This window comes from Pithys albifrons, chromosome 14 (genome assembly GCF_047495875.1).
Source record: "Pithys albifrons albifrons isolate INPA30051 chromosome 14, PitAlb_v1, whole genome shotgun sequence".
In the NCBI taxonomy this organism is placed as follows: Eukaryota; Metazoa; Chordata; class Aves; order Passeriformes; family Thamnophilidae; genus Pithys; species Pithys albifrons.
In genome coordinates this window covers 18,835,985-18,975,300 of record NC_092471.1, presented here as the reverse complement: position 1 = coordinate 18,975,300, position 139,316 = coordinate 18,835,985, and the positions used below count along the sequence as shown (strand labels likewise).

General features: G+C 52.9%; 5 protein-coding genes across 7 annotated transcripts; 3 read left to right on the top strand and 2 right to left on the bottom strand.

Moving 5' to 3' along the window:
- Positions 1–12,361: 12,361 nt before the first annotated feature.
- On the top strand, positions 12,362–15,041 carry LOC139678536 (uracil phosphoribosyltransferase homolog; the record flags this gene model as incomplete). Its single annotated transcript, XM_071569418.1, is given in 4 exon segments — positions 12,362–12,530; positions 13,273–13,367; positions 13,369–13,540; positions 13,935–15,041. Coding segments are annotated over 3 exon segments (393 nt in total), but the record flags the coding sequence as incomplete, so codon positions are not given.
- Positions 15,042–18,796: 3,755 nt separating this feature from the next.
- Positions 18,797–37,329, top strand: RLIM (ring finger protein, LIM domain interacting). 2 transcript variants are annotated; one of them, XM_071569165.1, is made up of 4 exons: positions 18,797–18,822; positions 29,351–29,539; positions 30,357–30,440; positions 31,229–37,329. In XM_071569165.1, the coding sequence occupies exons 2-4, from the start codon at positions 29,371–29,373 to the stop codon at positions 32,761–32,763; spliced, it is 1,788 nt and encodes a 595-aa protein (XP_071425266.1). In that variant the 5' UTR covers positions 18,797–18,822; positions 29,351–29,370; the 3' UTR covers positions 32,764–37,329. The 2 variants fall into 2 exon arrangements, with proteins under 2 accessions (XP_071425266.1, XP_071425265.1); XM_071569164.1 differs by lacking the exon at positions 18,797–18,822 and adding an exon at positions 18,829–18,989.
- Positions 37,330–47,911: 10,582 nt separating this feature from the next.
- On the bottom strand, positions 47,912–86,735 carry SLC16A2 (solute carrier family 16 member 2). Its single transcript, XM_071569123.1, has 6 exons — positions 86,329–86,735; positions 56,940–57,084; positions 52,578–53,040; positions 52,022–52,165; positions 51,290–51,518; positions 47,912–50,073 (listed from the first exon to the last, which is right to left on the bottom strand). Exons 1-6 carry the CDS (start codon positions 86,720–86,722, stop codon positions 49,853–49,855), a joined length of 1,596 nt encoding a protein of 531 aa, XP_071425224.1. The 5' UTR covers positions 86,723–86,735; the 3' UTR covers positions 47,912–49,852.
- An 8,727-nt stretch (positions 86,736–95,462) lies between these two features.
- Positions 95,463–122,742, top strand: LOC139678508 (actin-binding protein WASF3-like). Of its 2 annotated transcripts, none has more exons than XM_071569383.1 (9): positions 95,463–95,594; positions 107,010–107,168; positions 108,562–108,696; positions 108,813–108,966; positions 109,287–109,404; positions 109,853–109,968; positions 110,430–110,690; positions 111,822–112,204; positions 113,090–122,742. In XM_071569383.1, exons 2-9 carry the CDS (start codon positions 107,036–107,038, stop codon positions 113,245–113,247), a joined length of 1,458 nt encoding a protein of 485 aa, XP_071425484.1. In that variant the 5' UTR covers positions 95,463–95,594; positions 107,010–107,035; the 3' UTR covers positions 113,248–122,742. The 2 variants fall into 2 exon arrangements, with proteins under 2 accessions (XP_071425484.1, XP_071425483.1); XM_071569382.1 differs by having other exon boundaries at positions 109,853–110,028.
- Positions 122,743–128,202: 5,460 nt separating this feature from the next.
- Positions 128,203–130,909, bottom strand: LOC139678486 (G-protein coupled receptor 12-like). Its single transcript, XM_071569351.1, has 2 exons — positions 130,830–130,909; positions 128,203–129,816 (listed from the first exon to the last, which is right to left on the bottom strand). The coding sequence occupies exon 2, from the start codon at positions 129,812–129,814 to the stop codon at positions 128,768–128,770; it is 1,047 nt and encodes a 348-aa protein (XP_071425452.1). The 5' UTR covers positions 129,815–129,816; positions 130,830–130,909; the 3' UTR covers positions 128,203–128,767.
- Positions 130,910–139,316: the final 8,407 nt, after the last annotated feature.

Below are 139,316 nucleotides of genomic sequence, written 5' to 3'. Positions count from 1 at the left end.
GTCAAAACAGGTGCTATGTGGTTTACCTTGATAAACACCCACAGGTTTCCCCCAAAAAATTTTTATGGGATTATTCCTAAAGCAGCAGCTTTTGCTTTGCAAATATACTTTGTGTTGCAGCAAAAGCACTGGTTCAATAAAGCACTTAAACATACACTTTATCTTAAGCATGTTGGAGATTACATCCCTCTTTAGCAAAGCATTTAAGTATGTGCTTAATTTAAGGATTTAATTAAGGATTTTAATTGTAGACTTCAGTATGTGCTTACCTGCCTGGCTGAATATGGGTGAGATTACTACATGCTGAAGATTTCTACATAAAGTAAGTGACTAATTCTGTCTGAATGAAGATGTTACCTTAGTCTCACATAAGGCAGTTAAAATATAAATAGGAAAAAGGCAAGAGGCAGTTAACTCCATTCCTCCAGCAGAAAGGAGCATCCAGGACCAAATCTGAGTTGATTAAAATCTAATATTATTAGTAATAACCTCTAAAGTGGCATCACAGATCAATAGAAAGCAGCACCTTAAAAATGAGTCTCCAGCTCATAAGCTTTAATTATGAGAAAGGAAGGATTCAGCCACCCCTCCCTCTCAGCGGTGACAGCGACCTTGAAATGTAAATGGCCACCAGCTAATGGGCTGTGGTGTCGTTTTCCCAGTCATTAGGGGGCTTAAGCTGATTTCCTAAGGAAAAGAGAGTTTCTGCAGTTGCATTACCAGCCTGTCTTCTGGACCATTTCCATAACTTTTGAACTCTGAGAAATTTCATCTAATTGAGAAAAACAAAAGAATTCCAAAGATACCAAGTTCCAACAAGTTGAATGCAAAACAAGTGACTGCTTTTCTGTTCCTCCAGTAGCATTTGCTGTCACTGGAGAGCTTCCTCCATGCCAGGACTGGGAGAGTGTGCTGGTTTGGGCTGGGATGGAGGTAAAGTTCTTGACAGTTGCTAGTACAGGGATGGGGTTGGATTTTGCTGATAACAGTGTTGATAACAGAGATGTTTTTGTCACTGCTGAGCAGGGATCACACAGCATCAAGACCTTTCCTGCTTCTCCAACCAGCAAGGAGGTGGGACAGGACACAGCCAGCACAGCTGAATCCAAGTGACCCAGGGGATATCCCAGACCATGTGGCATCATGCTCAGCATAAGGTGTGGGAAGTGAGGATTGAAACTTCACTCCTGCATTTCCTACTCTGCTGATGTCTCTGAAGCTCCCAAGCCACCATATGCTCAGAAAACACGTGTCTGCAATCTCATCTGAATTATTGGTTGGGAAGTTTTATTTGATTGCACACCTGGGAAGTGTGTAGGACTTGTGAGGGCACACCTTGAGCCCTGTGTCCAGTTCATGCACCCTTGGTTCAAGGACATTGAGGGGATGGAGTGTATCCAAAGAAGGGAACGGAGCTGGGAAAGGGTGTAGAGAATGAGTCCTATGAGTAATGGCTGAGGGAGCTGGGAGGTCTCAGCCTGGAGAACATGAGGCTCAGGGGGGACTTTCTGGCTCTTTCAATGAAAGGAGGTTGTAGCAGTGTGGGAGTTGCCTCTTCTCCCAGGCAACCAGTGACAGGACATGAGGTCAGAGCCTCAGGCTGTGCCAGCGGAGGTTCAGGTTGGGCATCAAGAAGGATTTCTTCACTGCAAGGGTGGTCAGGCACTGGAAGGGGCTGCCCAGGGAGGTTTGGAGTCCCCACCCCTAGAGGTGTCCAAGGAACGACTGGACGTGGCACTCAGTGCTCTGGGCTGGGGGTGGGAGTTGGTCACAGATTGGACTTGATGGTATTGGAAATCTTTTCCAACCTTAATGATTTAGTGATTTCAATGCACAGCACTGACACCACTCAGAAGTGCAGAAGTCCCTGTGCTTTAGTGCTAAAGGCAGTCAAATGCCCATGTTCTTTCCTGGCAGCAGCCAAGCAAGAGGACACAGCCAACCACAGCTGCTGCCCAGGGGCAGAGGAGGAGGCAGCTCTGGCTGTGTGAAGGCACCTGAGACGAGAGACCAGAAAGACATCTGGTCCTGCTGGGATGGGATGGCAGAGCTCATAGTCAGCAGTGACCAGCATGAGCAGCAGTGACCACCATGAGCTGCAGGGACCACCACGAGCAGTAGGGACCACTACAAGCAGCAGTGACCAGCATGAGCAGCAGTGACCACCACGAGCAGCAGTGACCACCACGAGCTGCAGGGACCACCACGAGCAGCAGTGACCACCATGAGCTGCAGTGACCACCATGAGCAGCAGTGACCACCATGAGCAGCAGTGACCACCATTAGCTGCAGTGACCACCATGAGCAGCAGTGACCACCATGAGCAGCAGTGACCACCATTAGCTGCAGTGACCACCATGACCTGCAGTGACCACCGTGAGCTGCAGTGACATTCAGGGCAGTGGCTGAACATGGCACTTGGAAATGGGTCACAAATTGGAGATCGGACACTGGGGAAGAACTAAGCTCACAAACAATGGTGAGGAAGATGAAGCTTGTGCTCCTTCAGGTTGTAATGGTTTTCCTGAGGGCAACCCTGTGTGTTGGGAAGACAAGCTTAAATCCAGCCCTTTGCTGGAGCTTTGCCTTCACCCTTGGACTCCCTGCCCTGCAGGGAATGAGCCAGCTCGGAGGAGACGCCTGTGTGTGGCCATCCTGCCCGTGCCTCAGCAGCTTTAGCTGTAACCACACTGTGGTGCCCCTTTGAAACTCTGAGGGGCCCTGTGACACTCCTATGTTGGCCCTTGAGCTGCTCAAAGCTGAGGGTGCTAAAATGGAAGTCCTTCTCTCTTTTTGTGTGGTATCTCAAGGTAACACAAGCCCCGACTGGATTTTTCTCTTAAAGTTTATATATTGAGCCACCTTAAAATGCAAAAGGGAAAGCGACTGTCATCTGGAGAGGGAGACCAGCCAGCAGATACACCTGACAGGGCACCCCTTCCAGAGCCCTTCCTGCAGATGAGTCACCCAGGGAGATAACCCAGGCAGCCAAAATGACATCACGGGTGCTTATCCACCCCCGTCACTGGGACAGAAGGATTTAAACAAACACAAGGGAGTTTCTGTGGAATTTTGCACCTTGCATCTCTTTGTTTTCTGCATGTAGAACAAGAGACACTGTTAATTCTCCATCTCCATACCTGCACATTTTTTTCTTTACCCTCAGATTTCATCTTTCAGAGTACATGATTCTGCAAAATTAAGTTTCCATCCTTTTAATGGAAATAACAACAGTGGCAGCTTCAGACAGCAAATCCATTTGCTGAGAGAAAAGTACTTAAAGGATGTGTCCTCTGGAGCACAAGGCATCTCATAGCTTGGATGTATGGCAGGTGTACCACGGGAATGGTGGCTGTAAGGGGGAAGGTTTGGGAAGGGAAGGTTTGGGAAGGGAAGGTTTGGGAAGGGAAGGTTTGGGAAGGGAAGGTTTGGGAAGGTTTGAGAAGGTTTGGGAAGGTTTAGGAAGGGAAGGGAAGGGAAGGGAAGGTTTGGGAAGGGAAGGTTTGGGAAGGGAAGGGAAGGGAAGGGAAGGTTTGGGAAGGGAAGGTTTGGGAAGGGAAGGTTTGGGAAGGGAAGGTTTGGGAAGGGAAGGGAAGGGAAGGGAAGGGAAGGGAAGGGAAGGGAAGGGAAGGGAAGGGAAGGGAAGGGAAGGGAAGGGAAGGGAAGGGAAGGGAAGGGAAGGGAAGGGAAGGGAAGGGAAGGGAAGGGAAGGGAAGGGAAGGGAAGGGAAGGGAAGGGAAGGGAAGGGAAGGGAAGGGAAGGGAAGGGAAGGGAAGGGAAGGGAAGGTTTGGGAAGGGAAGGTTTGGGAAGGGAAGGGAAGGGAAGGGAAGGGAAGGGAAGGGAAGGGAAGGGAAGGGAAGGGAAGGGAAGGGAAGGTTTGGGAAGGTTTGGGAAGGGAAGGTTTGGGAAGGGAAGGGAAGGGAAGGGAAGGGAAGGGAAGGGAAGGGAAGGGAAGGGAAGGGAAGGGAAGGGAAGGGAAGGGAAGGGAAGGGAAGGGAAGGGAAGGGAAGGGAAGGGAAGGGAAGGGAAGGGAAGGGAAGGGAAGGGAAGGGAAGGGAAGGGAAGGTTAGGGAAGGGAAGGTTAGGGAAGGTTAGGGAAGGGAAGGTTAGGGAAGGGAAGGGAAGGTTTGGGAAGGGAAGGTTTGGGAAGGTTTGGGAAGGTTTGGGAAGGTTTGGGAAGGGAAGGTTTGGGAAGGGAAGGTTTGGGAAGGGAAGGGAAGGGAAGGTTTGGGAAGGGAAGGGAAGGGAAGGGAAGGGAAGGGAAGGGAAGGGAAGGGAAGGGAAGGGAAGGGAAGGGAAGGGAAGGGAAGGGAAGGGAAGGGAAGGGAAGGGAAGGGAAGGGAAGGGAAGGGAAGGGAAGGGAAGGGAAGGGAAGGGAAGGGAAGGGAAGGGAAGGGAAGGGAAGGGAAGGGAAAGGGAGGGGAGGGGAGGGGAGGGGAGGGGAGGGGAGGGGAGGGGAGGGGAGGGGAGGGGAGGGGAGGGGAGGGGAAGGGGAAGGGGAAGGGGAAGGGGGAGAAGGAGAAGGGAAAGGAGAAGGAGAAGGAGAAGGAGAAGGAGAAGGAGAAGGAGAAGGAGAAGGGAAAGGGGAAGGGGCAAAGTTGCGTTGACCAGGATCCTCTGTGCCTGACCCTGTACAGTACGGTGTGATCTCAGGAACCTCTGCTGAGTGCAGGGCTGGCACTGACATGCTCCTGTTTCAGTGCACTGCCAGTGCAGAGAGAAGAAAATCTCTGCCAGTTCTGAGCTGTAGAAGGTACATGACCTACAGATGAGTCAATCTAATTTTATCCTGTAGTGAGCACTGGTGCACCTGTATAATGAATAGAACATTATCACATCTTTGCTTGACTATCTCAATATATTAATATAGTCTTCATAGCCTTTGGTTATCATGTTATTTGTTCTTTAATCTAATGTATTTGGAGCAACTGGCTAGCGAAATGCAGCCCTATTTATCCTTCTAAGGACAACAATAGCAGGGATAAATGTTAAACTAAAGGAAGGAATGAAAAAAAAAATAGCAGCTCTATTTGTGCTATGCCGAGATGCATTTCTTGGCAGCCTCAGAGATTCAACAGTCTGGTATTTATCACGATGAAACGCAGAAATGTCTGATGATTACACGAAGGGAAATAGAGAGACTGAGCATAAACTGCAGACTGAGAGATAAGGGCACATTTTCACAGCAGGCAGCTGCTGGAACAGGGCTGTGTCAAGGCAGCCCATGCTGCAGCAGAGGAGGGTGCACAGGCCAGGGCAGAGAGGGGGCAGAGCTGACACCAGGGATAAACAGGACAGTTTAATACTGAGGAGCAGAATTAGCCAGCCTGCTTAATCATGTTATTTAACACCAGGAAGATTATTTTTAAGGAATTTATCCATCCTTCATCTCCCATCAGAGAGAAGCCAAATGCTGGCGTTGGCTGTGGAGACTGTTTCAGATCTTTCATTCTGAAATGAGCCTCTGGTGTGTTCAGACAGGGAATCTTTCCAGTAGTGGCTGGAGCTGTGTCATTGATTTACCATCATTCCAAATCCCCTGAGGACACCATCTGCCTCTGTCTACGTGGTGGCTCCTGGGCTTGAGGCACCACCCTCTGGACTCAGACCTGGCTCTGGTTGCAGGTGGGTGCTTGGCATTACCCCTCTGTGGTGCTTCCAGTCTCTGGCAGAGTTATGATACCAAGATTATTGAAACCAAGAGTTCAAGAGTCAGTTTTCTTACTGAATCCAAAAGGTCCAAGGAACTCCTGGTGAGAGACAGTCATTGTATGACTTTGCTCAAGGTTGTTTAAAGTTAGGGTTGGGATTTGAGAACAGAAAAGTGCAGATCTCTCAGTTATTGCCAAGTCTGTGAAGTCTACTATCCCCCAGGAAACACGCTGAGAGGGAGGCTCACCTTGGTTGTGGAGAGCAGCACCTGTGTTTGTCAGGCAAGGGTGATCACCAGTTTAATTTTAGGGCTAGGGTTATGAACCAGGCTAAGATTACAGTACAGAAAAGGAAACGTGCTGTTGCCTGCACTATCCTGAACATCACACAGGCCCCATTCTTGTGTGATGGATGAAGGATAAAATATGATGGATGAAGGATGAGGGTGAAATTCATTACTCTGTACAGAGGGAGAGAAGCTCCTGATTTTAAGCAGTTTACCCCAGTGGTGGAAGTCCTCCATTTCCCTGACATGAGCACAGAGATAAAGTAACACATGATCCTTGTGTTTTGGCTTCATTCCACTCTCTTGAAGCAGCATATTTGATGCAAGACTCAAGGGAATGATGAATTGCACTCTAGAGCAGGCATTTCCTACAAACAATTCAATAAAAACATATGGACATGATATATGTGATATATCTTGGGATCTCTGTAGGGTTAACGGAGGTAGTACCCCGAGTCTCTGCCTGGCAAACTCTTCTGACAGATGCTTCCCTCATCCTCTTTGCTCCAAGTAAAACCACCAGCCTTTCAGGATCAATAATCTCCTCTCCTGCAGCCTCCGAGGCTGGAGAGCAGATCCCGTCACTCAGCAGTGCCAAGGGCATCAGAAGCAATTAAAGAAAAATTAGAATTGATTTGAAGAATGTAATAATCATTCATCTAGCTGGAGGGAAAAAAGAGTTTTATCATTGAAATATTAGAAAGAGTAGGATTTGCTCTGCTAAGTATTATGGCACCCACAGAAGCAAGTCTGAAACCTCAAGGTAAATTATTTAATTCTAAAGAACAAGGAAACAATAATGTTGCAAATCAATTCAAGAGGCTAAGGCAGCTAGAAATGGGCAGGGAAGGCTTTCTGGCTCCAGTCTGGGCCCACAGGAAGAAGCCAAGTATCTCCCTGTCTGCCACACCTGCCTTCCCATTGCAGTTTTGCTTCCCAGCACATCATGCCCTGCTCATTTTGTAACCATTCTTACCCTGCTGCTGGGTGTACACCCTTCGTGGTTCTCACATCAACAGGGATGGTGAGCTCCAGGTGCAGGAGACAGAAAGCCAAAGATGAGTAACAAAACAAGGTATTTTGGAGGGGGAAGCTGAAAACCCTGGCTGCCCTTGGACAGGCAGTTTTGTCACTCTGTGCTGGGTGTCTCGTTGCTCCAACAAGGGCCAAGGAGCTTTACTGATCTTTGCAAAGCCTTCGGTAAGTGCCACATTTTTCTTTCATCTTCTCATGTCCCTGCTACAGAACACACACATCAAACCCTGTCTGTAAAGGAGCAATTAAACAGCACTGCTAAAGGGATGGCATAGGATGGACCTGATTACAGCTCACCCAGAAATGTCTTCCCAAGTCCCAGGCTCTTTGACGTGATTCTCCCTCCCTTTCTCTGAATTTCTTCCCGCATTAATTTCAGCCAGTGCTGGGATTATTTGAAAAAGGGCCTTGGGGGACTTGTTCAAAGGCACTGCCACCACGGACGACTTTGCTTTCTGAGCTGAAGCATTTCACTCCTATCTGTCTGGACATATGAGCTGCTCAGCACTGCTTCATTAGGCAAGTTATTTTTAAATTCCCAGAAAGAGCAAAACATTGAGAGAGGAATTAGCATTTGCTGTTGAAACAGCTGCAAAAAAGAATAGGCAGAAGGCACAGGGTCCCCCCTGCCAGCAGTGTGATTAACCAGGCAGCAGTGCCCAGGCTGCTCTGGGGATGGCAGAAATCAGGGGCCAAGATTGGTGAGTGACCATCAGAACTGTGTTCTGGAGCTAAGTTAAGAGGGTGACCATCAACACTGAGTGAAGAAACAATCACATCTAATAGACTAGAACAAAATTCTTCCTTTTATTCAGCGCTGGGAACACGGGGGTAATTCCACCAAAGACATGTTCAACGAGACTTTTGGGTTTCCAGGTTTATACACTTAGTTACAACCGATAACCCCTCCCCAGAGTTAAGCAGGATATTTAGGGTGACTTTTAACAGATCTAATGGGCTGCTCTTATCTCTACAGCCCTATATTTCCTTTTAACTAAACAATGTTACAGCTTCAAGCCTCAACCTAGACAGGTTTTCTGATTTATTTCTTACAGCTTAGTCTCTAATCTAAACAAGGTTTTGGTTTATTTCTTAAAGTCCAGTTTACAGCTACAGGGTTAAATTCCTCTTTGTCAGAAATTATGCCTCGTTAAGATAACTGACAAACTTGGCTATGAGATAAAATCAAAAATTAATATAAAATACAAAGTTAATACAGGTCTGATTAAAAATTAGTAAAGATCATTATGATTTTATAGAGAAGGAATAAAATCTATTTTGTTGAGGTGTCCCTGAATCAACACTGATTAACAAAAAATCTTGGAAACATCTCTCTTCTTCATATCTTTTCTTTATATCTCCTTTCCTCCAGTCCCATCTTGTGTTTCCCACTTTTTCTCCCTTGCATTTTTCTCTTAAGGATTTTGACTCTTACAACCTCCATTCTGGCTTCTCCACATAAATGAATGAAGGGATAAAACCTGCCCAGAGTCCTTCCTTCCCTTAAACAACAACCGAGACCCGATGGGCACCTTCAAAATGCCCAGAGACAGCAATAAAGCTGCTGGGACTTCGTTGTATTCTCACTTCGTGGCATGCTTAAGTTTCCCGGTGGCTTATCCTGCTCTTCCAGCAGGGAATTAAAGCAAAAGGCACATAAACCGTCAGAGGCACGTTTTGGTAGCTGTTGTTTTGCAAATGCTGATGTGCCCCGAGGATGCTGCTGCTGAGAGCAGCCATGACTCACACAGATAATGTTAAAAATGCGAAAAAAAGTGTGGAATATGGCCCGGGCCTGAGAAGGGAGAAGGAGGTTGTGCCTGCCTGGTTCTCTGCTCCCTTTGGCCCTGCCTGCAGCCACAGCATTTCTGTATTTATTCAGAACAAATCTAGCAGGAGCTGTTCTAATAAGCTGCTCCCAATTCCTGCCTAATGAAGGCAGCCGGATTCCTCTGAATTAATTCTTGTTCAAACCAGAGCGTCTCCTTTGGAAAAACACTTGCTCATTAAGTATTTCCAGTGATTCTGCAGTGACAGGAACTCTGCCACAGTCGGCCAATTGTGGGTGTTTCAATGGACAGCTTTCCCCACTTCTAAAAATATCCAGCCACCTGGATTGATGTTCAACTACCAAGCACCACCTTGCCAGATAAGTCATAGAATCACAGACTGGTTTGGGTTAGAGCAGATCTTAAAAATTATCTCGTTCCACCCCCTGCCATGGGCAGGGACACCTTCCACCAGCCCAGGTTGCTCCAAGCCCCATCCAGCCTGGCCTTGGACACTTCCAGGGATGGCCCAACCTGTGCCAGGGCCTCACCCCCCTTTAGTGTTAAATGTGCCATGAGCCTTCCTTCAAATGTGCCTCACCTTTTATTTCTTAGCAAACTGTGTTCCTTGGGTGTTTCTCACAGAGGTGTGTTTTCCAGCCCCGAGGGAAGCTTTCCTGGAGCCCATACATACTTAGTCTTCCTTGGTACCCCCCTTTTTGGCTCCTCTTGGCAGAGCACCTCATTAGGAGCTCATCTTCAGCTGATTATTCCTCTTCTGAGTCTCTGTTTTCCATGACTTTGTCACCCACCCCTTGGTCCAGCTGCTGCTCCATTCTTAGGCTAACGACTTTACATCTGGTGGCATTGAAAAACAAGTTGTTTATTTAAGCTCAGCTCATTAAGTGATCCAGATTAGGTTTGGTGTTAGAGACCTGCTCCAACTTCTGTGCAGCTGCAGATCACCAGTAATGATTTGGCATTTTCTTGCAGGTCATTGATCACACATTAACTGTGTGGGGTCAAGATCCGACAGGAAGGGAGCTCTGCCGAGTTCCGTGGTGCTTCTGCTTATAATTACACTTGGAGACCTATCGGTTTGTTTGCAGTCCAATTAATATTTGTCATATTGACTTTCACCATATTTTGACTGAGAAAAAGGAACGAAGTAAGGTAAGATCATGTAAGCCATGACATTAAGGAAAATATCTGGCTACAGGGCAAAGCCTACTTTTTGTAATGTTACAGTATCTCCTTGAAATTATTTATTAGTCCATAATTTTTTGGAATTTATTACTAGTTGTTATTGTTTCTTGGATATCCTTGATCACAGAATGTCCAGGAATATCTTTCATTAACTTTCCAGGCAACAAATGGCTGCAACAGATCTCTGGCCTCTTCTCCCCCGTGTGAGGGGCCACTGCCCTGCCCTGGTTCCCACTGCCCATTCCTGCCCGGAGCCAGGGCCCCACTCCAGCCACACTCCATGGCACAGTTACTGTGCAAACCTTGGGGTCTGTGGTGTCAGATCCATCAGCCCCACAGCCCCTGCCCCACACTCTGCCCCGGGGGGGTCTGTGGGCACATCTCACAGATGGTCCCCAAACCCCACCCGCTGGTTCTGCCACTGCCAGCTCTGCCCTCTGAGAGCCCAGCACGGCTGTGTGGGAGCACCAACCCCCAGGGGCTCAGGAATGCCGAGGGGACTCGGTTTGCTGTCTGAACAGAGCAAAAGGAAGAGCTTCGAGTGGTTTAAACAGTTAGAACTGAGAAAACCAACCCTCTCCTCTCAGAGCTGTCCACCAGCACAGTGGTGGGGCTGTGTCTGTCCCCTGCAGTGGGGCTGTGTCTGTCCCTTCCCCTGCAGTGGGGCTGTGTCTGTCCCCTACCCTGCAGCGGGGCTGTGTCTGTCCCCTGCCCTGCAGAGGGGCTGTGTCTGTCCCTTCCCCTGCAGTGGGGCTGTGTCTGTCCCCTGCCCTGCAGAGGGGCTGTGTCTGTCCCCTGCCCTGCAGAGGGGCTGTGTCTCAGGGCTGGCACTGTCCCCTGCCCTGCAGAGGGGCTGTGACCCCATGGCTGGCACTGTTCCCTGCCCTGCAGAGGGGCTGTGACCCCATGGCTGGCACTGTCCCCTGCCCTGCAGAGGGGCTGTGTCTCAGGGCTGTGTCTGTCCCCTGCCCTGCAGAGGGGCTGTGTCTCAGGGCTGGCACTGTCCCCTGCCCTGCAGAGGGGCTGTGGCCCCGGGGCTGGCACTGTCCCTGCCCTGCAGAGGGGCTGTGGCCCCGTGGCTGGCACTGTCCCTGCCCTGCAGAGGGGCTGTGTCTCAGGGCTGGCACTGTCCCCTGCCCTGCAGAGGGGCTGTGTCTCAGGGCTGTCTGTCCCCTGCCCTGCAGAGGGGCTGTGTCTCAGGGCTGGCACTGTCCCCTGCCCTGCAGAGGGGCTGTGTCTCAGGGCTGTGTCTGTCCCCTGCCCTGCAGAGGGGTTGTGACACAGGGCTGGCACTGTCCCCTGCCCTGCAGAGGGGCTGTGTCTCAGGGCTGGCACTGTCCCCTGCCCTGCAGAGGGGCTGTGTCTCAGGGCTGGCACTGTCCCCTGCCCTGCAGAGGGGCTGTGTCTCAGGGCTGGCACTGTTCCCTGCCCTGCAGAGGGGCTGTGTCTCAGGGCTGGCACTGTCCCCTGCCCTGCAGAGGGGCTGTATCTCAGGGCTGTCTGTCCCCTGCCCTGCAGAGGGGCTGTGTCTCAGGGCTGTGTCTGTCCCCTGCCCTGCAGAGGGGCTGTGTCTCAGGGCTGTCTGTCCCCTGCCCTGCAGAGGGGCTGTGTCTCAGGGCTGTCTGTCCCCTGCCCTGCAGAGGGGCTGTGTCTCAGGGCTGTGTCTGTCCCCTGCCCTGCAGAGGGGCTGTGTCTGAGGGCTGGCACTGACCCCTGCCCTGCAGAGGGGCTGTGTCTCAGGGCTGGCACTGTCCCCTGCCCTGCAGAGGGGCTGTGTCTCAGGGCTGTCTGTCCCCTGCCCTGCAGAGGGGCTGTGTCTCAGGGCTGGCACTGTCCCCTGCCCTGCAGAGGGGCTGTGTCTCAGGGCTGTCTGTCCCCTGCCCTGCAGAGGGGCTGTGTCTCAGGGCTGGCACTGTCCCCTGCCCTGCAGAGGGGCTGTGTCTCAGGGCTGGCACTGTCCCTGCCCTGCAGAGGGGCTGTGTCTCAGGGCTGGCACTGTCCCTGCCCTGCAGAGGGGCTGTGTCTCAGGGCTGGCACTGTCCCTGCCCTGCAGAGGGGCTGTGTCTCAGGGCTGGCACTGTCCCTGCCCTGCAGAGGGGCTGTGGTCCCGTGGCTGGCACTGTCCCTGCCCTGCAGAGGGGCTGTGTCTGTCCCCTGCCCTGCAGAGGGGCTGTGTCTCAGGGCTGGCACTGTCCCCTGCCCTGCAGAGGGGCTGTGTCTCAGGGCTGTGTCTGTCCCCTGCCCTGCAGAGGGGCTGTGTCTCAGGGCTGTCTGTCCCCTGCCCTGCAGAGGGGCTGTGGCCCCGGGGCTGGCACTGTCCCCTGCCCTGCAGAGGGGCTGTGTCTCAGGGCTGGCACTGTCCCCTGCCCTGCAGAGGGGCTGTGACCCCGTGGCTGACACTGTCCCCTGCTCCCTGCAGGAGAGGCCATGGAGCAGGGCCTCCGGGACTGCTGCCGGTCCATCCGCATCGGGAAGATCCTGATCCAGAGCGACGAGGAGACGCAGCGCGCCAAGGTGTACTACGCCAAGTTCCCTCCAGACATCTACAGGAGGAAAGTTCTGCTCATGTACCCCATCCTGAGTGAGTGTCTGGCCCCTGTGTGGGCAGTCAGGCTGCTCTGGGCCAGGAGGGCCTGCACTGAGAGGAAAACTTCCTAATTGCAGGGCCTCTGATGAGGTTTTCTGTTGGTTTGGGTGCCAGAGTAGGGAATTTCTCAGGCTGTGCCAGGACACACCTCAATCAGCTGCACCAGCGGCGATGCAGAGCAAATCCTTTGGGCATGGCTGTGCTGGGGAGAAAGGCTGAAGATTAGGACTTGATATAAATGGAATTTTTTAAATTTTGCCATGAGGAAAGACTCAAACAGAATTTTTCTCTTGGGATTAAAAACAATTTTTGGATTAGTATTATAAAATAGAAATAAATGACTTTAAAATTAAATAATGCAAAAAAAAATTAATCTGGAAACCAGGGTGAAGAGTTTGTCAGGATGATGAGGTAACTTTTCCAGTCTAAGATTTCATTCTCTTGTACCTGTGGAGATTTTGATTTCCATTTGACTATTTTAGATGAGCTTTCTTGCCTCAGGGTTTTAATAAAATCCAACTTCTGTGCTTAAACCCTGGCAGAGTTGGCTTTTTCACAAGAGAGATGAAGCTTGTTCAACAGGAGACAAGTTTTCTACACCTGATGCCTGCAGAGGTGAGAGTTTTCAAAGGAGAAAGGCCAGAATCATCATTCAGTTGCACATGGCTATTCTTGGATGGTCAAGAACACGTTTGCCAGCCAGGGGGGAAAATAAAATCTGTTTTTCCCTCTCTAGGTCCTGGTAACACTGTCACTGAGGATGTCAAAGTGCCTGTAGAACATGATGTACAACCAGGTGTCGTTATCCTGCTCTACACTTATGGCAAGTTGAGACCTTTGGTGTCTCTCCAAAGGTGCCAAATCCATCATTGAGGAGTTCCCAGAAATCACCATTTTAACTACAGAAGTGCATCCTGTTGCACCAACAGACTTCAGACAGAAGTATTTTGGGACAGACTGACAATCTCAGCACAACAAGATATGACTCCATGACATTACAAGAGGTTTTTTCCCTATGTTTTATTACTGTTGAGCCGGTCAAGGGCATGGCTGGGAACCTTTTCGGCCAAAGGGGGAAATACTTGACTTGGTTAGTTTGGCCTGAACGGGGATCAGGTACAAAGCACTCTGGTTACATGGCCAAGCATCTCCATGGTGGGGTTGTATAAACTGCCACACTCTGCTCTAACTGCTTAGTCTTCTAAAGCCTGAATTTTTGAGGTGCAACAGCACCTAATTAAGTAAATATCATGATTGAAATCCTTTGGGCTTTTCCCATTGTGCAGATTCAGATCCATCCTCCAGATCACTCCAGTGAAAGTGGAAATGGATTTTACCCCTCCAAGAGCCGTTTGTGTGTTAAAACCCTGAATATTTTCTCTCCTCTGTTACCTGCAGCAGTGACCACAACAGCCTGAGGAATTTCTGTTTCCCACTGCATTTCCCCAGCATATTCAGCACAACTTTATACATCCTGCATTTATCACACTCTTTGTATGTAACTTCCTTTTAGAAGCTGCAGAAAACCAAAATCAAGTGAAACAGGTAAGAGCAGCCCAGCTTTAACCCTGGGTACTGTGGGGAAAGTCAGAACTCCTGCCCAGCTTGTTCTGGGCTGGTACATCAGTGACAATTGACTTCATCTTTCTGCTCCATTCCTGGCTCTGCCATTATTTGAGTATACAAGGATCTGAGTTTGGCAGGTCTTTAATTTTTTTGCTTCAGGTTTAGAAGCTCCCAAGAGACTCAGATTTCCTCACCTCACTGCATTTGGATTATTACTTATCTATATTGAGAATATGTTATTTTAATATCTTTTTAGAGAAAAAAACCCAACAAACCAGCATTTTCCTCATCTATCACTGCATATCTAACAAGCAGTTTTTAAAACCCTGGGGGATTTAAAGCAAATTTATTTACCCTCGTTGAAGGAAATGACATTAAACTTAGCATGGAAAAGTGTTGTAATTCTCTTTTGCTATACATATGGTAGCAAATTGAAAACACTTAAGTAGGAATTATATCAGGCTTTTGCTATAGATTCTGGATTTTTCCCCTATACTGTGAAGTTCTCTTTGCAAATATATTTTCCCCTACAAGCTTTTTGAAATATGCTGCTATACCAACCTTAATTTTGCCAAAGCTGTTAAGGAGATGTGTGTGCACAGGTCATTAATAGTTATTAATGTCAACTGGATACTGAAATCCACTAAGTGGTTTTGAAAAATCAGAGCTTATTCTGTACCTGATTGACTCCCTGAGGGCGTTTGGGAATAAATGCACCAAATCACACTGAGGGAGGGACTTTTCCTCAGCTGTCTGCCCTGGACCTCAGCTCCAAGTTTTCACACCCAGTGAGGTGTGAACCAGCAGGATCCGCTGCCATCTCTGCACCTTGAGGGGGGTTCATCTCCCACCAAACTGGGAAACATCTGCCTGAAGATTCTGAGCTCACCCACACACACGAAGATTAATGTTTTATTCCTCTCTTGCTTTGCCATTTGATGGTTTTCAAGACTTCTGGTAAGATTAATCAGTTATAAGTATTTTCTTGAGGGGGAAAGAATGAACCAAACAGAATGAGTTGGCAGATGTCGTTGAACACCAGGAGGCTGTTCCAGGAGCACAAAGCATCATTCCCTCCCTCCACTCAAACAGAATGTGCTCCACTCCCATTTGCTCAATAACTAACCCCAAACATTTTGCTACTTGGGCTACTGGTGTAAAACAACCCCACTTTTATCCTTCTCTGACCTTGCCTGGTATCCAGCAAAGGTGGGGAGGAAAGGTGGGATTCAGTTTCCTGCATCCTCCCTCTGTCCCAGCCCCCTCGCCCCGATGTCCCCGGCGCTTTGGGCCGTCCTGCCGCGGTGCCCATGGCCAGCACCCACCCTGGGGCCTGCCCTGGCAACTGCCAGTGCAGGGCTGTGTCCATGACAGACTGTGGGCCATCATCTGCTCCCTGAACCAGCCATGCTGGACAACGGGATGGATCCTTTCCCTGCTTCAAAGGTGCCTGTCAGAAATGAGTGTGCCCACACGCTCAGCCACAGGGTCTTCCTCTCCAGCCACTCAGGGGTAGCTGACTGGGGGGACTTGTGCTTATTAATTGATAATGTTATTAATTGATATACCTATCATAGAATTTGCTTAGTAGTTATTATAAAATTAACTGTAGAACATACAGCAAAACTCACAAGGCACAGACCTGTCCTTGAAGGTGCCACACCAAGAGGCCCCAGAGCCTGTTGGACTAATTAAAACAGCCGGGATACCCCATGAAATGAAGATAAACCAGGAAACATGTCAAAAGAACAAGATAAGGAGAGAAATTGGCCAATTAGACCAGTTGCAGGTGCCAACAAAGCTGGTTTGGGGCAGTTTTGAGCAAAAGGTAAAAAGTTCACAGGAGGAGGACCATCAACTTCATCCCCAAAGCCCAGCAGAGACCCTGCCCCGAATTCCCAGGAGGGAAAACGCAGGCACAGGAAGGGAAATGAGTTCTTGAAACTCATTATAATAACCCTGCCCTCTCTAAGAAAATAATGTTTATGCATGAGAAATAATAAATATGTAGAACTTGCATATAAAGCAGTTGTTCACTCCACCAGGGGTGCATGTTCTTGGAGGAGCTTCCCCCCTGCACCCAGGCCTGGGATAAACGTCCCTCTCTAAAACCTCACTGGATGTGGAGTTTTCTTTCCACAAAACAAGGGGCACTCAAATAAAAAGATCCATCTCTCGTGGCTCAGGCTACTTTTCCCCATGAGGAATGTTTTGGTGCATGGACACTGCAAAATTACTTTGTGACATTCCATTCTCTCTCCTTAGTTTTTCTTCTTGCATTTTACTCCCACTGAACAGTCAAACCAGAGCTGTTGGGTCATGGTTGGACCCTGCAGTAACTCGAACTGTAATTGCACCAACCATGCAAAGGACTGGTCTGATTTAAACTCACCCAACTCCAATTCCCTTTTAAAAACAGAGCAGGTGAACCTTCTGCAGGCAAGTTTTATGCTGGGTTAGGTGTCACCTCTCTGGCACTCCAAGTTATGCTGGATCAGGTACCACCTGTCCTGCTACAGCTGTAATAAACTCCCGTGCTGTAGGTTCTGGTTACTGCAACACAAACACAGTTTGGAACCCTCATCTGCTGCAGGTGAAACTGGGATTGCTTCTGCTCTCCATTGCTAAGGATTTGGGGATCTTCCTTCCTGGTGTGCAAGGAAAACTGGTGAGAAATATGGCCCTTACTCCCCATCCTCTCCAGCACAGACACTGCAGCTGCCTCTGAGTTCTCACGTCTGACAGGAGAAATTGAACTGTCAATATATAAACCCCCTTCATTCTCTTTAGGAGTTGGGCTTGTATCTTTCTATGTAACAGTTTCAACAGCCTTTAAATGCAACACACCCTCAACACCAGAGTGATCTCACTATTATTATAATAATAAACAGCCAAAAGGAGAAACAAAGGTGTCTTGTGGGCCTCCTGAAACTGTGTGAACTCTCAGGAATATGTTTCTCCTCTGTGTATCCTCTACTGCTTGAAAATGAAGATGATTTACTTGCAAGGCCTTTGCAAGATGTTTTTAGGCATTAAAATGGATCTTCCAAGACTCTGTGGGAGTCCCTGTATGGGAGACAAGTCTGCAGAGCCTTCACCTTTCCCTCTCCTTAAACCCCCCCAGCTCCAAACCAGACTGCAGTGCTTTCTCTTCTACTTCTTTTCAGCCACAGGTTTTTCCCCACTTTGTCTCCCTGACTCCTGATTTCACTTCTGTGCCAGAATGCCACGAGGGAGATGAGCTGACCCTGCAGGGAACACACCTGCCCTTGGACAGTGTCTGGGGAGAGGGGGAAAACTGCAGGAAAATTGAGCCCTACAGCACGTGGGAAGTGTGGCAAGCAATTAATTAAGGCTCAGATTGGAAACCAGGAATAACCCAGCTTTTATATGGTGTGCCAGCTGTCTGTGATTCACCACAGGTGAGAGGGAAATCCTGCCATGGTTAGACAGGAGGAATGTCCATGGTTAGAGGGGTGGAATGTCCATGGTTAGAGGGGTGGAATGTCCATGGTTGGAAGGGAATGAATGTCCATGGTTAGAAGGGAGGAATGTCCATGGTTAGAGGGGTGGAATGTCCATGGTTGGAGGGGTGGAATGTCCATGGTTGGAGGGGTGGAAAGTCCATGGTTGGAGGGGTGGAAAGTCCATGGTTGGAGGGGTGGAAAGTCCATGGTTGGAGGGGTGGAAAGTCCATGGTTGGAGGGGTGGAAAGTCCATGGTTGGAGGGGTGGAATGTCCATGGTTAGAGGGGTGGAATGTCCATGGTTGGAAGGGAATGAATGGCCATGGTTAGAAGGGAGGAATGCCCATGGTTAGAGAGGAGGAATGTTCATGGTTGGAGAGGTGGAATGTCCATGGTTGGAGAGGTGGAATGTCCATGGTTAGAGAGGTGGAATGTCCATGGTTAGAGAGGTGGAATTTCCATGGTTGGAAGGGAATGAATGTCTATGGTTAGAAGGGAGGAATGTTGATGGTTAGAAGGGAATGAATGGCCACAGTTGGAGGGGGGGGGGGGGGAACGTCCATGGTTAGCGAGGCAGGGCAGTGAATGTCCTGACAGACAACAGTCCTAGCAATTTGCACTTGTTTTTTGGAACTGTCAGCCTGGATTAGAGTCAGCTCTGTCTAGCACAAACACACCTGAGGTCACACGAAACGCCCCAAAACCACAGGATTGTGGGGGGACAGACCCTCCTGCTGTGCCTCACCACGGGCGAATCCCAATGCCCTGCACGCTCCCGGGGCTCTGTGGGCCGACGGGGGAGGTCCGTGGGCCGGGGGGGGGGACCTTGGGCAGTGGTTCGTGGGCCGAGGGGGGGGATTCCGTGGGCAGGGGATGGGGTGGGGTCCGGAGGCCCAGAAGGGCCCGTGGGCCGAGGGAGGGGTCTGTGTGGTGTCCCTGGGCCGAGGAGGGGTCCGTCGGCCGGGAGAGGCCCGTGGGCCGGATGAGGGCGCCGTCCGTGAGCCGACAGGGGATCCGTGGGCCGAAAAGGGGTCCGTGGGTGGAAGGGAGAGGCCCGTGAGCCGAGGGGGGCTCCGTACCAGCCCCCCCGTCCCGCCCCTCCCTGCGCTCCTGCCCCTCCAAAATGGCGGCCGGCCCTGAGGGCCGCGGCCGCGCGCGCTGGGCGGGGCTGCCCCCCCCGGGCCGCGCCTGCGCGGGGGCGCGCGCGCCCCTCCACTTCCGCGTGTCGGCGGCACTTCCGGCCCCCGTTCCTTGGTAACAATGGGGCAGAAAATGGCGGCCTGAACGGGCAGGGCCTGAGCGGGCAGGGCCGGGCGCGGCGGGGCGGGCGGAGCGCGGCACCGGCACCGGCACCGGCACCGGCACGGGGCGGCGGCGCACCCACAGCGCCGGGGGTGGGCGGCGGCGGCGGGCGGTGAGCGGTGAGCAGCGGGGCCGGGGGCGGGCTCTCAAAATGGCCCGGGGAAGGGAGGGGAGAGGCCCGGGGCAGGCGGGGGCGGCCCAGGGTCCCTCAGCCCGCGCTCGGGGGGCGGCCGCGGGCCCGGCGGGGCGCGGGAGGCTCGGTCGGCGCTGCCGTGAGCGGGCGGGGGGCGGCGATGGCGGAGCGAGCGCGGGTGTGCCCGGATGGGCCGCGCTCCCGGAGGGGCCTCCCGCCGCCTCCGCCGCTCGGGCCGGGCCCGGGGGGTGCGGGGGCTCGGAGGGTGCGGGGCCTCAGCAGGTGCGGGGCTCGAAAAGATGCGGGGCCTCAGCGGGTGCCGGGCCGGGGGCTGCGGGAACCGGGGGGTGCGGGGCCTCGGCCGCCCGTGCCCGGCGGGGCGGGGGCAGGAGCGGCAGCCGGGCCCGTTCGGGGGCAGCGAGGGGCGGTGTCGCCGCTGCTCGGGGCCCGTTTGCGGGGGTGCCCTGTGTGGTTGTGGGGGGCTCCGGGTTGCGGGTGCCCGTGCGGGGTTGGACAGGAGGCCTCGCTGCGGCTCGGGCCGTCCCGCGGCGCCTGGAGCGGTTCGGGGCCTGCTCAGACCTGCGGTGTTCGCTGTTCCTGGGCCGAGTTTCTCCCCAGTCGGTCACGTCATCTTTGCTCTGTCACCGTATAGTTTCCTGTGCGAGCTTTCCCCTGCCCCTTTTAGTGCTGTTTGTGAACGTTTAAGGTTTCTGTGTGTTTTGAAACCATTGCCAAGTCCTGCTGGATGTGCGTGTTTATCTTCAGTGATCTGTTCTAATTGAGGGGCAATAGCAGCTTATATATAATAATATATATGTATATTGTATTTATTATAATATATATGTATATGTATATTGTATTTATTAAGATCTATTATGCATATATATTATTATATATATATATATATTATATATATATTATATATATATATATATATATATATATTTGTGTGTAGTAGGAGCCTGACAAAAGGTTTCATGGCAAAAGACATTGATTTTTTTAATAGTTGTTTTGTTTGTTTTGCCATTTTCCAGGAAGGTGAATACAGAGAAGCTTCTCAACAAGAGTTCAGACTTGATAGTACCCGGTGGTGTCATCACATACCACGTTTATTTCCCCTGACCATATTGGCAGGACTGCCTCATTTCAAGTAGAAAATAGTTGTCCAAATGCTAAAGAAGTTCTGGCACTTATTTGTCCCTGAGTTTTAATTGCAGTGACTTGTCAGATCTTTTAAAAAACCAAACTGTTGGCTGCTTCTTGGGCAGTTAATTATCTTTAACTGAGGGTCAGATGTTTAGTTTTGTTGTAGTGCACTTAAGCTGAGCGTGTTCCCTCTCCAGGTTCACCATTTGGGAATTAAAGGAGTTGCAGCTCAGTCTGGGGAAGGGCAAACACACCACATGTTATAAAATTAAGGGCCTCTTGTTGTGTCAGACCACTAAAGCAGAACCACCTCAGTGTTCTCTTCATCAGCAACTCTGTTTGTCACTGAAATAACCACACCAGCATTTCTCAAGCCTGCAGTGGTTGTCGTGTGTGTCCTGGTTGTTTCCATGTTTGTGGCTTCCCAGACATGCTCAGGGGAGGGACAAGTGTCTGCCCTCCAATATGTGTATTGGAGGTGGGTTTAAGTGGGTGTTTTTGGTGTGCTCCTTAAGTGGAAATACTTTCAAAACACCCCTATATCATATACCTGCCTTCTTGTTTTATCCCTCCTTCCCATGGGAATGTATCTAAATAAATTTGTTGATCTCAGTGGAATTATTCCAGTTGCAGGGAAGATACACTTTGGTTTTTTTCTGTCATATACTTGAGTTTAAACGTTGCATATAAGTCCAGTTAAATGTAACAACACATTGTTGGACTGTTCTTTTTTTTTTTTTTTTGTAGAGGACTTAATTTGCCACATATTGAAACATTTGAATCCAAACGTGATCGTTGGGTGTTTATCCAAGTTTTTGTGGTTCAATCTCAGTCTTAGTGAAAACCTGTCAATTCCTGAGCTTGCAAAATTTAACCTGGAAGGGATGAAAACAAATGTGACCATTTCTCTCTTCAAGATATTTTTATGGCAGTGTTGGCATCTCAGAACCAAAACTTGTGAGCAGTGTAATAACTGAGTCAGGAGCTTTGTGTGGTGGGCAGGGCCAGCCAGGAGCGTCCCAGGGGCTGGGTCTGCTTTGGTAACCCCATGGAAACACCAGCCTGGTCTCCTTCAGGCTGCTCAGGTTGTGTTAATGAGGTTCTTGGTGATAAGTTGTGGCTGCAGAGCAGTGTGGAAGCTCAGCTCTGCCCTCCAGGAGCTCTGCAGGCTGGTGTGATCTCAGCAAACCATCCAGGGAGAGTTGGATGTGGAGGAAAAGTCATCCCACGTTTTATCTCAGTTTGGTAACTGAGAAACGTCTTGCCCAGAGCGCTCTGAGGTTCCATGTGCAGGGGGGGTGTGCACAGTCTGGCTAAAGTGCTGCAGCCTGGGGCTGTCTGCAGAAAGGGAGTTCTCATCCTGCAGATGCTGATGCAAATTCCAGTAGATTTTATTGCATTTATTTTGCTCTGTATTGGTTGGGCACTGGGTGTCAACCAGAACAAGAATGCACTGTCGGAATTCCCGAGTGGGTTGTGGTGATTCTCACAGTTCTGGGGGCCTGTTGCTGTTGGCAGCAGCTGGACTGGCAGCAGTTGTGTGGACACAGATTTAGTAATCAATTTAAAAGTGGGGTTTCCTTTTGTAATTGACATTCAGTGAGTGTTGATTGGCTTAGTGCTTTCTCTAACCCAAGCTCTGTTTCTTCAGGAATTCCAACACTCTTGTCCTCAGCCATCAGTCCTGGTTGTGCCGCTGTCTCTGTGCCCACACTGGTTACTTGTGTGCAGCTTTGCTTCTCCCTTGAGCCTCTGCTTGCTGATGGAGCTCATTTCTGGGTGGAAAGAGCATCATTTCATGAGATTCCAGAGCTGGAAACTTGTCCTCCTCTGCAGACACTGTTTCTCTTTTGTGATACCCAAATTTGATGGCAAAAGGCAGAACTATCTTCATTTTATTTTCCACTTGAATGTGAAAAGTGTTGTTTTAGTAAGTGCAGATGATTAAATATGAAGCCCTGGATTCTGGCAGTTGTTACACATTTTATTTTCAGAGCTCCATCTTGATTCCACAGCGTTCTGGAATTGCTGCACTCTGCCCTGTCACACTTACCCCGACTTCTTCACTTCTCCTTGACTTTTCAGCACTTGTTAGTATTTCTATTCTCTGTCCCAACAATTGATTCTGCTGAAGTGTCTTTTTTTTTTTAATTCTGTGGAATTTTCTGCAACTGTTCCATCTGCTTCCTATTGTTTCAAACATATGTTCAGAATGACATCTTGTTGTAGGGCCTTTGCTTTGAAACACTCTGGGGTGGTGAAACAGCTGAGTGGATGTTTAATAACACTCCTTGTTAAACTGGCATTTCAGTTTTACACACAACACTTCACTAGAAGGCAGAGTTACCTCCCAGCTCTTCCAAAGTGGTAATTTTGGGGTCAAAGAGGACACAGGGTTTAAAATTTGGGGTGAGTTTGGTAGAAGTCTGGAAAGAACCTCGATCTTGAGAGTGAAAATAGAAAATAACATCAGGGAAAAAACTTACATAATGAGGCTCCATGTGGAATGGAAATAGATGACTTTAATTTCAGTGTCTTATTGGATCTTTCCCCTTTAATGATGGGACTCACTGACAGTTTTTGCTTCTGCTTTTGAGCTTGCAAACTGGAATGATGAAATATTTAAGATGAGAATGTAGTTTCTGGTATATCTTACTCCCTGCTGGCTTTCAGTGTTGAGAAATGGGATTCTGACTGGCATGGAAACTTTTTCAACTTTGAATCCTTGTAGGAAGCTCCAGTTCCTGGGAGGTGGGGTGGGTGAACGTTGCACGTGAAGCTGGTTCTGTTGTGCTAGTGTGAAGAGCTCAGGGTAAGAGAACTGCCTGTTCTGGCTGCTGTTCTGTGTCATTTGAGCCACGGAATTGGGGGGAGTGCAGGTCCTGCCAAATGGGGTGGGATGGCACGTTGGAGCTGCTGCTGCTTGGACAGCTGTGCTGGGCTCGTGTGGAGCTGAAATGTCTCTGAGGTTTGTTCCCTGAGAGCAGGGCAGGGAAAAGTAGTTTGTAATAACCCAAAAATATATTTTCTGGCTTTTACTGAGTCACTTCTGTAGTGCAAGGATGGCATGATTTGTGCAGACTGGAAACAAGGAAGGTGCTCAACAGGTTGAAGGACCTAATTAAGATGAGGTTGTGAATCATAAATGGGAAGTTGGCCTGTGCCGAGGACACCTGTGGAACACTCCCAGTGCCATCCTCCTTTCTGTGTATGCAGAGGAATTAACTGTGCTCTGGGACGTGAGGGAGCTCAGGGGACATTCCTGCCACACAGGGCATGGCAGGTTCCCAGGTGGGGCTGAAATACCAGTCACACCTCCCGGGGGCAGTTCCAGAGGAAGTTCCTGTTGCACAGCTCTGGGAGAAGCTGAGCTGTGTGTGCAGCTTAACTAATTCCGTGCCTTGTCCTGTGAAAACTTGGGACTTGCCCCATAAATCTAATGAAGGGTTTAAGGTATTGCTTGTCATTTAACCCCACTAATGAGTGACTTTGGAATTTGTCAGGTCTCCGAAGTTGTGCCTAGTTGGTGTCCAGAGAGTTTTAATGTTTTATGGGATTTCTTTTAAGCTTTTAACAAATCAGGGCTGCAGACTAAGGTGTTGTCCTGGTGTTCAGTACAGATGACTCATGTCAGGAGATACCACTTGGACTAGTGAGTATCCCAGTGCCTTCTGGTCCATTCTGGGAAGAATGTTGGGGTCCATAAGTGCTGTGAGCAGCGTGGAGGTGCCCTGAGTTGGTGTTGGAGGTAACTGGGTATCACAGCTGTGTTACCCCTGCTTGCTGTCCCACCAGGCTGTGAGCTCTGGATTTTCAGCAGTAGTACATTCCTGACTGGACACACAACTTGTCATAAGAGAAAACATAAAATAATTGTTGTGCTGTGAGAATGATAACTTTGTATTATTGAGGGAATGTCTGGTACTCTGAAATAGTTCCTTTCCAAAAGAACAAAGTATTGCTTCCTCTTGAATAAAAGGATGTAACAAACAATGGCTTTTGGGGGTTTGCTGCAGTCTGGAGCAGCAGAGACAGCCAGTCATTTGTGCTCTGAAACCTCTGAGGTGGTTGAGGGGAACTGCAGGGAAGGCACTTTGCTGACTTGTGGAAGGATGGAAACACCAATTAAGAATTCACTGAAGTTGCTGTGTTGGATATTCAGCTGCTAAAGAGTATTTCCCTTTTTTAAAGGAGAATGAATGCCTTGCTTTGTGCACCCTTTGGGTGGTCATCCCCCCCTTTCCCATGCAGAGATTGTCATTGCTGGGTGTCTCAGCTGAGCTGGCAATAACCAGCAGGTCTGAACTTCCTGCTCATGGTTGTGAACTTCCCCACCCTTTGTCAACTCAGGACTGACAGGGAAGGACACTGAAGAAGGAAACTGTGAATCTTTAGCTTCAATAAGAACAAAGTCTTACTTTGAGTTGAACTATACCACTGGAAGGAAGAGAAACAAGGTTGGAGCCTACCTGCTTAGTGGATAATGAAATGGTGGTTATTTTGTTGTAAGTTAATAGGACACCTGTTAGTTTGCCCTCATCAGGTTTCCCTGTGTCACTGGAGTCAGTTCCTTAAGCCAGTCTTAATTTTCTTCAGGGTGTGATCTGAGAGCAGAATCCTGAGGGAGGGACAGATTTTTCCAGTTATTTTTGCCACTCTGCCGATGCTGTGATAGGAGTAGTAACTCCCAGCCTGGAACTGCTGCTGGACAGCCAGAAGGGGCCTGTGGAGTCGTGCTGAGGCAGGACTGGTCTAGATGTTCTGCTGAGTTCAGTCTGTGATGGATGGAGTGCTCTGCAGCTGTGTGGGAGGCGAGGCTTAAACTGCACAATGTGGACGCTGAGCTGAGTGGACAGGGAAGAGACAGGAAGTAGCAGAAGCCTTGGGGGAGAAATCCTATTTTTCCTTGGCTGGTTTTGGTATCAGAGCTGTGGTTTGAAGAGTGTCATCCCATTTACTGTCAGTGATAGGGCAGGGCCAGTGCCTTGATGGGCATTTCTGTGCCCTCTGTATGTCCAGCAATGGAAACATCCCATACAGACCCTCAGCATTGTAGGACGGTGACACTGGGGCGTGGTGGGCTGGGGCGATCTCTCACAGCAGCACAGTCTGTCACCAGTAGAAATAGTCTCAATGTCAGTTAAATTCTTCATTCAAATCCTACCCCTGAGGCAATAATGTCTTTTCAATCTTGCCTGTTAAGCTGATTTTATAGTTTAGGAGGGGAGGTAAGAGATGATGGAGGAGCAAAGAGGAGCAAACCTGGAAGTGCCTTATTCAGAGCATTTCCTAAAGAGTCACATACTGAACTGCACATTAGTCTGTTGGTGAAGACGAGAGAAAAATTCTTTTTTTTCCCCCACTTGACTTGTTTGGGCTCTCTCTTTTTCCCTGCCCAGGGTGCCCCTTTTTTTCTGAAATGGAGTAGCAAATGCCCGAGTCCAATGGGGTTGGTACAGCCAAGGTGCCTGAGAGCACTGGAATATTCACTTAAAAGGAAGATTTCAAAGCATAAGCAGCAAACCAAGGTCATGCTTTGTATGCATAGTGAGGTTTTCTTTTTTAAAAGCTGTTGTAGAATTAGGCTGATGTTACAAAGATGTTGATTTGCCATCTTTATGGAGACACTCTGTGTTTTGCAGTCAGTAAATCCCAAGCTGGCAGTCGTTTGGGGTAAAATATTTTACAAAACTTTGTGCTGCTCCTGTTCCTTGGCATCTTACTGCATGTGCTCATTTTCTTAATCTTATTGTAGACTTTGTTTCATTGTTATCCTGAAGGAGGGAATGCTGGTTAAGAGTTTTGATGTGTATTCCCAGAGAACTAATGCATCTTGCAAGGCTTTATTTTTGATCCAAGTCTCTCATTCTGCTTGAGGCTTTTATTCAGATGTTACTTTGAAAAGCAGCTGTCATTATTTCCAAGATCTTCTGTAGAATGTGTTACTTGGGGTCATGACTGTGCTCCAGAAGGCTTGTCAAAGGTGATTGGCTGTGAAGCAGAGGGTGTTCCCGCTGGCAGGACACGCGGGGGGCACACGGATTGCCCAACTGAGCCGGGTCAGAGCTGGGTGTCCCTGCTGGCCCAGCTGCCCCTGGGAGTGGGGTCACTGCTCGGGGCTGGACAGCACGTCACGTGCCCCTCTGCAGATGTGCAGCCTTTGCACTGCACCAGGGATCAGAAATGCAGAGAAAGCTGATGACTCCCTGTGAGTCAGGGCTGGCCCTGCGCTTGCTGCTGATTCCTGGAAAAACGTGTAACTGCTTTGGCAAAATGGCACAACTTCACAGAACCAAACGACACCCTGAGTGGCAACAAGTTAATGGCACTAACCTAACATTCCAACTCGAGACAAAGAGGGTTGGAGCAGCCATTTCATAATTTACAAGTCTGCAATAATAGGATGTCCTACCCTGTGGAATTTTTGCAGTGTTACACACCGAGGTCGTCACGCACTTTAATTTTCACCATAGCAGCTGAAATCAAGTGCCCGTGGAGACCATGCAGTGCTGCTCTTCTGTGGAGAAGCACTAATGTAAACTGGGCAGTCCTGACTTGACAGCTGTGCTGACAAACCCAAAAAAGATGCTTTTTCCACCAGACAGATGTCGAAGTGTTGGACATTTTCCAGCGAGAAGCAGAAAAGCTTTATTCTAACAGTATTTTCATGTCACATGAAGTAGGGTTTAAATGAAAGGAATGTTTTCTGATGGAGAGTGTTATTGCAGAGCTTTTTAGCATGCAGAGGATTAGCTTGCTAATCACCTCTCTGAGTAAGTAGATTCTACCAGTTGTGCAGGAATATTCTTGATGTGTGAATAGTGAGGCACAGTGATCAAGGAAACCAGTTATTTTATCTTCATTTGATACATGTGCATGGCACAGCCAGTGCCAGAATGTCTCCTGCATTTGCATGTATTTCATTATAGTGTTTATCAGATACAGACACAAAATTCATCGATAATTTTCTTTGAGACACTGTCAAGTATTTCATCCAAATGAAAAACAATATGAGAATATTATATTTAAAAATATGCAACACAGAATCATAGAATCGATTGGGTTGGAAAAGACCTCCGAGATCATCAAGTCCAACCCTTGGTCCAACTCCAGTCCCTTTACCAGATCATGGCACTCAGTGCCACAGCCAATCTCAGTTTAAAACCTCCAGGGATGGGGAATCCACCCCCTCTCTGGGCAGCCCATTCCAATGCCTGAGCACTCTCTCTGCAAAGAATTTTTTTCTGCTCTCCAACTTCAATTTCCCCTGGCAGAGCTTGAGCCCATCGTGCCCCCTTGTCCTATTGCTGAGTGCCTGGGAGAAGAGACCAACCCCCACCTGGCCAGAACTTCCCTTCAGGCAGTTCCAGACAGTGCTGAGGTCACCTCTGAGCCTCCTCTTCTCCAGCCTGAACACCCCCAGCTCCCTCAGCCTCTCCCCACAGGGCTTGTGCTCCAGTCCCTTCTCCAGCCTCGTTGCCCTTCTCTGGCCCCACTCCAGCCCCTCAATCTCTTTCCTGACCTGAGGGGCCCAGAACTGAACACAACACTCAAGGTGTGGCCTCCCCAGTGCTGAGTCCAGGGGAAGGGTCACTGCCCTGGGCCTGCTGCCACCCCATTGCTGAGCCAGGCCAGGATGCCATTGGCCTTCTTGGCCACCTGGGCACACTGTTGGCTCATGTTGAGCTTCCTGTCCCTCAATCCCCCCAGGTCCCTTTCCCCCTGGCTGCTCTCCAGCCACTCTGTGCCCACCCTGTGCTGCTGCAGGGGGTTGTTGTGGCCAAAGTGCAGTTCTTGAAAGCAGATGTACACCTGGTATGTGCTGTGAGTTTGTCTTGGAAATTTTGGTTGTCAACATCAGTAATTCAGTAAATGCTGAAACTTGAAAGAACATTCTCTTCATGTAAAACACTAAAGTTGATTTTACAAACTCTTCTCGTTTGAGGAAACAAGAACCTTTTCTTTTTTTGCCCATAGTGTTCTGTAGCATCTTCTATATTTGAGTTCTTCATACCCTTTCATTCTGTTCAAATGCACTTGGATATACAAAATCAGAGTCACAGAGTACTCTGAGTTGGAAGGACCCACAAGGATCATCAGGTCCAACTCTTAAGTCAATGGCCCACAGAGGGGATTGAACCCATGACCTTGGCATTACTACAACCAAGTTTTAACCAACTGAGCTAATCTCAGGGATGATTAAAAGTGTTTCTTGTAGCAGGCAGGAAAAGCAGTGAACACCTTTTAGAGTCAGAGGGAGTGTGATCACGGATGGCCTGTGCCCTGCACGGCTCAGCTGTCGGACTGCTTGGTGAGGTGTGAGGGGTATTTATGCCAAAAGCAGAGAGTCATGGACACCTGGTCAGCTCTGTGGATGTAAAGGTGGACTAAGGCTTTGACAGGTGATACTGTTGCCTTAAAAGTCTGTAAAAAGGACTCCAAGCTGAGTTTTAGTAGGAGATGAGATAAGGGGTAGTTACTTTAATGAGCAGTTTGGCTCATCCAGGAATGCACAGACACGTGTGCAAGCTTTGATTTCCATGGCTTTTATAATCTATCCAATCACTACCTTACACATGTCCAGTTCCACCTCTGTCCCTTCCCAGTCCCCACCTCCCCGGATTTGAGGCTGGGGTCGTCGAGACCCCCTGTCTTCATCCACCTCCTCTTCTTCAGCACACAAAGGTCTTTTGGACGCTCTCCAGTGCTCCGGGTCACTCTGCTTTGTGCTTATGTTTCCCTCTGATATCCTCCAGTCTTGTACCTTGAGAAAGGGACTGAACAGCCAGAAGATCTTAGCTGCCTGTTCTGGAGCAGGGGTAGAGATAGAAAGACCTTAAGTAGCTAAATATTAACCCACTAAAAATCTACAGTGCTACATCTATTGTGTTCTTAAAATCAGCAAAATATGAAAATTGAAAAATCAAAGACCCCTTTGGCATCAATACCCTGTGTGCTCATACCTGTTGCTTTGTTGAGTGTTTGGTAATGATGGGCATTGATTTGGTTTGTACTGCCTGGAGAGGTTCATGCTTTGAGAAGGGCTTTGGTTTTGATCCCTGTGGTTGTGGCACCTGATCTTAACTGAAGCTTCATGAGCCAAGTGCTTTAACCTGTCCTCTGTTCTACATTGTAAACATGCCTGAATGTCGTGCCATATTTCACTGCACTCAGTGAAGGGTTTGTTTCCTCCCTTTTTAGGTACTCTCCCACTCATCAAGATGGAAAGCTCAGATTCTGGTGATAAAGGAAATATTGATCAATCAGAAGCACAACGGCAGAGTCAGCTGGACCGGTTGGATCGAGAGGAAGCTTTCTATCAGTTTGTGAACAACCTGAGTGAAGAGGACTACAGGCTTATGAGAGATAACAATTTGTTAGGAACACCAGGTGGGTAATGCTTGTCCATCCTACTAGAATTGCTTGCAGGCAATTTGTGTCCTTTTCTGTTCCCCTGAAATGGTTCCACCCGTTTAGTTTGTGTGCTGTGGTTGTGTCATGGGAGGAAGTAGCTTCTTGCTAATTTGTACACACTCAAATTGGAGTGGGCCCCTGACTAGTGAAGAGGTGGTTACAAAAGTTTAGTGTTTACACAACTCGGCAGGAACACCCAGATTTGACCCAGTTCCAGTTACGGGCCCTGAGATGGAAAAAAGTCTTCCCTAAGTGTTTGTGTGCAAATTTTAAGCTGTTGAGGCTGAGTTTGTACCTAGGGTAAAGTGGTCTGGTGAGAGATCCTGCATGGGCATTTGATTTCAGTTCTCAATTGATTTATTACTTTAAATTGGCTCTTTACAGGATAATACCTAATTCAAACCATGACTTCAACTAATTTAAACCTTTTTTCATGCTTGTGAAAGTGTTACCTCAAATTGTACTCTGGACAGCCATTCAATGGGTGACAAACGGGATGACAAAAATTGCTGCTAAGCTGTAGAGGTTACAGAACCAGAGAGCAGATCTGTACTGAATGGGATGGAGCTGTTGGATATTTCAGCTTCAGCAGAGCTTATTTGGGACAACAGTGCTAAAGTGTCTGAGCTTCCCCTCAGCAACCTGCTCAGCAGTGTCCGTAGGGCAGGATTTGATCAGACAAGAGACAAGCAGTGACTTGTACCTTCTTGAGAAGCTTTTGATGATGCTTATATGACATATATACATATATGATTTGGAAATATTTTTTGGAAATTTTTGCTTATTTTCTAAGGTGAAATTACTGAAGAAGAGTTGCTGAGAAGGCTACACCAAGTTAAAGAAGGTCCACCACAGCAAAACAGTGATGAGAATAGAGGTATATACAGTATTTGTGCAAACTCTTAACTTAGCACCCCGGGCGGACCTTAACTTGAGTGCAGGAGTGGAACAAGTTAAGCCTAGGCAGGTGCAAGGTGAGCTTTGTTTCAAAACTCAGTGAACATTGTCTGACACCTGCTGCAGAGGTCAGTTTGGGACAGATTTCATTCATAACACATCTGTTACTTGAATCAAGATAGTTTCACTTAGGTTTGTTTCTTTTGCCTTTTTTTTTTTTAATTGCCTTCCTGTCTGTTCTCTTCTGGGATGCTTTTTGGCATTCCCTCTTTTTCAGTTTGCCATTCTGCTGCTCCAAAGGTGCTTCTGTAGAGACTGGTGGACAGTGCTTGGAGCTGACCACTGGGGTTCCTTCTTCAGTGAGACAGACTTGCTATAAAGCTTTTCATGTGAAGGCTCAGGACGAACTTCTCTATTTAATGGCCAATAGATCATTGAATTGTTTGGAAAACACAGAATATTGATGTGTTATGACACTTGAGGTGTCTTTACATTTACTTAAGATATACAATATGTGTTATTTTGATGACTTTTTGCTCTGTAGTGGCTGCAGCCACTCTGTCCACATTAGAGCAGTGTCCACTCCTGCTCCCTTAGAGCTCTGGTAGCTGGGAATTGTCATGCTGTGTGTGAAACCACAGCAGCACTTGGTCGGATTCAGCACTTCTAAATTGTCACTTGTTAAACTAAGCAATTATGTTCTTGGAAAAGATCACTCCAGAATTAGCTCAGTACTCTAATTTTGGTAGTTCCCTGTCTTTTTCACAGGTGCAGAGTCCGCAGAAGATGTTTCAAATGGAGACTCTATAATAGACTGGCTGAATTCAGTCCGACAGACTGGCAATACCACGCGGAGTGGGCAGCGAGGAAACCAGTCCTGGAGGGCAGTGAGCAGGACTAACCCAAACAGTGGCGACTTCAGGTTCAGCTTGGAAATAAATGTCAACCGTAACAATGGGAACACAAACCCAGAAACTGAGAATGAGCCATCTGTAGAGCCTTCCAGTGGGGAGGATTTGGAAAACAGCCAAAGTGACTCTGAAATTCCAAGGTCTGACTCACCATCTGTAAGGCAGCCTGGATCAGAAAGGAGTGCTTTGGAGGAGGTAACTGTGGAGGAGGCTTCCCCTCCTAGAGGGCAGAGGAGAGCCAGAAGCAGGAGTCCGGAGCAGCGGAGAACGCGGGCTAGGACTGATAGAAGTAGGTCACCTATTAATCCAGTGAGCGAGGCTCCTCGCCGGCCGCATCACAACACATCATCTCAAGCACTGGACCACTCCTCGGCCAGCGAAGCCGAGGGCAGCTCCAGAACCAGGCAGCACGTGACCTTAAGGCAGCACGCGGCGGGGACTGAGGTGCCAAGTGAAAATGCAGTGCTGTTTTCCCCCCCTGAAACGAGACCTGTTCCTCAAGCAGCAGGTTCCTCAGAAACAAACGGCACGGGTGAGTCGGCAGCTCCTGGGCAGAGGCCTCCTACCATAGTGCTGGATCTCCAGGTGAGAAGGGTCCGCCCCGGAGAGTACCGGCAGCGGGACAGCATCGCCAACAGGACGCGGTCCCGGTCCCAGACCCCCAACAACACCGTCACCTACGAGAGCGAGCGCGGCGGGTTCAGGCGCACGTTCTCCCGCTCGGAGCGGGCCGGAGTGAGAACTTACGTCAGCACCATTAGGATTCCCATCCGTAGGATCTTAAACACAGGCCTGAGCGAGACCACGTCTGTTGCCATTCAGACTATGCTGAGGCAGATAATGACAGGCTTCGGAGAGCTCAGTTACTTCATGTACAGCGATAGCGATGCAGATCCGAGTGGCCCGAATCCCAGTCAGAACGTGGACACCTCCGAGCCACAGAACGGAGGTGGTGGTACGTCAGGCAATGAAAATGCAGATGTTAGCTCAGGGGAGGTGTATGAAGGTGGCCATGAAGCTAGCTCAACATCTGGGGCCAGGCGGGAAGGCCGGAACACGAGGGGATCGGTCACCTTCGAAGAAAGTGGTTCTCTGCCATTCCTTAGCCTTGCACAGTTTTTCCTCCTAAACGAAGATGACGATGACCAACCAAGAGGACTCACCAAAGAGCAGATTGACAACCTAGCGATGAGGAATTTCGGTGAGAGCGATGCTCTGAAAACCTGTAGCGTGTGTATCACGGAGTACACGGAAGGCAACAAGCTCCGGAAGCTGCCTTGTTCCCACGAGTATCACGTGCACTGCATCGACCGCTGGTTATCGGAGAATTCCACCTGTCCCATTTGCCGCAGAGCAGTCTTAGCTTCTGGTAACAGGGAGAGTGTTGTCTGAAGGAGCTCTGAATCAATGGCCAAGCAGCTGGTGTGATAGTGATGGGCAAAGAAGTCACTTCCTTTATGGCCACTTTTTGAGTGGTACCTCAGTGTATAGTAATGACTTGGAGTGTGAATCTTCCCTCATTAAGGCTTTTTCTCTGGATTCAGGCTTCAGAAATTGGAAAATTAATTAGGTTTTTCAAGTTCTAGTCAGTTTGGGTGTTAAATTTCACTTCTCCAAAGACATCTACCCACTTAAAAATACGTTTTTCTTTGTGAAGAGTATTAAGTTCTTTCCCCTGCCCAGCCTCTGCCATCCCAGTTCAATAAAGAGTTTGTCCTCAAGATTGTGCTTTAAGAGGAATTCTTTGAGAAATCATCCCAAGCTCAGTGCCCATGAGTTGGAGAGGAATTTTTGCAAGAAATCCAACTATCTGAGAAAATAATACAAATTTAATTGCACACTTGAACATACTTTTAATTTTCCTCCTGGGTTAATATTGGACATGTCTGTGTAAATAACACTAATGTTAGCCTTTCCCCATCACTATGGCACGCTGTAGGGTGAGCTGTTAGCTTAACTGGGATATTTATCATGTTGTGGAAATATAAGAATTGCCTATGCTTGTTTAAATAAAGAAAACAAATCTGTTTTAAAACTGTAAAGCTTTTTTGTAGAAGCTCAGTACTTTTCCAATGCACTGTTGTACTAATGCATTAAGAATTAAACCTGTACCATGCTTAGGAATCAAGAATGCTTTTCATACAGCCCCACCACACAGAGAGGAAACTGAACACGGGAGAGCTGCCTTTGTTACTGTGTACCTGTCAAGAGCAGTGCATATCTGTACTATTTATGTGAACAGCTACTGTAACATAAAATCAGTTGGATTAGACATTTAATTGCATTAAAAACCCAGAAATTAAATGTTACAATTGCAGTGTTTTGGCTCAGTAATGCCACCAAAAAAAAAAGATGATAAAAATTGGAAACTGTTCTAAGGGCTGGTTATTTCTTGGTATGGTTGCAAATACATGATACAAACTCGTTTGTACCAGTTCACTCAGTGAGGTTTATGCCCAGTATTTCAATTTTTGAGGCAACTCTGTAATTTCAGCAGGCACATATTGGCAGGTGTGGTTTTTTTCCTTCTCCACCAGCTGTGTTAGTAACCTCTGGATGTGTTGAGTGGTCCTGCTGATCTATCTGGTTGTGGTAGCCCATGACTTAAGAGCCACAGAGAAATTAACTGAGTGTCAACTGGAAAACAGATTATGAGGATTAGGTTAAATATGAAAATTATGAGTACACCTAAAATGTGTGGCAAATTCTTAGAATAAAATACAAACAATTGAACAAGCTCTTTATATTCCTGTTGGAAAAATGAAAATTAATTGAATTTACCTTTAAAATCATTTACATGATGTGTTGCATCAGTGTGTGTGGGGAATCATCCTTCCCCCCAATGACCCATACTTGGTTTCATCCTCTTAAGGATTTTTTTTCTCCTGGGTTACATCTGCAAAGGGAAAGCAGTTTTTATGCATTTCAGCTCCAGGGCAGTAGTTGGGAAGGGATATGAACTGCTCTTGCCTTGTGGGAAATGTGTGTTCCCCAGAGGGCAAAACCAAAGCTGGCCTCTTTCTTTTTTCTTAATGAAGACACATTTTTGGTGTTTTAGAGTGGTGGTTTCTTAAACTGTAATTGCTGCTTTAAGGCATTTTAACATCTCATCAGCTAGTTAAGGATTCCACAATGTCCCAAAATTCCAGTTATTTTCTGTGTGTGTTCTTTGTGGTGTTTGGTTCAGTGGGAAACCCTGACTGGCTACTGAGCTCTCTTTCTTCCTGCTGGGCCACACCATTCAAGTGTTCTTTGGGAACAGAAGAATGAGCTCCTGGGTTAGATTTTTTCCCTTGGATGCTCATTCCTCTAAAATCGAAGCTGGCTGTTGATTTCATGTGCTGGGTTCTTTATGCCAAAATTTCCTTGACAAAGTAACACTTCCAAATTTCTTCCTATAGAATTCCCATGGTAAACACTCACTCTCAGCTGCAGTTTCCTGCAGCTTTTCTGACTTACCAGAGAGTAGAATTAGAGGGGAATAACCCCCTCTCTGTGTGAGTACCATGTTAGATGTTGAATGTACATCTCTGAGACCAGAGCTGGTGACCCCAAGGAGGGGAGCCCAAATCCCAGTGAAACAGGGCTGGGCTGTGTCACCCAGCCTTTGCCATGGTCTGAGTTCCCAGTGACTTCATGCTGGCAGAGCCACCCTTACAGTTCTGTTACAGCTTAGAGTGCAGTGTCTTTGCATCTTACCTTCTGTAACTGGGGCAAGGAAAAAAATCTTGGAGATTTCCCAAATGGTACCAACAAGTACAAGTAATTTAATCTCAGTTCAGGAGGGCTTGAGTGTTCTCTGTGTTTTCTCTGCTTTTCCCAGTGCTGTAGGGGCTGGGGGCTCATTTGTCTGGAGGAGTGAGCAGAAATTAAACTGGTGATGGAGCAAAAACTTTATGTAGCCAAGTTGCCTGTCAGCCTCTGATAATTCAGTTTCTATTTACCTAAATTTAGACAGGGTTTAGGAAAAGCCAATATTAACATTTCAGTTGCTTACAAAATAGGAAAGATTTCAGTAAGTTTCACAATTAGCCTAATTAGAGTTTATGAAATACTTTGATAGTAACATCAGTATTTAGCACTTCCTGCAGTTTTCTTGATATTCCAGGAGGGACACAGCAGCCTCACTCGTGCCTGTAGCCGTATGAAGGGTTAAAGTGGTGAGTTTTGTCGTGTTCCAGGTTGGACAGAAACGACGGGGCGGGAGAGACAGAGCCTTGTGCACCAGCGCAAGGTCACAGTGCCACCGTGTGGGACCTCCTCGCCTGCTGTCAGCACCGCCCAAGTTCCCTGCGGGACCAGCAGGTTTTATTGCAGTTTTGGAGGATTCTCCTTGTCATTGCCCAGCTCAGTAGTTACCATATTTTGTTTTTATCGAACATCCAAACTGCTGCTGGGAATATCTGGCGCGTGATCTTCGTTCTCTTCTGACAGGACAGACCTGTACCCACAGCAGTTCCAGCAGTCACAGCCAAACCCTACAGGAACGCACAGTACTCTCTATTTAGTTTGATAGTTTAACTCAGATTGTGAACTGACACCGTTGTAGGGGCTCACTTTATTTTTTTGTTTAATTGGGGTTTTATTTGTTAAAAGGCTGAAGGATGATTCCTGGTGTTGGCTGGATTCCCCTTTCACGTGCACTTTTTTATTTCTTTAGGCAAACAGGGTTTTTGCAAAGAACTTGGAGGCAGTTAATTGAGTCGAGTTAGAAATGATTCGATGAGAGTAGGTGCCGCGTACGTGGCAATCCCTCGGTGCATTTAAAGGCCCTTTGTAGGAGGCCCTGGTGTGCAGGCACAGCAGCTGCAGGGGTGTGACACCGCGCGGGGCTTGAAGGAGCCATAATTGTCCATTGTGTCGACTTGCAGACGAAGGGATTTCCCACCAGAGCTGGCACAATGGACCATAACGACTGTCATCCCAGTTTCCTGTCACTTATCTGGGTTATGCAAATGTGGGAGTCCAAAGGCCCCTCTCCCTGGTGGATCTGCAGGATAAACAGTTGCCCACACAACCCAGGGGGCTCCTAAAACTGAGGGGATAAAGTGAGGATGAGAACAGATGCAGGTAAGGCTGAGCACCAGCTCTGAGCAGTGCCAGGAGGGGCTTTCTGAGCCTCCCAGCGTGATCTTCCCTGTCACATGCCATGCAAACCTCCATCCCATCAGCTTAGCCACTGCCTCATCCTTCATTTGGGATCCTTGTCATGAGTGTGCATGTCCATGGAGTGGTGTCCTCATTTTCTCGCTCCTGCCGTGGGGCTCCTGTGGTGCGTGAGGGTCTGGGAGCAAGAGAGGAGCCAGTCATGGGAATGTCTGCCTGCTCCTGTGCCTTCTCCCAGGAGGAGGAGCTTTGGATGAGGGTTGGCTTGGAGCCACATTGAGGGAATTTATAACAACTTCAGAAATATTTCCAGCCCTTACGTACACTGGCCTTTTTGTTTACCCTCGACGAGGGAGCGAAGCAGGAGGGTGAAGGGACAGAATCATGGTAACATAGCCAATGTACAAATAAGTCATGTTGTGTTAAAAAAGAGGTTTGCATCTGTTATACCGGGGCTTCCCAACCTCTCTGGTACTCTGTATCTTTTTTTCCCCTTTTTCTTCTGAGAAAACATACCATAGAATTTGGTTCAATTTATTTTATCTGGGTTTGTTCCCTTAAACTAAAATATTTGAGCCCCCTTCCTGAATTTCACTCTCTGCCAATAAAGCTGTTCGTTGGGAAGCCCTGAATTCCACTGTGAATGTAACAGTCTCTTTTATTATTTTTCTTTATTTTTTGTTTGTTTGTACAGTACATCTGTTTATACTAGATTTGTACAAACTGATGCTCTGAGGTCATTGGACACAGTTTAACCAGGTTTGCCAGCTAACACTTAGGAGGAGTTTGTTCCTTATGTAAGATGTCATAATACAGATCTAACCAGACTCAATAAAATGCATGAAGTGTTCATTTTGTGCTGGATCATCACTCCTTGGATTTATTCTTATGGTGGGAATGCACTGGAGGAAATGGTGGTGGATGTGGTAGGAATTTATTTCCTCCATACACCTTTTCCCTTGAAGCTGGACAGAAAGGAAGGAGCTGGAATGGTACAGAGTTAACTTCTTGGAAGAATTTACTGCTCCTTAGTACATAAAACTGAAGCAATAAATCTCACTGCGTCCCAGACTTCTGCAAATCTGTCAGTGGACATAGTGGGGTACCAAAGCAGCATCTGCAGGTTGTCTTTGCAGGGTAGCTGTGCCTTGTTCAGGTTTCCATCAGGACCAGGGCCCCCTACTCAGGGCTGAGCCTCCCTGCACCTCCACTCAGCGGCTTCCAGGACAGACTCCAGCATGTGGCTAAAAGCTTCATCCTAAAATTAGTAGCTGAGGTACGTGCAAATACTTACTGGAGTGGGCAGGAAATTTTGTAGGGCGTGGGAAGCTGAATTTATTGCCTGTGCTTCCCTCACCTCACTCCACTCCCCGAGTCGGAAGTGGGAGCAGCTCCCGGGGAGGAGGAGACGGCACCGGTATGGAAGGGGGAGGAAGGTGTTGTATTGAGAACCGGTGTTGTGGTACCACAACAGCAGGGATGGAATCACAGCTGGGCTGAGGCTCCTCAGCACTGCCAGTGGTGCCCTTCTCCAGCCAGGAGAGGCACTGAGTCAGGGTTCTGCTCCAGCTTCTCTCTCCACAGGGAGAGCTCTTGGATAAGGCTTTTCTTTGTCCATTCCCACATGCTTCTTGCTCTGTTCAGTCTGAAAGTGGGTCTTAACACAGGTGTTACCTTTGCTTTCAGTGACTTTACTCCTGAAGGGACTCCCACACTTTGTGTATTGGGAACTCTGCCTGGTCGCTGTCTCCAGCCCCTCACCTCCCTGTAGGAAGTCCTTTGGTTTGGATAACCCTGTATTTGTTCCTTAAAAGCTGCCAATCAACCCCAAATTGCTTAAAGAGCACAAACCAACCTTGGCACACGTGTGTGTCTGACTTCATCCCTCTGTTTATTTTCTTTAATATATTTGAGGTCTTTGTCCTGACCTGTAAAACTTTATATAACCTTGTTCCTCCCTCTTGGTGCTTAAACCCTGTAACCTTTTATGTTGTCTTACCCCTCAGGATATATTTCCATTGCAGATCCAGACCTTCATAGGGGAATGTGTTTGACCACTTTGCTGGTTCTGCTGGTGGGTGGGAGGAGAAAGGTTGTGTTTGGCAATCCTCTGCATCCCAGAGCAATGAGGGGACAGGAATAGCCATCCACTGGGACACTTCTCCCCTTTTCTGAGTGCTCCTTAGTGGGCTGGAGCATTTGGAAAGAGAGAGGTGGGGAGAAAAGCACAGCCCAGCTGCTCCTCCCTTGCCTTCCCAGCTGTTTCAAGTGTGATTGAACCTGTTTGGGGACTTTTAGTATAATGAACCTAAACTCAGCTGTGTTGGCTCCATAAATCCTTACAATGATGTTATACAGGGAAAACTAAACCCACTTTTTAGATTTTAACTGGTGGGGCATTGTCTGTGGCACTAATGAGATGCTGCTGCCACATGCTCCAACTGTTCCCCTGAATAAATCCCCTGCCAAGCCAAGCATGTGAAATCCAGGCATCAGGTCCCCTCAACAATGATTACTTCATCAAGCAGGAGTCATCCCACATTTGTGAGGGTTTCCTGAGTTCTGGCACCCTATGCCAGCAGAGTCCTGGGATTTGGAGGGAGAAGCCTACCAGGTGGCACCCTTGTGATGGTGTTGGGGGAGCTGGGCTGTGGCACCAGCAGAGCCAAGAGAGGAGCTGGTTGGGCTCCTGGTGTCCTGCAAAGGTTTGTTTCACTGGTTGGATTTCTTGGAATGCTTTTGCAGAGTGTGATTTCTCCAGGCTGAAAGTTCGAGGGCGGTGGCTTTTTGCTCTGGAGCAGCAGCTTTGCTCGTTGTGGTGGGTCCTTGTAGAAAATGCCATGAAGCACAAAGTGCCTGGATTGGTTTCTTGGCTTTAATACCCATTCTACTCTTCCCTTTCACAGCAGTGAAACAGCCCTGGGACCTGGCCAGGTCCAAAAAACCCCACATTTTGCCCTGTGCCTGCAGAGCCAGACTTTGCTGCAGGCTGGCTATTGGGTTTGGAGGGTGTTATGGGGGGAAAAACTCTTGAAACATCTTCATTTCAGGAGCCCACAGGGTTCCTCTCCACAGCAGGGATTTGTGGAATGGAGGTGGGACACTGTGCCTACCCTGAGCATCCCTCACTGCTCACCAAGCAGCCGAAAGGCCAGAAGAGATGCAGTGAAAGAAACATTAATCTCTGTGGGTAGTACTGACTTCTACCTAAACTAAATAATTCCTAAATAAACTTGGAAATGACTCAGTCTTTGCTGCTGGCACCTCTGGGGTGATCAGGTGTTAATTTGTACAGATGCATCTAATGAAATACTTACGGGAGGAGGAGGCTGGGAAATGCCCTGACAGCCACTGGCTGTCAGCAGTGCTGGTTGTTCATCTTCCCTGCACGTGTGACATGGCCAGCAGAGGCAGGTGGGAAATGATGGAAAGGGATGAAGGACAGAGCATGGGAAGGGAAAGAGGAGGGGAATTAAATAGAAGGAAAACTAAAGGATAAAAAACGAAAACCCTTTTGAACTGACTGGAACTAGTGAAACATCAACACAGGGGGAAGAAGAATACAGGAGGGAGGAAACCCTCTGGGATCCTCGCGGTTGTGAGGATGCAGAGCAGGTCCAGGACAGACTCAGGTACACGGTGCAGGACCCGCGGGGACTGAGCAGGAGAGCGATGCAGCATCGGCCACGTACGCCGGGGCTGGCCCAGCCTGAGCGATGCTCCAGATGAGACGACAACAGATTTATAACCATCAAACCCCGATCCCGGGCGGAAGAGGTGCATGCCAGAACAATGGAATCGCTGGAGCCTGCGAGGCCACGGGGGGCCCCTCGCACCCCACCCCGCAGCCGCGGGACGGGCTGTTTACACAACCCTCCCAAAAGCCCCCGAACGCGCCTCGTGTTTGCAGCGCGGGATGGAGCGGCTGCAGGTGCTTGGGAGGGACTTGTTTGGCGTTGCCCTCGTGCCAAAAGAATAAAAACAGCTAAACCCAGCATAGCCCGGAGCCCCGGCCAGGATAAACCAACACACGGACGGGTCCAAGAGCAAAGCCCAAAGGACTGATACTCCCGGACCGGGACTGGGCTCGGGCTGGCCCATCCCTGGGATGCTGATCCCTGGGGTGGCAGCGGGTCCCCAGCGGGAGGAGCCGGGGCTCTCCCCTCCGTCCCGGCCACACGCCCCTCCCTGCTCTCTCTCTTCCCCCTCTCCCCCTCCCCTGTGCTGTGTTTGCCTTAGATCTTCAGCACATCTCCAGTTTTCCTGCCTTGCTTTGCCCTGCTGCCAGCACGAAGCGGTTTCTCTCTATTGCGTTTAAAAAAGCCCCTCGAAGCGCAGCCGAAGGAACGCCCGAGCATCCCGAGCTCACCCCGGCGCTCCCCCAGCTCCGCCCTGCCAGTTCTTCGTGGGGTCTGGATACCCCTCCCGGGGCAGAGGGTCCCCCGCCAGCCTGGCTCGGTGCCCTCCCGGCCCCGCCGAGCCTGGGTGCGGCTGAACAGCCCTGGCAAGGGATCTTTTCCAAATTATTGCTTTAAATAACGACAGCAAGCAACGGCTCTAGGAAAGATTTGCATTCAGAGATGATTAAAAAAATAAAAGTGCTGCCACTCCTCAGCGCATCCTCCAAGTCCTTCAAAGGCGCTTGCAAACGGTTTCTTTAGTGAAGGATTATAATATTGAAGTCCTGCAAAGAGAAAACAGATGGAGGAGAAGACAATGAAGGAAAGCGAGCCCAGCCCAGAGCCGGCGGGGAGAGGAGCAGAGTGGCCGGCACAGCCAACACCTCTCCCTGCTGCTCCTGAGCACATCTGCAGATACAGATGGGGGGGGTGTATATATGTAGAAATTAAAAAATAACCACTCTATAGGTAGATCAACACTATTCACATATCTAAGTCTAAAAATATACATCATTAAAAACTATTGAACAAAAAACAGACATATGGTTCATATTTTATATCGAAAATGTACATATTATGTTTAATATATAAAACCTACATGTGTTTTGTAGCACAAATATCAGCTATTATATATAATTAACTTGGTTTAATCCATTATAATCTAATGTTTGAATAAATATCTAAAGACTGATCTACTGTGTTACACTAATGAAAACATCCCTTTTTTGTTGCTGATGTGCTTTGGTTTGGTTTTTTCTTCTTTGCAGCCTTTTCATGGAAAAAATCAGGTTTTGCTGAGGTGCAAAATACTTTTTTCCCCACTTTTTCCATGGATTCGGGCTAGATCCAGCAGCCTGGCAGAGCAGGAGCTGAGTGATATTCCCTGCCCTGTGCTCAGCCAGGGTGAGAGGGGATTCCCAGTGGGCCCATGTACAAACACACCCCTGGAGACAGCTCTGTGTGTGTGTGTATAAATATATGTCTGTGTGTATATTTACATGGAATTTGTGGAACATACATGTCTGTATGTACTTTTATGAACTTTGTGGAGGTGGACTGTGAGGAGCTGGTGCTGCTGGGGGTGCTGGGGGCAGCAGGGCAGGCAGTGCCTTCCAGTGCCTCTCTGGGTGTCCCCATGGATGCTCAGCCCACCTTTATCACACTCCCCAGCACCCTCCTAGTTCCCCTCCAAATTTCCAGCCATTCCAAGAGGATCATTTTAATATCACACCAGCACTGGGTTTTTTTGCTGCCTGTGAGTGAAGTTCTGTGCAGCTCCACTCTCAGGAATGGGATGCAGCATTCCCTCTCCTTGCTCTGTCCCTGCATGCACAGCACCAAGTCCAGAGGAGCTTGTTGCCATATCCTTATTCCCTTTGATTCTCTATTTACCACCTCTTATTTCCTGATGGGGATTTTTGGGTTTGGTTTTTTTTTTGCTTTTTGGTTTTTTTGTGGTTTTTTTTTAATAGTATTTGCAGTAAATATCCCCAACTTGAAAAAGGGTTGAGGTGCACACTAAAAAAAGAGCCTGAGTTATGCAAAACTACTGTGTGTGTTTCATCTAATGGCAATTAAAGCACCTCATATAAGCAAATCATTAATACAAAACCCTTGATAAAAACCATGTTTTCAGTGTCTCACAGCCACTGTAACCTTGTTGATGGATAATCCTGCTTGGTTTTTCCCAGCTGTCCCATAACTGCTCTTACTGACAAAAAAATGATTAGTTCTCCTCTGACCAAGGTGTCCTCATTGTGCCCTCTAACCACTGCCAAAAGGATGAAATAATATTAATAATAATAATGTTTAATAAAAGCTCTGATGCTGTGGCTGTGGGAGAACCCCCACAGAGCAAAGATCCTGCAGCCCCTGAAGGTGCCAGACCCAAAGCTGCACCCAGGGGAGCAGAGGAGACCCTCTCTGGGTGGGTGGGGGCTCACCCTGGGCACTGACAACCCTCTGAGTGATGCCCTCAGGGTTTGCTTTCCTATTATCAGGTTTTGATGCATTGGGTGGGACAAGGACCATGTGCCTGCTGATGCCACCTCCAGTTTTGCCCTGCTGCAGCCCATGGGAACATCTTCTCCCCTGTCAGGTACCAGCCTTTCCTCAAGGTGTATCAAATGTTTAATTAAAGTAATACCCAGGTTAAACTGTCACCTTTCCATCCCCTCTGAAGGGTTGGCAGCATCTGGGAAAGCTTCTGGGGGACCAGTGCCCACACCAGCCATGGGGAGAGGAGACCTGGCAAAACACAGGCAAGGACCCCTTTTCTTTTTAAACTGGTTTATTCTACACAATTCTTTTAAACAACATTCATAAAACGTTAATTACAAAAATGTGCTAATATGGGGTAGGTTTGTTTGTTTCTATTTCTTTTTTTTTTCTTCCAACAATCAGAAATTCACATTTGAAAGGATAGTCATACTTTTAAGACACACTTTCAAATACTTTACTTCCAGATACAAAATTTTCAGGGGATATAAATCACTTACAAGGAGCAGATGTAAAAAATTAAAATAAAAAAAAAAAAGAGAGAGGAATAACTTTAGGCTTCAGGATCTGATTTCAGCTTTGAATTGAGTGCCTGCTTTTGGACAGCTGGCTCTGCTGGTCTGCCCAGTGTGCCCAGCAGGCCTGGGTGCCTCCCAGGACCAGTTCTGGAGCCACACACAGCTTCTACTGGGCCAGAGCCAGAAGCAGAGTGGAAAAAAATGGGGTTTCAAAGCTACTGATGGTGCTCACAGCCTTTTATTGAGTCTTTCTAGTGGGTACAGACATGGCGAGGGTGAGCATTACCAGCACATCGCAGGGCAGAGCATCCCACCCCAAAGCCCCATGGCCAGGCTGTTTTCCATCAACCACGGAGCAAATGCCAACTGTGACAGGGCTGGACAAAGGCATGACATTGGAATCTGCTGCTCAGGGCTGATGGCAGCAAGCTTGGAGGTCCTGCTTTAAAAACAATTACCCGAAACGGCCAAAATTCAAGCCTCCACCCCAGTGCTCTTATGTGGAGCCAACTCCAAAATCCATCCATCCGAGAGCAAATATTTGGCTTCATCCTGCTGGATTTCAGGGCAGGGGAGGGAGAGAGGGCTAATTTCCTAATTGCCCTCAGCCTCCCCAGAAAAATCCTGCCTCTGGCTTTAACGGGTTCAAATTGCTGAAACAGGATATGCTGGGAAAGTTCAGGCCTCGAGGAGTCGTGTTCTTCCCCGAAATGGTTGGATTGAAGGTGCTCAGCAGCCAAATCCCAACCTCGTTGGGGCGATTTGGCCTCCACCCACCAGGAGAGGAGCATCAGCTCCACCACAAACCTGCTCCGGTAAACAACTCATCTGACATGCCACAATTAAAAATGTACAAAAAGGAAAACAAAGAGTTTAATTCCTTAGTAAAATGGGCACTACTCTTGTCTCTAATGCTACAGGAAAGGGCTATGCTTGCTGTGCCGGGCAGAGGTGGGTGGAGGGTGAGTGTTTGGAGTATGGTACAAGAAGAGGAGAAACTTGGGAGGTCCAGAGCCTCCCTCAAAGCCATGTTTGACAGAAAACGGGTGGAATTCTGTGTCTTTCCTGGCCTGCCTTGCCTCCACTGGGAACACAGATCCCAGCCCTGCACCTGCCACCACAGAGTGTGGGAAGAGGGGGTATGATGAGATAATTTAGACCATCTGGAGGCAGCCAAGGGACTTTGAATAAAGAAGAGAGTGAGTCTTAATGACACTCGCGGTGTCTGTCCTTGAGAGGAGCATTGAGGGCATTGCAGTGTTTGAAAACATAAGCCCACAAAAACCAACAAAGCCCCCCTGAAAGGGGCTGTGTGGGGTGGAGCCCCCAGAGCCCAGTGATAACCTGTTGCCACCAGGGCTGAAGTCCATGGAGTGAGTGGCTGTGCCAAACTGATAAAGAGCCTGAAGGGATGTTCACCCTGAGCCACTGGGAGGGTCACCCCTGCAGACACTCACAGGGCTCCCAAGCCCACTCAGAAGTCCATCCATCCATCCATCCATCCATCCATCCATCCATCCATCCATCCATCCATCCATCCATCCATCCATCTCTGTGTCTGCTTTCCTTCCAAGGGCTCTCAAAAAAAAGGGAAACAGCTTTATTTCGGGCTGTTACTGGCCTGTGGAGCCCCTCTCCAGTGCCAGCTCCATCCCTGCCTGGAATTATGCAGAGGAGGAGTATTTAAGGAGCACTTCTCAATCACATCATTCTCCCCAAAGGTTACATGGGTGGCTTGTAAGCACTAAAAAGAGCTGCTTGAGTTTAGTTTTGGTGGCATAAAAGGTGGAGGGAGGGGGCAGCTTCCCTCACCTTGGCAAAGGAGTCAGGGCTTTCAAAGTCATTCCAATTTTCTGCTTCCAGCTGGATAAGGAGAAGAAAACTCTGCCAGTGTGAAACTAATTGAAGCTAAAATAACCAAGGTAACCCCCAAACAACACTGTGGGGTGCGGAAGCACAAGAAAGCTGGGAATGGTTTGCAGTGAGGGATGGGGGCACAGCAGGGTTCTCAGCTGGATCTGCCCCCCTGCATCAGAGCACTTGCTCCAAGTTCACCTTTATCCAGGTTCTCACTCTGAGGACCACATGGCCACACAGAGGTGCAGGTGTCAGCCAGGGTTGGAATCCACCCAAAGACTCCTGAGATGCTGAACTGGAGTGATCTGAGCAGGAGTAGGTGAGACCCTCAGCACCAAATCAGGCTGCCCAGAGCAAAGCGCTCTTGGCATCCACGTACCAAAGAGACCCTCTATTGCCATGCAGAGCATTCCCATGGCTCTGCCACACAAGGAAGGGTAGGAATGCCCTTGCCTAGCTGCAGACTACCTCCCTCCTGGCTCCTCCAGGCAGCTCAGCCCAGAGGGTGATGAAGTTCCTCGACTGGCAGACCCAAAGCACCACAATGGTGGGAGGCAGAGCCAAAACCCACTGAAACTGGGGGTCCCCAAACCCCGCGGTACCGCAGCAGACCTGCAAAAGCCCTCAGGCTGGGATGGCAATTAGGATGTGGCCTTCCCACAGCTCCCACAGAAATGTTAGGAAACCTCAACCCCAGCCTGTGAGTGGCCAAAATCTGTTAAAATTAAACTCTGTGACTTAGAAACATGTGTTTCCCTGGCTGCAGGACACACTGCAATGAAGCAGCTCTGCAGTTTGTTTCACAACTGAAAAAAGCTCTAAGCCATGAATCATGGCACTTCCCAGGCAGCTCTTGCAGCATTGCTACCCTTCCCATCATGAACACAACCACCCCCAGAGCCCTTCCAGCTCGGCTGTCCCGCTCCATCCCTTGGCAGGAGCGAGAGGAGTTAAATCTGGTGCCTCACTCTGGAGCAGTAGGGGAAAAAAAAAAAGAAAAGAAGACAACACGTCGGTTTTGAACACCCTCAAGGTAAAGATTTAAGAGGCAGCCCCAGCCCAGCCCCGAGCGGGCGCTGCTGGGACATGTCCCGCACTCCCTGTGCACTTACATAAGGCTCGGCAGCTCTGCAAACACCGGGCAGGGCTGGAGGGGGCCCTCCCTGCTCCCGTCCACCCCTTTCCCACCTGAGGGGCTCAGCCTGCTCCCCTGCCCTCATGGCTCCCCAAACTGGCCAAGGCTGGTGTGTGGGGTTCCCCCTGCCCCTCCCAGAGCCAGGCAGAGGGCAGGAATCCCAGCCTGGCACACGCAGGGTGGGAGAAGGTTGGGATTTTTATGAGCAAACCTAGTAAGAAGCTTTTCCCACTGTGAGTGCTGTGCCTGCTCAGCCCTTGCCTGCCCAGGGAGGATGGGGATGAGCTGGGCTAGGACAGGCCCATGGAACAGGACGGGGTTTGGGATGAGGCTTTGTGCAGCAGGCAGGGAACCATCTGGTGTCACACCACCAGACCACCACAGGCTGAAAGGATGTTTCAGGGACCAGTGCAACTCCTCCCTCACCACAATCCCACCTCTTACAGGCCACCAGCTGCAAAAGTCCTTTGCAAGCTGCCTGATACCCAAAATGGCCAAACTAGACCCCCAGCAGCAGTTTGCTGGCAAACCAACCCCAAATACTCCCTTTATGTTGACACACTGCTCCAACCTTTGCTCTTCCCATTCCCATCAGTGTTTGCTGACGAGGTGACCCTTTCATTGCTGTTTTCAAACCTGCCTTCCCTGCTGCAGAATCTGGCCTTGTCTTCACCAAGGGCAGGATTTCGACCAGATGAAGATGCTGAGTGTGGTTTTGGGAGGCTGGTACCAGCCATCAGTCTGTGAGAGGGTGAGCACTGGCTTCCTCTGACCAAACTGGGGTTTGCCATGGGCAAAGACCAAAATTCAGCAGAGACAAAAGTGGGTGCCAGCACCTCTCCTGGGCAGAGCACTGACTCCCCATTGACACAGAGATCCTCTGATGCCACTGCAGTGCTAAGCATCTGTTGCACCAAACACAGGTTCCCCCTGAAGAAAGACCTTTGGAGGCACATGGAGCAGTTAAGGCAAGTGGAATCCTGTAGAAATTTGGGATTTGAACCATAAATCACCTTATGAGCCAGGGAGGTTTTACTGCAATAAGGTCTCTGTGCAGCCATCGGTGGGGTCTGTGGTCCAGCTGTTTGCTCAGCAGGGTTTGGAGGCAGCTCTGCTCATCCTCTGCCTGGTCTGAAGAAGCAACTTCTTGAATTTAAATACCTCATAAGCTCCTCTTCAGGGGGCATTAAGGTAAAAAATATGATTTGATGAACTTCATCGAATTCTGATTTGAATAAATGCCCCAAACCACGCAGAAGGAGTTACAATGAGGAGTTCCTTCTTTCCTTCAGCTGTCAGAGGGCTTTGAAGACACTCCATTCCCACCTGGAACACATCACTTTAACAGTCTGTCCTAGGCTAAGCCTGGCAGATCCCACCACAGCTGCAGCATGGACACCACGTACGTGCCCTGCCTGTGCCCACACGGCTCCAGCTGCCTCCTGTGGCTTCCAAAACTGAGTGACAGTCAGCAGAGCCACGGCAGACAGTGCCAAAAAAGGTAGGAACAGTCATGGAAAAGTGTATCGAAGAAAGAGACAAGCAGACATCTCATTTTATATCATAAACAGACACGTCACAACACACCAGGTAATTTTCCAGCTCAAATGGGGACAGAAGGGCCACAAGACCACAGGACCTTACAATGCATTAACCAACGTGGGTTAAAATCAGGGCCAGAGGAGCATGCAGGGGCCTGACCCTATGTACAAATACCCCACCACTGCCCACAGGAGGGGCCATCCACTGAACCCAAATATCCACAGCAAAGATTGGTCTTGGTGTTCCAAACCCCCACACTTGTCCGGAGACCATGGAGAGATTCCATGGCCCACGTCCCTCTTCAGGTGCCTCAGTTTTTAATGACAGGTGAACAAAATGAAAATCCAGTGAGGCATGAGTTTGCAGCCAGGATAAAAGTGAGTTTTGTTTCTTGCTCTCTCCCAGGAAAAGGTACCCTAGTCACTGTTGGCTCCTTGTTTACACAGGGACCCACCAGGGCAGGAGAACTTCCCTTCTCTCTCATTAGCCAAACTCATTAACAATGCCTGGAGATGATCATAGAATCATGGAATGGTTTGGGTTGGAAGGGACCTTAAAGCCCATCTCATTCCACCCCCTGTCATGGGCAGGGACACCTTCCACCAGCCCAGGTTGCTCCAAGCCCTGTCCAACCTGGCCTTGGACACTTCCAGGGATGGGGCAGCCACAGCTTCTCTGGGCAACTGCAATTTCTATAATTTTCTCTGGGCAATGATGAATTTCTGCACAAGGCTGAGCTCTGCCATCACTCTGTGTGGTGGGTACTCCCTGGCTGTGTGATCTCCTTGTGCTCTCTCCCTGTCCCCCAGGGACAGCACTGATGCTGCACCAGCTCCCCATGACAACACACAGGCTACGAATTAAATGCTACTGGGGCTTTCCAACCCTTTGGAAACACCAGGCTCCCCTTGCCAATACTGACTCGTGGTTATTGCTGCATAATACACCACTGGCCCCCAAAAAGAGTGGTGGCACCCTGTGCCCTGAGCCAGCAGCACCCCCAGAGCCGTGGGTGTCCCTGTGCCCAGCAGGGAAGCCATGCCCCCACAGGAGCTGATCCATGGCCCACAGGGCTCTGTCCCATCCCCGTGTGCCTCAATGGCTCCGAAGTGCCCATCCTGGCAGCGATCCCACGGATGTGGCCCTGCGGATCTGGCCGCCGTGGGCTGTGCCAGGAGCTGCCCCTCTGTTTTGCACCTCAAAAGCCCAATCAGAAAACGGAGGCAGAAAGTGGCCACGGGACCTGCTGGTCTCGTCCATGCATTTTTAAGGCATATTTTGCAGGAAGGGTGTGCTCCCACGTGGCTCCGTTGGGTGGAGCCGGCTCAGCTCCCCATCCATCATCCCAGCTGCAGCTCCCTGTGGGAGAGCAGCGGGAAGGGAGGAGAGAAGGTGGAAGTGGGACTCGCTGACAAGTGTTTGGTTTGTGCATTGGACTAAAGTGGCACTTCCTCCTTTGGATCTGTGGCTCCAAAACAGCCCCCGGTGCTGGAGGGGGAGGGCTTGTCTCCCTTAGACGTGACACGTGCGTGACACCAGACGAGGACGAGGAGGATGGACAGCTGCAAAGTTCAACAAGCTCCATCCGTGGCCTGCTTGAAAAAGGCATTTATTAGCTGTAAACCTCTGTTGTGACGTATAGAAAACTGGGGAGAGGAGCGGGAGATCAATCAAGTTTGAATCCTGGTGAGAGTTCTCCTTAGAAAAATGGTTAGAGGGGGAAAAAAGGGTGGCTTTGAAATCAAAACTGTCCCGAGAAAGAGCGTTTCTGCCAGTTAAAAGCCTTTAACTAGAAGAACTTTCCATGGTTTTTTCCTTTACAAACATAGTGCATCTGCCATCATCGGGAATTGCGGTCTGTCTGGGAAAGGGCTGTGCTGGGGCTACCGAGAGCTGCTGGTGGCCGCGGTGGCGCCGGGGCCATGTCACATGTGTGCCTCGGAGGCCGGGCAGCCCGGCAGCAGCTCCCCGTTCACCACCGCCTCCGACGCCAGCATCTTGTCCTTGCCGGAGTACAGGCGCTGCTTCTTCAGCATCCTCTGGTGGACCAGCGGCACCACGGAGAGCACCGCGCCGCCGATGATGGGCGACACGCCGGCAAAGTAAAAGGCGGCGTCGTAATTCGCAAAGTAATCAGTGAGGTATCCTGGAAGAGAACAACGCAGGTTAGAGCCACAGCAGTCTAAGCCCTCGTTAGTCTAATGAGCGGCTTGTTCCCTCCTTCCAGGGAGAGCTGCAGCTTGCGTCAACCACCAGATCTGGGGAGACTGGGGGTTTTAAAATAATCTTTGTTGCCCACTGCATTTCTTGGAGTTTTTATGGCCTGGATTGAGGGATGTGTGCAGCCAGCACTGTGTACCAAGAAACCAAGAAGAAAAACCTCAGCCATCTTTCCTGTTTAACCAGAACGGGACACACGGACACATCCCAAATACAAGCTGGGACGTGCTAAACCAAACACTTCAGGTGGCTCTTCCCAGAGGCTTTCCAGCCAGGAGACAATGGGAAAAGTAGGCAGGGGCTGTTCCTCTGCAGATTGTCTCCATCTGGAAGCCCTGCTTTTCTTACAGATATTTTATCTATGCTGCCAGTTACAAACAATAGCCAAGCCTTTGAAACCCAACCAGATTCTGCATTTGTTAGTTTGGCAAGTTCCAACAGAGCCAGGCAACCCTGGAGTGTAACACATGGCCATTGATCAGCACTGCAGAAGTCCCTCGGAGTGTGTTCTGCATAGACACTTCCCTGGGGATCTGGTCAATGAAATGGGCCCCATCACCCAGTAAGTCCAGTGCAGGGTGTCTTGCAGCAGCACCCACACAGTGAGATGTCTTCAACCCCCAAGTTCCTTCACAAGGGCGTTAAACTGAACTTTGCTGCCAGAAGCAGAGAGATCAGAGAAGTTTATCCAGCTTTAGCTCAGTGCCTGCTGATGCAGATGTTCAGGGGCAGCTCTGGCAAAGCCATCGCTGTTAAGGGTGTTGGGGTTGTTGCTGTGCTGGAACACAGACCCAACTCTTGGGGAGGCTCAGCTGTCTCTACTTCTAACTTTGGATCAATCCTAGAAAACTACTATCTGCCAATTTTTAGCTGAACTTGAAGCAGAAATCACTTAATGTGATCTTGGTTCACTCTTCCCCCAGTGGTCACCTTTCATCAGGTTGGAGAAAGGCCCTGAGACGCTACAGGACATAGCACAGAGTGATGTCACACCCATACTTCAACCCCCATGTGACATGATAAGCCAGAAAATTCCAAACCCTGAGTCTGGTCCCACACCAAAACACCACCATGGGTGAAAGCTGCTCCCAGCATGTCCCTCCCAACACCAGGTCCAGGTCCATCATGGCAGTACCACCCACCTGCTATGGGTGTACCCGCGGTCATGGGCACGGCCATCAGCCCCATGAGGTACCCTATGGCCTGGGACGCCTGCATGGGCCCCACCAGCTCGAAGGCGATGGGGGCCATGATGGTGGTGAAGAAGCCATCGCAAAGGCCGAGGAAGAGGCAGATGACAATGACGCCCTCAAAGCCTTGGCACTGGGGGATCATCATGCACAGGATGCCAAACAGCATGAAGGATGCAACCTGGGGAGATAAAAGGGGGTGTGAGGAGTTGGGATGTGCAGCAGGAAGAGTCATGAAGATGAGGATGAACAGGTCAATGTCACTGCTCCCTTCTCTAGAGCCAGCAATGCCATCCATCTGCTGCTCCTGTCTCAGACAGGCCCTTAAGAACAACCTTTTAAGAAGGGTTAAGGAGGATTAACTGCTGGATTAGCAGCTCAATTTCAGCAGTTTGTTCTTCAAAAACCACAAGAAGGTGAGAGGGTGTCAGTAGCTTGGGAAGAGTTGGTACCGTGAAGCTTCTTTGCTGTAGGGACACTGAGATCTCGAGTCAAGTGTTTAACTTCCCTCACACATGTGCATAATAAATTTTCTTCCCTAACAGCAGATAAGGGTGTTAGAAAACAGTCAGTAAAGGGGTTGCAACCTGTGGTTGACCAGATTAAGCAGCCCAACATGGAGATGCCACTCCCTGACCCGCTGTGGTTGGCCAGCACCTCTGCAGAGGGTTGGACACAACGTACCTGCAGGTAGATCTTCTTCAGCCCAGGGATGCAGTCGCCAACACGGCCTGAAATCAAGCGCCCCAGCCCCGACATGGCTCCGAGGCAAACCAGGAGGATCCAGTCCTTTTTGGTCTCTCCAAATCGCTTCTCCACGTATTTTACCTGCGATGGAGGGAAGGACAAAAGGACGTGAAGCCTCAGTAAAGCTGATCCCAAAAGGGACAAGACTTCCCTCAGAGGGCTCATGTTTTTAGGGGCGGTTGTGAGACCCTCATGTCCTCACCACACTGGGCTGCACACATCACCCTCACCCACACCAAACCCAACAGGCCCTTCCTCTCCTGCTCCTGATGCTTGTCCTCAGGACCACAGGGAGTGATCGCTCTGCCCACCTGGCGCAGAGGACAACTACAATTAAAAATCCACATCCTCTCAGCATTATTCCTGTTTGCAGGATGTCCAGCAGTTCCTTGGCCTCTGTCCCTACTGCCCATCCCACCTTCCCACCTCCTCCTCGCTTTCACTCCAGGCAAATGGATCTCCCTCCCCTTCCCATCCCAGCCAAGGCTCTTACCAGGTTCATGTAAGGTACGAGGTATCCCAGGACAGCAGTGGCGATCCCAAAGGCCCAAATCCGGTAGGTCTTTCTCCGGAAAACCCTCAGGTTGAAGTACTTGCGTGTCTGGGCCCAGCACTGCTGCCTCACGCTGCGGCTGCCCAGCTTGTCCTGCCCATCGTGCTGAGAGTCACAGGAGGGCGGCAGGAGGGGCCGGTAGGTCATGGACAAGAAGATCTGGATGATCATTAAGGCACTGAGTACTTGGAAAGTGTGTGCGAGCCCAATGGCCTTCCCGACCATCTTGAGGAAGAAGGGGAGCGGCACGGAGATGAGGCAGCTGCCGCCGGCCACGAGGCCGTTGGCCAAGCCCAGGCGGCGCTTGAAGTAGTGACCAAGGATGACCAGCGAGGGCTGGAAGGCAAAGGAGCTGCCACAGCCAAAGAGGATCCCATACGTGAAATAACGAACTTCCAGAGACCTAGTGGGGCAAAAACATGTGGAGAGGGTGATGTCAGGCAGAGGTTTGGTAGGTAAGGAGGCCTCCTGCTAAACTGGGCATCGAGACCCGGGTCTCACATGCCACAGGTGCTGCACAGACAGTCTGACCCTGAGGAGTTTCCTCCCCAGACAAAGCAAGGATTATCCTCACTGCACAGCCGGCACATTAAACCTTCAGGAAAATTAAGTTTAGCTGGGGAGAGCTTTCTGCAGCCAGGAGAAGCAGCAGCCAACCTGCCCTCCTTGGGAAGCTGATGTAACTTCAATGGTTTTTAAATTACAGCAAACAACGTTTTCTAAGGTAGGGAGGGTGAGATATTTTTAGCTAGAAATCCTTTTTATTTTTCCACTGAAAGGACTAATTCAAAACATTTTGCACCCAGTGTTTGAAAGCAGGAGGCACCAACCCTGCTGATTATTAGGCACGTAGGAAGGGAACATGGTGTTTCTGCCCAGGCTCCAGACTGGTTAATTAAGTTCTTCTTCTTTCAGCTCCTCTGAGAGCTTAAATTAGACAGTTAATAGATGTCATTTGTACCTTACATTGGTGGCTGCACTCAAGGAGGGAGTGAAGTGCCTGCTCTACAGAGCAGATGGAAAGTCCTGAGAGCCCTCAGAAGGAGCCGCTTCCCAATTGCCAGCCCAACTTTGCCAACAGAAGCATCTGAGAAAGGAGCCTGGTATGAAGCAGTGCAAACAACCTGTTGTGTTTCTCTCCAGATGAAGGATGTTTTTATTTCATCACCAGGCAGTGCCTCCACCTTCAAAGGTCTGCCATGAGACACTGCCTGGGAGGAGAGTGGGATGGAGACCCTTGGGCAGCTCACGGGGTCCAACCCTTGGAATGACTCCTGTGCAATGCTGACTGCTGTCCATGAAGCAAGCGAGGAGACAGCAGCCCACATCTAACAGAGCAGTTGGAAGTTGGGAAAACCTTTGCAACCACATCATTCCTTCCATTACATGCTTGTCCCTTCAGCTTGCCAAGCAGAAAGAAGAACATGCTTGCTGTGCCCAATGGCTCCAAGTCAAATGACTGTCAGGAAAGGCAATTTCCAGCCACTCCAGAATGAAACCACATCAGAAGCCCCCTGTGTGGGAGCCAGGGAAGCAGCTGGGCCACGCAGGCTTGTCTTCGACCTCCCACGCACCAGCCCTGGCCGCCTCGGCCAGGCCACACCAGCTTTGGTGCCGCAGCTAAGCCGATGTGTTGGATAAGTGGAGACAAATGCTCTGCTTCCCATCTGCTCCCTCTTGATGCTAAGACACCCTTGCATGAGCAGGGGCTCCTTTCAGCCATGCTTCTTAGCCAGGATTTCCCAGCCTGCTTACTGGGGACCAGCCAGATGCTCTCTGGAGGGAAGGGCAGCATCATCTCCCTTGGATAATGAGGTTGCCCCGTGGATAATGCCATCTCCTGAGACAAAGAGGGCTCTCTCCATCAGATTCCTCTCGATTCCAGCTCTCAATGGAAACAGCTTGGTTCATCCCTGTTGGCAGAAGTTTGGGCAGCTTGAACTGGGCAGAAATGGTGGAGGTGAAGGAGAGAAGACTAGAGAACATTTAGCAGTGCAGAGGAGGAGGGCTAGGAGGGAACTGGGGGCATATGGAGGCAGCCCTGCTGAACTGGCCATCATCTAAACATGCTAAAACACCCCTCGTAACACTGGAAGGAAGATGAAACCTTAACTGGGATTTCTCTTTTCCTGAGGACACAAAAGAACCGTGGTGGCTTGAGCTGATTGCGAGTGCAGAAGACACCCCTGTGCAAGGCAACAGAGAGGAAAAGCCTCTCCTCAACCCCATCCAGCCTTCCTCAGAGCTCAGCTTTTCAGCATATTAGGTTTCTTTAGTGCTTTTCATATAAAACTGCCAATATTTTGAGAGCAGGAGGCTCTGGGCTGGGTACTGGGGTCCTGCTGCACAGGCTGGGTGGCTCAGAGGGTTTGGGATCAGCTTGGCGTAGTGCTGGGATCCACTGTTCCTGTGTTTGGACAGAATAAACCCATTTCAGAGGAACCAGGAGATCGAGGGGGGATGAGCCTTGATGCAGACCTGCCTCAGCCCCCCAAACCCAAACTGCATCACTTTGCACCGGTGCCTGCAGCCACTCCAGCACTGGGGGGGTCACCTCCAGCTGTGGTGGTGGGAGCTGGCAAGGGGAGCCAGAAAACACCTTTTCCATAGTTCTGGGAGAGCAGGAGCCACAAGCTCCAAATTTCAGGGCCAGCCTTCAGCACCCAGATGGAGCTGTGCCAACTCCACAGCCTCGCTGCTCCTCCTCGGGCTCCGCTCGGCTGCACCGGCACAGCTTCCCTCGCTCCGGTCCAGCTGCAGAGGGGCTCCCCTCTGCCTTAAAAGGGAGCCAAAGGAAAGGAATCCAAGAGTGAGAGGCAGAAAATGGGGATTTCAGTTCTGCAGCTCTCCTGGAAGTAGTATTCTTCTCTGCCTGTACTGTTCCAATTTTTTTAAGCCCAACATAACAAAGCACTGGCAGCAGTCGTGGTCCCACGAGCTCCTTTTCTTTGCAGAAACACTTTACAGTACAGGGGGGGAAAGGCCAAGCCCTGCTGATTAGAAGGAAGGCAGGATTACATGGGAAGCTGCTGTGATCTGCACTACCAGGACACACCTTCCCTCAGGACCCACTGCACCTTCTCCAATTCCTGTTACCTTTGGGAACATGAGGTGGTGGCACCTGCAGGGAAATGGCAGAGGGTGGTTACTTCCACACCACTGCCCCAGACGGGTTTAGCATCCCCAAACCCCTGGCTGCCATCAGCCCCAGTGTCAGGGCCTTGCCCTTTGCTGCATCCCCACTCCCAGCACAATGGGGGGCTCCTGCAGCTGGGGATTTGGAGATCCAGGGAACCAGGGCTGGCACAAGCAGAAGGATCTCACTGAGCAGTGTGGGTAGGAGCTGGTGTCCTGCTCCCATCGGCTCCCATGTAGGATGGCCAGGAGGAGCACAGCACAGGCAAGTTGCCTTTTGGAAAACTAGTGTGTATTTGCTTTTAAGACCCAATTCTTGAAGCATTTTAATTAAAACAATATTGATTTTAACTGAAATCCAACCCAAAGTAATGTTTTTATTCAGGAAAACTGGAGCAAAAGCTGCTTTGGAGGTGTCTCCAAGACTCTGTTTAACAAGTATCACATAAATTACCCCAGAGGTGACCTCTTTTTGCTCCCACAAAGATGCCAATGTCTGGGTTGGAAAGACACACAGGTACACCTGCCATTTAAATGCACATCAGCCACTGCCTGCCAACAGAAATTCATGGTATGGCATCAGGGATGGAAAACGAGGAGTGGCCATGACCCTGTACTGCTGAAGACGCCTGAGCTGGAGCAGGAACACCACAAACTGCTCCAGATCCCGTCTGTGTCCCCGTCCCTGTCTGCCCTGCACAGAAACTCTCTCTCAGGTGTAACCCACCAAATATTATTTTAAGCATTAATTTCCTTTCAGCACCAAATGTGAAAACGGTTGCAGAGGAAAATGGTTTTCTCTGTGAGTGCCTCTTTGGAGCTGCCCACAAGAGGCACACCAACCTCTACCAACCTCTGCTGCCTGTTTTAAAGAGCAAATGAAGGACCTGAGGCCTGAAATCCCATAAAATCCAGTCCCTAACTCAGGTAAAATTTGCCTTTGTTTTATATAAGGAAAAAATACCAACTTGGTTCAATTTGGAAAGGAACAGGCTGAGCACACGTGGGCTGTAGGGACACCAGGACACTTCTCAGCTGGAAAGAAACCACCTGCTTTGCCCCAAAAGGCACCAGCAACATGTTGGCAGGGGGGTGCAGGGAACAGGGAGGAAGAGGAGCTCTCTAAGGAGCTCTCCAAGGAGCTGTGTCCCCCCTCCCCAGCCTTACTTGGTGAAGGAGCTGCAGAGGAGCCCGATGAAGGCGATGGAAGCTCCCATGGCTGCCGTGGCCCTGCAGCCGAGCCGGTCGGTGAAGATGCTGACGATGGGAGAGCAGAAGAAATTCATGCCCATGGCCAAAGAGCCAACCCATGCTGGGGAGAGAGAAGAAAGGTGATGGTCAGGGTGGGAGAGGTGGGGCACATCCAGAAACCAACTCCAGCTTTGAAGGTGTGTTGGCAGAGAGGCAGCTCCATCACACAGTGAAGCTCTCAAATAACACCGGGGTCACTCGTGCTGCCCAACATCATCATGGATGGGGCAGCACTGGAGATGTGGACAAATTCTCCTTGTATTCCTTTCCATTGGGTTCAAATGTGCCCTAGGGAATGCACTGAGCTTCCAACACTTTTTCCTAACAACCTTGGCTGTGTGTGTGGTGATGCCCCCACTGATGCCATTTCCAACAGGACACCTCCAGGCAAAAAGACCCCCAAACTCCTCAGATCCCTCTTTTCCCCAGCTTTGGCTAGGAAGAGTTTCACATCCTGAGTTACAGCTCTGCATTCCCAGGTACCACACTCATCCATCCCTGCTCTCCAGTCAGGCCCCCTCCCCTGCCCCTCATCCCTCCTTCAGCAGAGTCCTTGTTGCAGCTGAGCTGATGGAGACACGTGGTGATGCCACGTTAGATGACAGCCCTGGCCCTGCCAGATGATGGCCAAGCAGGACCATCACCTCATGTCTCCTTTCAGCCCATCTCTAGAGAAAACCACTGTCTGTTTGTCTCTCTGTCTGTCTGTCTGTCTGCCGTTTCCCAGAAGCTCCTATTATTTGCAGATTATTTCAGCACATTGTGGAATCATGGAATTGTTACAGTTGAAAAAGCCTTCTAAGATCCTCAGGTCACCACTCCCCCAGCACTGCCAAGGCCAGTACTAAACCATGTGCCCCCAAGGATTCCATCACTGCCCTGGGCACCTGTGCCAGGGATTCACCACCCCTTTCAGTGAAGAATTTTTTCCTAATATTCAACCTAAATGTCTCCTAGAACAACTTGAGGCCATTTCCTCTTGTCCTTAATTTTCTTCCTGCCCTCTACCTTTTACTTTTAATGGTTTTGTGTGATTATTTTGGGAAGGAAAGGCAACATTTCAAGAAAAGCAATGTGGTAAGGAAAAAAATTTAACTTCTACCACAACTGATAAGAAACAAGAGGCCCTCTCAGCAGTGTGTGGGGCAGGGCAGGAAGGACAGGTGGACATGGGGCCTCCAGCAACCAAGTGGGGAGACCTCCTGGAGCTCCAGGCACTGACTCTGACCTGCCAAATCTGGCCCCAGTACAAGTGTCCCTTGCACTTTTTATACCTTTTTCAGAGTTGTTTATTGCACCCAAACCAAGAGCTCTGTAAACCTTTTCAGCACAGCCCTGCACAAAAACACCCCATCCTTCCAGGGCTGTGAGATCTTCAGAAAATAGCCAGGTCCTTATTAAAAGTAAATCCCAGCTATAGAACAGCCTCTCCAACCTCTGCCTTTCAAAACCGACCACACAAAAAAGGTCTGCCCAGCCTGGGAAGAGCTGACCCTTCCAAATTAATTATAAGTTCACAAGGACCCAATTTACTTCAAAATCTTCTTTAATAAATGCAGAGTGGAGCAATAAAATGAAAAGCAAGGGCTGGGTGGGAACCTCGTGGGACTGGCTGGGCTCTTGCCTCGACACCAGGCTAAAAGAAGAGAGAGGGAGAGGGAGATGACCCCCCCTCTCTGACTGATTTTCTTGGTTATAAACACAAGGCACAGTGTAATGAAAGTCCTTCTAATAGGATTAGGTGGCACAGATCCAGAGAGCCGTCCAAAACAACTCCGAGAGGGGTGAGGGGTGGGAGCAACGCCAGGATGGGAAAGGCTCGTTAAATTGGATAATATACTTCCAGAAATGTTCCTTCTACTCCAGCCAAGGCAGTAAAACGTTAGATGGCCCCATCATGTTTGAAGTTTGTTATTTTTGGAAATTACTTTAAGAAACGCGGAAATAAAAGCATAAAGCAAAGTATTAAATTTAAAGGGCCAGATTCTGATCTTAATAACCCAGGGATTTACATGCAAATAAGCAGGATCAATCTCTGGCCCCAAAAATGCACACTCACCTGTGGAGATCAAAGCAAACCTGGGGTGGGAGGCTCAACAATGGGCTCTTAAAAGCTCCTCCAGCTTTGGGTTTGTAAAAAGGAGATATCGCTCAATTAAAATCGGTAAACACACCAAAAAAAGAGTCCTGTGGCAAATTGCTCTACCTTAGAGAAAGGGCTTACCACAAGCAATGAATAAAAATAGGCTTGGGGAAGAACATCAAGTTAAAATTAGTAAGAACAATAGCCTCACTTCCAGAGCGGGGTTTTGTCTTCCCAGCGCTTCCCAGCGCAGCCCCGGGACGTCGGGAGGGCTGGGCCAGCTCCAGCACTGGGAGGAAACCTCGGCAAAAGGTGGGAGATCAGGAGAGAGGCGCCTCAGTCCCGGCTCTGATCCCATTGTGATTCACACCAAAACACCCCCAGAGAGTGGGTTACACAGTTTCCCCACCCTGTTTTATTCCCATTGTGATGTCAGTGGTCTCCATCCATCTGGGTCTGGGCAAGGTTGGAGGAAAGTCATGTCAGAAAAACACAGGCTGGGAAAAAAACAGAGTTGAGGTGAAGCATAGCTCCTTTGGACATGAAGCCACAGTCCCTGGATCCACTCCAGCGGATGAAGATTTATTTTTGGCAACCTGTGTAAGAAGCACTGAAGTTTCTCCTGGACTTTCCTGGATGAGAAGGGCAGAAACAGCCATTCCTCCAGTGGAAACCAGATGGGGTTTAACCACCTTCACCTCAACAACTCCTCCAACGCTGGAGAAGTTATGACTTGATTTAAAGCTCACAGGAGAAAAAAAGGGAGGAATCTTTGCTTCTGATTTCCACGGGGATTTGGATGAGATGGCTAATTCCCAGCCCAGCCACACCTGCAACCTCTGTGGCTGATAACCCGGGCGAGATATCGAAGCGCACAGACAAGCCCCCACAAGAGGCACGGAGCCTTATTGAGCAGCGTGGTGTGATCAGGCAGATCCTAAAAGAAAGGATGGACCAAATCCAGCTGAAGGGGGCTGGAAGCAGCTCAGGAGCTGCCAGAACTTTGACAGGGATCGGGTTAAGACTTGATCGTCTTTCAAGGTGCCCTGAGTCCAACCCCCTCCTGGGAGCACCAGTTGAAGGGGCTGGTTTTGGAGTTGCTGTCTGGTGACACCCAAGAGACTCTCTGTCCATGGGGTGCCTTGACAGAAACACAAAATGCTTCAGAAATCACATTTTTAGCTAAAAAAAAAAAAAGGCATTTTGAGTACTCTGCTTTTGGTGAGGGGGAAATGGAGATGACTCTTGATTTAGAGGCTGGAGGTATTAGAGGTGACTCAAGGCACAGTGTCCGTCCCCAGCAGTCACCTCTCCCCTGATCCTGCTTGGCACATGTTCATCCCACCCTGATCCCACCACAGCCCCTCCTGCAGGCAATGAAGCAGCAGCTGTGGTGCCTCTGGCACACGCAGCCCACTCCTCACCCTCACATGAGTGGGCTGGGGGACAGCAACAGCCTGAGCTGCCACCCCTGTTCAGGCCACCTGCAGCCCTGGCTTCCTCCAGAGCTGATGGGACCATCTGGTGGTCCTGGGATGCTCTGGGGTATGGGAAGAGCCCAGCACGGGGCTGGTGCCACTTTGCTGGAGCAGAGAAGGTGACCAAGGAGAGCATTCCACCATCAGCTTTCACACAGGGGAAAGCTCCAGCTACAGCTCCACAAATTGCTTCTTCCCACCTTGGCCTAGCAAAGGCAACCAAACTGCCTGTGGCTGATCCAACCCAATGTGGCCTTCACCATGGACAAAGAACACAGTGGTTGAAGAACTCCAAGGGGAAAAGTGATTCAATGGTGTAGGAGAACAGAGAGTGATAGAATCAGAATGTTCTGGGCTGGAAGGGCCCTTAGAGATCATTTAATTCCAAACCTCCTGCCATGGGCAGGAACACCTTTAACAAAGCCAGGTTGCTCCAAGCACTGTCCAACCTGACTTTGAACACTCCCAGCTGTTCCAAGGAACACAGCCAAGACGATCCATCTTTTCCAACACCACTTGCTCTGGGTTCAAGACAGAGGACAAATAGGGGAGGTGACCCACTTGCCCACCTCCCCAGCCATGCAACACCACCAAGCAGTGCCCACACTGGAGGAGCTCTCAGACCAGGCTTTGGCCACTAGGTCTCCTCCTGACAGCAGGTGACAGGGCTGCTGGGGACCCTGTGGCAGAGGAGGACTAGCATGTGGGGGTCAAGGGGCCCAGCACCTCCGGCAATGGGGCTGGTGATGCCAAAGGGGCTGTGAGGACTGTGAGCACCATGTCTGTGTGTTCATGGCAGCAAGGGGTGGGCAGGGCCCTCAAGGTCAGCCCAGGTGAGTCCCATGCACTGGACACCAGGTCAGCTTTCTTTTCAGCAAGACCATCTGAAAGGATGAAAAAGCTCCTTCATTGCTGGCATTTTGCTGAGTAGAAGAAGGTTTCTGGGAGCAGAACCAGGTGGGAGTAGGAAGGTAAGAAACAACAGGAGAAATTACCACTGAGACACAGACCCAAATCCCACCAGTATTTAGTTCACTGTTCCAAAAAACACCATTAAAAATTCCTACTGTGTAGCACTTGTGGTCAAGCCTATTTGTTCCTTTAAACCCGAATCTCCAGGGAGGGAGAAGGAAGGGACGTCGCTCTCAGCTGTGCTTCCCCGCTGACCCAAATACCCCGGGCTGGAGGGATCAAGGGCCAGGAGGTGACCTCAGATCCGCCGTGGGAGGAAGTGTCTTCCCTCGCTTCCCGCGGCTTCTCCCGCTCGCGCCGCACAGCTGGGACAGGGACAGGGACATGCTGCACAGGGTCACCTTCCCCAGGCACCTGGCATTCCTCTGGGGAGAGGTGGAGAAGGCAACTCACCTCCACATCCCCACCTGCACTGCTCCTGCAAGAAATAAATAACTGTTTCACCTGTTCCAGAGACAGGGAAGCTCTGCTGGTGTGACAAACCTCATCACACATCTTTAAAACCCTTCCCAGCCCTACCTGGCTCCAGTTTTGGGTGGCCTGCGAGCCCAAGCAACCTCGTGGCCCTTCCCAGGTGGACACTGTGGGGGAGCAGCCAGCTGTGCCCCCCTCTGTGGGGTCCTGCGTGCCTGGGGCAGCACATCTGCACCGAGAACCCAGCAGCTGTTTCATCTTGTGCCCTTCAAAAGCCATTTGCGTCATCCTCTGCTCGCTCAAAGTAAAGCCTGAAATGCTCCCAACAGCTCAGCCCCATGAGCTCAACACCCCCTGCGGACAGAGCCCATCCCAGGGATGGATGGTCAAGGTTTAAATAAGGACAGATGCAAAAGGCACGTCTGAGGAGGCCACCACGATGCGCGGCAGGATGGAAAACTGAGCTACAGAGCAGCAAAAGGAAGCAGCAGAGTCCAAACCAAAACTGGGGAACACCAGACTGAAGCTCAGGAGCACCAAACCAAAGCTGGGGAACACCAAACTGAAGCTCAGGAGCACCAAACCAAAGCTGGGGAACACCAAACTGAAGCTCAGGAGCACCAAACCAAAGCTGGGGAACACCAAACTGAAGCTCAGGAGCACCAAACCAAAGCTGGGGAACACCAAACTGAAGCTCAGGAGCACCAAACCAAAACTGGGGAACACCAAACTGAAGCTCAGGAGCACCAAACCAAAGCTGGGGAACACCAAACTGAAGCTAGGGAGCACCAAACTGAAGATGAAGAGCCACAAACCAAAGCTCTGAAGCCCCAAACTGAAGCTGGGGAGCACCAAACTGAAGATGACAAGTCCTAAACTGAAGCTGTGGAGTCCCAAACCAAAGCTGTAGAGCCCCAAACCAAAGCTATGGAGCCCCAAACCGAAGCTGGAGAGCACCAAACCAAAGCTGAGGAACCCCAAATCAAAGCTGGAGAGCACCAAACCAAAGCTGAGGAACCCCAAACTGAAGCAGGGGGCACTAAACCAAGGATGGTAAGTCCCAGACTGAAGTTGAGCAGCCCCAAACCGGAGCTCTGGAGCCCCAAACTGAAGTTGGAAAGCCCCAAGTTGAAGCTGGGGAGCCCCAGAGCAAAGTTGAAGAGCCCAAACTGAAGCTGGGGAACACCAAACTGAAGCTGAAGAGCCCCAAACTGAAGCTGAGGAGCATCAAACTGACACTGAGAAGCACCAAACCGATGCTGAGGAGCCCCAAACAGAAGCTGAGGAGCCCCAAACCGAAGTTGGGGAGCACCAAAAGGAAGTTGGGGAGCACCAAACTGTGGCAGACAGGCTCCTCTGGACAGAGGTGGGGCAGTGTGGTGGCAGCCACCGTGCATCACGTGCAGCTAAAAGCCAGTTAAACTCATTAATTGTATAGCAAGCCCTGCTTGGTACCATACCCTAAAGCTTCAGAACAAAGTCCTCCTTTATCAGGTTTGGCTGACTTCTCCACCCCCTCCCTTCTTTTGAAAACAATTCCACAACAGCCTGAAAATTGGAATAAATGGAATTATTCAGAGGAATTATTCAAGGCCAAGTCTGCCTAGAGACCCTTTCAGTGCTGTGTTCATGGCAGTATGAGGACAGCAGAAGGAAAAAGGTGAATGCTGTGGAAGTGGCAGCTACTGTCCTCGTGGCATGGTCCCATGGCCGTGGACAAGCCATGGCTTCCCAGAGACCAGACCCAGCAAGTGTCCATCCAGTCTTTGTCACAGAAGAGTTTTAAAATACTGGTTTTTAACTGGTTCTGGAGCACAGGGCCCTGAAGCAGAGCAGGCTGGGAATGTACTTTGCTGTAACCCCCCACACACACCTCTCCTGCTCGTGCCTCTCTGCCTTCCCTTGCTCTCAAGGACACAGGGCACTTCTCCAGAGACAGTGCCCAGGCCACCTCCTGCAACCACGACGTGACAGATACCAGCTTATGTGAGAGAAAAGTCCCCACATGAGCTGCCCTGTGGCCATGTTAAGTAGAGATGGGACAAATCTGTGGTTTTGCTTGGCAAGCAGCAGGAACGGAGTGTTTGCCTGAGGTTCATGTGCTCAACATCTCCGAGAAGCTCAGCCCCGGCCACATTTTGCATTGTTTCTTTCCAAAACCATAAAATTCGACCCTGGCTAGAGCAAAGTGGAGTTAGAGCTTGTTTCTGTGCTGCATCATGTCCTCCCCATCCACAGGCTCAGCCTTGGAGGCTCCAGAACTGGTCCAGAAATGCAGATTCCTGTGAAATCCATCCAAAAGCAACAAGGCAACATGTGCTCTGCAGCTGAAACCCACCATGTGCCCAAGATGGATTTTAATTCCCAGCACTCCACTGGCCAGGAAGGTTTTTCTTCTCTGCGTTGCCTCTGGCTTACAATTTTTGAGGGATGATTCACCTACCACACACTGCAGTTACCCAACAAACAGGAGCTCTGGTCCCAACAACTTCTGCTCAACACGGGCCATGTCCCGTCCAGACGTCTTCCCATGACCCACACCCTCAAGGAGGCCGAGGATCTTGTTACTCCAAGCTCTCCTGATGTTGGGTGGCTCCAAAGGATGTTGGATTGGACCACATTAGCCCGTGTCCCACCTCCCTGGGTGAGAGCCCAAGGCTCTCTTGAAGTTCAACTGCTGTTGGGCAAAACCAGTGCCCTCCTGCAGCTCCTGGCCACATAAACTGGCAGAGACTCATTAGAACCAGGGGAGGAAAGCCCACATGCTGGGGGTGAGCATCCCCCCCTTCAGCTGTGCTGTCAAACATCTTGCCAGCCCCTGGCTGCATTTTCATCCAGCAATTTTACGAAAAACAGAAGAGTTCCATTTTAATTGGTGAAAATTCCCTCCTCCCACCCGTGGCACACCAATCTGTAAATAGCCTTTCATGTGAAATGATGTTTATTCCTGACAGGGTTTATCTTGGCACAAACACAAGCTCTGAAATGTGCACACATTTGAAGACTCAAACCCTGCATTTAATTCTCTATCTGTGCTTGTTAATCCTCATTGTTCCCAAGCCCCTTTTCAAAACACACCCACAGGGAGAAGAAAGTATTTTTTTATATATGTATAAAACCCCCTTCCAGCATCAGGACACCAGCAGTGAGCACAGCACCAGCCCAGGGTCTGGCTGTGCCCCAGCTCTCACCCAAACTCACAGTGCCCAAACCAGGACACCTTCCTCATGATTTTTCCCATCTTTCCTAACACACAATTTTTCTCCCCAGGTCTGATGCCCCTCGGTTGTCCCACCTGCAACACAGCACCCAAAGGGGGGGAGCCCTGAAGTGGGAGGGTGGGGAAAACACGGTGGGGAAACCACCAATAGACCCCAGTCCCATTTTGGAGAACCTCCCCTCAACAATGGGGGCCAGAACCCAAGTTTCATGACTCCTGGGCTTAATTTGGAGTAATTGGGGATTTACAGCTCCCAGCACAGCAGCTCAAGGCTGGACAAGCAACCCCTGGGGACCTCCCAGTTGGGACTGGGTGACCAAAACAGCCCAGATCCTTCCCTGCTGTTCCAAGCACCAACAGCAGCATGGGACCCACTGGGGTGAGCAGGGGGTTCCTGAGTGGTTGTCAGCAGCTGCTCCAGGTTGTCCTCCTTCCAAGAGGTCAATAAACACCACATCCACCTTGTAAAATAAAAGGGAGAACAAAGGGTCAGGATTGTGGTCAGGGTCAGGGTGAGGATTTGAGTCAGGGGCAGTATTAGGGCCAGGTTTAGGGTTGGGGTTAGGGTCAGGCTGAGAGTTGGTGTTTGGGTCCGGGTTAGAGTTTGGGTTTTGGTTACGGTTACGGTCAGGGGCAGGATCAAAGTCAAGGTGATGACTGGAGTTTGGGTTAGGGTCTGGGTCAGGGTTAGGATTTGGGTTTGGGTCAGGGTTAGGATTTGGGTTAGTTTAGGTTCAGGCCAAGGTCAGTCTCAGGAGGTCTGGTTCTCCCCAGCCCAATGCACCCTGGTGGGTTGGGGTTTCCTCCAGACCCCCCACATGCTGGCTCCTCACCCTGTGATTTTGGGGAAACACTTCCCAGTGCTGGCACCAGGAAGATCCCAGAGCTGATGGCAATGATTAACCGTGGTGGGACTATGGGTCAGCCATGGCCCAGAACCAGCTGCTGCATGTCCAAAACTGTCAGCCTGTGGAAAAGCCATGACCTGACCAAACTCCACTGGGCTCTGACTATGATTAACCTCCTCCAGTCACCTGTACAAGGGCACGAAGCGCTCACCTGGGAACAGCTCAGCACTCACACCCTGACACAGCCATTGTCCTGTCCCCAACAGGGGGGTGGTGGTGACCTCCTTCATCTTCCCCCAGCCCCAAAATGTGTCATCTCCTCTGAATCCCCACCACAGCCATTTCATGTAACTGGCAGAGTTGTACTGGTAACCAGTTCCCATAGCCACAGACAACTGGGAGGAGAGTGCAGCTGGGGGACCAGGATGGTGGAGCTTCTGGGATTCACCCCAATGCTTCATCTGCTGTTGGCAAACAGGGCAGGAGGGATGGAGGGGGGCAGGGAGGATGGGAGGGAGCTGGTCCCGTGAGGACATGAGCACTGTCACCAGGACTGACCCAGTAGTGCTGGGGCACAGCCAGTGCCAGCCTCCACTTTCCAGCCCAGGCACTGCCACTTTTGAGAGGACACCTAAGAGTCCTGGTGGGCAGGAGGGTGACTCTGGGAGCCCCTCAGCCCTGCCGTGCCAGCTGCCCCCTGGCGTGGCTGTTCACGGCTCTGCCCAGCCAGAGCAGCCCAGCCCTGCCATGATGTGGCTCGGGGGGTCCCAGCCAGCAGCCTGGCAGCACATGGACAAGCAGCACCGCAGCTCACAGGCTGGGGTAGGGGGCAAAGCCAGCATGCCAAGGTCAGGGGTTCACCTCCCATCCAGGCACAGAATCCATGTGCATCCCTATGGGCGCCTATGCCCAATGCTGACCCCACCACAGCCCATCTCCATCTACGTGGTGATGTTGTACCCAACACACAGATGCAGGATGCCAAAAATCCCCAGCACTGCTCCACTGTGGGGCATTCCCACCCCTTGATGCCTCAGGGAGAAGATGGGATGGCTCCTGGCCCCTGAGGAGAGGCAGGCTGGGTTCCCCTCCTGAAACACAGCTGGTGGCCCAAGGCTGCTCCATCCTTGTGAAATCACTGGGCACTTTGTGTCTCCTCTGCCGCCCTCCTGGGCTGTGTTTGGGAATCCTCCGCCCTCTGCGGTGAGACTGGGGTGAGAAAGGATGCTTTTTTCCAAGCTGAGAGAGACAGAAAAGTTTCCCTCTCTGCCAAATCTCTCCCGAGCCATCTTCTGTTTCCCATTAACTGCGAGAAGAAACCCTCCGGCCCAAGTCCACGCTCCTCCCACTGCAACTCCCATGGGCACTTGTCAACATCCCAGCAAAAAAAGGAGAATTAAAGCCATGCAACCTGGCTGGCCATGACCCAGGGACCCGCAGAGCGAGGGCTGGCAGCGGGTGGAAAACAACCCCCCTGCTCTGCTCTTACATCTCCCCCACAGAAACTTTTCAACTCCAGTTGCTGGCAGGAGCCAGGCTGATCCCAGCTGAATTCCTTCCACTTACCAGCAAATAAATAGCAGTTAAATGAAGGGAAAGAGAAAAACACCCTTTTTTTTCAAAGGGAAAACAAAGAAGACGGGAAAATAAATGGAGGCAAAATGTTGGGGCAGTCACAGGCTCACGAAGATCTTTTTCCTTCCCAGCTGGGTACTTGACAGCCCTCCCTTTCAGCTAATTAAGGGATACTCAGAAAGAAAAATACTTCCAGCCCTTTGCCAGCCCTGAGCATTAAGGGGAGAGTCACAGCATGTTGGAGACCAACCCCAGGAGCCCTGGCCACAGCTCCTCCACCGCCCAGGCACCCAAACCACCGGGTTTTAGACAAATAGGTGCTGCTGCAGGACATCTATGGCCTTCTCCCAGCCCTGGCAGATTTCTGCACAGACCTTCTCCAAACCCTCTGGTTGTGGGCATTTCCAACCTTGGAATCACAGAATCATGGGATTGTTTAGGTTGGAGAAGCCCTCTAAGACCATTGAGTTCAGCTGTTAACCCAGCACTAACCCATATCCCCAAGTGCCACATCTGCACAGCTTTTAAACCCCCACAGGGTATATTAGATGTATCTATACTTTCCCCTAGACAAGGGCTACTCTTCTTGCACTCCAGGTGTTCCTCCCAACCAGTACCTTCCTTGCTGCAAAATCTCCAAGCATCACTTTGCAACCTGTCCCTCAGTGGACAGAGAACACAGTTAATTACCTTTTTTTGCACCTTTTACCTTTAGTTGTTGTTGTTGTTTAGGCAGCTGAAGGCAGGAACAACCCCAGTCCCCAGCCCAGGTTTCGGCACTTCACATCCTTCCCCCTTTTCTCCCCCGCATCTCCCAGTCAGCCCAACCCTTTCCCACTGTGTGGTGACACCTTTCCATATCCCTTCTGGGGACTGATTAATAATTAATTGTCCCTTGCCCCTCCCCCTCAGCACAAAGCAGTGCCTGGCTCTGGTCACACTGCACCCCAACAGTCTGCAAAGGCACCACCTCAAAAAACCTACCCCATGGGAGCCCTGCATGGAGGGACAGCTCCTGACACCCTCAGCCCTGGGTTGGGGTGTCCTCACCATGACCCACTGCACTCTACTGTCTTTTGAAGGGGATTTTGGATGCAGATGGGGATGGGGATGGGGGTGGCACCCAGGGAAGGGCTGGAGCTGTGCCAGGGCAGGGACAGCATCCAGGGAAGGGCTGGAGCTGTGCCAGGGCAGGGACAGCATCCAGGGAAGGGCTGGAGCTGTGCCAGGGCAGGGACAGCACCCAGGGAATGGCTGGAGCTGTGCCAGGGCAGGGTCAGGTTGGATCTCAGGAAAAGGCTCTTCCCCCAGAGGGTGGTGGGCACTGACCAGGCTCCCCAGGGCAGTGGGCACAGCCCCAAGGCTGCCAGAGCTCCGGGAGGGTTTGGACAATGGGACAGTGACAGGGTGGGATTGTTGGGGTGTCCTGAGCAGAGTCAGGACTTGGACTTGGTGATTCTTGTGGGTTCCTTCCAACTCAGCATATTCCATGACTCTATGATTCAATGAGATAGGGATGAGGATGGGGATGAGGATGGGGATGAGGATGGGGATGAGGATGAAGATGGTGTGGAAAGAGCTAAACCTCCCAAGCATCCACCAGCCAAGACTGGGGCACCCTGAGGATGAGCAAGGCTGGAAGAAAGTCTCCCCATGTTTTCCCCAGTGCCAGCCACACTCCCTGCTGGCTCTGCCCCACCATGGTGCTGCATGGCAGCATCCTGCCCATAACCACCCCAGCCCATAATCACTCTGCTCCATTTCCAGAGGAAAAAATGCTGTGGCAACCTCAGCCTGAGCCCCTCTGGAGCCAACACCCCGAACTGGGGAACGCTGGGGCGGTGGCGAGGCCTCCCCTACGGCACCACCCGAATATTACCAAAATATTTCAGTTATGTTACTTATTTGCTTACACCCAGCATGGCCGCAGTTCCCCTGAAGACAAACCCTGCTCAACACCATACTGTACATGGGGCTGGAGATATGAAAGGGAAAATCCTGGTGGCTGCTGCGGGCGCTTTCCGAGGGCAGGTCCCTCCCAAGGCTGCACCAGGTGGCTTTTCAGTTGTTTTGCCCCCAAGCTTCATTCACAAAGGATGTAACACCTCCCTGCCATGGCCTCTTCCACCTCAGCTCTCCTGCCACACTGTTGTCTCCCCCTGACAGTCACAGGGCTCAGCCCCAGCCCAAACGCTCCCACAGCATGAGGGACACAAGGTGATGACTGAGGAGATCCACTGGGGAGTTTTCTCCATTGAGAGAGTATCTTTAAAAATCAAAACAAATGAAGAAAAGCCATTTTAAAGCAGGTTGAGCAGAGCCCTTGAGCAGGCCCAGAGTCAGGACAGCATCCTCGGCTGTCCCAGCTGTGTCCATGCAGCAAACAGTTCCATGGTGGAGCACTGGGGCTCTTCTGATGGCCATTGGGAAATTATTTCTTCCTCCAGTTCTGGAGAGCTTCCCCTGGGTCTGCAGCACAGACAGCAGTGCCTTTGGCTACTGCTCCTGAAACCTAATGATGGGGGAAAAGAACCCCAAATGACATAAGACTTGTGTATCATCATTAAACCAGACACCCAGAGGCCAAAAGAGGGGTAAAACAACCATGTGATTTTAATCTCTTGGAGCTTCCTTACATTAAAGACCACATTTGAAAACAACTGGATATCTGCTGTAGATAGACCAGGCTGTAATTAAGCAAATCTGATTGCTAAAGGAAAGTGAAAAATGGCAATATTTTATTTAATTCTTTTTCATTCCCCAGCAAGAAACAGGTTACACCCCTTTGCCAAGGGGCTGTCACTTTTGGCTGACCTGCTCTCATTTGAAAGTTTTTCAGACACAGGGTGGCTTCAGCAGGGAAGGGCCAGCCCTGCCCTTTGGTGCTCCAGGAGGGTGGGGAAGAGCCAGGGCCGAGGCTCAGGATTCACTGCAGGATGGTCCTCAGCATCCCAGGAATCCAGCCCCAGGGAGCCCCCAGCTCCTGCTGCTGCAGCAGGAATGGGCATCCCTGATCCACACACATCCACATGCATAGGATGTGCCTGTGGACACGCACATATACATATATATTAACTCCCAAGCCCCGCAGGGTTTATCCCACGCGCCGGCTGCAGGCAGAGCTGTGCTGGGCCCTGCAGCCACACAATGTTTAACGAGACCAGGGAAACCAGGGGACAGCCCAGACCACTCACAGGGCCTCAGTGGCAAAGGGCTCCAAAGGCAGGTGAAACATTAATATGCCTTCCTGGGGAAATGCCTCTGCTTTTTGCTGCATCAAGGGCTTTGAAATGGGACTAAACAACAGGGCAGGTTAATGAAGGCTTCTGTCAGTTACTGGGTAAGATTTGGTCCTGCGAGGCAGGGTTAAAAGCCACATACCCCACCTTTGTGGCCAGGGAGCCTCCTTTTCCTCCCCATGGAAATACAGCTGTCTGGGGCAGGGGTGAATCACAACGACCCCGTCCCTTCAGGTGCCAGCTGTGGGATTGCTGTAGGGAACACACACCACAGTCCCTGGGCTTGTTTACAAGTGCCTGAGCTCCAACTTCTTCCGTAAAGCCCATCTATGCCCAGGGGCAAAGGGAAAAGCAGGTGCCAAATGGATTGGGCAGCATAGGGTTGAAGTCTGACAGGATTTTGGGGTAAGGAGGGATGTGAGGGGCCATGGGCAGCCCTGGAATGCAAAGCCCCCAGCATGGGTGAACCCCTCTGCTCTCCCCAGCTCTAACCTGTGGAGATGTGCTGGCCCCCCTGACAGCCCTGGGGATGCTGTTTACTGAAGAATCATGAGACTGCTCAGCCTCTGCAATGATCCTGGCACAGAGCAATCCCTTCCCAAGGGTGCTGGTGCACACACATGGCAGTGGCATTACGGACAGGGAGGGCTGGGAGTTGGACTCGGTGATCCTGATGGGTCCCTTCGATATTCTACAATTCTGTGATTTTGGGATCCCAACTGCTACATCTGAAATCATGGCAAAACATCAAGCCTTTTCCACTGGCCAAAGACCACCTCCAGACTGGGGCTGCCTTGGGACTGGAACAGCAAACATAGGCAAGCCATGCTCTCCGCAGTGACCACAGGCAACCTGCAGCCAAAACTGTCCCCAGAAATACCTGTGAGCAAGGACAGAAGCACTAGAGAGCAGCAGGCTCGGGATGCAGGTCCCAGTGTGCATTCACCACTTGGTGTGACCTGGCCATGACACTTCAGTGTGTGCAGGAGCCAGGAGGGGCACAGAGGGGGAAGGAATGGGGCAATGGAGGAGCCAGATCCTCGCCATCGGGGCCTGGGGGCTCCTGTGCTGCTGCCAGCCCTGGCGGGATCAGGCAGAGTTTGCAGAGCCAGGGAGAGGCTCATTTTTGTCTCCACTGCTAATGAGACTGATACCAGCTGCTTCTCGTTCAACCAGTCTGACCATCCGGCCAAGCCAAAACTGATTCATTCATAAGAAAATGGAAAAGGAGATCGGCTCGACACCAGCCCTGAGTAATGGGGAACTCAGCCAACAACCTGCTGCTTCCACTCCAGCCACACATCCTGGTTTTTTTGGTTCACCATCATCCCAAATTCGAAGGTTCAGAGGAAGCCTGAGCTTTGTCCCGGCACTGTCAGGTTCTAAAGCAAGAGTTATCTGCTGTAAAATGTCCCGGCACGTGGCCAGGGGCTGGAATCACCCAGCAATGTCTGACATTTTGCAACAGCTAATTCCTGCTTTGGAAGCAGAGGGAAAATTAAAACCCTCAAAGACATCACTTTCTGTGCTGCTCAGCCTCGCATCACCTTCCCAAACAGCTTTTGGGTTGTTTTTTCCTCCTCCTTCCCTCTCATAATCCGGCAATAAAATAAGCAACTGCCTACACAGAGCAGAAAAATTCTCCCTGCTGTAAAAACTGCTCTCCGTGGGGATTTTTTTTTGGGCCATTTTTGTTTATGAGGCCAGTGGGACACAAACCATGGCGAGGGGAGGCTGCAGATGGTGGGGCTGGGAAACCTGGATGATGCTGTCCCAAGGGAGAGAAACAAGCTCTGAAAAACAGACAGAGCTAATCTTATCTCCGGATGTAGATTAGGATGGGCCAGCAGGAGTTAAGAGCCAGTCCCAGGGGTCAAACCAGGACCTGAAGTACCTCCTCTCCAGGCTTTTTGGTTTATGCTTTGGTTGATGAACTGAAGCAGGGCAGAGTTTAACAACTTTTAAAAAAATCTGCTTTGATTTCTTAGCTTTGGGCAACATATTTGATTTTATGAACCTCCCTTAATAAAGGCCTTCTCCTAAAATGCAGATCCCAAGGGATTTTTAGCTCTCCCAGTTAAAAGCCTGTGACAGCATCCCTTGTCCCCAGATGACCTGAATTTTTATCACCCAGCCCTGCAGACATCAGGACAAGCAGGACAAAATTTCAGTTCTTGGTGGGAAACTCAGCCTGGGTCTTGAAAATCACCACTTTCAAGGCGGAAAAGCACCTACCAGGCCAGTTTGGGCAGGGAAATGCCCCAAATCCTGATGCTGGGAGGGCTCAGCCACCTTGACAGCACAGGGTTCCACGGGGACAGTGGAAAACTGGGACCACGTGAGTCAGAGACAAGCAGAGCTCTGGATGTCAGGGCTGGTGCCTCGTTCACCTCTCCCACACCACCCCAGTGGGCTGGGAAAGCTGCCAAAAATGAACCCAGGGCATGGGTCAAGTGTTTCACACACGACAGCCAGAGCAGAAAAGCTTCAGGATGGTGCAAGGTGCAAAGGCTTTAGGATGCACCCCTGGCTGTCCCTCCCCAGGGCATCCAGACACTCAGCATGAGCCCCATGCCCTTGTGCACCCCACACCTGCTGAGTGGGACAGGAAAAACCTGCAAGGGATGGAAATTTCATTCCCGAGGTGCAAGGGGAAAGGCTGTCCAGAAGGTGCTTGACAACATCGCTGTCAGTCCTCGCCTTTTCCCCTCCCAGACTGGTTTCTCACAGACTGAACCAGCCTCCCTGGTATTGGGGTGAATGGCACAGCTTTTGTTTAATGCTGAATTTCCCCATGGGGAGGGGACATGGTGGGGTAAGTGCAGAAGGAGCCCCACAAAGACCCCCAAACCTCCAGCAATGCCGAGGCCCCAGTGAGTTTATTTTGAAAAAAGAAAAAGCCCAACACCACCAATATTCTCTTTGTGGCAACAGCCTATCTCAATACCACTCCTATTATTAGCCTCTGCAATTAAGTGATAAAGCTATACTTGCCTTATCTGATGGAGCTGGGCACGGCAGCGAGGCAGGAGCTGGTCTCTGCATCCCCACTGGTTGGGTTTATGGGGCTGTTCCAAAAGCATCCTCCTGCTTGGTGGGCAGATGGACAGACAGGACCCCACAGCAGCACTGGGTGGCCTCACCCCAAAGCTGGGGCAGTAGCATCACCCCTGTGCCTGTGCACTGCCCACTTCCATCCCTCGTGGGCACTCAGGAAGGTTCCAACTAGGAGATGGTCAGCTCTGGCCAGGATGGGAGCACAGGGAACAAAAGGCTCTGACTGTGGGAAGGTGGAAGCAGATGGTGGAGGGACCAAAGTGCAAACACACAACACCAGCTGCTCCCCAAACCTTCCCACGTTCCTGCTTCAGCATCCTGGGGAGCAAAGTGTGACCAGGCAGAGCCTGCCAGTGGCTGCAGCCCTGTGGGATCACCCCTTCAGTACAGGATCTGGCAGACTCAACCACACCAGTGGGATCAGGGCACTGGTTTTAGAGAAGGTGACTCCAGTTTCCCTGCAGGGCACTTTGGTGTGCTGAGAAAGCCACACAGTAAGTCCAGCTTGGTATTTCCATCCACACATTCATGGCCTCTGAAAGGGCTCCAATGGCCTGTGGCATCCTTCCCAACAGCACCAGCCCTGATTTAAGCTAGTTTGGAGTCCCCAAAATCCTGATTCTTGCTATTTTTCCAAGTCTTTTAGTATTTGACCTCAGCACTGCTCCTGACCCCACGAGCTGCCAGCAGAGCCTTAGGAAAGGGAAGTAAAGCCCTTCCAAATCCCCCCCGTGTGACCGTGTCCCAAAGACACCCCAATCCCAATTCACACGGTCAGTGAGAGCAAAGCCACCCACTCTCTGCAGCCCCAGCCCAGGGGCCACAGTGAGGGGCACCAGCCCCTGCCCCTCTGCCAGGGCGAGCAGGCTCCTGCTGGGGAGCAGCCACAAGAAAGGCCGATGCAAATCGCATCGTTAGCATTCTTTCCGTTTTAATAACCCAAGGTGTTACCAGCAACACTGTTACTGATTTTTATCTCCGCAGCTCCTTTTAAGAGCTCCAATTTGTTTTTCTTGGAGATCCCATTCTGTTTTATTAAGGCTGACACCGAAGAGGGAAAAGGAGACGTTCTGGGCCCAGAACAAAAATATCCCGTTTAAATACCCCGTATTATTTTCTTGGAAACCCTTCTCCGTTGACTTTAATTAAGCTCTCCCTGGGCTTGAGAGCTTGGCATGCTTGGCTCTCAGGCAGCTTTAATCCCAGGCAAGCTCCCCACAGCCCCAGTTTTCCCTGCTACCACAGATCTTAAGCAACAAATTGGGTTTTGCTAAAATACATGGATTAACAGCTGGCCCAACACCAAGAACATCCTGACGTTGCCTTTTCGTCACGGGTCACGGAGCGAGCACGTGGCCAAACTGCCCCACTGGCTTTGCCAGCAGACCCAAAAAGCAGCTTTTCTCCCTTATTTTTTTTAATTCTCTCTTATTTTGTTATTTTTTATTGCCCTTGTGATGCTGGGGATGGAAAGGGGAGACCAATCTCTCGTGCATAATGATGCCCCAGAGCTGTCAGAGGAGGGAGGGTGGCCACAACCCGGCTCTGGTGACCAAGATGCTGCTGCTGAGCCTTGTGCAATTGCACCAGGTGCTGTCATAATATCAATAATTACCCCCCCTCCACGGTAGAAGGAAGCTCTTTAAGATGATTGCAAAGTTAAGCACTCCAAAAGTTGGGAAATCCCAGGAGAGAGCTTGTCTGGGCATCATCTGGTGCATACCCATTATGTAATTACCGTCAATTTTTAATCACAGATGATTCTTTTCCTTCGGACCCAATTCAGAGGCACCACTTGAGGAGGCTCCTCACTTGAGGAACTGCCGTTAGACTTGACTCCCACCTCAGTGGACTCCACCTTTATTAACTGAGCTGCAACTGCTCTGCTCAGGCTTTGTACAAACCCTCTGGCCAAAACCTCTGGCTCTTGGCAAGCACCAACATCCCCCCGAGAGGAAAGGATTTTGTCTCCCTTTTACGCACAGGACCTGAGGGTGGACAGATTAAGGCCAAGAGCTTGAAACAAAGCTTTGTTTTGGTGCCTGATGTGAGATGGCCAAGAAATGGGCTTTTGGGGATGCCACTGGGCAGGGTGGCTGCGTGCCCTGTGGTCCCTGGCGCAACTGATCCCTGGGATGGGGTGATCAGAGCAGGTTCCTTTGCTGCAGGCACTGTGGTAGGGTTGTTTCTCCTCCCCGAGAAGGGCCCCAGTGTTTGCTTGGGGCGAACCCCAACAAGTCAGCCCTTGCTGGGAGGCTGTGCCGCTCCAGCAGCACATGGGGCTCCCCTGCCCTGGGACAGGCAGCTGCTGGCCCTGCTCCCTGCTCTTGGAAGGGACCTTGGAGACCACCCAGTTCCAAACCTCTGCTATGGGCAGGGACACCTTCCCTAAACCACTTTGCTCAAACCCCCATCCAACTTGGCCTTGGCAAAGCAAGCCAAAAACCATCACCGAGCTGCTAAAGCCAAACTCAGAGACAAAAAAGCCCCAAAGATGGGGAGAAGCAGGATCTGGTGAGCTCATCTCCTCCAATGTAAGGTTTTGCAGGGCAGATTCTCCCAAAACCACACTGCTGGCAGCACTGACACCAAAACAGTCTCTCCATCTGGCACGGGGACACCAGGACACAGTGCTGGGAGCTCATGTTACAGCAGGGTGGTACAATGCTCATCCCTCTGCACTCTTTGGGATGCAGGGGTGTAGGTACAGGGTATCTTCAGCCTGGACTCCCCTGGTTGTGTGCAAAGCAAAGGTGCAAAGGAGTGATGGGGCTCAGCTGCCATTATGGCACCATGTCCTCTTGGGGATCACTGTTGATGATTACACATGAGCCCAGGAGGTTGTTGAGAGCACACAGAGGGTGTTATGGCATGGCATGGCATAGCATGGCATGGCATGGCATGGCATGGCATAGTGCAGCCACCAGGCATGCCCAAGATGAGTTCCAGCAAAACAATTCACCACAGGCACAGGTCTGTGACCTGACAACCATTCCCAGGGGCTTTCCCAGTGCTTCCCCCCACTCTGGCTCCACAGGGATGTGCTGAAGGCAGGGGAAGCTCTTGCACCAGGTGATGTTTCAGGGATCTACAACTAAAAGGGCAATGGGGGAAAAGACCTGAAAACGGGCCAGTGGCATGCAGGGCTGTGCCAGCCTGCCCAGCTGCAGCCCGGCCCTGTGGGGTGTGCCCGACGGAGCACGGAGTGGCGGCAGGAGCGGTGGGAGCCACGGGCAGGCAGAGCTGCAGGCAGGGCACCACAGGCAGGCAGAGCTGCAGACAGAGCTGCAGGCAGGCAGAGCTGCAGGCAGGGCACCGCAGACAGGGCTGCAGGCAGAGCTGCAGGCAGGGCACTGCAGGCAGGGCACTGCAGGCAGGGCTCCAGGCAGGGCTCCAGACAGGTCTCCAGGCAGAGGTGCAGGCAGGGCTCCAGGCAGAGCTGCAGGCAGGGTTCCAGGCAGGGCTCCAGGCAGAGCTGCAGGCAGGGCTCAAAGCAGAGCTGCAGGCAGGGCTCCAGACAGGGCTCCAGACAGGGCTCCAGGCAGGGCTTCAGGCAGAGCTGCAGGGAGGGCTGCAGGCAGGGCTGCAGGCAGGGCTCCAGGCAGAGCTCCAGGCAGGGCTTCAGGCAGGGCTCCAGGCAGGGCTTCAGGTAGGGCTCCAGGCAGGGCTCCAGGCAGGGCTCCAGGCAGGGCTCAAAGCAGAGCTGCAGGCAGGGCTCAAAGCAGAGCTGCAGGCAGGGCTCCAGACAGGGCTCCAGGCAGGGCTCCAGGCAGAGCTGCAGGCAGGGCTCCAGGCAGGGCTCCAGGCAGAGCTGCAGGGAGGGCTGCAGGCAGGGCTCCAGGCAGAGCTCCAGGCAGGGCTCCAGGCAGGGCTCCAGGCAGAGCTGCAGGGAGGGCTGCAGGCAGGGCTCCAGGCAGAGCTCCAGGCAGGGCTTCAGGCAGGGCTCCAGGCAGGGCTCCAGGCAGGGCTTCAGGCAGGGCTCCAGGCAGGGCTCAAAGCAGAGCTCCAGGCAGAGCTTCAGGCAGGGCTCCAGGCAGGGCTCCAGGCAGAGCTGCAGGGAGGGCTCCAGGCAGGGCTCCAGACAGGGCTCCAGGCACAGCTGCAGGCAGGGCTCAAAGCAGAGCTGCAGGCAGGGCTCCAGGCAGGGCTTCAGGCAGGGCTCCAGGCAGAGCTGCAGGCAGGGCACCGCGGCAGCCCCCCGGCCCCGGCAGCCGGCAGGACCTGTTGTACGAGGTGCCTGGGAGAGACGGGAATGGCTCGCGCCTGCGAGCGTGTTGCAGCAATCCCAGCACACGTCATGTGGGTTGTGCAACCGCCACAACTGTCTGTGGATGGAGGGAAAGAGCCCGGAGAGCACCGAGTTCTGCAGTGCCCGCGACGCGCACGGGCAGCGCCCGGCAGGACAGCCGGGCACAGATCCCGGCACTGCCCAGCCCAGCACACTCCTCTCCACCAGGCCTGTTCCCGCAGGGCTGGAGGCCAACAGGCAGCTTCTCCTTCCCTGGCAATAGGAAATAATCAATCCTTTGAGGAAGAGGAAAGGAAGCCCAACAAACCCCTGCTCTAATAGGTGCAGTGGCAGGTTTGTACACGTGCTGTCTCGGTGTTCAGGTGCCCAGTCCTCTTGCCACCCATTGCCATGGTGATGCCATGGATACACACGCTCATGGTTGTGGAAATCCGGGGGAAAGCAATTCCTCAGGGAAAGTGCTGGCTGCAAGATGTGGGTGCCTGGCCATTGCCTCACTTTTGAAATGCTGGCATCCTCCTCCATGTTCTGACCAGCTTGTAGGAAACCCTTGAGGAGACCGAGGTATTTGGTGATGTGCCAGAAAATTCCATATGGCACCCGGACACCAGCCAAAAGCAGGCAAAATCCCAGTGTGGTTGGACTCGATGATCTTAGAGGTCTATTCCACGATTACTGACTCAGGGTGGAGCCTCATTTCTTTCCAGGAAAGGGCCACAGCTTCGGGAGCCCAGGCTGGGGGAGATGGGTGAGAGGAAGCACCCGTGGCACCGACCCAAACCCTGCAAAGGTCCCCGAGGGCTGTGCTGTCCCTGTGCTGCTGTCTCTGCACTGCTGTCCCTGCACTGCTGGCACTGCCACGCTGTCCCTGCGCTGCTGTCCCTGCGCTGCTGGCACTGCACTGCTGGCACTGCACTGTTGGCAATGCCACGGTGTCCCTGTGCTGCTGTCCCTGTGCTGCTGTCCCTGCGCTGCTGTCCCTGCACTGCTGGCACTGCCACAGTGTCCCTGTGCTGCTGTCCCTGTGCTGCTGTCCCTGTGCTGCTGTCTCTGCGCTGCTGTCCCTGCACTGCTGGCACTGCCACGCTGTCCCTGCGCTGCTGTCCCTGCGCTGCTGGCACTGCACTGCTGGCACTGCACTGCTGGCACTGCCACGGTGTCCCTGTGCTGCTGTCCCTGCGCTGCTGTCCCTGCACTGCTGTCCCTGCACTGCTGGCACTGCCACGGTGTCCCTGTGCTGCTGTCCCTGAGCTGCTGTCCCTGCACTGCTGGCACTGCCACGGTGTCCCTGTGCTGCTGTCCCTGTGCTGCTGTCCCTGCGCTGCTGTCCCTGCACTGCTGGCACTGCCACAGTGTCCCTGTGCTGCTGTCCCTGTGCTGCTGTCCCTGTGCTGCTGTCTCTGCGCTGCTGTCCCTGCACTGCTGGCACTGCCACGCTGTCCCTGCGCTGCTGTCCCTGCGCTGCTGGCACTGCACTGCTGGCACTGCACTGCTGGCACTGCCACGGTGTCCCTGTGCTGCTGTCCCTGCGCTGCTGTCCCTGCACTGCTGTCCCTGCACTGCTGGCACTGCCACGGTGTCCCTGTGCTGCTGTCCCTGTGCTGCTGTCCCTGAGCTGCTGTCCCTGCACTGCTGGCACTGCCACGGTGTCCCTGTGCTGCTGTCCCTGTGCTGCTGTCCCTGCGCTGCTGTCCCTGCACTGCTGGCACTGCCACACTGTTCCTGCGCTGCTGTCCCTGCACTGCTGTCCCTGCACTGCTGTCCCTGCGCTGCTGTCCCTGCATTGCTGGCACTGCACTGCTGGCACTGCCACGCTGTCCCTGCGCTGCTGTCCCTGCCACACTGTCCCTGTGCTGCTGTCCCTGCCACACTGTCCCTGCGCTGCTGTCCCTGCCACACTGTCCCTGCACTTGCTGTCCCTGTGCTGCTGTCCCTGTGCTGCTGGCACTGCCACGCTGCCCTGGCCCAGATCCCAAGGAATCACTGGCATAACACAATAAAAGGCTACCCCAGCCTTGTGTCAAGACTGTGCCAAGTGATCCAAATTCCACCAAGTTCAGTGACAGCCAATGGCACCATCCCGCCAGGAGCAGCTCCCTGTTAGCATGGCAGGAGCAGGGCTTGTTTGTCACCATTCAAGTTCCCAGTGGGAATTTCCCTGTACACCATGCGATAAAAAGATCAGCCTTGAGATGGTGGGAGCTCAGGTAATTCCTCCTTCCCCAAACAGACCTACAAAGCCCACAGGGAATTCAGCGGCCCTGGCTCCATATCCACCAACCCTGATGGCTCCCATCATGCCACCAGATTTTTTGGAAGGCTGGTATATGGTGGGATGGGGTGACTGATGGTGTCTCCCCATGAGCAGGATGAGCCCTGTGAGCAGACACATGTTGGTTAAGGAGGAGGAGGGAGGGAGAGGAGCTGTCCTGGGACATGGGTGGGTGACAACGCCCACGTGAGCTACACACAGCCTGCCCAGCAGGCACTGTCAGTGAGGTCAGTGGTGCCTTCTGGCTATGGGCTTTCACCCAACCTGATAGGTTAGTCCTATTTTAAGGTGTTGGATGTGAACTATCCCAGATGATGGTTGGCTTCCAGCTGCTGAGGGTTCTTAAGGAAATTAAAGGGTGACTTGTCAAACTTCTGGATTTCTCCACAAAACAGGAAATGAAACTGTTCCTTTGCTGCTGCCCTCCACAGTCCCATGGTGTTCAATCATATCACACACTATCTCACCTCACACCTCCGCATCCATCCCAGTCCCACACCCTGCAGCATCACCCCCTTCACCTTTCAATCCCTCCTCCCCTTCCTCCTCCTCCTCTCAGCCCAGTCTCAGTGATGGAGCTGCAACCTGGCACCTTCGGAATTAAACCTACCATCAAATCCCTGCAAGGTGAAGGTGGTTTTCCTTGTTTAGCTGCAACTAAAAGAACCAAACCCTCAAAAAACTTCCAACCACCTACAAAACTCCAAGTCCCCACTTCTTCAGATGTCACAGAGGGGTCATGGGAGCTGCCACCACTTGAGGACAATGGCCACCAGGAAACACAACTGAGACTGAAGCATCTCCTTGGCTGGCTGGTGGAGGACACTCAAAAATAAATAAAACCCTACTAAAAGGGCAAGTGTGCTGGCTGGGAGGGCCCCTGCAGTCTTGAAAAACAAGAACCTCCCTTAGAAACAGCACTCTGGCCTCCTAATAACCTTAATCACTCCCACAGCCCCAAGAACCAGGTTTAACAACATGACTGGGCTTTGTTTGCTTTTCAGGCTGCTTTGTCTCACACGGCACCTTGCAATCAGCTCAGGCAACACGAACCCAATTCCTCTAAAATTCACCCATTTCCCTGTGATCACAAGCTCCAGCTCCCAAGACAGAGGGAGCTGAGCTGGGGAGGAGCCTGGTGCTGAGACATTTGGCATCCCAACACAGGAACCCTCAGTAAAGCTGGGAAAGCTCCGTGGTGCCCTTTGTACTCCCCAGCTAGCAGGGTTGGGTAATAAAAACATCTTTTTTATCTCATTTTGCTGGATTTACATCCCCATCTGGGCTATGCAAATATTGTTAATGTCAGTGCATCCCTCCATGGGGTCAGGAAGAAGGTTGGAAACCCAGATGGACACAAGAAAGGCCCCAGGAATGCTGAGGTCCACAGCACCCTCAGCCAGTGTGAAATGGGGCCAGCACAGCGCCCCAGCAACTAATAAAAGCTTCAGATCCTGCAGATTTGGGTAAGGTGACAAGCACAGAGTCACCTTCGGGGGATCGGATCCTCCCACGCACCAGCATGGGATAATGACCCCCATCACAACTTAGCTGGGATCATTTCCAATAATTACCTCTTGCAATCAAAAGCAGTATGACCAGCAGGTTGAGGGAGGGGATTCTCCCCCTCTCCTCTGGTGAGAACCTCCCTGCTGAGTGGTGCATCCAGCTCTGGGACCACCAACATAAGAAGGATGTGGAGCTGCTGGAATGCATCCAAAGCAGGCCACAAAGATGCTCAGAGGCTGGAGCACCTCTTGCTCTGGAGAGAGGCTGGGAGAGCTGGGGGTGTTCAGCCTGGAGCAGGGAGTCCTTAGAGACCTCTGGGAGCTCCCAGAGAAATGTGAGGGACTTTGGACAAGGGGCTGGAGTGACAGGACAAGGGAGAATGGCTTCAGATTGCCAGAGAGTAGTTAGATGGGTATTGGGAAGAAACTCTTCCCTGTGAGGGTGGTGAGGAATTGCCACAGGTTGCCCAGAGAAGCTGTGGCTGTCCCATCCCTGGAGTGTCCAGGGCCATGTTGGACAGGATTTGGAGCAACCTGGGCTAGTGGAAGGTGACACTGCCCATGGCAGAGGGATGAAACTGGAAATGCATGGTCTTCAAGGTCCCTTCCAATCCAAACCATTCTGTGATTTACCCCCACCTTGCAGATTCTCTTCTCAGCTCCCCAAGCTCCAGCCATGCACGCCCATCTTGGGATTCTTCTTCAGTCCAGAGAGGAGTCCATGGCCTCTTCTCATCTTTCATATGACTGTTAGCACTGAAATGCTTTATTTTCTCCAAGAACAAACTCACTGGTTCTTAGCAAGCCTCCATTACAATACTGGAGTAAAAACAGCCTTTTCCAGCCATGCTCACCTGTCCTAAGGATGTGAAATCAGTGCTCATAAAGACACTCCCCACAAAAACATATGGAAATTCAGGAATGCCTTGGCTGACATCAGCTATGCCTTGGCCTCAAGACAGAATAAGTCAAGGGCCATGGTCCATGCACCAGCCCAGCTTTCCCAGGCACAGGGCGCTGCAGCAGGCTCATGTCTGGAGTTGGACTGAAGGGGGGAAGCTGCTCCCCAAGTTCCTGCAGGGAACAGATGGATGCATTCAGAGGAGCTGCAGCCAAACCAGAGCAGGTCCTCAGGCCATCTCTCCGAGTACTTGCAAGTCCATTTGCCAGAACAAAAACATTAAATATTAAGCAAAGAGAGTTAATCTATACCAAGGGATTGACACAAAATGAGGAGGGGACAAGAAAAAGATAAATAGACATTAAAAAACTATCTATGTGCCCATGCAGGCTGTCCCACTGGGGCTTGCATGGCTCCAAGGATGCTTTTGGAGCAGTAAGATGCACCAAGAAATGCTGCTCTCCCAGCTCTCCCTAGGACGCCAGAGCACCCTGCTGGGACCCTCAGGTGGCTCAGGTGCAAGCAGGACCTCCTTGGCTGAGGGCAGAGCCCTGGCCAGAGTCAAGGTCACCTTGTACTCACCTCTCCCAAGGTTGGGAGAGCATCCAAGCAGCAGCAGAGCAGGCATTGGTTTAAGAAGGCCGATGCCCAGTGAATGCTTATCAAGACTGTTCTGCCACTCAAATGGGCTTTTAGAGCAGGGAAAGAGGAAATGTGCTGGGATGGCTCGTCTGTCCCTTGGCTCAGTGTCAGCCTGCATCTTGTGGGACCAGCACCAAGGTGGCCATGCCCCGTGAAACCTTCAGTACAACCAGAGGGAAAGGCCACCATTCATCTCCCAGCAAACACTCCCAAGCATCACTCAACACCTCTTCAGCAAAGCAGAACGAGATTTTTTTTTTCTCCTGGCTGAGTGCTCACATGTATATTATTTTTTTGTTCCGGTCTCAGCATTCCTCTGCTCCCCCCCAAAGAAAACAAACCCGAAAGCACAGAGTGTGCCTTGAAAAGGTGCCGCTCTGGCGCCCCGCGGGGAAGGGGCACGCGGTGGTCGCAGCAGCCCGCCCGCCCCAGCCTGCCGCTGCTTGTTGATATAGGCAGCATAGTATATTTCTTTAAAGAACCGACCCTATATATTCGGTGCATTTCTGTGAGAGGGTTTGTTTTCAAAGCCTGACCCCAGACCTGAACTCCACGGATCCTGCGTTTCTCAAGATCAAACGCGAGAAAACGTGACCAATGCAAACAAGAAATAAACCTTGATAATTATAGCCGGGGCTATTGTTTAGTGCAGACTAGCACCCGCTTTAGCATAAACATAACCCTATTTTTAAAGGGATGCCTGACCAACTGACAGCATTACTCCCCATTTTGCCTCCAAATCCCCTCTTTGATACAAACCCACCTCCCTAAGACCAGAGAGGAGATTTAAGAGCAGACACAAAAGGCTAAGCCGTGCCCACAGCCATACTGGATGCCGGTGCTGGAGCAGGGAGTGGATCCTCATCCCCCCAACCTGCTGCGGGTGGCGGGGGAGGAGGAGCACCCTGGGTCCGGCTGTTGCCTGCAGCTGGCGGGATCAGACCGACGGAGGACAAACAGACAGCACCGGTCTTTTCAGGAAGGCCATATCACTTAGCGCTTGGAAAGGAGCTACAATATTTTCCTGATTATGTTTGCACGCAAACGAGCGCCGCGGGGAAATTATGCAATGCTGAGCGGGGAGGGGTGGGAGCGAGGGAGGAAGGGCTGGAGGGGGGCCCCGCGCTGCACCCCGCTGCCCTCGGCCCCCTCAGCGCAGCTGCAGCCCCGCAGGTGCCGCAGATGGGCTCCATCCCCGCCGCCTCCGAGACCCCGCACCACAGCCCCCGAGGAATCAGGCAGCGCTCAGCACGGGTTAGTAACGGCCCCTTCGTTAAGCACCCAGACCAAAATGCATATATTCCTCACCCAGGCAATTTAATTACCGAGCCCAGGTTCACCTCGCACACCCACACGCCTTTCTTTTTCGAGGCCTCTGTGAGGTCGTAGCCTTAAATAAATAGATCGCAGGGCAGTAAGACAGATGCTGACTCCTACAACCTCTGTCTTGGGCACGGAGCCTTTAAACCACCAGAACTCGGAGTATTTAATTTCTTTGTTACCGTTTCTACCTTTAGAGCTTTGCCTTAGGCTTTCTAGATACAATCACAGGGAGCAGGAAACAGAGAGCTACACGATGAGCTTCCTGGGCATCACACAGCGCGCACACACACACACACACACACACAGCCCATCAATCACCCTAATTACAACCGGCCACACGTCCACCGCTCTTGGCGCGCTCCGTTACTGCCCGTAATTACACGGTCACATCGTTTCTCTGGTAACAGTATCAGAAGTTAATTTGTGACCTGTAGATGTGGTGTATCTTGTAATGAATTTCATCCTGGCGCGCTCACGGCAGCGCTCACCGGTCACGAGTCAGCTCAGGGAGGGAGCGTGGGCAACGCTGGTCCCCAAAACATGGCTCTGAGGACCTCGCACAACCCTGGCACTCGTCTCTCTGCAACACACTCCTGGTTTGTTGTCCATGTCCCATCCAGGGTCAGGGGAGTACCACAAGCAGGTTCCTTCAACGTCAAGTGCGTGTCTCCACCCTCCAGATAAAAGAAAGGTGGGCCATGGGCGTCTACCACAGGGATGGATGTGAACTCTTGGGGAAGACAGTGGGACGTGAGACAAGGCTGGGCCTCCCGACACCAGTGTCCAGCTGGGACCAGCACCACAGCAGGCTGATGTCCCTCTGCCAAGTCTACTTCAACAGCGGCGTCTTGGCAGCAAGAAACCTTCCTTTTCTCCGTGTAAACACTACCCAGTCTGCATCCTGGCCAAACTTGTAGGTCCTACCAAAACACACAACTGGATGCAGCCGACGGATCTTGCTTTTAAGGGATGTTAACTGCTGCAGACCCCGCGCTGCCCTCGGTGTGACCGCGCGGGCAGCGCTGCCAGCCCTGCCCTGCGCCGGCTTTCCCACTGAATGGATACGGCTCGGAGGAAGCGCGTCGGCGAGGCAGATGCTCTCCTGCAGCCACCCCCGGCCAACAAGGCAGACAGACAGAAAGCTTGAAAACCCATAAAATACAGCAATAATAATGAAAACTAGAGGGGGTGGCTCACACCCAGGAGCTGATTCACCAGCGCTGCTCTCCTTACCCCAAAACACACCGGTAGGACAGGCTAAGGGCGTGCTTTCAGCCGAATTACTTTTAATTGAGTACATCGGAGCTTAGAAACACATGATGCTGTCGGGAGATAAATATAGCCACGGCTACGAGGATAGAGGGGGCAGGGAGCAATCGCGGTTCAACAGAGCCGAGAAGGACCTTCCAGCTCTGGAAGGCAGCGCCGGCCGCACCGCCGCACCTTCCCCGCACCTTCCCCGCTCCGCTCGGGCACCCCCCGCCCGCCCTGCCCGGCCCAGAGAAGGGGCCTTGGAGCCCGTACCTGTTTTAAACTCCAGGGCCGGGTCCTTCTTTTCCTCGCCCAGGTCGCTCTGCAGCATCATGTAGATGATCCCGAAGGAGTTGTGGATGCCGAAGATGGAGCCGTTGCACCAGGCGGCGGCGAAGACCACCACCCAGCCGAAGCCGCCCTCGGGGGGCTGGAAGGGCTCGGCGGCCCCGCTCGGCCCCCGCTCAGGCTCAGTCTCAGTCCCAGTCCCAGCCCCAGTCTCAGTCCCAGTCTCAGTCTCAGCCTCAGTCTCAGTCCCGGCCGCGGCCCCGGCCCCAGGTTCGCTCTCTCCCGCCGCCGCCACCGGCACCTTCTCGTCGCGTTGCGCCATCGCGGCCGCGCTCCGGCCGCCGCCCGCCGCCCGACTGCCCCGCAGCCGGTCCCACATGCCCGCCGCCCCCCCTGGCCGGCCCCCCCCGCCCGCCCCCTCCTGCCGCAGCCTCACTCCCCGCCTCCCCTCCGCCGCCTCCATCCTCCTCCTCCTCCTCCATCGCGCCGCTCGGGCCCCGCGTCCCTACCTGCGGCGGGGACCCCCTCCCGCCCCGCCGCGGGGCTCAAAGGCTGCCCCGGGCCCGGCCGCGGCCCCGCATCGCCCGCCGCGCCGCCCCCGCCGCCGCATCCTGCGGCGGGCCCAGCCCGGGGCGGGCCCCGCCAGCGCCGCCCCCGCGGGGCCCGGCACGGCGGGATGGGGGGACCGCCCGCTGCCCCCCGGCCCCACTGCCCCCCGAGCCCGCTGCTTCCCGGGCCCGGAATGCGGGAGCGCCCCGCGGGCGCGACCAGGGGGGGCCACGATGGCCGCGGCGGGGGATGCTGCCGCTCCCCTCGCCCCGCAGCGAAGCCCCGGGAGCCGCCCGAGCAGGTGGCAAAACGCCTGGCGAGGGAGGGGATGTGTTTCTTTCCGTGCCAGTTTTCCCGGGGGGATTTTTGACATCCCCTTCCCCGAAAAGTTTGGAGAGCGTTTTTAGTAACACCAACCCATCTGCTTGCTGCGGGGAGCCGCCAACCTCACCTCGGCTGCGGGATGTTCTCAGGGCCACGGGTCACCCCACGTACCTTCTCCGGGCGGGAGAGCAGCGGCCACCCAAACCCGGTGCTTTTGGGAGCTGTTCCCTTGCCTCTGCCTTGTTCTGCAGCAAGATCTACCTTTTCTCTTCTTTCAATAAATAATTACAAACCCACCAATATATTAAAGCCTGTCTTTTCACACGCTGAAGGTATTTACACTTTCATATATGCCAAGTCTGAGTTATTATTCTTTCTTTCCCCTAATGGCTGTGTCAGTGTCAGATTCCTATCAGAGTAAAATAATACTTCCCAACCTCCCGCTGCTGTTTCTTTACCTCCAGGGATATTAATTACAGGGCAGGGTGCGGAGCCGGCAGGGAGGCGGCAGCAGGGCCGCACCATCTCCCTGCCTCTCCCGCCGCCGAGAGCAGCACCGCGCCACGGGCTGCGGGCTGGGAAGGCGTTTGTCTACGTGCTGCGGCTCGCCGGGCTTGGTGAAGCCTCTCTGGGGCATGGCTACGGCCAGGAAAACCTCTCCTCGGCCTGCCCGCCCGCTCCCGACTGCAAATCACTGCCAGCTCCATCGCCATCCGCTTCCTCCCACCCGGAGGATGCGGAGCGGTGGTTCTGCCTGGCTCCCAGCAGCCTGTGTGAGCGCCGGCAAGACCCGAGCCAGAGGGATGCACCGATGCAGACGCGGCTCGCTGCCCTCGCCTCCCCGCTTCGCCGCCGCGCCGATGAATGAGCCCGAATCGCGCTCCCCGTGGGGGGGTGCCCGGCGGTAACGCCACGCTCAGGTCAGCCTCGCTGCTGGAGGAACTGCATTTTTATTTCCCTTCCTCTCTGGTGAAGTCTCCTCCCCGGATCCCCATCTCCACAGCGCGGCCGGGGGAGGCTTGGGAGGTTTGGGAGCATCTTCCACTGCCCTCTGCCGACACAACAAGCAGCAAGATTTTAATATCCATATCACCGTGAAGTCAGCTGAGGTTGCCGGCCTGCTGGTTTTATTTTGGTAAGACCCAGCAAAGCTGGGAGGGAAAGGGTTTTGGGATACCCTGGACGGGGCTCAGGGAAACTGCTCCCCAAAATGCTAATTCCTCAGAGCAGCAGAGATGGGGCTGGATTAAAACCAGCAGTGAGAGGTGGGAGAACCCTTTGCCATAGCACACACTGTGTCATGTAGACCTCTCCCCTCTGGATTGCAGAGGGCTCTCATGGAGTGGGAAGCAGGAGGTTAATATTCCTGTGGACTTTGAGCCAGACACAAAGCCCAAGGAGCAGTATCTCTCCTGGCTGTTGGCTCCACGGTGACTGGACAGAGCATTTTCTGGCTGGTCTGGACTGGACAATACCAGTGGGACTGGGGGGTAAAAACACAAAAAAAGGGCTGAAAAAAGTGTGGGTTAAAGGTCTAGGCTGTGTGAGATGATTAAGGTTTCATCCAGGAGGGAGATGCAGCCTGGAAAGCTCTGGCAGCATCAGGCAGGAACTGCTCTGCCTGTTGTAAGACCATGGAACACCCCACCCAGAGGGTCTACAGCTCCATAACCACAAGATGAATGAAGCACTGAGGAAAAACAGATAACACGGCTCTTCTTTGGTTGAATTCAATTATAAAACGCCCTTCTGTGTCTCTGACATGGTTTTCCTCAAATCCCCCAGCCTGCCAGCTTGGTAGGGGATGTGGTGGATGGCAGTAGCACAGCTGGGCTCTCCAGATCCACATCCCTGGAGGGCTGGCAGGCAGCACCTCGTGTCACGGCTGCTGGCCACTCAGGCAAAGCGTGGCTGTCAGCAGCATGTGCTTCTCTCAGAAACATGGTGCCAGAGCCTCTGCCAAAGGGACTGGCACCTGCAAAATGTGGGGGCTTGGTTTTGCAGAAGGGGAGGAGTGACCGAATGGAAATATCTCTGCAAACACCTTGGGAAGGGCTGTGATGAGATGTGGCCTTGGAGGAGAATAACAAATTCCTGGCGGCTTTGCAGCCTGGCTTTGTTTTGGTGGGTGTTGTACAGTGGCATGAGGACATGTAGGGTTGTCCTGAGGACAAAATGTTGCTGACAGCATCTGCTGTTTGGCCAAAAGCTCTGGGAAAACATCTCCGGTGGCAACCAGCTCCCAGCAGAGACATTCCCGTGCTGGGCACAACCCCTTCCTGTCTTTAACAATGCTGCTTTCTTTAGATTTTAGGTGTAGTTAAGACAGCTGTTACATTTGGCCTGACAGAGCCAATAGATACACTATCCCAGAGGAATGGCAGCTCCAGGGCAGCCTAAGGGACAGGGCAGCAGTTGCTCACTGGCAGGGATGCTCTGGGATGCAGAGTCTGGAGCTCAAGGCTTGTCACAGGGAGAAGGCAGTGAGATGACTGGCACACCCTAAGACCCTTTTTCTGCCTGACTTTCCCAATGTTTGGAATCAAAATAAAAAAAATTATCAGAGATGGACTTCTACACATTGGTAGTGAGATTAAAGTGGATTTTACTTGGTCTGGCTGAACTATGAGACAATTTAAAATGCCATTGTGAGTGGTGGGTTTTCAGAGCACCATGTGCCACTGAGTCCTGCATTTACCTTTGTTTTGGCAGTGGAAATCACAGCACCATGTTCACCCCAGTGGCTTCAGTCTGGGTGGGGAATGTGGTCTGGCTCATCCATGGCTGCTGCCCCACCTTATTTTCCATGCAGTTGAGCAAAAAGCTTCCTGCAGGCCCAAACAGAGAGGTGTTGTATTAAAGGGCTCTGGAGGAGTGTCGCTGCCTGCTCACCTTTGACCATCCAGGTGAAGAGGTGGGAAGGGCATTTTCTGAGTGCTTCACTGGTTTTCCATATTTCCTTTGAAACAGGAGCTACACAGGCACGTTCCTGTGGGGAAGTGGAAGTTCCTGCCCAGAGCCACCAACCCCAACCACGATCCAGCCGCCAGTGGCCGCCCCAGCTCTGCTGTGTAACCCCACAGGACCTCGGCACGAGGTGCCAGAGATGCTCTGCTGATGGGAAGAGCTCAAGCCGGCACACAAAGGAGGCAAGGATCCAGCTGTAAATTAATATTTTATAGAACACCAAGAAAAATCAGAGAGGCTAATTACAGCGATAATCATCACAGCCTGGAGGCTTTTCCATGGAAGTCAGGAATTACCCAGGATTACCTCAGCCCTTGCAGCAGCCTGCGCGGGAGGTGAGCGCGTGCGGCAGTGGCGCAGCACCTGGCACTGCCTCCTGAGCCAGCTGGGGGTCTGCAACCCAGACCAAAGAGCAGTTGGGTTTTGGCAGCCTCCTGGCATCCAGCTCCATGGCATTTGGTTTGTTAAGCTTAATGGGGTGGAGTGGAGGTTGTTGGAGTCACAGGGTTTGGGTGCTCACCTGGGTGCCACTGTGCCTGTTTTTTCCTAGTGGCACTGATGTGGGAGCCATTGTTGACTCCAAGCTGATTAAAACCCCAAGGGGTTCAGGGCATCACTACCAAAAAAGTTTGTGATGTGCCCTGAGGATAAGTTTTTCCCATGGTTCATTAATTTACTGGTAGGAACTGATATTTGCATAGTTTATCTGAGGACAGAGTGAACTTCCCACGGACAGAGTGAATTCCCCATCAGCTCCTTGCTTTGGAAGGTGGGCAGCACAGCACAACACCAGCATGGCATGAAGTTGGCCCCATATTGCTCTTGGCAAGCCCAGAACATCTCCAGGAGCTGCATGGCCAGGAGACCTGCAGGATCCTGCCCCATGGCCCAGGGCAAAGCCAGCCCAGACATCTCCAGGGCAAGCAGCTCTGGGAGCAGAGAAGCTTCGGTGCAGCTGGTTCACACCTCTGAGGTCGAGCAGGAGGGCACTGCTGATCTGAGACCCAGCCTGCAAGTGGGACAGGGAAAAATCTTGGATAAAACCCCATGTCTGCCTGCATAGAGCTGAGAAGAGCCTGGGCTGTGATTGGCTCTGGGCTGAGGGTGCTGCTCAGGTCTGTGGGTGCTGCTCCTGCCTGCACCCTGCCCTCACCATGCTGCAACAGCCTTGGAAATGGCAAAGATTATACATAAAGCATCCCCTTCCACAGCCCTGGAAAGAGAAATTTCTAATCTGTAGTTGGTAAAAATTCAGAGCTCTTCAAGGACCTCCTGTGGACAGACATCTGTCAAGATGTCCCCTCGCACATGGCCCAGCCACCCCATGAGGCCGCAGTGAGATGGGAAGGGCCCTGCACACAAGCAGGGGGCTGGTGCTCCCTGTCTCCCTGTCTGTCTGCTCCAGAGCAGCTCCTGCCTTTCCCTGCCCTGCCCTGCAGTGTGTGGACCAGACAGCCAAGCTCTGAGGGCACCCCGGGTACGCTGCCTGCTCGTCTGCTGTGCCCTCTGAACTGCTGCAGGGGGACAGTCACCCAGGAACACAGGACAGGCTCTGGGGGCTCCTGGGGCTGGGGTCTGAGGCAGTTGTGACACCCACTGGATTTGCTCCCGGCAGTTTGAGAGTTTGTGATGTGCTGACCTGCCCCTGCCAGCTCTGGGAGCGCAGAGAGTGCCGGAGCTGCTCCAAGCAAGGGCCGGGGCTGACCGAGGGCTGCAGGCAGGGTCGGGCAACTCCCACCTCGGGCACTACATGCCATGGCAGAGGGGCTGCTCACACCTCCGGGCCAAAGGTGAGTCCTCCAAATCCCTGTTCCTGCAACAAGGTGGTGCTGACACAGGCTGTGATTGTCCTGGAGGCAGCATCAGCCTGTCTCTCCCTGGCCGGCTGCACCTCTGGCTCTGATAGGGCCAGGGGAAACTTTTACTTCATTTTTTTCGAGTAACAACACCTCTGGTAGCACCAGTTCGTGCACCAGCACTGGGACAGCACAGCTGGCTGAAGAAGTCCAGGATGAATCCAAAGGATCCAGCCTGAGTGGCCACACTTCCCTGGCTGCTCCAGGAAGGTTGCTGGGGACACCCGCAGGTGAGGCTCGTGTGAGAGGGCAGCAGCCGGGGCTGGCGTGGGCTGCAGACCTGCCTGAGCACCTCAAAGGTGCCCTTACACCACTGCCTGCAAAAGAGATGGACACTGGGCTGGGACACAGCCTTGCACCAGACCCCAAGTTCCAGCCTCGTGAGTTATCAGGAGATGGCAGCTGTGCCTTTCAGGATGCCCGCGGCATTCACCCAGGCTTGTTTTCTCTTCCTGACAAGCCCGGGCGCAATCGCAGCTCTGCTCGGGGCCGGGAGCTCAGCCCCGATGTGCCGGGAGCTCAGCCCCGATGTGCCGGCAGCGGGGAGCTCAGCCCCGATGTGCCGGCAGCGGGGAGCTCAGCCCCAGTGTGGCGGAAGCGGGGAGCTCAGCCCCGTTGGGCTCGGGGCCGGGAGGTCAGCCCCTTCGGGCTCGGGACCGGTAGCTCAGCCCCGATGTGCCGGGAGCTCAGCCCAGATGTGCAGGGAGTTCAGGCCCGATGTGCCGGGAGCCGGGAGCTCAGCCTCGGTGTGCAGGGAGTTCAGTCCCGATGTGCTCGGGGCCGGGAGCTCAGCCCGGTGTGCAGGGAGCTCAGCCCCGATGTGCAGGGAGCTCAGCCCCAATGTAGCCGGGAGCGGGCAGCTCAGCTCCGATGTAGCCGGAGCGGGGAGCTCAGCCCCGATGTGCCGGGAGCGGGCAGCTCAGCTCCGATGTAGCCGGAGCGGGGAGCTCAGCCCCGCTATGCAGGGAGCGGGGAGCTCAGCCCCGGTGTGCGGGGAGCGGGGAGCTCAGCCCCAATGTGCTGGAGCGGGGAGCTCAGCCCCGATGTACCGGGAGCTCAGCGCGATGTGCTCGGGTCAGGGAGCTCAGCCCCGCTGCCTCTGCGCTCCCGCTGGCTCTGCGCTGCCGTGCGGCGCCTTCCCCACAAACACAGCTTAATCCAGCCCCGGAGCGCTACGTAAAGAAATCAAAGAGTGAGTCATCTCACTCCAAACCTCAAACCATGTCACAGATTATCCCTCGTGCTGCTGAAGTTCTTCCCCCATATGCCTCAGTGGAAGGGAAAGAGGAAGCAAACACGTTTCCCACATCCCGGCGCCTGCACAGCTGAAGCCACCTGTCTCGCCGGGCTCACTCTGCCCTCTAGGAGCGGCTGGATTTACAGCAATCACAGAATCATGGAATCTTGGAATTGTTTGGGGTGGAAAAGCCCTCTAAGATCACTGAGTCCAACCACTCCCACAGCACAGACTAACCCAAGTACCCAGGTGCAATACCTACATGTCTTTATTAACCTCTCCCAATGGGATAGGGGCTCCACCACTGCCCTGAGCAGCTGTGCCAGGGCTGGACAGCCCCTTCAGTGACGGAAGTTTCCATAATATCCAACCTAAACCTCCTCTGACAGAGCTGGACACCATTTCCTCTTGTCCTGTTGCTTGTTACTTGGGAGCAGAGACCAACCCGACCTGGCTCCCCACTCCTGGCAGGGATTGCAGAGAGCGAGAAGGTCCCCCCTGAACCTCTTTTTCTCTAGGCTGAGCCCCCCCAGCTCCCTCAGCTGCTTCTCCATTCCCTTCCTTGGACAAGCTCCAGCACCTCAATGACTTTTTTTGTAGTGAGGGGCCCAGAACTGACTCCAGGACTTGAGGCCCTATTGTATTGAGTGCCTTGCTGTGCTGCACCAGCAGCCTCCAGCCTGGAGCTGCCCTTGGCTGCCCTGGCTGGGCAGGGACATGGCCAGGGGTTTGAGAAAGGGGTGTGGGGTTACTGGAGCCTGGCCTGGCTCTGCTGGCATCCCTGTCACAGATTCACAGCTGTCGTGGGAAGAACCGTGTGGTTTTCTTGTAGCCTCAGCCCCTGTGTGAGTCATTTATGTCACTCCTTAGCCAGCCTGGAAAATCCCTGCCAGTCACTGGGGCTGGAGTGTGGAACAGGTTTGTGTGGGCTCAAGTGGCCTGAGGAGGGCAGAGCCCTGAGGTGGGATCTAAGTAAAAGGTGTCCTTGACCATGGCAGGGGCATTGGAACTGGATGGTCTTTAAGGTCACTTCCAACCCCACCCATTCTTGGATTCTGAGACACCCAGGCTTGGGTTTTCCTAGCTCCATCTGAAGCCTTTAACCTGGTCTGAGACCAAGGAGCACCTCGGGGCTGTGGAAAGAGGGGGGCTCTTTTGGAGGTAGCAGCATCAGACTTCCAACCCCAAACAAAGAGATGAGACCCCCAAAACAATAAGGTGAAGACCCTGCAAACCTTTACACCAAATGCCATGTGAACATGGCTGGCTCTGGGGCAGAGAATCACAGAGTAGTTTGGGTAGGAGGGGACCTATAAAAGTCATCTAGTCCACATCCTTGCCATGGGCAGGGTCACCTTCCACTAGACCAGACTGCTCCAAGCTCTGTCCATGAACACTTCCAGGGATGGGGCACCCCCACCTCTCTGGGCAACCTCTGCCAGGGCCTCACAACCCTAATTGTTACAAACTTCTTCCTTACATCTAGTCTAAATAGACCCTTTTTTATTTTAAACCCATCACCTCTTGTCCTGTCACAACAGGTCCCGTTAAAAGTTTGTAACCATATTTCTTGGAGCACCTTTAGGCACTGGAAGGGGCTCTCAGGTCTCCCTGGAGCCTTCTCTTCCCCAGGTGAGCACCCCTAGCTCTCCCAGCCTGGCTGCTCCAGCCCTCAGAGTATCTCCAGGATAGGGCTGAAAATCCTCTGGCAACAGCAGCTGCTGACAGTGACAAGGTGAGGAGGATGATGCTTTCCTTGGGGCTTCAGCAAACCCCCCAACCATCACCCTGGCATGGTTCTGATCCATGGGGAGACAGACCCCAGGACTCCGCAGGGCACAGGAGAAGCATGAAGAAGACGGTGGTGATGCCAAACCTGGAGCAGACGATGCCCAAACTGCTCCCTTCCTCACCGGAGCATCCTTTCTGCTCCTCATCTCGCCAGTTCAAGGATGTCCAGCTGGATGGACCAAACCCGCAGCTCACGGCAAACGGATGAAAAGCTACGGGAAATTAGGTATTTATATAAAATAAAAGGCAAAGAACGCAGCCAAAGTTGTTAGGGCGGGCTGCGGGGTGCCGGGGCCGCCCGGGGAGCCCCGGGGCGGCCGTGCGGGGCGGAGCGGGGCGGGGGCGGCGGCGGAGGGGGCACATGCGCCGTGCGCGCACTGCGGAGCGGCGCGGGGAGCGCGGAGCGGGGCGCGGGGAGCGCAGCGGGGCGCGGGAGCGGCGGCGGCGGCGGCCGCAGCCCCGCACGGCCCCGCACGGCCCCGCCGGGCCGCAGCCGAGACACAGCGCGGCCCCCCAGCCCGGCGGAGGTGAGCGGAGGGGATGCGGGAATGACGCGGCGCCGGGAAGGTGGGGGGGTCCCCGTGCCCCCATGTGGGAGGTTGCATGGAGGGGACACCGCATCGCCGAGGGGCTTTGCAGCCTCGGCTTTGCATCCTTTTGGGGGGCATCTTTGCGTGGAGGGGGTGCCCCACCGCTCTTCATCCTTGCGTGGGGTGGGGGGCGATCCTTCAGCGCTTTGCATCCTTGCACTCGGGGGGTCTCCCATCGCTTTGCATCCTTGCGGGGGTGGGGGTGGGCCGCTCTGCATCCCCGTGCTGCGGGGGTGTCCTCCCCAGCTTTGCATCTGTGCAGGGTGGTGGGGGCTGCTCTCCCTCCCTTTACATCCCTTCGTGGGGAGGGGGCTGACCAGGCTGCTTTGCGTGGGGGTCTCTTCACTTTGCAGCTATTCCTGGTGGGGGACGGGGGATGCTCCGGCGTTTTACACCTTTGCACGGACGGGAGCGGGTCAGGCTGCGCCGCACGGTTTTATGGCGGAGGGGGCGGGATGCCCAAACCATTTGGCACATTTGCCCCACGGTGCTCTGGGTCTCTCTGCACCCTGGCGTTGGGGAGGGTGTGTGTGCTGTCACTTTGCATTCCAGCGTGGGGCAGGGGGTGTATCTGGCTGCTCTGCACCCCCGCGTAGGAGCGGGGTGGGGGTGGAGGGCATCACTTTACATCCTTACATCTTGGAGAGGGAGGATCCATCATCTTTGCATCATTGTGGGGGATAAATCGGGCCCGCCGTTGCCTGTGCACCTGCAGCCAGGGCAGGGCAGGGCTCATCACCCCCTGCCTGGGGAATGGGGGTGTTATGGGGGGCTGCATGTGGGGCTGGGGTGCAGAGGGGACAGCACTGAGCAGGGCAGAATGTTGCTGTCACCTGTCATGCATGGCCCCTTCCCAACCTTGTGTCTTGCTTGGGGTTGGGCCTCCCCTGGGCTTGGAGCCCCCTTGCTGGCCCCCCCATCCCAGGGCACCCCTGTGGGCAGGCTGCAGGTGGGCCCACACCCCCAGGGTGCAGAGCCTGGGCCTCCATGCTCAGTGATTCAGCTACTTGCAGGGAGCTTTAATTTTATCGCTTAAAACTGGAGTTCTTGCTGCCTCGTGGTGGTGTCGGTGGATAAAATACCTACGGATTGAGATGCTTTTTCCCATAGTTTGTGGCTGCTTTGTCTGGGGCTGCCTGGCACAGGGGCACAGCCACCGGGTACGCTGCTGGGCACAAGCCAGGGCAGGGCAGTGCAGCACCGGGGCTGGGGGCAGCATTAATGCATCTTCCAAACTTCAGTGTGCCAGGGCACACCTCTCACGCTGCAGCTCGCTGGATTTTAAAGAGATTGATGGTATAATTTTATAAAAAATGGTGTTTTGGTGGCATTTGTGTATCTCAGCGGCTTGCACTGTGACAGGCTGCAGGGAGGTGGGGTGGGGAGGTGAATGGCAGCAGCAGCCCTGCACAGCTCCCTCTGGCAGCCAGAAGGTTAATGTGCTCCGTGCTCTGCTGTCGCAAACGCAGAGCAGGCGAAGGGCTCTCACACACCACGCTGTGATGCAACTCAGCCCCCAAATGTCCGCTCCTTCTCCCGGGAGCTGAGGCCCACAGAGAAAACTCGAGATGAAGCATATTTTGCTTTGAGCTGTCGTCTGCCTTGGCCCAGTTCTGAACCAAAGATGCTCATCCTCCATTTTATGGCGGATGACAAATCAGCCGCTGGTGCCAAGATCTTGACAAGTTACGAACAACAGCCCTCAAGCTGAAAGTGTTAAGAAATAAGAAAAGCAAGAATGCTTTTTTGCAGAGCTGCTCATCCAAAAAGGCACCCTCGGAGCTGCACCCCACGGGCGAGAGCCGCAGCATTTCGGATGTCTCTGTGAGCAGAGAGGCTGCAACCAGCTCCTGGGTGGGATCTGCCCCCGGTTCCCTGGATCCACCTGGATTTTTGTAGGGTGCACATCCAGCAGTGGTGGGAAAAGCCCTGCTGAGAGCCTGTGCAGGGACTGCTGGGCAGGGACACACAGCCAGGCGGGCTGGGAGCGCTGCGCCCTGGGGCTGGAGGTGCCAGTGCTGCGGCTGTTCCCAAAGGCAGCGAGCACTGGCCTTCTAGAAAGCCCTCACTGCTGGCTGAGGGTTTCCTGCACTCATCAAAGCGCCTTCTATGCTGGGAGAAAAAGGCTGGTTTGTTGGGCAGCGTCCTGCTCACCCAGAGCAGCAGCGAGCGGGTGAGAGCCTTCTGGTAATGAGCTGGGCACAAAGGGGAAAACCCGGCACTGAAGAGTTTCCTTTGGTGATAGAGTCATTAAAAACAACACATGATTCCTGGGCCAGCAGGGATATTTTCCAGCCAAAACAGAGCTGGGATCTGTGCTGTGTTCCCACAGTTCCATCCCCTGACTCCTCCTCTGAAGATGAAGGCAGCCACTGCTCCCAGGCAGTCCTGGTGCAGGAGCCACACGTGGAGCAGCCAAAGGATGATGAAGGAGGGTCATGCATAGTTTTGTCCCCACCTTTTTCCCTTCAACATTAAGAGTATCAGAATTGATTTTTTTTTTTGCATGGATTTAATTTGAATCCATAGCAGAGACAGAGCCAAAAGGTGGTGGTGCCACCGGGGCTGGCAGCAGCTTCTGTGGGATGGGAAGGACCTGACCAAGTGGCCCTCAGCTCCATGACCTGTGCCAGGGGCCACTGAGGGCTCCCCATTTCTGAGACAGGAAACAGCAGAACCCAAACCCCACATTGACTAAACCCTGAGGAAAAATACTGCCTGAAAACCCACTTGCAAGAGTTGGGGTTGTTCAGCCTGGAGAAGAGAAGGCTCAAAGGAGTCCTCATTGCATCCTTCTAATACCTAGAGGGGGCTTGTAAAAAGGAGGTAGAGCAACCTTTTACAGAGGCAGATAGTGATGGGTCAAGGGAGAATGTTTCAAACTAAGAGAGGAGAGATTCAGATCAGATATTAGAAAGAAATTTTTCCCTGTGAGGGTGGGCAGGCCCTGGCACAGGTGCCCAGAGAAGCTGTGGCTGCTCCATCCCTGGAAGTGTCCAAGGCCAGGCTGGATGGGGCTTGGAGCAACCTGGGATAGTGGAAGGTGTCCCTGATCAAGGCAGGGGGTGGGACTGGATGGGTTTTAAGGTCCCTTCCAACCCAAACCATTCTGAGATTTACAGCACTTGCTCATCACATAACTGTAAAAAACCATCATTTAGATAAAGACTATACAGGAGTCTGTTTGTTTGAAACCAGACTCGCAGCAGGACAAGGTTTTCATGCTAACCCCGAAGTAACAAGGCAGTTGCATTTATGGCATCCTCCTAAGCAGGGCTGGTGCTGTGGAGCCCTCGGAGGCGGTGGTGATTTAGAGGCAATTTAGTCAAGTGCTGTTCCTAGAGCTGAAACATTTTGCAGTAGAAGGGGGAAAAAAAACAAACTCCACCAACTGTGGCATTTACTAATAAAGCTCTTGAAGAATATTTTTAGCTGTGCTTTAACGTTATGTTGCACTTTGCTGTGAAGTGTTTGCTTGCTGAAGCCTCCTGGCAGTTGCTCACTGTGCTGGAGCTGCTTTGGCTGAGCTGGCGGTGGAGGAGCTGCAGATGGACCGGAGGAGAGAGAGGTGCGGGCAGCGCTCCCAGCTGGCGGGAGGTGGCCCCTCCCGGTGGGACACGGGTCACTGATCCAGCCCCAGCCCAGGCAGCCATGGAGCTCTGCCCTGGGGCCAGCCAGACACCCAGCTCCCTGCTCCCTTTGGCTGGAGGGCCTGAGCCTTTGCCCACAGTTGCAGCTCAGCCCAAATCTGTTCTTGGCTGGCAGCAAATATCCAACCCTCTGTGCCACCCGGGATCAGGGCTGGGACCTCTCAACCCATTTCACATGTGCTGCAGGAGCAGTGAGTGCACAGCCTCCCTTGAGCTGATATCCTGAGGATGGGTCCAGCCACATCCTGAGCTTTTCAGCCCCAAGGGCATTTTGCCACCTGATGCTTTGCCATGAGATGTACTGGCCCTCCAGTGGGGCTGGGCTGCTTCCCATGGCCCCAGACCATTTGGAAAGCCAGACTCCTTTGGGATACAGAGGTCTCAAGGAAAGGGTGGGCAGTGGCATTGCTTCTCCCATGCCCATGAGCCTCAGTGCCACCCTGAGAATTTACCTTCACCAGAGACCTGCCCTCTGCTTTATCTGAAGCATGGGCAGTGCTTGAGATCCAGACTGTTTTGATGTATTTAATTACCCTTTGGACAATAGTTCTGGAGCAACGATTGCCTTCACACAAAGCAGTGACACTTGTCATGCTGGTGGTGTTCACATGCATTTGGGTTGGCAGCAAATTAAGAAGTGGTCACAGATGCATTTCATAAATTAGAGCAGTGAGTCCTCGTGGTGCAGCTCGTGCTCCATTTTGTGGGAGTAAATCAGCAGGTCTGGCCCAGCTCTAGCAGGCAGGTTCCTGCTCCACGAGGAGCCACCTGCACAAATTTTGCTGGTTGATTTTTTTTTAGACAATAAAACTTCAGCCTCCATAGACTGCAGTCTCTGCTCTCCCTTCCAGAGGTGTTCATGGCCCACATCAGTCCAACATCTGGCATTGAGTAGGAATTTAGGGCCACCTGAGCCAGAGGTTGCCCTCAACCATTAGGTGGCTGCTGGTGGCCCTGTCTGTCCTCTGCAGGTTTGTCCTGTTGCTCTTTGAACTATCCCACGCTGATTTCCAGCACAATCCATGGCAGAGTTCCACAAATCAGCACCTCGAGAACCTGCTGGTTTCACACCTACCACCTATTTCTCTCAGTTCAAAAGCATCACACACCCCCAGATCCTTCCCAGTCCTCTTCTGTACCAGATCCATCCTGCCAAACTCCACAGGACAGGCACCCACTAGCCCAGCAGAGTGTCACCTCTGCCTCTTGACCATTCCCTGACTACAGAGTCAGGGGTTTCATTGCTCCTTTCCATATTTTAAGACAGCCTTTTGTCTTCCTTCTGCCTCCAGCCCATCCCCACCTCACCATTTCCAGGGTCCTGTGCCAAAACCAGGTCCTGAGCAGTCACTGTGGGATCTGGCACTTCTTGTTCTTTTGATATTCATTTGTAAACATTTTTGTTTGAGGTTAATAGAGTTTTCAATATACCACCTTGGTTTTTTGCACCACTCTGGCTCCTGGCATCTGACCACAGCTTTTGTTCCCTTGCACAAGCCTCCAGTCCCTGGCAGTGTCTGGTCCTCAGGGCTCAGCATCACCCTGGGGAGCCAGACTGGGCTAAAAGCTTCGATTGCAAGGGCTGAACAAATGGACTGCCCCAAAGCTTGGCCCAGAACCGAGCTTAGTGCAGGGCTGACCCAAACTCCCAGTCCTCAGGTGTTTGGTTTACCACACACTTACTCACATTCTTCCCAAATCCAAGCTCAGGCTTTTTCTTGGCTGTCTGACCTGTGGTGAATGAGGTTTCCCTCATTCCTGCTGCTCCATGCACCATCCAGCCTGTTGTTCTCATACCTATCACACGAGGTGTTAGAGATCCCTCAATGGCTGATTTGGTTTTGCAGCTTCTCACCAGTGCTGCTTGTCTCTGCCACAGCTCCATTCCCAATCCAGGTTTCTCCTGCAGGGAACACCCAGCCATAGAAAGCAACCCCCAGCATAGCCTTCTGCCCCACAGTGACCCAGAGAAGGAGAGCGGCAGCTGGGAGGCTTCTCCCTCCTCTCTCAGGAACATAAAACAGGGCACCAGGTCTGAGGCTGCAGATATCAGGCACTCACCATTCCAAACACCCATCACAGGGATTGCCAGCACGTGGGAAACCTGGTGTCACCAGCCTGTCCCTCCTTGCAAGGCCACCCAGAGCACACAAGGACCTTCAGGCCACTTTGGACCTTGCTGCAGGGCTGTAAGTCACAGCTCAGTCCCCTGCCCAGAGAGTGAGTGGGTTTGGGGACACAGTGGGGGTGAGGACATGGTTATGTACTGAAAAGCTGTTGCAGAGAAAATAAAGAGCAATGCCTGGACACAAAACTCTTCTTTTTGAACCCTCTTGCAAAGTGAAAATTGCTTTTCTGCCCCTGATGGCCCACAAGGATCTAAGCTGCCAGATGTGATGGCTGCTGAGGGCAAAGCTAACATCTGGAAGGAGACAGCTATAGGGGTCACCTCTCAGCCAGTCCAAATCACAACCCCGTCTGGTCTGCAGGGACTGGGGGCTACCAGATGGGCTCTAGGGCAGCCCTTATTCCCCAGGACTGGGAAAGCAGGGGCTGCTCCTCAGTAGCACCGGCAGCTCTGGATTTGGGATGCTGTGAGAAATTTGTTTATTGTTCCTTGGTAGAAAACGGCTTCTTGGGGCAGAAGATAAAGCCCATTTCTGGTCTCCCTCTCTCCTGCCTGGGCACCTCAGCTGATCTGTGCTTGAGCACAGTGAGCTGGACATGATTGCTTGCCAAGAACCTCTTCTGGGTTTGGAATGCAGGTGGGAAGCTGCTGTATCTCCTCTCACCTGCAGCACTTCCCAGCACAACATTTAGGTATTGACTCTTTCCACTATTGGAGGGAGAAGTTGAGTGATGGGATGATCCCCACAGTGTGCCTGGACCATGACAGGAGCTCACAAGGAACCCCTGGCTGGTGCCACTCCTCCTGCCTTCCACCTCCAGGAAATTCCTGCTGAGTTTGTGGCTCCTGTTTTCCTCCTCCTGCAGCCTGACCCCTCCGCCCACTGAGGGCTCCTCACTTCCACTCAGGAGGCAGGAAATCCTCATGGATTTTAGTCCATGTAAGTGGCACTAGAGTTTGGCTGATGCTCTCAGATCCAGGAGAAGAGATGTTCACCCTACAGCACCATCCCAAGAGGGTTTGGCTGGTTGAGGTTGTACCTTTGACTCCCATGCCCAGTAGAGCAGCCAGCACCTGAAGAAACAGGGACCATCCCATGAGGAATAAAGAGGAGAAGCAAACCTTGCTGAGAGTGGTTGGAAAAGCCGATGTGACCACCTAAACCCAAGTTTGGGGAGGTTGCATCTGAAGGCTGGGGTCACAGGGTCATACTGAGCTGGGCAGGGAGTGCTGCCAACCATGGCTGGGGTCTCCCTGGGGCCCTGGTGCCATCAGCTGCATCTCTTTGTGCACCCTCAACTGGAGGGGAAAGAGAGACCCCAACCCTGCAGGGCTGGCATGTTCCCAGAGCCACAGTGGGAGAGGAGAGCAGGAGCAGGGCAGGAGGGAAGAGCCCATCCCCATCTGCAGCCACCCATCCCAGTGATGGCTGTCCCAAGGGAGGCCTTTAGGAGCTCCTTTTCACACCCTCTGTGCCAGAGTTGGCATTTTGCAGCAGAGCCCAGCCCAGCACTGCCTGCCAGGGTCTGACACCTGCACCAAACCTGGAGCAGCCTGACAAGATGGAAAACCCCTCATGACAGCCAACCTGAGCATGGACACTGAGCCCAAACCTTCCACCTGCCCTGGATTAACTGTGTCCTGCCCACCAGTGCTGCTGGCACCCTGGCTGTGCTCCCCCACCTCAAGGACAAGGTCACCACAGTGCTGTGAGTGAGGTGCCACCCCAGCCTTGCTGTGTCTACCCTTGCTGGGGCACAGCAGGGCCCTGGGCACAGGGGCAAAGTGAGTGGGAGCTCAGGGTGACCCCAGAGCATGGTGGGGTGACCCCAGAGCATGGTGAGGTGACCCCAGAGCATGGTGGGGTGACCTCAGAGCATGGTGAGGTGACCCCATCACCTCTCCAGGGCCAGCAAACAGCAGGCAGAGCAGAGTCTGCTGGCACTCCCCGATGCACCCAGGATCAGGTGACTAGGGCATAGGTCCAATGTCCATCCTGAAGGTTGTGCCAAATCCAGGACTTTCCCCAAGTGCCAGCACCCACCCGAGGCAGGAGCACAGCCAGAAGCACAGCTGAGGAGCAGCAGCATCTTCAGAGCAGGTCTGGCACCCCCAGCTGTGCTTGAATAACCTCCTGGACCTTGGGTGGGACCCATGGGTGGGGCTGAGGGTCCCAGGGGTCCCAGATGAGGCTGACCAAGGCCATCAAAGGCTAGTAGTGCCCATGGGAATAAACCGCTTTGGCCCTGCAGCTGTCCAGAGGGGACTTTACTGGTTACTTGGCAGTGTCCAACTGGGTTGTACTTTGGGTACCAGTACATGATGATGGTCCATGGTGCTAAGCACTGAGGTGGAGTCTGGGATGGTCCTGTGTATGGAAGAAATCATTTATAGCTCTTGGCCCTGCTGTCATTGTTTGACCCTGGGAGCCCTTTCCTGAAGGTCTGAGCACCTGCCACCCCAATCACCCCTGCAAGGCTTGGAAATTACCTGAACTATCAGCAAAAGCAGGTGCAGCACTGGGTATAACTCAGCATCCCTTTGCTGTGGCCACCAGTTCTCAGCGTTTGTGGTCCCCTGAGTCAGGACAGGCCTGTTTTAGGAGCACAGGGTTTAGGGCAGAAGTTGGGTTTCCAAGGCAGAAGTCAGAGGTTTGGTGCTGCTGGTGCAGCAGGTTGAGAGGACACTCGTCATGGGAGCGGTTGGCAGGGGGTTCTGATCCCTGTGTGACCTGCCATTAACTGAGGGGGGTAAAAGCAGCTTCTCCCATGGTCCAGCCAAAGTTGCCTTTCCAGGCTATCCTAGCCTAAAAATGTGTGCTCAGCTTCTCTCTGATTCCTTCTGCTGCGAACTCTGAGTCTTGTTTGGGATTTTGGAGTGAGATTAAAGGGATTTTTCTTCTCCAGGGATGCTTTCCCATGGCACAGTCTCAAATGCTGCCATCAGACCCCCTCCCCACCTTCTGCCTCTCTGCAAGTCTGTCCCTGTTGGGAAGTTTCAAACCACAAACCTCTTTTTTTCTCCCTTCTGCTCTGGTGTCCCCACGGGGGCTGGAGGAGCGGGTGGCCCCAATTCCCCCCGGATCCTTGTGAAGGACAAAAAGCCGCGGGTGCCAGTGGCTGTTTCCAGTGGCCGTGTCCCAGGCGGGTGCTGAGAATGGCTCTTTGTTCCCTGTGTCTAATTGCTGCGCTCAAGCAGCTCGTTACCAGCTCTGCCCTGTGCCCTCCGGTCCCTGCGGCCGCCGCTCCGGGGGAACCCCGCGGGGACGTGCCAGGGCTCAGTTTCTGAGCGCCGATGTTGGGGTGACACAGAAAACCAGCTCAAGGTGAGCTTGGGGTGAAGCTGCCAGCGTTGCTCAGCTCTTTATGCAGCCAAAGGGGGTATAAGGGGCTGTCCAGAAAGGGGGGTTGTGCATGGCCAGAGCAGACATCCATCAGCAGACATCCAGAGTTCCCCCTCTGTCACAACCAGCTGGCAGAAACCTCTTGGTTTTGGAGACCCAGGGGTGGTACCAGCCCCGCATCCATGTGCAGTGAGTTTGGGAAGCGCCGGAGGACACGCGGTTTGCTCTGAGCCCATGGCACAGCCCTGTTTGGGGCTGGGCTCCTTCCCACGGTGCCCCGACTGCCCTGGGGCAGAGCAGAGCCCTGCCCTGTCCATACAGACCTGGCAGCACAATCAGCCCTTTGGGAAGCTCCATGTGGATGATTTAGGAGCAAGTTCGAGGAGAGAGGTTGAATTTGCATTTGAAAACTGAAGAGTAGCTGGTGGTGCCGGCGGGGGGACGGGAGCGCTGGCCTGGTGTTATCAATGGGAAACTGTTCTGTGTAACGCTCCCGGGGCCAGAAACTGTGAACTCTGCAGATTGCTGGCTCCGTTCATGGGCAGGAGTGCTGGCCGCGCTGTCGGCCCCCGGCTGCTGCGCTCCCAGCGCCGAACGGAAGCTGCTTTTCCTTCGCTGCCAAAGTTCTGGGAAAGATGGGGTGGGCGGGGGGTGCCCGGGATGGGAAACGAGGGCATTCCTGAGAATGCTGTTCATCTCTCTGGTCCTTATCAGCCCAACCATGGGTTTGCCTTTACACTGGGAGTGGAGCTGAGTGGGGATGTGCTTGTGTCACCTCAGACCCCCTTGTGCAAACCTGTGGGGTCACTGCCTCTCCGTGTGGCAGTCCTGGGCTGCAGCACCCCAGGAGACACCATGTCGTTAGTAAATGCTCCTTTTTTTCCTCTTTTCCCAGTCTGTTTCCCACCACTCACCCTTTACATCAGCAGCATGACCTGCCCTCAGCATCCCCCACCCCATGGTGCCCATTCTTCATCCTTCCTCACCAGCTCCCATGGGTGCTCTCGCTGGAGATGAGACCTTTGGGTGAGGGGATGCCCCTATGGCTCCTTGAGCCCCATAGGAAATGAACCATCCCCAGTTCAGGTGGAATGACAGAAGGGCCAGAGGCACCCAGAGTTGCTGTGGGGGCACCCAGAGGTGCTGTGGGAGTGCCCAGGGATGCCCTGGAGGCACACAGGGATGGCATGGGAGCACCCATAAATGCTGTGGGGGCACCCAGAGTTGCTGTGGGGTGCTCAGGAATGCCCTGAAGGCACACAGGGGTGCTGTGGGAGCACCTATAAATGCTGTGAGAGCACCCAGAGTTGCTGTGGGGTGCTCAGGAATGCCCTGAAGGCACACAGGGGTGCTGTGGGAGCACCCATAAATGCTGTGAGAGCACCCAGAGTTGCTGTGGGGTGCTCAGGAATGCCCTGAAGGCACACAGGGGTGCTGTGGGAGCACCTATAAATGCTGTGAGAGCACCCAGAGTTGCTGTGGGGTGCTCAGGAATGCCCTGAAGGCACACAGGGGTGCTGTGGGAGCACCCATAAATGCTGTGAGAGCACTCAGAGTTGCTGTGGGGTGCTCAGGAATGCCCTGAAGGCACACAGGGGTGCTGTGGGAGCACCCATAAATGCTGTGAGAGCACCCAGAGTTGCTGTGAGGTGCTCAGGAATGCCCTGAAGGCACACAGGGGTGCTGTGGGAGCACCCATAAATGCTGTGAGAGCACCCAGAGTTGCTGTGGGGGCACACAGGGATGCTGGGGAGGCCATGCAGGGAGCTGGGATGAGCTGGCCCCAGCTACTTGCCTCAGTGTAGTGTGTGCACAAATAAAACCCTGGAGAGCTTGCAGTGAGCTGGAAATAATGGCATTACAAGCGCTTCCTCACTTCTGTTTGGGTTGGATGAGGCTTTTCGGGGCCAGCTGAAGGGAAGCAGCACATGGGGGTTTGCTCCTGCTTTGAGCACAGTTCTGGAGGTAAGTGGGAAAGGACACAGTGGCTTCAGAGGGTAGGGACAGGGACAGGGACCTGGTGTGGTCCTCACCTCCATCCTGGCACCCATGTGCTCTCCAGCATCCCCAGGTTTGCACCCACAGAGCATCCCGTGCTTGGAAAAGCCCCACTGCCACCCACCTGGATGGGCAGGATGAGTATCCTGGGCGGGAAGCAGAAGGAATGGGAGGACAAACAGGCAAATGGTAAAAGGTATTTTCTTTTTTCCCTCTGTTTCTCCCTTTGCCAGGAGAGGCGTGAGGGCTCGCCGGCAGAATGCCGCTGGTGAAGAGGAACATCGAGCCCCGGCACCTGTGCCGGGGGGCCCTTCCCGATGGGGTGACCAGTGAGCTGGAGTGTGTCACCAACAGCACCCTGGCTGCCATCATCAAGCAGCTGGGCAGCCTCAGTAAGTCATGGCACAGCACTCCAGGCACAGAACAGTGAGGGAATGGTGGGATGTTGGTGGGATGCTGCAGTTGCTTCCCCTGGTTCCAAACACAGACACACAGGGGCTATGTGAGAGCCTCGTGGGCTGCAGCTCCTGCTGATTCAGTGGGAATTAGCCAGCTAATTTGAAACAGGAGTATGCTCAAGGCCAAGCCCAAACTGGGGACTTAATGACATTTTAAGACCCATTTGACTCCCACAGGTGGTCTGTGCAGTGGGGGACAGAAAACCTTTGTGAGCCCCTTGCTTCTCCACTTGCCAGAAATAGGAAGGTCAGGTGAAGATTTAAAATACTCCAACCTATGCTTTTTAATGTTAGAGCTTTATGAAGAAGAGTAGTCTATATAAAGATCTAAATCCTTGGCTGTCTTCCTGCCCTGGGACTGATCTCAGCAGAAAAGGGGAGCACAAGAGCACTGCACACACCAGTGTGAGGGTTTAATAGGGACAAACTATTTCACTGTTGAATATCCTCTTAAAATAGAGAGCAAAGTGCAGGCTCTTTAGGGCTTCCCCTCTTCTCTTTCGCTCCAGAACTAGATTAGTCTCTAAAATACTCCCAGAAAATAAACCCTGCATTTATGGAGCTGCTGGAAGTAACATGGCCCACATGAGCAGAGCCCATGGGTGCACAGGCCATGGGTACCTTGTCCAGAGGATAAAGAAATCAAATACAAATGACTGAGTTGGGTGAATGATCTGAGGAGGTGATTTGGGAGCTGTTTGTTATGTGGTTTTGGAGGAAACCCTGAGGAGCTGGGGTTCTGGGATGGGATGGGATGGGGGCTGGAATGGGATGGGGGCTGGGCTATGGGATAGGATGGGATGGGGTGGATGCTGGGATGAGATTTGGTGCTGTAGCCTACAGATGTCAGCTGTGCTCTGCCAGACTCCTTGCTCAGCCCCAGGATAGGAATAGCCCTAATAAGGAGCTGTTGTAACAATGCACAGAGTGTTGCAGGACAACAACTGCTGAAGTTATTATAAAGTTAAACAAGTCTCAGCTTCTCCCTGCTGTGGAACTCTCCCTGCTGCCCTGCTCCTGGTTTCCCACCTTTAGGGCTGCATTTCCACAGGCCATGCTGTGTGTTGGTCATTCTTTTGGCTCCTCTATCCTGGTGAATCCAAAGGCTGTTTGGGGCACTGTGAATGTTCTGTGCCCCCATGGGTACCACTCACTGGAAAGGATGCTCAGGGGTGTTTGTGGGGGTGGTGTTTGTGCAACCCTTTGGGAGAGGATGGGACTCAGCTCCCAAAAACCCAAGGCTGGGGAGAGCATGGAGCTGCTGGGGAGGTGTGTGCCCAAGGAATGATGCCATGGTGCCAGTGATGGGCGTGGTGTTCTCTGCCAGGCAGGCACGCTGAAGACATCTTTGGGGAGCTGTTCAACGAGGCCAACAGCTTCTACATGAGGATGAACTCGCTGCAGGAGAGGGTGGACCTGCTGGTCATCAAGGTGACACAGCTGGACTCCACCGTGGAGGAAGGTGAGGGCTGGGGCCATTTAGGGGTGAAGGCCAGTTCTCAGGGCTGGGCCACCTGCTGTGCCTTGTTTGAGGGGCTGAGGCCACCCCTGTATCCCTTCTCCTTCCTGTGTCCACAGTTTCGCTGCAGGACATCAACATGAGGAAAGCCTTCAAGAGCTCCACAGTGCAGAACCAGCAGGTTGTGTCTCGCAACTCCATCCCCAACCCGGTGATGGAGATGTACCAGCGCTGCGACAAGCCCCCGCCGCTCAACATCCTCACGCCCTACAGGTACAGGCACATCGCCCCTTGGGGGGACCAAGGAGGTCCTGGGGGCCCTTTCCAACAGAGGCATCAGGCGTGCACCCCATTTGCTGCTTGATGAGGGCTGAGAGGGTGATTTCTCCAGTTGCTGTGCCACCACTCCCATTATGTGGGGCAGCTGGGATGGGTGACCCCACGCAGTGGTACTGCAGGTAGTGACCACTGTGTTGGACATGTTCCTGTTGGGACAACAGCATATAGTCATGATTGTACCAAAGCCCATGTGCGGGGGAACGGGGTCTTCTTCTGTGGCTGATAACCCCCTCTCCTCCTTTCCCACTCCCCAGGGATGACAAAAAGGATGGCCTCAAATTCTACACTGACCCCTCCTACTTCTTCAACTTATGGAAGGAGAAAATGTTGCAGGCAACAGAAGATAAGAGAAAGGAGAAGCGCAGGCAGAAGGTAACGGGCAGGTGGGGGGTACTGTGGGGCTGGAGCTGGGGTTGCCTGGGACCTGGAGAACATCACCTTCCTGATGCAGCCTGTGCACTCCCCTCCCCTGCGTCGGGTGTGCCTCACAGGGCCAGGTGATGTCCCCTGGGGGATGCTGTGGGGCTGGAGCTGGGGTTGCCTGGGACCTGGGGAACATCACCTTCCTGATGCAGCCTGTGCACTCCCCTCCCCTGTGTTGGGTGTGCCTCACAGGGCCGGGTGATGCCCCCTGGGGGATGCTGTGGGGCTGGAGCTGGGGTTGCCTGGGACCTGGGGAACATCACCTTCCTGATGCAGCCTGTGCACTCCCCTCTCCTGTGTCGGGTACATCTCACAGGGTTGGGTGGTGCCCCCTGGGTATCGCTCAGGGCCCAAGGAGCCGTGCTGGGGGTGCAGCTGTGGCTCTGTGCGCCCACAGGAGCAGCGGCTGGTGGAGGACTCCACCCGGGAGGTGAAGAAAGTGCGGAAAGCTCGCAACCGGCGCCTGGAGTGGAACATGATGGCGTATGACAAAGAGTTCCGGCCGGATAACAGGTTCTCACCATCCCCCTATCACATGGCGTCATCGGAAGGATCACTGTCCCCAGATAATAGGCAGGTTCTACCTACTGCATGTTCAGCTCACCGGCTCTGCTTTGCTTTGCTCTTCTCCGTCTCTGGGGGGACATGTTGCCCGCAACAGGGATGGGGTGCTATGCCATAGGCCTGTGGTACCTTCATGGATAGCTGGTGCTCCCAGGGTGTCACTCTGGACCTCAGGAGCAGCCTTGGCGTTGGGATAAAGTTGTAGCACTTCCCATCTAGCAGCTGTGGGAAAAAGAGAGTGGTTCAGCTGTGTTGGTGTCCTCCTCCCCTCCGCTATCTCTCTGCTGCCTTGTACATCTATACTCTTGTGGCCCTTTTTTGTTCTGTTGGCTCAGCCCCAAAATGCTCTCACACCCCCAGCCCCGTGCCCTCCTTGCAGGAGTACAACAGCAGGTTTCTCTGTGCTGCAGGTCCTACGCGTCGGACGCGGCCGACCACTCGTACCCGGCCAGCCCCAACCACCCCGCGCAGCTGCTGGCCCCGGCGGCACACCTGGCACCGGCGGAGCACAAGGAGGGTGTGCTGGCACCGCCAAACCCGCCGGAGCACGGGTACCGCCCGGCACCGGGCAGCAGGCAGAACAGCCTCAGCCGCCTCCAGCAGCCACACGTGCCGCCGCCGCCCGAGGCTGTGCTCAACGGGCCCAGGCCACACCTGGTCAAGGATTACGGGTAGGGCTCCAGCCTCCTCCGTGTGTGCAGGGGTGCCCAGGGGCAGGGAGGGTTGGGGGGCCTGACCCCCCATTTCTGGGCTGAGAGAGAGAGGCGAGCTCTCCTCTGCAGCTGTTGTGGTCTGAAACTGCCAGTGAGATCCATCTCAGTCAGGAGAACTTTTGGGGTAACAGAAAAGGGCACAGAGTGGGTGGGGGGGTTTCCCCTGGGGTGTTGGGCACCTTCCTACCTCCTCATGCCCCATAGCCCATTCTGCTGGCAGAGCCCTCCCACTTCTCTGGCCCTGGGACAGGGCTTATGTGGGGGTTCAGAGTAAAGCAAGCCAGAGTGGAGCCAGTTGGGTGCTGGGATGGGTGATGGGTGCTGGGATGGGTGATGAGTGCTGGGATGGATGAAAAATGATGGGTGCTGGGGATGGGTGATGGATGCCAGGATGGGAGACAGGTGTCATGATGGGTGAAGAATGATGGGTGCTGGGATGGGTGAGGGATTCTGGGATGGAGGATCAATGCCAAGATGGGTGATGTGTGCAGGGGCAGGTGAAGGATGTCAGATGGGTGAAGGATGATGGGTGCTGGGATGGGTAAACGATGATGGGTGCCAGGATGGGTGCTGGGTGCTGGGTGCCAGGGTGGGTGCTGGTTGCCAGGATGGGTGCTGGGTGCCAGGTTGGGTGCCGGGGTGGGTGCTGAGATGGGTGCTGGGTGCCGGGATGGGTGCTGGGTGCTGGGATAGGTGCCAGGATGGGTGCCGGGATGGGTGCTGGGTGCCGGGGGGGGGGGTTGGGATGGGTGCTAGGTGCAGGGGTGGGTACTGGGTGCCAGAATGGATGCTGGGTGCTAGGTGCTGGGATGGGTGCTGGGTACCGGGGTGGGTGCTGGGTGCCGGGGTGGGTGCTGGGTGCCGGGGTGGGTGCTGGGTGCCAGGTGCTGGGATGGGTGCCGGGATGGGTGCCGGGGTGGGTGCTGGGTGCCGGGGTGGGTGCCAGGAAGGGTGCTGGGTGCCAGAATGGATGCTGGGTGCTAGGTGCTGGGATGGGTGCTGGGTACCGGGGTGGGTGCTGAGTGCCGGGATGGGTGCCGGGCGCCATCGCTCCTCGGAGCAGTGACACAGCCGTGCCCGCCGTCGCAGCCCGCAGCCGGTGCCCATGGCAGAGTACTTCGTGCCTCCAGCGCCGCCGCCGCCGCCGCCCGTCATCCCCTCTGCTCAGACGGCCTTCGACAGCCCCATCTCGGCCGCCCCCGCGCTGGCCCCCGGCCCGGCCGGGCCCCCCTCGTACGCGCCGTCCCCGCCGCCCGCGCCCCCCGGGCCCTACTCGGCGTCCCCGCCGCAGACCGGCCCCCTGGGCCCCCCGATGGCGCCGCCGCCGCCCCCGCCCGGCCCCCCGGCCGTGTCCGCCTCGCCCGCGCACTCGGCATCGCCACCCGCCCCCGCCGTGGAGCCCTGGAAGCCGCAGATCCCGCTGATGCCCATGAGCGATGCCCGGAGCGACCTGCTGGCAGCCATCCGCAGGGGTGAGGGCGTCGGCAGCGGGTGGCAGTGGCACCGGTGGGGACAGGTCACACGGGTACTGCCTCTGCAGTGGCAAAATACCTCTTGGCGTAGAGTTGGGTAACATTGGCAAGATAAGACCCAGGGTAGAAAGAGTCAAGGTGGGGGCTTCCAGGTGGGACCTGAGGGGGCAAAAAAGATACAGTGCAAGGAGTTGGAAAGGGGTTGGGGACTCATCTCCAGAGGTGTAATGAAGCCCCACAGATCACTGGCTTCCTTTCAGGTTGCAGAGCATGACGTGCTCCAAGGTGTCTCCCATTTCCTCTTCCTCCAAATCTTCAGGTTGAATGGTAAATTTAACCTTCCAGAAGGTTCAACATCTTCAGGTTGAATGGAAGCAGAGAAGGAGCTTTATTCTGTGATACAGCGTTATAACTGCACACGTTGCATTATTCACAGAATCACAGAATGGTTTGAGTAGGAATGGAACCTTAAAGACCTTCTTATTCCTGCCATGGGCAAGGACACCTTCCACCGGCCCAGGTTGCTCCAAGCCCCATCCAGCCTGGCCTTGGGCACTTCCAGGGATGGGATGGAACAGCCACCACTTCTCTGGGCACCCTGTGCCAGGGCCTGCCCACCCTCTCAGGGAAGAATTTCTTCCCAAATCCCATCGAAGATGACTCTGCTTCAGTTTAAATCCATTTCCCTTTGTTCTAACAATCCTATTATCTCATCTAACTTATATTTATTATATATATATAGTTAAATGGATAACTCATATACCTCCTCCTGCCCGAGGCTGCAGCTGTCTCGTTCCAGCCAATACTCTACAAAGGGGGATGTTGCACATCGAGTGCAGCCACGTGTGTGCTGCCCCTAAAGTCTTCCCACCTTTCCTACCGCAGGAATCCAACTCCGGAAAGTCCAGGAGCAATGGGAACAAGAGGCCAAGAAAGAGCCCGTGGGCAATGACGTGGCGACCATCCTGTCGCGGCGGATCGCGGTGGAGTACAGCGAGTCGGATGACGACTCGGAGCTGGACGATAACGAGTGGTCGGACTGAGGGCGGGGCTGGCAGAGCGCCGGCTCCGGGCCAGGTGTGTATGGTGCCCTCCCCAGCGCCGACACCAGGCGGCCCCGCTCGTCCAGGAGCTTTGCTTTTTACACTATGTCAAAAACCCTTCGGGCAGCAGCAGCAGCAGCACTGGTAGGATACACCTCGGAGGCAGTGAGAGCAGGAATTAGCAGCACCTTCACGTTTAATGACTTCCAAAATTCTCTGAAGGCAGGTTAATAAGATTACTTCAGATTCACACCTAGAGCAAGACCAGAGGCTGGCTCTGAGTGTGCTTTGCTAGAGAAGGGGGCCCCAGAGGCAGTAGTGCTTTTCCAGCTAGACCTTAATTGTGATAATGAGAAGCTCCTGGAGAAGAAGCCTGTTTGCACAGCTGGTGCCACCACGGGAGCTCAGGGATGGCCGTGTGTGGGCTTGGGGATGCTCTGCTGCTGCTGTTTTTGGGGTCAGGAAACTCCAAAAGCTGCACAGGGGCAGGAGGTCCCTTCTCCTGAGTGATGCACCACACTGAGCAGCAGCTCTGTAGGGACAGTCACCATCGTGCTGTCGCTCCCTGGAGAATCATGGAATGGTTTGAAGGGTTGGAAGAGAATTTTAAAGCCCATTGAGTCCAACCCCTTGCAATCAGCTAGGACACCTTCCACTAGACCAGGTTGCATGAGAAGACCACGGTGTTGGTGACCTGAGTCCGTTTCTGTCCTTAGAACTGGTTTTCTGAGAGAAAAGGGTGAAGGCAAAGCTTGCAGCTGGCAGGAAGACACAGTCTTGTCCTGCCTTTGCCAGCAAGGGATGAGGAGTGTCCAGGGAGCTTCCCCAAGCCCAGCTCTCCTTGGCCTTAGTGTGGCACTATTTCAGTGTTATTTGAAAAAGAAAAAGAAGTTAATTAGACAATCTGCTGCTTTTAGGTAAACCCTTAACTTGCCCTTTGCAGCCCCACACACTGTGCCTGTACAACTGAGACCAGCTCAGACCAGGCACTGGATCTCCCTACCTGATCCTGCCCTGTGCCCTGTCCCACAGGTGATGGGGCAGCTGGATAGACATTCCCCTGCCACAGCACTGAAAATACCCTGTTCTCACATCAAAATAGAGAGGCATCCCTCAGAGACCCTTCTCCTCCCTTCACAAAGGGACGAGGCACAGGAAGGCAGAGCAAAGGGGTGGGGACTACTGAAAACATTACAGTCAGGTGTAAAAACCTGCAGAGAACTGGAGAAGGTTCCCCTCCCAGTAGAAAATGGGCCAGAACCAGGCATGGACTTGCCAAAATGGTGTCCCCAGGCCCTCTCTTGTCTTCCTTATACCACAAGGTCCTGAGTGGGGAAAAACTGAGGCCCCATGTTGCTTCTCTTTGGAGAAAACCTGGGGTCTGTGCCTGCCTCTCTGCTTCCCCCAGGAGCCAGGAAGGTGATGGCTACACCAGGAGTGCTTTGACTATCCAGAAGCAGCCAGACCTGTGAATGGGGAGGGAGGATACAGCTGGAACCCAAAGGCTGATCCTTAGATTTATAGAATCCTAGAGTGGTTTGGGTTGGAAGGGACCTTAAATCTCATCTCATTCCAAAGCCCTGCTGTGTGCAGGGACATTTTCCAGTAGACCAAGTTGCTGGTTCCTCACCCTGATGACACCCCAAACCTCTGCTGATTTCCCCCTCAGTGGGAAACCTTTCATGGCCAGATGTGGGGAATCCTCTGCCCAGCTGCTGAGAAATGCCCCCAGGAGCTCTCCCTTCTCCTGACTGGCACAAAATGGGCTCTTGCCCCTTGGAAGTGACTCCTCCCACACCTCCACAGCTGGGCTGTGAGCTGTGGTGCTGAGTGGGCTTGAGCAGAGGGGCAGCATGGATGGGGGAGAGGGCAAGGCAAGAAGCAGCAGAGCAATAGGATGCATGAAATATCTCCTGTGCAAAACCCAAGGAAGCAGGACTGACCAAAGGAGGCAGAGAGACACAGTGCACCACAGGTGGTCAGGAAATTCCTGATGCTTGGTGTTCACCCAGAGCTCTCATTTCTGCTGTTTACCCTCTGAGACACAAGCTGCAAAAGCTTTTGGCCAAGGCAGAGAGCCCCTGCAATGGCTGTGATGGGCCTTTCTTGGAAAATAGGCTGGGATTTGACCTGGAACAGGTTCAGAAGGAACTGTAAAAATTCAGAGCAATGTTTAAGCAGACAACTGGTGGTATTTATTGTGGAGTGTTATTAATGTGGTCACAATTGTAATCCTGTTTGTATGTGAAGAGAAATTGGGTTTATTTGGATAATTTAGAAAAACTAATAACCCTTTAGGAGAGAGAGAGAACAGCAGGGGCTGGTGGAGCTGCTCTTACCCCTTACAGGGGTCAAAGGGCTGCAGAGTCAAGGGGGGCTCAGACAGAGCCAGGTCCCACCAGCCCTGGGAAAGAGCTCAGGGACACATGGGACTGGCTCATCCCTTGGATCTGTGGCTGTCCCATTTCTGCAAAGCTGAGCCAGTCCTGATGAGAACTAGAGAGCAGCCGAGTGCCCCTAGAAGATGAAGTCCCTTCTTTCCATGCACTGGTTGCTCCGTCACATGGAACTGTGGCCATTCTGGCAGGACTCTGTTTGTGTGTGGCAGGTCAGGATTGTCCCTGTAGCCTCCCACTGCCCTGTCACCTCCCAGCAGCTGTGCTGTACTTAGGGTTGGCAGCTGGCAATCCCCCCATGCCACTGTTGGGGGTGATGCTCTTCCATGGCAAAGCGCTTGACAATCAGAATGGCTTGGGTTGGAAGGGATCTTGGAGGTCATCTGGTTCCCTCAAGCCTTGCCTGCCCTGTGCACAGGCCACATCTGCAGAGCAGATGCACAGCTGGGGGCCTCAGGACGGCAGGTAGCAAAGCTCCCCCCCCCCATTTCCTCCCACCTTTGTGTTCTTACACCATCCTCTCCCCTTCAGACATCCCAGCACATCCCCACTCTTCATACCCTGCTTAAGGAAATCTCCACCCCCTGATGACCCAAACATATTTCACGTGCTCAAGTCCATGGTCAGCAGGACTATAACCTCCCACCATTGCCCATTGCTTGAAAACATCATGATGCTCCTCTTGCAGGAGTCTGAGCTGCTGTGGCAGCCCTTCAGCTGTCTTGGTAGGAGGGGTGGGGCTGGTCCCCCATCCCCATCCCAGTGAGATCTGCAACAGAGCTCATTGTTCAGCTTTCCTGTGTAGCTGGTGGAGAGGTAACCTGTGGAGTCAGGGTGTGGACAGAGCACCTTGCTCTTCCCAGCTCTCCCAACAGCACCACAAGGCTGGCAAGCACCTGGAATTGCTAAGGTTGGAAAGACCTCTGAGATCATCAAGTCAGAGCGTTGATGCCACATGGTGGCACTGAGAGCCCCAGTTTCATGGCACAGCCGTTCCATCCTCAGCAGAGAATTCAGCCACACTTGAGCATGACTGGTTTTATTTTAGGCACATTTACCTGTTTTTTACCCAGGTGACCTGTGAAATCCAACAGAAGTGACACCAGTTCCTTGGCTGGGCTGGGCTGGGCTGGCACTGCTGGAACTGGCTGTGCCACACTAATTAACACTGTCTGTCTGACCCACATGCTGCATATTCAATATTTGCTACATATGTGCCTATTCCTGTATATTCTTCTCAAAGTAGGCCATGCTGTGTTACACAACCTGAAATGCTCAAATCCTCATGTGGGCTGATATAAAAGTGAATATTTAAATATTTTATCTAGCTTGGCAGACATTAAAAAATACAATCCAGGTCACAGATGATTGAATTTCTCCTCTCTCAGGAGTACCAGAATTGGGCTGTGGAGATGCCCCTGTACATTAAGGTATCGTGTTCCATGTTAAAATATAACAGTGGCATTTCATTGCCAATGGATAATCATGGAGTGCCAAACATTTAATGAGCCCAACTGATCTCCTGAGAGTTCCTCTTGCCATTTTATCTGCTTTCCCCTACTTGCCAATTTATGGGCATAGATTAAAAATAATAAATATGACTGCCAGTGGGGGGAAGAATACCCTGAGTGCATACAGATGGATTGGGCTGGAGTCCTGGAACAGTAAATAAGCCAGTTTGGTTCTGCTTGGAGATATTAATGGAAAGCTGTAGTCCTTGAGGGCCATCAGGAACCTCTTGGACATCTCTGGTTTATCTAAAATGGGGCATTATGGGGAACACCATCCCCATGGCACACCTCTGAAGCTACACCAGGTGTGAAGTCTGGACTTGCTGAAGTTTCTGAAGGTTGGTGGAAGTCTAGCAGTGCTCATGCCTGGCCTTGCACTCAGGGTCTCCTTGGTTTAGAGGGACTGTTGGAGGTGGGTCTTGGTGCTGGTGACTCTTAGAGGATTGGTGTCCTGAAGGAAGAATGGATTGGGTAGTTTCTAACTTCCCACTCTGGGAAGAAACCAGAGAGGAGTGAGCATCACATCCCATGAGAGCTGCTGCTTTTGCAGCTGTTTTGTCTGGGGAAGGTTTTACTCCTGTGACAAACATGAGTCTGAACTTGGCTTCTCCAGAGAGCTCCCTTCTTGTAAGAGCCCTCCAATTTCCTCCCAGCAACTTTTTCATCTCTATTTCCCCTTAAGACCCCCAACAGCCTGAACAGAAGCTTTGCAGGCTGCCCTGGGAAGAGAGCCTGAATTAACACCTCAGCTTTAATGATAACTGGAAATTTTGCTTGGAGGGAGGCAGGTTGTAGCTCTGGTGGTGTTTTGGAGGGTGCATTCCAGAGGTCCTGGTCCTGGTCTGCCATCTCCTTGTGGCTGGACCATGTTTGGCTATGGGAAGCACTCCCCATCATGGGCAGCTGCCAAGAGGAGCACAGGCTGTTCCTTTCACCAAGATTCCTGTTTTCCTGTTGTAGTAGTTACTTAGGAGTAAGGTTTTCTCAGCTGGAATGTCACTTTACAGATTAAAAAATAAATAAAAATAAGGGCAAGGAGTCTGTCCTGAGGAGTTTACAGTCTAAAGCAAAGACCATATAACCTGCACTGCACTTTAGAAGCCTCAAATGCTCATCCCCCATGAATTTCCTCTCCACTGGGCAGCAGTGTCCCTTCCTTAGGTGACCCCTGAGCAGCACCACAGCCACAACCCCCACTGCTGTCAGTGGGGGTGAATCTCCTGCCCCTCCACTGCCCCCTGCAAAAGTGCCTGAGCCAAGTACAGGAGTGCCAAGCCATGCTGGATTTGTCTCTGAACAGGTCCCCATGCCCTCAGGGTAGGCCCTTCCCAGTCCCCACACAGCTGTGCTCTCTGGGATGGCCATGGATGTGATGGCAAACATGACTGGGTGCCCCTCTGCCTGCCAGCACTCAGAGCTGCCCATTAATTCATGTGGCAGCCTCTGAGCTCATGCAAAACCTCCTCCCTCAGACACTTCTAACCCAAACCTGGACTTTGATATATTTCAATCTATTTGAGAGTCAAAGGGTGGGTGTGGGGGGGTGTGAATTTGATCTTCCTTAGACAAATTCCAGGTTTTCTAGGGTCATTTTCTCAAGCTCTGCTTTCTCCAGGTGAAAATTGAACCTGTATTTTGCTGGGAGAGGGAATGAAAAAAAAACCCAAACAAAGCCCCCAGTCATGAACTTCAGTGAGGTTTGTCCCAGAGCCTTCAGTAGGAGCCCACAGGCAGAGTGGGAGGAGGACAGGAGGATGTTCCCAAGGGAGGACACATCCTGGTGCTGTCACTAGGCTGAGGCAGAGCCTGCAGCAAGGGAGGCTTCTTGGTGAGGGAAATCCTCAGGCAAGACCTGGGTGGAACATGCTTGGCCACAGTGTCCCCAAAGGCAGAGCTGGTGTCACTTACCCACATTAATGTCTGTATGACAGGCTGACAGGCCCTGAGGCCACAGACTCCCCCACAGCACTGCCTGATGGCAGAGCAGTGAGGCCTTACCCTCCCATGGGCATCTCCTCATAGGGATCTTCCCACAGGTTTAAACCTCCCAGAGATGCCTCTGTACTCTCTTGTTCTTTGAAAGCTGCTGTTGGCCATTGTGAGCCCAGGTGTGTGTGAAGTGAGCCTTCCCCTGCACCCCTTGCCCATGGTGGCAGTGCCAGGGGACTGGCCCAGCCCTGGGGGATGTTCAGCCCAGTGGTAGCTCCAGCACTCAGTTCTGTATGAAGTATTAACATGCAAAGAGGAGGGGGAAAGGGTAGAAAGAAAATAGCCCAGCATTTTAGGTTGGTTTTTTTCCCACCACTGTGTACAGGGCAACCCTCAGGTGGGTAAAGCCCCATGCAAAGCCATGAAGGGCAGTGGGGAAGATAAATCTGTTCTCCATGTCAGTGTGGGACTCCAGTGCCAGGCATGGGATTGAGTGGTGGCAGAAAGGAGGTGAGGCAGATCTCAGGGAAAGCTTTGCCAAGGTAAGGACGAAGAAACACTGAAACAGGTCACAGAGGCTTTGCCATGGGAGGGCTTTGAGAAATGGGTGGGCAAATACCAGAGAGGAGCATTGCCCATGACCTTGTTGTGGGCCAGGGAGGGGTGGAGGTGCCCACAGGGCACCTCTTCAAACCTGATGTGTTTGTGGTTCTGCCTCATCCCCTCCTTTGGGTGTCCCAGCCCCAGAGCAGCTCCCATCAGCCAGGGCAGCTGCTTGGGCTCTCTGTTGGTTTTGGTGTTGACCCTTAAGTGCAATAAAGATAAAACACCTAAGAGGGGAGGACGTGAACTAATTAGAAACCAGGACATGCAGCTGTTACTGATGTATTTCAAGAGACAGCAGGCAGCAGCTCTAGTAACCTGCTCCTCAGGACCCTTCATGGTCCACAGACTGCAGTGGATAAACCATGCTGGTTAACTGAGATGGACAGTTTCAAAGTTACCCTTTGGTTTGGGGTAGCTCAGTTGAGGAATCTAAAAATAAACAAACAAACCTCACAAAACTAAAAAGCAAACAAACAACTTACACGTGATTTCCCGAAGGACAATTTGCTCTGTTCTGGACTTTGGGGGAAGGTCAGACCCAGCAACACTTCCCAACTAGACACCAACAACATGAAACAGGTGGCACCACTTCCAAAAATCAGATCCTAAGGAAGCACTGTCTAAGACAAGGCAGTAAGAACCTCATCCCACAGTGCAGCAAGGAGAAGGAAGTGCCTCCTGTCACCATAGGAGGTGCTTTTGTCCCTGAAGGCCCCTCCCCAGCTCAGATGTTTGAAATCCCATTGATTTTCACCTCTTACCACTGCTGGTCCATACCTGACCCCTCAGCCACTTACTCCATAGAAAGTCATTGCTTACCTTGGAAAAGCCAGCCATGAAGGTCTTGTCAGCTTGAGCCTAATGACATTCCTGTGATGCCTGTTGAGGAGCTGTTGATTTCTTGCTGGCAGCAGGAACAGCTTTGGCACAGTTCTGCCAGGTGTCCAAAAATGATACTGTTATGAGCTCCCCCCTTACTGTCCTGTCCCCCCCACCCCCACAAATTTAATTTTATACTGAGATGTTTCAGGTCTACCTTTAGTTCTGGCCAGTTTTTATCAGATGAGGCCACTCTTTGTGGTGCTTTCCATCTCAGATCAGAGCAAATCAGGAAAAAGAAAAATCAGAATCCCAGAATGGTTTGGATTGGAAGAGACCTCAAAGCCCACCCAGTCCCACCCCCTGCCGTGGGCAGGGACACCTTCCACTGGACCAGGTTTCTCCAAGCCCCATTCAAGCCACTTAAATCCCCACAAAAAAAAAAAAAAACAAAACAACAAAACACAAAACAAAAAAAAACCCAAAACAACAACCCCCTTTTCTTTGAAATGCATTCTTCAGGGGATTTGGGGGTTGATGGCCCTTCACCTTCAGACACTTCCTTATTTTTGGGGCTGCTTGACTTGTTGGGGGAGTCTGTGGCAGGGTGTGCCCACCCTGAGTTTGGTCTGACGCTGACACTTCCCTCCCCTCACTCTTGGGTGTGCCCTGTCACACGTGGGGCTCAGCTCCCCCTGGGAATGCAGTGGGGCCACAGCAGCATGGCAGCTCCTCACTGACACAAGTGCCTTTCCTGGAGGTCCCTGTGGCATGGCCAAGGATTGGGGGCTTCCTGGGGTGGGTGGTCTCGCTGTGCTGGGAAAGGGCAGAGCTCACCTGGGGTGGAAATCTGGACCTGCCCAGACCCCAAGGTATCCTCTGGGAATCCTCCTTCCTGCACTGGGGTGGTGTGGGGAGCAGATTTTGGCCAACCCAAGGAAACCTGCTCTGGCAACCACACATCTGTGTGCACATGCCATGGACAGGGCTGGTCCCCGAGAGGACACGTGAGGAATGCACAGAGGGGACAAGTCACCACTTTCCTGTGGGAAGTGCACGTGCTGCTGGGTTTGCTTCAGGGGATATGCATTGCTGCTACCATGGGACAAGCATTCAGCCTGGAGAGCCTTCCTCCTCCTCCTCTTCCTCCTGCTCCTCCTCCTCCTCCTGCTCCTTCTGCTCCTCCTGCTCCTCCTCCTCCTGTCCATCCCCAGGCTGTTGGGCCAATCCCAGCTGCTGCAGCAGGACAGGACCCATCTCACTGCCAGGTTTCCATCCCCTTTGGAGCAAGTAGGAGCACAAGCACTTCTGGGTGAGGCCAAGTGCTGTAGGAGAGTCATTTTTGGGGGTGTTGAAGGTGGGTGAGGATCATCTCCCATGGCCTGCACCCAGCAGGCTGGGGATTAAGGCACCTCAGACCCACCCCTAGACCTCCTCAGCACTACTCAAACAGCAGCTCTGAGCTGGGGAGACCTGGAACACTGGGGCAACCATCCTACTAAAACAGCATCAGTGAGTGGTCTGCTCAAGCTGGGCCTTTGGAAAGCAGTTTCTCCCCTTTTGACACTGACTGCTCACACATACAGCCTGGAGCCAGAGCCTGGGCCAGTATTTGGAGGTTGGCTCCAGCTCTGCAGGGGTGGCACTGTGGGGACAGGCAGGTGCCAGCCCTGGAGCACTTTGTGGTGGTTTTCTGGATGCTTCCTCAGCATCTGTGGGGCTGTCCTGGTGCTCCTGCAAAAGGCTCATTTTTTAGTAACAGAAGTATCACCTGTATCTCCATTTGACAGAAGGAGCTGGTGGGAGCCTGGCATCTCCCCCGAGGGAGGGTCACCTTCCCCACCATAACTGAGTTCCACAGTTCTGGAGCTGAGATCAAAGCAGGAGATGTTCACTGTCTGGTGGGGTCTTTAACCATGTGCACTTAGTCAGTAGGTGAGTAGATGTTGCTGCCTGTATCTATCTACCGTACCCAGTTGCTACGTGTGAACAAGTGTCTCTCTCCCCAGTGTTGTGGGTCCTGCCTGTGGTGCCAGTGAGGAAAGGCAGGGCCTCTGCAGCTTTGAGCTGTACAGTGTAGAGAGGAAACCTGGAACCACCCCAAGCACCGCTTGTAACTACATTTGTTCGAGAGATGTCATCTTAACCCCAAACTGTTGACACTTTATGCATGTGCTAATGAAATTAGGAAGAAAAGAAAAAGAAATTAATAAAGATTTTAAGAGGTTACAGTAGATTTGAGTTTGGCTTTTTGTCATCTTGCCCTCCCTGGGTCCTTTGGCTCTGAGTTATCAGCCCTGTGATGTTCCCTCTGTTAGAGGCTGAGACACAGAAGTAGCAGCACAAAGCTGTGATTTCTTTATAACCCTTCATTTGGAGAATCAAGCCCTCAAAGATCAACTAATTCCCTTGATGTCTAATCCCTGACTCCCTAATCAGAGGGCAGGGAATGGCTTGCTGATGGAACAACCTCCATCCTTGTGCTTGGAGGCTCTGAGCAGCAGGAGCTGCTCCTTCCCAACCCCTCAGTGTCTCCAGCAGTTCTTGTTCTCATCCACCTCATCCTGATCCCAGTCCTGGGGGAGGGAAAGCAGAGTCCTGTCCTAGACTCACCTCAGCTGAAATAAAAACACAGACACACATACAGTATGGCACATACCTGGGACAGGAGCCCAGATCTTCAAATGTTTTAATTTCAACCCCCTTCCCCCTATTTTTGGATATCCTCTTGACAAATCACTTTAACAGTTTTATTTACAGTAATAAAAATAAATTACTCTTACAGATGAATGTATAATATTATACACAATAGAGATACAGTGCAATAACAGCATTGATTTGTTTTCACTCGTTCATAAAGTGCATCAACGGGGCTCGATTTAACCATAATTGAATGATAACTGTACATTTTTCTTTGAGATCAACTTTCCCAGTCAAGTTAAAAGGCTCATGAAAACACTGACAGCAAGACAGGTCTCTGTCCTGATTGCTGTGGAATGGCCTCATTCCTGGGGAATCAGCTGGGAGGGAGGCAGGGAACAGGGGCCATGGATTCCCATTCTGTCTGTGTGTGCTGCTGACAGACACAGGAGCCTGTCCAGCCTGACCTGGGGCTGAGCCCCACTGGGGTGGGTGCACAGCAGGATTTGGCTCTGGGAGAGTCTCCTGCTGGGCTTTGCCACCAGAAACTCACCCTTCCCTGCAAGCTGGAGGATTCACTTTCCAGAGAGGATGCTCTATGTCCTGGGGCTGGTGTGCTCTGACCTGCTCACCAGGGACAGCAGAAACCAGCCCAGTCCTCATCACTGCGGTGAGGCAGAAAGGCAAGGCAGAGCCAAGAGGCCTGGTGGCAACAGGCTTAGAAGGACAAGCAGCCACCACTGCCTCATCCTCACCCAGGTACTGCCCAGCTGGAAAAGAGCTTTTCCTGGCACAAACCAGCAGTTTTCCAGCTCTCAGATCCCACAATAAGGCCATAAACCTGTGCTTGTGGTTTCAGTGCCCAGTGACACAGTCAGACATCAGCATCCTGCCCACTGCAGCATCCTCAGACTGGCAGGGGACAACCTTGGGGTTCTTGCCATCAAGCAGAGTCTGTGAAGGCAACTATTGCCCTTGGAGTTGGAGACAATTTATTCTCATGCCTCAAAGTCAAGGACAAAAGGGCTTTGGCACACCTGTTCCAGTTTGTGTCTTCTCGACTGAAAGCCCCATTTTCTCTCTGTAATGCTCTGTATTGCAGAGTTTTCCGGTGGGAATGGGAAAGCTCCATTCCCGGGGCTCAGGGGCAGTGGGAAGGCTTTAGGGGGATTTTGCAGTGGGCAACTGCATGGGCAAGAGGAGAGGTACAAGTGGTACAGGTGTCTCACCCCAACAAGAGGGAATGTGCATGAACAGGAGGAGTTACAAGGAAATACCATGTGCATTCAACAATTATCCTGACAATTAGGCGTGAACTGCTAATTCACCGGGAACAATGACGTGAGACCTCGATGCTGGTCAGGACACACCAATACAAGTGATTTCCAGGATCAATGGCTTCTTAAAGACCTCCCCACCCCAAATTTGATGCTTCTACAAGAAAAAGGTACTTCATCGCCTACTGAGAACAGTAATGGTTTCTTGGAGGTTTATTCGAAGTTCAACTAATACTCTTTGATATGAACAATTCGGGACTGCCACACCAGGAGTGAGGTCCTTGAGATATTTACTGCTGGTTACTGATATGAAGTTGGCTAAAGAGAGACATTTTCCCTTCTCAAAGTCCCAAACTGACCAAGATGGAAAAAGAAAACAAAACCAAAATAAAACTACGCAGCTTTGTTGGCAGAGTCTGTACATTTTACAAGGGAGGGGGGGGGTTGTGTTCTGTTGTTTGTTTGGTGGAGAAGCCAAAGGCACACAGAAACATGTAAATAAAACAACCAAATAAGGAGTGGACCCATTTCCTGGCCATGCTGCTCTCTGCCATAGGCCTGGGGCTGGTGGGATAACTCATGTATCCGTTTTCCTCATAACTCTGGACCAATTTTCCATCTGTTTCTTCTGCTGTGGATCTAGACCAGCTCCTGTAGAGTCCAGCAGTGACATGAATATAAGCAGGGTCAAGCTCTGGGCCTTCAGCTTTTATCAAAAGCTAAGGTCAGTTTTTGAAGGCACAGTGGAAGGATCTGGGCCAGGGTGAGGACAGAGAGGTCTCCCCAGCTAAAACCAACCAGCCCTCTCCAGGAAGGTCCCATTTCCACCTGGAATGGCCATGGAGGCTCCAGGAAAATCAAAGGACACCTGCAAATTTCCAACCAGCAAAGACCTTGTGCTTTGCAGAGCTACCACTGGAGCTTTGCACCATCTGAAAAGCACAATAATAAGGCTTTTAGGGACCTCAGCTTTTCCAGTGACAAGGGAATCCCAGCCTAACCCTCCCAATACATCCAATACCAGAGAATGCAGAGCAGTGGGACACTCCAGCTGCTCTGTGTCCTTCTCATGGTGCCCAGGAGGCAGACAGGGGCTGCTCAGCTCTGTTCCCCACGTTGGAACCTGGTTTGAATCCTCAGTGAATCCACAGAGAACCAGCAGAAAAACCCCTTTTATTTTCCAGTGCTTCCCAATCATCATCCATTCCTGGGAGCTGCTCCTTGTTCAGGGCAACTCATCCAAAGCCAGGCCCTGGATTGCACACTCCACATGGCCCAAAGCCAGCACAGAAGGACCCCAAACACCAGGGCATTCCCTGCACACACCACCACGAACTTCCTCAATAATTTAAGGTTTTAAATTAGCTCTCCTGATGTCCAGCATAAGGAGGATCCAACATCCTCACTGGTGTCCAACATTGTCACTCAAAACTTTTCCAGTAGAAGATTTTCTTACTGAAAAGCAAAATCAGAACACAAACAAGCCAAAAACAAAGGTGCAGTGAAATGGTCAGAGATTTCCACAACACATTGCATGGCATGAGAACCTAAACCTCTTTAACTTCTGCCTCACTTCTCCTTGTTTTCCCTCCTTTCCACTGATTAAAAAGAAAGGAGAGAAAAAACAGCAAAGGAAAAAACCACCCCAAAAATATCTTTATTTTTACTTAGGGGAAAGACTGCAAAAATGCCAATTTGTCAAAATAGTTTTTAGAATAGATTTCTTGAGGCTTTTCCTGAATCATAACAAGTGTTTTTAACAACTTCCATGGACACCTTTAACACCTCAAAGAGAGAGGTGCTAAATCATCACTTGAGAAAAAATGAGATTGTTGTTCTATACCAGCTCTGAGCATGGAATCTGCTGGTGCCACACCTTGGTACTGACCATGAGCTGTGCCAGAGCAGCAGAACAAGAGCCTCCTTCATGCAAGGACCAGAATTCAGGCAGCTGTGAAGGTGTTTGGGTGAGTACCAAGTGTTTCTCTGAGGGCATCCCCACCTGCTCTCCACCTCAGCTGTCTGGCAGGAGCTGTGTCCTCAATTTTAGCTCCCACATCCCAAATCTTCCACCTATTACTGTGGAGGGCCACCGGGGGGAAACCATTTTCCACTGATTCTTATTTGACTTTGGCAAAGCTTATTGATGGGTCTCTCAAACTGAGACTAGTTTGAAGTACACAACCAAAAAACCCCAAAACATTGTTAAAATTGAGCTCTTCAGCAATAAGAGGATTACTGGAAAGCCAAGAAAATGCAACTTTTTTCATGTCCAGGTTTCTCTAGAGCTGATTAGTTAAACTACATTTCACCTGAAGACACAAGATGAGCTGCCCAGAGAAACAAATCGTGTCTTCTGGATAGGGTGGTTGTATAAAGTAATTTCAAAATGTTCACAATGGTTTAAGCTATTGAATTTTTCACACTGAGGATCTGCAGGGATCTGGCTGCACTTACGAAACCAAAAGAAATAAAATGAGTAAAGTGTTTGTATAAATATTACTCTTTGTTAAATATATATATATATTTACTTCAAAACTTACATTGACTCAATATTGTGCCTCCTGCCCATTGCCCAAGGTAGTCCAAAGAGAAAGGAAATGAAAAAAACAAAACCACAAAACCAAAAAACTGAGAGAGTGGCCACCTTTCAAAGGCAGACAGTAAGTCCAAGCCCCAGGCACACTTTGGAGATTCACAGCTTTCTCATGTGCACTGAGCTCCAAGGAGCAAGAGATTCTCTGCACAGATCCAGAGAGAAAATACACTTAGGTCTGTCTGGACCCAGCCATAAAGTGCCTTTGCATCCACTGCAGCCCCACAAAGCAAGGAGATTTCTTCCACTGTCCCAGGTTGCTCCAAGCTCTGTCCATCCTGGCCTTGGACACTCCCAGGGATGGGGCAGCCACAGCTTCTCTGCCCAGCCTGTGCCAGGGCCTGCCCACCCTCACAGGCAGGAATTCCTTCCCAATCTCCCATCTAACCCTGCCCTCTGGCAGTGGGGAGCCATTCCCTGTGTCCTGTCACTCCAGGCCCTTGTCCAAAGCCCCTCTCCAACATCACAACAATTTCTCTGAAGGAAAGCAGAAGGTTTGGCATAGCAGGCTCAGTTGGTGAGGGTTCTCTTGAGCTGCTGCCATGCCAGGCCCTGCAGCAGCATCCCCCAGCTCTGCCCTGAACCCCCCTGGGTGCCCATCCCCAGCCCTGCCATCTCTGTGGGGGTTTCTTGGTTTCTCGCTTGCTTTTTATTAAACGCACCATTCCACTTCCCGGCCAAAAGAAAGCACAAGATAAAGGACACTTTGTCATGGTCTCACTAACACCACAAAGCACATCACACAGGAGGGGAATGAGAGGGGCCCGTTGCTTTGCTAGTGAAGCAGGTTAAACTGGCAGCATCACCAACAACATGTGTGGTTACAGAGGCTTCCCCCTCGGGGACCCCAGCAAGCCCAGACCCCTCTTTGGATCAAAATCCCACCCCAATGTAAACGACCAGTGTGGAGGGGAGTACAGAGGAGGGAGAGAATCACCCCAGAGCCCCAGTGAGACAGGAAAGCCCTTCCTTGGCCTCTGGGGTGCAGGGCACCCCACCTGCCCTCCCCACCCGCACCCCACCAGCCCTCACCCCGCCCCAGACGCCTCTGTGGGAGGAAGGACGGGCCGGATTCCCTGGGTACCCCATCCCTGCGACAGCCCACACCAGGCAAACCTAGAGAGTCTCTTGCCCTCAGGTTCCCGGAGCTCCGCACCCGGCACAGCCCCGGCGGCCCCGCGCCCCGCCCGCAGCCGGAGCTGTCCCCCCGCAGTGCTGAACGCCGCCCCCCGTTATTGCATAGCATCGCAAGCCCTGATCGCAGGGGGTGGGCGACCCGCACAGCGACCCCGCGCCTGGGGACCAGCCCCGCCGGGGGGCACAGGACTCCTGCCCGGCCCCCGCTCCTGTGGCCTTCCCGTGGGATGTGCCCCCGAGGCTTGGGACCCCCGGACAGGGCCCGCTGCTCCCCCGGCTCCTTACCCCGAGAGCAGGCAAACGCCATCGTATGAGGATCCTTTTTCTTTTCTTTTCTTTCTTTCTTTTTTTTTGGTGTTTTGTGTTTTTAAATAAAAAATAAAATGTGTAAGAAAATAACATTTCTAAAGGAAACCATTATCATTCCGTTCTCTCTCTTTCCTTCCCCCTTCGTTTTCCCTTTTTCTTTTTTTCTCTTTTTGACCATCTTTCCATGGAACGAGATGTGCTGACCGGGGGGGGTTCCTCCCGGTAGGAAACAATAACGACAGAGGGGAAAAAGAGAAGGAGGAGGAGAGCAAGGGAGCACCTCTGGCTCATGCTCAGTCCTCACACATCGCTGGATGTCCTTGGTCTGGAGGAGAACGTGGAGGGGATGCATCCGCAGCAGGCCAGCCAGAGCGACTTCTGGATGTCTGGGTTTCTGAAGGCGTAGATGATGGGGTTGATGAGGGAGTTGCAGGTGGCGGGCAGCGCCAGCGAGTAGGTGTAGACCGCGGGGTAGCTGGAATCGGCCACCAGGGAGTAGATGGCGAAGGGGATCCAGCACAGGGCGAAGGTGCCGAGGATGAGCGAGAGGGTGGAGAGCCCTTTGCGGGTGGAGGTGGCCTGCGCCGTTGCGATGAACTGGTGCTGCACGGCGATCTGCTGGGCGTGCCGGAAGGCGATCTTGCAGATCTGCAGGTAGAGCTGCATCATGAGGGCGAAAAGGAGGAGGAAGGTGACGGCCAGCACGGCCGCGTTGTCCTTGGTGACGGGCCGCAGGATGCTGCAGGCGCTCTGGTCCCGCAGGCAGTTCCAGCCCAGGAGGGGCAGCAGCCCCACGCCCAGGCACAGCAGCCACATCAGCAGCACCATGGCGCAGGTGAAGCCCAGCGTGCGCTCGCTGTGGTAGGTGAGCGCGTTGTACAGCGACAGGTAGCGGTCCACGGTGATGGCCAGGAGGCTGCAGACGGAGGCGGAGAAGGCGGCGAGCAGCAGCCCCGCGGCCGCCAGCTCCGCCGCCTCGCTGGGCGGCCGCAGCAGGTACCGCACGGCGAAGTTGGCCACCAGCCCCAGCCCGGCCAGCAGGTCTGCCAGCGCCAGGCTGCCGATCAGCAGGAACATGGGCGCCCGCAGGCTCGGCGTGTAGAACAGCACGGCCAGCACCAGCGCGTTCTCGCCCGCCACCGCCGTGCCCGTGGCGCACAGCGCGATGTCCCAGGGGCTCACGGACCCCGCGGCCGCGGCCCCACCGCCGCCCGGCGCCGCCGTGCCCGGCCCGGCCGCCGCCGAGGGCCAGGCGGGGGGCTCCGAGGCGTTCCCGGGCCCCGAGAGCCGCTGCTGCTGCGGCTGCGGCGGCCACGGCTCCCCCATGGCGGCGGGGCCGTGCAGCATCGCTGGGGAGAGAGGCAGAGGGGCGGTCAGGCGACAGCGGCACCGGCCGGTGGAGAGATACCCCGATCCCGCGCCGAGACCGGAGAGCCCCGCCCCGAGCCCGCGGAGAGCCGCCGACCCCCGCCCCGAGCCCGGGGACCCCCGCGCCGAGAGCTGCACCGAGCCCGGGGAGACCCCACCGAGCCCGCCCCGCGTCCTGGAGCCGCCCGCCCGCGCCCCGCACCCAGCCCCGGGACACCCTGCCCCGAGCCCCCACCAGCTTCCAGAGCCCCCCACCCCGTGCCCCCCACCGGGTTCCGGACACCCCCACCCCGTGCCCCGGGACACCCACCCCGCGCCCCTCAGCGGCCGCCCCCGCCCGCCGCATCCCCGTCCGTTCCCCCCAGTCCGACTGCAGCTTCCCCGGCATTCAACCCCGCAGACCCGCGGGCCGGGGCTCGCCGTGCCCCCCGCCCCACACGCACCCCTGGCCGCTATCTCCCGCTCCTCCCGCCGGGCTGAGGCCGAGCACAACTCATCACCCCGCTGCCCGCAGCCGCCTCCGTGCGCTCGGCTCCGTGCAGGGGCTGCAGCCGCTGCGCACCCGGTGAAGCGCTGGCCGCCCCCTCCTCCTCTCCCCGGGGCAGGGCCACCTTTGCTACCTATTTATAGCTCAAACCCCCCAACCCCCTCCCCCCGCGCAGCCCTTTCTTTTTTGCGTGCAGTGAGTAAAAATAAACACTATTAATAGGCCAGCGCCTGTATGCGGAGCCGCCGATGGAAGGCAGCGGCAAGGGACAGCCTGCGTTAACTTTCTCCTTCCTCCCTACCTTCCCCTCCTTTGCAAAAGGCTGGTGCAAGATGCTCCCAGCCGGCTGCAACATCCTGCCCTGCTTGGCAGAGCAAGTCCCCCCGCCCAAGGTGGGCAGCCGACGTGTGAAGGTCGGGGGGGCTCTGCCCGCAGCCTCTGCCATCCCCCGCCGCCACCACCTCCCCTGCCCGCATGCAGCCCCGACGCCGGAGGCTGTTGTTTTACCTGATTTTAATGCCCGAGGACCAGCTTGCTCCCCCCCCGTTTTTATTTTTTTCCTTCCCAGTCCTTCCAGTCCTTGGTGCGAAGCCTCATTCCTCGGTGAGCATCGCTAATAGCGTTGGCAGAGAGCTGGCATCGACTTGCACTTAATATTCCTGCCCCATTGGATCTGCTGATAAATCTCAACTCTGACGTCAAAGTCTTCACTTATATTCATGATCCAAGTCTGTGAATCAGAGCCGCTGTGATCAGAATAACAACAAGGCTGGCTCGCTGCTCCACATCTCGATCCACACCCGCAAGCACGCGGGGGGTGCGCGCACCCGCCCCGCCGGCCGTTCATTCATGAGCTCTCCCGCCACCCCGACGCACCTCGCCAAGGTCGGGGCCCGCTGCACCTGCGTCCTGCGGATGCAGCTTGGGCTCCAGCCAGGCCCCGGCGCATCGCAGGGCTTATTTTTACCGCTTGTGCCGAGGGACGCGGGGATGTGAAGGGAGGGGGGAGATCCGGCGTGGCGCGGCTCCGACGCCCCGCTCTTCAAGGACAATGCCCAGGCTTGGCATCGTCAGTCCCCCCCGCATCCCCAGGAGATGGCAGCTGGCGGTGCTGGGGCGTCCTGCGCAGCCAGCCTGGGGTAGGTGCATCCCTTCTCTAGGAAGACATCACACCCAGAGCCTCCGCCCCACACAGGCTTCGCTCCAGCCAGCGGAAAGTGGGGATGAGGAGGAGCGGCACCCGGGAAGCTTCTCGTGAGCTGTCCAGCCCAGCACCTGCCCTCCTGTGCGGGGACACCTGCACGAGGACGGTGGGTTGGGGGTCTGTCCCCCTCACCGCAGCACCCGCCCACCAACTCATGCCCAAAGCTTCATTCCTGCCTGTTTGGGAAAGGATCAGCCTGGAAGGGAACAAATCCCAAAGACACGATTCTTTTTCCCAGCCACAAATAGCTCCTTGATTGAGCTCGGGAGCAGAACCATCAAAGCAGGATGCTCAGCTCTTGGATTTCAGCTACACCTTCTCCCTGCTTTCCTACTGGTTTCATAACACTCCAGCTTCACTCCTGCATCCCCTTCTCTCTTCCAGGCTGTGACTATGCAGTGCGGTGAGCTCAGCGCTGGGGAGGATTTCCAGCTCCTCGCGTTCAAAGATATTTAGGTGAATGTCAGAGATTTTGGCTGAATCCAAACCACCCCAGTTTGGAGCATTTGGGTTCTTAATCAGGCCAAGCCCCGTCCCAGGGGACTTGAATCGTCATCTACCTGGGGCCGCCGGGCGCGTGACCGAGCGGTGTGTGACATGAGCAGCATCAGAAGGGGCGGAGGAAACCCGAGCGAGGAGCTGAATGAATTCGCTCCCGCTCCCGGTAATTACGCACCGCCCGGGAAAGGGGAGGCGGGTGAGGAGCTCTGCCTGACTTCCCCCATCGGCAGCGACGTCTGCCGGGACGTGGGTGCGGGAGTCGGGCTGGATGGAGCCGTAGAGGGGATGCGAGCCCGTGGGCTCAGAGCCACACAGGGACCCCAGGCTGAGGTGAACGCGGGTGGTCTCAGCCCAGCCGGGCTGAGGGGCCACGGGTGTCCGCCAGGCTGAGCAGGGATGTCCCTGCTGCCCCAGCCAGTGGCTGCACATGCCCTGCCTGGCACCAAAGCTGAGCAGGGGTGGTCACAGTGCATTCCGCCAGTGTGTGCCCTCAGACGCCCAGTTGCCCCAGTCTGTGAGGATGAGCCACTGCATTTTCAGTGTCTGAGGCTCGGATCCTCTCACCTGTAGCTGCCTCTTGCACAGACACACACGCCCCAGAGGGTCTCAGCTGATCCCAAACGCCATGGGCTCGCTGGAGTTCCCTTGGCCCTCCTGCTCGCTCCAGTGTCCCACCCTTCACGAACACCTTTTCTCCCTGATAGCCCCACACATCCCTTCTCCACTGTCAGTTCCTTCCCTTGTCATCCCACAAGTTTGGCACAATCTCAGGATAGTTTTCCTACGTCCTGGGGTGAGTACCATTCCCCAGCAGGTATTTCCCTGCTTTGCTCCAGAATTGTCCCCTTTCCATGCACTCACCTCAGTGCTGGGCACTGCTTGTCCACCAGGGAGTAGCAGCTCTACATCTTTAGGAGGTTTTGGGGGGTTTCCCCTTGCCTGTGCTCCCCCCAGGTGCAGGGAACACACTGGGAAGCCCTGGCAGAGTCTTTTCCTCCTCCTGTGCCTGGATCCTGCAGAGACCTGACTCTCAGCAGGTGAAATGCTGCCCGTGTCCCACTGCCCCAGGTGGCCCCACACCTGGACTTTGTGGCCCTGAGGCTCCCGGGCATTCTGGCCAGGACACTGCATGTCCAGGGAGGGCTTGGGTGGCAATATGGGCTGAAAGAGGTCTCAGGGCTGTGCCAACAAACCTCCATCCTCCTCTATCTTTGGCACCAGAATGAGGAGGGTATAAACCATCCCATGTGTTGGCTACCCACCCATGTTCCAGATTATTTCCCCATTAGTGTGCAGTTGTTTTAGGATGTCCCTTGACCCTCTCAGTGGTGTTGGTACCTATACTGGACACAGTAGCAGCAGAGGGGCTGCCAGGACTTGGCAGCTGCACAGGGCTGGCACATCTGTCTGTCTGAAAGGGGAAATGATCTGTGCCAGGGCCTCTGGGTCCCAAGAGGTTGAGGTTTCCTGGTGACAGAAATGACATTATCTGGCCCCTTTCAAACCAAGGCATGATGTCCCCAGAGCTGGCCTGCTGTGTCTGTGAGGATGAGCCACCACACAGAGTATTTTCAATGTTTGAGGCTCCACTTTTTAAAGTTATATATAATGTCCTGAGCTACCTGGGTACCTGCAACACCATTCTGACAATATGTTAAATATGATTTATTGCTGTATTCAAATTACAGACTCAATAGCAAGGAGTAAAAATCAAAGCCAGTCAAAGACACCAGCCAAAGCCTGACACTGTAATTACAGGGCAAGAGGCCACCAGTCTCACTTGTCCTCTTCTATCCTCATTCCTTGCCTTCCTCCTTGGTTTTCAGCTCAGGGATGAACAAGATCATAGAATCATAGAATGGATTCGGTTGGAAAAGACCTCCGAGATCATCAAGTCCAACCCTTGGTCCAACTCCAGTCCCTTTACCAGATCATGGCACTCAGTGCCACGGTCAATATCAGTTGAAAAACCTCCAGGGATGGGGAATCCACCCCCTCTCTGGGCAGCCCATTCCAATGCCTGAGCACTCTCTCTGCAAAGAAGTTTTTTCTCATCTCCAACTTCAGTTTCCCCTGGCAGAGCTTGAGCCCATCGTGCCCCCTTGTCCTATTGCTGAGTGCCTGGGAGAAGAGACCAACCCCCACCTGGTCAGAACTTCCCTTCAGGCAGTTCCAGACAGTGCTGAGGTCACCTCTGAGCCTCCTCTTCTCCAGCCTGAGCACCCCCAGCTCCCTCAGCCTCTCCCCACAGGGCTTGTGTTCCAGTCCCTTCTCCAGCCTCGTTGCTCTTCTCTGGCCCCGCTCCAGCCCCTCAGTCTCTTGCCTGACCTGAGGGGCCCAGAACTGAACACAACACTCCAGGTATGGCCTCCCCAGTGCTGAGTCCAGGGGAAGGGTCACTGCCCTGGGCCTGCTGGCCATGCTAGTTTTGATCCAGGCCAGGATCCCATTGGGCTTCTTGGCCACCTGGGCCCACTGGTGGCTCATGTTGAGCTTCCTGTCAATTAGTACCCCCAGGTCTCTTTCTGCCTGGCTGCTTGGTCTTCCTTTGGCACTGCCCTGCAGGGATGTGGGTGCTGCCAGCCCACAGCAGGGCTTGACCTGGCTCTCATCCTGCTTCAGAAATCATGCTTTTTTGGTTAAAACAAGTGGGTGGCAAGGCAAAAGCAGGGTGGCAATCACTGATGGCATGGCTGTCCCAGGCAGAGCCTGCTGGGAACCAAAGCTTGCTCAGAGGCTGCTGCTCAGTGGGCACAGGAGTGGTGCAGAGCTCACCCATTCCCCACCATTGTCACCTCTCAAAGTGGTAAAATCAGCTTTAAATCTTTTCCCTGGGGAAACGTCATCACCTCCCAGCATCACATGAGCTTTTCCAACCCAAGCTCCCACTCCTGTGGGAAAACCCCAGAAGTTCATTGCCTTGAGACCCTCCAAGACGGGCTCAAAGCTGCACTTCTGGAACGTTCACCCCCGTATTTATCCCGGCAGCTTTTCCGCAGTGAGCGGGTACAGCCTTATTTCAACGCCTCCGTTGTTCCCTGTTACTCCACCGGTGCTTGAAGAGCTCTAAGAAGGCAAAGCACAGCTATAATTAGCAATGCTGACTAATCAGGGTGGCAAACAAGAGCAGTGCACCCATCAGCCTCCCCAGAACGGGGCCGTCAGGGGCCGTGCACCACTGGGAGCACAGCAAGCCCTACATTCATTCACAGGCTTTGCATAATTTTTGGTGGAAATGAGGCCATTTCCTCACTGCTGCCACTGGAAAGAGGGGATTTCTCCTGGTGCTGAGCTCCAGCATCCCAGCCTGGTGGGAAGAACGGGGGTTCCATGGTGGGTTTGGGTGGTTAAGCTGCTGATGCCAGAGCCAGACGGTGGAGTTGGAGGATGTCTGGCTGATAAAATCATCCATCTCCACTGAAAAACAGATAATTTGTCTGAAAACCCCCTCTCCAGGTAGGTGGAATGGGCCGCTTTGAGGACCTGGCCTGCAGGAGTGACCTCTGCCATCCCACCTGCAGCAGCACCTCTGCAATCCCGGTTACACCTCGAGGAGAGCTACAGATGGATCGTTGGCTTTTCCAGCATCAAGAAACAGTTTCCTGCCCTGAAATGAGCTCTCCCTGGGTTGTCCAGCCTGGGGACAAGTGGGGACAGTGCAGCTCACCACACTGTTGCCATTAGACATCCAGGTGCTGGGAGCATTCCCCATTTAGGGGGACAGGACCCAAATGGCACCTGCACAGGGACAGGACCCCCAGGGAGGACGTGCAGCTGTGCCAGGAGGGGAGGCAAAGCCCTGGGAGATTTGAAGGCTCACTCTGACTTCTCCTGATTCCCACCAAACACTCAGGCCAAAGCAGGGGGAGGATTTTTCCTCCTTCCATCAGTGATATCATTCCCACATGGATGATTTTGCTCCAATCCTTAAGCTCTGCCGCTTTCCTGAGCCAGAGGAACACATTCTGAGGCACCTTTGCTGGCACACTCAGTGTCACCATATGTCACCCTGGCTCTGGAGAACAGGGCTGCTTCTGGGAAGAGTGTTTTTTCCAAAATAAAGGGCTTTTGCACCATCTTTCCCTCCTTCTCCCAGGCTGTATGTGCTGCTCTGGCTGCTGCCTCATCAGGACTGACAGTGTTTCCCTGCACTGCCATTCCTCAGGCCATAGGGAACACCGGGAATGTGCAGGCTAAGAGGCAGAATATTAGTGTAATAATTCATAATTAAAAATAATCTAATTTACTTGATGTGGCACAGAGGTAAGAGAGGCTTTTCATGGGCTTGGATGGGGGGAAAATAATAAAGAGTCTTCAAAAAACCAAACAAAAAAACAACAAACCAACAACTCAGGAGTCCTTTTGCAGCTGAATGCTGGGCAGCCATCCTTCCCTGCTGTGTCCCTGCCACCTGCTGCCACCAACGTGAGATTTCCAAAACCAGACTTGGAGTGAGCCCCTTCAGAGGGGCACTGGGAGCACTGGGAGCACTGGAGCCCTGGCAGAGATGCAGCTCTGAGCACCAGGATGGTCCCAGGTCTGTGCAGAAAGGGCTGTCCTGGAGCCGCTGATACCTCAGCACTCACAGAATCTGCAGCCACCGTGAGCTGGTGGGGATGGATTTGCCACTCCATTGCCAGTGCCAACCCCCCTGCAGATCCCTCCTGGTGAGGTGGCACAGAGAGAACAGGAGGCAGCCCATTCCCCACGGGGAGGAGCCCCCTGCGGCAGCACTGGAGGCATCTCCAGCCTGCCCAGTTCCTCTCCTGCTGGGCAGGAAGGATGTTGGCTCTGGAAACCCAGGGAACAAGTTCTCAGCTTTGAAGTGGAGCACAAGGCAGCTCGACACCCCCTCGCCCCAGCACAGCCAGTCCTCTCTATTTATTGACTTTCACTTGGGCTTCTGACATTTAAACAGGATCCCATGTGGAGTCAGTGCTGGGCTCCCCTCCCCAGCACAGCCACAATCCCTGGAATTAGGCTGGGACCACGTTGCCTGGATCCAGGGTCCTGGGCTCAAACATGGGGTTGGCTGGGACATCACCAGAAAAGGTCACAACTGCTTGCTGGTAAATGAAATAATTCGTGTAAAGCAAGTGCTTGGCTCAGAAAAAAAAAACCCTTCTTGGGTTAAGGTGACCAGATAAAGCCAAGAGCTGGGTTTGTTGGAAACCTGGGGCTCATCCCAGCCTTCAGCCTGAGCTGTGCACACCTGAATTTGGGGGAATGGAAGGATTTTCCCCCCTCTGGGCATTTAATTTTCTCCTTCAGCACCACTGACCAGAGCTGTGTCTCAGCAGGGGGAGATTCCCCCAGGATACAAAAGGTTTTGCAGGAGTATGAACACCCAGCCAGAGGAGAGAGCTGCTAAATACACTGGCAAAATGCCTTCTCCATCCTCCAGGCTGGAATTTGAACCAGGCAAGGCCTCTGATCTCAAGGATTTCCCTCTGCCCTGAGGGTTTCAGCCCAGAGCTGTGCCTTTCCTCTCCCCACAGTGACACTGGAGGTCTGGCTGAGGAACACCATCCACCCAAGATCCCCACGGACAAACTTGTGGCAGAAGGAGTGGGAAAAGTGGCAGTGAGAAAAGACACTTCAAATACTTTAAACCTACTGAATTTGAAGGGTTTGGGGAGTGTGAGGGCGGTGGAATGGATGGGGAGCCCAAGACATGGGACTGCACCTTCCCACCCAGTTTTGATCTATTTCACCGGTTTGTTTTTTCTTTGATTTTTTTCTCCTCCCGAAAGGTCAGTTCTCTTGTCAGAGCTGGAAGTCACAACCATTGCTCCTGATATCAGTGCAGTCGTGTTTGGTGAGTCACTTGTTAACGGGAAGAGGCTGCTGGTTGCTATAGGGATGGCAGAGAGGGGAGAGGATCCCTTCGGTACCCTCAGCGCCGCCTGTGGCGGAGAAAGCACAACCTCGAACCATTCCGGGCCAAACTCCCTTTGCTCCAACTTTCTGACAGTTTGCCATTCTGGCTGCAGGGATGTCCGGGCAGGGCCTGAGCATGGGACATTCTGGAGCTTGGGGACATTACAGGGCTGAGGATGACAGGGAGAGGGAGGGATTTGGCTGAATGTGGTGCTCAGTGTCAGGTTTGGGTGCCATGGGGATATCACAGGACTGGGACTGACAGAAACAGGGAGGGATTTGGATGAATGTGGTGCTCAGTGTCAGGTTTGGATGCCATGGGGACATCACAGGGCTGGGGCTGACAGGGACAGGGAGGGATTTGGCTGAATGTGGTGCTCAGTGTCAGGTTTGGGTGCCATGGGGACCTGGGAGCTGCAGGGGCTTTGGGGGAGTGGAAGGAGACACTGCTGAGCTTTCCACCATGGGTTTGTTCACCCCATCCCTCCTCAAGCCTTTTCTCCATATCTTAGGAAAACGTGGCTCCTGGGAGTGTCAGGGCTGATCCCTTTGCATCTCAGCCAGTGCCCTGATTTGCAAAGGTGAGGGATAGGCAGTGCTGGGGCAGCTGGGGCTCTTTGTCCCCTTGGGAAATGAGGCCATGGCTCACTGAGGTGGGTTACCAAGGTCACTGTGACCCATCTCCTCCCAGCCAGATGATTGCAGGGCTTTAATCCCCCCTGGGTTTCCTCACCTTGGGGCACCCCTATCCCACAGTCAGGCACCTCCCAGGGATGCCTGTGCCCTCCCCTTGCCCTTTGCTCCACCTTCCCCTCTCCCATGCCAGGCTGGGGAACTCATTCCCTGATTCAGACCTGGAGGAGGCTCTCGGACACTTCTACAGGGACGTGGTGGGGGAATTCTGCCAGGCCCACCCCTGCAGACCCCACCACCCTCTGTGTGGTGCTCAGCAGAGATGCTGCTCTCCCCTGGGACACCCTCTGCTTTCCCAGCTCTTCATTAGGGAACCACTAATTACCTCCCCAGCGTTCATTGATGCCGTTTCACCGCAGCGCTCCGGGTTTGTGTACATGTGCTATATTTAGCTCTGCTGCTCCTGCCAGGGATGCAGTTTGCCCACTCACACTTTTTCCTCTGGATCAGGAGAATCTGTGATGGGGAGGAGAGAGAGGGGAGACCTTCAGGCTTCAGCTGTGCTCTGCCAAAGTGTTTGTATTTGTTCCCTCCTGCAGAGCGGGGTCTGAAGGGCTCCTTAAGGGAGTTCCAGAAGCTCTGGGTCTCAGAAAGGAGCATCTTTTGCCCTTCAAAAATCCCTCGTGAAAAGTTAAAGGTAGGAAAAATAAGAAGATGGCAGTGGGAGAGATCCAAACCTCTGGGGTGGGTAGTGCTGGGAGCATTGCTGAAGAACA

What these genes read in the sequence shown, in the direction of transcription:
- LOC139678486 (XM_071569351.1), bottom strand. Translation starts at nt 129,814, where the DNA reads ATGCTGCACGGCCCCGCCGCCATGGGGGAGCCGTGGCCGCCGCAGCCG.
- SLC16A2 (XM_071569123.1), bottom strand. Translation starts at nt 86,722, where the DNA reads ATGTGGGACCGGCTGCGGGGCAGTCGGGCGGCGGGCGGCGGCCGGAGC. An exon ending in TCGTACCTTACATGAACCTG is followed by an intron (nt 52,166 to 52,577) that starts GTAAGAGCCTTG and finishes CCTCCATCGCAG; the next exon opens with GTAAAATACGTGGAGAAGCG. An exon ending in CGCGGGTACACCCATAGCAG is followed by an intron (nt 50,074 to 51,289) that starts GTGGGTGGTACT and finishes GTTCTCTTCCAG; the next exon opens with GATACCTCACTGATTACTTT.
- RLIM (XM_071569165.1), top strand. Translation starts at nt 29,371, where the DNA reads ATGGAAAGCTCAGATTCTGGTGATAAAGGAAATATTGATCAATCAGAA. An exon ending in CAATTTGTTAGGAACACCAG is followed by an intron (nt 29,540 to 30,356) that starts GTGGGTAATGCT and finishes TTATTTTCTAAG; the next exon opens with GTGAAATTACTGAAGAAGAG. An exon ending in AAACAGTGATGAGAATAGAG is followed by an intron (nt 30,441 to 31,228) that starts GTATATACAGTA and finishes TCTTTTTCACAG; the next exon opens with GTGCAGAGTCCGCAGAAGAT.
- LOC139678508 (XM_071569382.1), top strand. Translation starts at nt 107,036, where the DNA reads ATGCCGCTGGTGAAGAGGAACATCGAGCCCCGGCACCTGTGCCGGGGG. An exon ending in AACATCCTCACGCCCTACAG is followed by an intron (nt 108,967 to 109,286) that starts GTACAGGCACAT and finishes CCCACTCCCCAG; the next exon opens with GGATGACAAAAAGGATGGCC. An exon ending in AGGAGAAGCGCAGGCAGAAG is followed by an intron (nt 109,405 to 109,852) that starts GTAACGGGCAGG and finishes GTGCGCCCACAG; the next exon opens with GAGCAGCGGCTGGTGGAGGA.